This window comes from Hippoglossus hippoglossus, chromosome 20 (genome assembly GCF_009819705.1).
Source record: "Hippoglossus hippoglossus isolate fHipHip1 chromosome 20, fHipHip1.pri, whole genome shotgun sequence".
In the NCBI taxonomy this organism is placed as follows: domain Eukaryota; kingdom Metazoa; phylum Chordata; class Actinopteri; order Pleuronectiformes; family Pleuronectidae; genus Hippoglossus; species Hippoglossus hippoglossus.
In genome coordinates, this window is record NC_047170.1 from 10813759 (window position 1) to 10935654 (window position 121896).

Genomic DNA, 121896 nt, shown 5'->3' on the forward strand with positions numbered 1-121896 from the left:
GCATGAACATCTCTTTACTGATGTGAATTATTATGGATACTGGTATATGTACATGTGTGGAGGACCTCAAACGACAAAGGATCTCCAAGTATTTATCTCGCATCTCTGTCACACTCGTCTACAAGGCTAAAGGGGACATATATTTGTGTTTTTCAGTTTTCTTTACATTGAGTTGAAATGACTTTTATCACGATTCCATATCCAAATTCACGCAAGTCGATCGAGTGGCCTGATTTTGAAAGTCGGTTGCAGGGATGCCATGCGGCCACACCACGAATATCCAGCTGATAAATGAGGTGTCTTGACTGTCCGGGGACTCCGTGTAATCTCGGTGCTGCCATGTACAGCCGACTGCTGTGTAGGTGGTGACGGCAGGTGACAAAAAGAGCGCGGAAGGGAAAGGGAAGGAAGGAGTGGGCTTCGGAGGGGGGAGAAAAGCTAAGGGAGCGACAGAGTGACAGATAAGGAGACGTACAAGAGGGTGAGCAAGACGAGGGAAAAAAACGGGGGGTAGGGGTGGAAGCCTATGGGTGCCTGGTCTGTCAGGCATGTGATGTCTGATACACGCTCTTTTTTCTTTTCTTTCTTTCTGTCTTTACAGCGCTGAATATAGTGTGCGGATGATTTTGTGCCTGTGATGGTACCACACCCCTGTCAGAGAGAGCTCAGCTGGGTAAAGATAATTAGGTGAACTTTGCTCTGAGGAAAAACTACATGGGCACATAGATGTGTGAAAAGGTCCAGACATACATCACATCGATATTAGGATGGATGCATATAGACCTAGATGTAATTAAATCAACATACCTCAGTCTGTTAATGAATAATACACAAAGAAATAACCATTTGCCATGTGTGAAATAAATGTTTTCTTTTGCAAGATGCATGATTTTCTCCTCACCTTTTCTAACTGCCATCTAATGCTCCAGCAATAAAGTTTCAATTGTTGTTTTTTGTTCTCTGCTTAGCTGTCAGATAGATTATAATTCATGAGCAGGAAGACGTGCTACACTCTGCCGTACACCCTCTCTTATCACAGAATAGCATATTAAGAAGAATGAAATTCACAGGATTCTTGTGACTGAGCCTCTGGCTTCTATTTTCAATTATATTCATGTCTGATATAATGTGTCTGCGACCTGAAAACATTGTTTTAAATACATTGTCTTTCGTAATTAAAATTGCATCATGGCATTTAGGAAGTTTTCTGGAGGAAGTTCAGTGAGGCAATGTCACCTTGGACTTAATATCTCTCTTAAATCATGTGTACAAGTTCATGAATATGTAAAGAGATATTCTTATTTGGCACAATTGTCCCATTTGCATGAGAAAAACAACTGTTTACCGGGACCGTAGGCTTTTTTATGACATTCACTCTGCTGGAGATCTGGATAAAGACAGTGAATTGATGTCTTGGTGAGATTTTATTCGACTCTTGTGTCTGGCAGAGTTTGGGAAATGAATTGGTAAATAAGACTTTGTGAAGCTCTGTGGTGACACAGACAATTTGTGGACCTCACAATTTCATAAATTAGCAAACGATTTCAAAGGCAATGACTCGTCAAATGTGAAACTGTTACGGCAGCGGGATCTGGGAGAATGGCTGTTATGTGCAGTCATGATTGTGCAGATTTACATTTATTAAATTGAGGCTGGATTTACAGTATGTGAGGCACCAGCAGCTGGTGAAATTTGAGGCCAGTGTTTTATCCTATTATCACCTTTTATTCTGGGCATGACGACCACAGCCATGGAAATCTAGGATAAACTCTTGAGAACAACATCTTAGCTGTGGACTAAACACTGCTTTTGAAATGTTGTTCATAAAATACCCACTAATACTTAAAGGTTCTTCTGTGCATTCAGCTGTCTGGATGGGTACAGTTTAAATAATGATTCAATACTGTATTACACTAATAACTACAGTGCATCACTTTATTGTGCACGGAGAGAAATAAACGTGGGTATAAGTGCAAGTAATATTTCTGAGATCAGTTGCTTCTTATTTATGATATGATGTGATTTTTTTTAATTTTCATATTTCTACAACGCAATAGCTCCTGGAGTGTGTTCCAGATTATGTGTCAGATATGAGAGGTGGCAAGGGAGGGAGACAAATAGAAGGAGGCGGTGAGAGGGAGATGAAGAAGTGGAGAGGACAAATATGGATGGTGGTTTTTTCGATGATAATGGGTGAAAATATGCGGAAACCCCAGAGCGATATGGAATAATATCGATACAGCCGAGAAAAAAGTTAAAGAAGGTGAACGGGTGAGAAGAAGAAAAAGTGAGGATACAGTATCTTAACACACTGCTCTTCACTCACAGCACTACACACCGATCACCAGAGAAGCCAGTAATCAAATACAGGTAATTGAGTGCAGTGTAAACTAGTCAGTTCTCCTCAAGAGCTTCTCTGTGTTTGAGAAGACCCAGTGACCTCTTTCCTCTCGCTTGTCTCCTCTGTGTGTGGGTGTGTGTGTGTGTGTGTACAGCAGCGAGGATGTGTGTGTTTGAAGTGTGATGCAGGGGGCTGGCAGAGCTACGAGAGGGGAGAGTGAGCGGGGCGATTCAGGGGCACGCCTGACGCAAGTGGAGGAGCCGACGAGTGTGGTGGCGGGGTGGGGGCTCAGCTTGCAGATGGGCTCAGCAGGGGAGTATGTGTGTGTGTGTGTGTGTGTGTGTGTGTGTGTGTGGTGGGAGAGTTGAGCACTCTGAAGCACGACTCCAGTGCCCCCCCCCCAGAGTAGGGGGCTTGCTCACAAGCTGCAATATCAGTGTTCAATGTGCAAATGAGCTTTACAGAGCGTGATATATGTGTTATCAGGCCAACACTGTGTGAAATGTGTAGGGGCGTGTCTTTGTCAATGTTTTAAAGAACTAGTTCAACATTTTAGGAATCAAAGGCCCAATAAAATAAAAAAAATACTCAAAGTTTTCCCAGGTTTAATCCTGTATCCGTGTGTGGTTAATTCAGCTCTTGTTAGTTGCCTGGAGGAGATGGCAAGAAGTTCTTGACAGCATCAAGGCTGTTCGTCACTGTCATCTCATGGTGTAGAGTCGTGACGCTTATATCAACGCTTCAGTGGCTGTAAACACCAAATCCATCGCTTCCTGTTTTTACCTGACGCCGACAATATGCAGCACGAATCTGTTTGGGGTCTTTACAGTCGCTCGCCTTGTTGCCAAGAGTTACATGAGAGGATTAATACCGCTCTAATAGCAGCTATAGCAGGAAATGGGGAAACAGCTTGTTTGATTAGGTCCCAAAAACTAAATCTGCTAACCATCATCATCTTGTTTGTTGAAGTGTACAAAAACTGAAGTGTAAAACTCATGGAGCCATAAAAAACTGGCCTACTTCATACCTCCATAAGACTGCAACTTGTCACTGTGACACTTTGGATTGGGAACATATCAAACATAATTAAAGTGTTATATATCTTGTCATTGTTATATCTTCATATAACTTAATATAACTAGTGGGTTTTTGATGTATGTTTCCCCACATACATATTGATTTTGCATCAAACTTCAGTTATTGATCACATACACAAATAAATACGATATAAAGGCTAAAGAGCACATTGAACAATCGGTACAAACGGTATCCACAGGAACGGCAAACATGCTGATGCACTAATACACAAACACAATATGAGTTTTAATCATAATCTATCTTAAAATATCTTTATCTCAAATGTAGAGTAAAATACATCAGTATCTTCACCATATGTAAACACATATATACACATGTAAATGTTTGCAGTCCATGTGAAGTAACATCAGTGTGCAGAGGTGGAAAACGAATGCTCCGACATAGTTAGCCTCTCTCCATGCCGTCCTCGACCAGGAAAGTATCCAGTGCAGATTTGGGGTAATGCAAACGACATCTGTCTGTATCTTTCATTTGAAGATTCAAATGAAGCGCTCTGGGCCGGGTACATATCTTCTTCTGCTAGTAGATAGTCAGAGACAGCACAGGTAAGCCCTGGCACGATGCCTCTGCTACGGCTCAGGCAAACAAACGACCCACAGGGAGAGAGAGGAGGATTGCAAAGGAAAAGTCGAGTCAATGTAAACTTGGAGGTGTTTACACAAAACATAATTTTGTCTCCAAACGCATTGAATCATGGTTCTATTCCCAGCTAAATGTGGTGAATAATATATGAGAAGGACCAGGACGTCCCTGACCTCTCGTGTTGATACAGTTCACCAACCTCCTTCGCTCCACCGTCCGCATCTCAAACTCGAGCAGCGCCCTGAAGAACCACATGTTTACACGTGGACTTTGCCATCCACCGCCCATGATCAATGCCGAGCTGGCCAAGGCTGCTTTGCCACAAATACACAGAGGCTAACGGCGGAGCCAGAGAAGCGAGGGGGAGAAGATATTGAAAGCCAGATTGAAAGCCAAACACTCCACGGCCCTCCGGGATCGTCCTTTTCTACATGGAACGTGCCAAGTGCTCTGTATTTATGGGGAAGAAATCAGATTCTACAAATGACATGGAGCCCCCTCCATCGGCGTTGGAGCCTCCTTGTGCTGCGCGGCGCATGGTGTTGAATTCAGGGGGAACAGCTTGGCGGCTCCCGCAGGAACAGACCTGCCGACGATCTGCAGCTGTGCTGAGAATTGTCATTTTTAAATATTCACATATTTAATCAGCTAAAAGGGCTCCCGCAACACACACAGGCACAGTGCAGGCAAACACACATCACGCTGCATGTGAAGGATGTGCTGTGGGGTTCGCTGGCGAGAAAAGAATATTTATATTGTGATTAGGCTTTATGATGATTCGATTTATGAGATTTTGTTTGTCTGAGCAGCTTTTCATTATTTCATGTAAACATATTCTTATGCAACACGCTCCATGCACACTGAAGTATATTCAGCTGGATTATGAATGCTCATATTGCTGTTTAATTCTGTATCAGGTTCATTTTTACACCGGCGGTTGCAGATTCTCCATTAGCACTTGTTTCCTCGGCACTTAGCACTGACTGACCCTGCTATTTTCATAAATCATTAGAGACACTCTCAACCACCAATATCTTTTCCCCTCTCAAGTTATCCCTCCGCTGCTGTTATATTTCAGACCCCTGTTGCTTTAGAAATGATGTTTCCCTTGATTGGACTCATCAAGAGAACAAAAGTTAAAATCTCATCGAATCAGAAACCGAGAAGCAAATTTTTGTTGACGCGAGGTTGATTTAGACGGCACACGTCGCCTTGAGCAGAAGGAAATATTTGCTAAAGTGAAGGGCGTGAATCACACAAGAAATGAACACATTTCCTGGCCTCTTTTTTCATTGTTTTAAGGCAGGTACTAAATGGAAGTGATTGCCTGACTAAATGTATTATAACAGGGATGAATTCTATGTTGCACCCGGGAGAATAAATATGCACTAATGATGGGAAACTGCCAAATGTTTCTGATACTGCTCTGAGATTCGGAGGCAGCATCAATTAGCTGTGTGCATTGCTTTGACCTGTCACCGGGATATCTGAGCACCTCTTATCACCGAGCGCAGTGTGGAGTATGAGCTGCGGCGTCTTTAATCATGTGTTGTCGTTGTTGTTGTGGGTTTTTTTTGTATTTCTTCTCTTTTAGAAAAAAAAATAAAAGAAGAATTGTCCCTGCGCCGTGCAGATTCCCCAGACAGCCATGTTGTTTACCACCGATTAACAAAGGGAAGGGAAGTCAAGACTGTGACACCGGTAACGTGAATGAGATGCCACAAAACCACCTCAGGAACACAGGAAGAATTCCGAGAGAGAGAGAGAGAGAGAGAGAGAGAGAGAGAGAGAGAGAGAGAGAGAGAGAGAGAGAGAGAGAGAGAGAGAGAGAGAGAAGACAAAGAAGACATGCATAGTTGTTGTTGCTGAATAACAAACTGCCTTTTTTGGTGCAAGGACATGGCTATTGGGTCAGATATCCAGCTCGCCCGCTCACAATCATTTACCGACTTCAAACGGCAACTTCTTTTGAAAACACTATCCAACACATCCCAGCTCCGTGTGAAGCTCCACAGCTGCTTTTGGTCGACTGAGTCACCTCGCTCGACAATAGTTAAAATCCTTCCACACAGGCAGGTTCACAGCATCTCGGCCGACACACCCCTTCATTTGAATGAGGGAGGCTGATGTTGTCAGGCAGCCAGCATCCTCAATCATCACCGTTCCTCCAGTGGGGATTTATTTTAGATTCACATGCTGCTGGAGAGAGCGCGTCAGTGAAAGTGTATCACTGATCAGAATCTCCCCAAAAAATGTTGTTTGTCTGATTATGAAGCTGTAAGTCATCAAACTGGTTAAATAAAAATGATATTTTCAACCAAATCTGTAAATATATATCAAAAAAAAAATCTACCATCTGGAGCTTAAAAGAAAAGTTGGGCAGTTAGGGAAAATACACTCCATCACATGCAAGCTGCCATTATGTTCTTCTCTGTTTAGCAATAATAAACTGAAAAATAATAATGCTAATAATAAACTATATACTGTTACAAAGTGCATTAAAAGGAAGATATAACACCAGACAGGTAGATAAAATGAGAATATAAGAATTGAACATGAGCAGAGGAAAGATAAAATAGATACAATCATAATAATAAATAAACAGGATGATTAGGTATAAAGCTAATGTCAATCATTAATACAAGTTAATGAGTTCTGTGTAAGTTTAATGGGCAGCGAACTCTATAAAGTTTGGGTTCCAATAGCAAGAGCTTAGCAGTCGAGACGTCTGCAAACAGCAAAAATAGTGAAAAGGGAAACTGCCAACCTGGCTCCGTCCAAGGGTAACAACCTGCCACCACCTGTAAGGCTCAGTAATTAGTAGGTAACAGTAAATGTTATTGTTGTATTTAACTGGCGTGTATGGGAGAGCTATTGATCCTCTAATCCGACTCTCTGCAAGAAAGCATTTCCCAAAAGGTTGAATCGTAGACAGACTGTAAATGGTCGTAGACTCTGGGTCCAAAAAGTGAAGCCAATGCGGAAGAGCCTGAAATCACAACAGAGGGGAAAAAGAAGTAGATCTTGATTTATAACGACAGTAGATATTTTCTTAATTTCTAGTTTGAAGTCTTCTTCAATACAGTATGATGTTGATTTTGAAAATGATCATTCCCATTTAGAGTAAACCAGATGATAAACCACAGCAGTGGGGTGGGGAGACTGTTTGATTGACAGCTAGTACCATCTGATGGGTGCAGTTGTATAGGCAGGCGTGCAGTGTCTTTTCGCTCCACCCCCCAACTCCTCAGAACATGGTCACTTTGTTTCAAAAACCAAACTGATGCTCACCTAAATGGTAAAATCGAGACTTCGAACCAGCAGTTCACAAACCAGTGGGTAACGTCAGGGTGAGTTGCCACTTGTGCTGAACGACTCATCTTAGAATATTCAAAGCATAAAAAGTGTATAATGAGAATCTTGGCATACTAATGTGTGTTCGAGTCAAGTGAAAATGACATTTTTGCATATTAAGGCAACAAACTACAGCAGCTTGTAGCCTCTTAATATTGCCCCCCCACTAAGGTGTAATGAGGAACACGCCACACACAAATAAACAACACAGCTTGCCCGGGCGAATCTTTTCCTTGACCCCACAGCACACGTTTGACTCTGCAAACATTCGCGGAGAAACTAACGAGAAGTGACACCACGACCAGCAGAAGCAGGATGACACATCTACCCAACATTACTGTGGGCCACTTCTTCACTTCTACATTTTTCTAATACCCTAAAAATACACTTTAAACAGCAATGGGGAGTCTGCCAAAGGATCAAACAGGCACAAGTGGTGCACCAGCTGGTACCGTGGAGAATACCTTGGATGCCTGCGGCCCAGCGACTGACGTAGCTCTACACAGGTCAAAGGATTAACGGGTTTGTTAGTGACGAAGATGAGTAACAGGAAGGAGGACGAAGGTAGAAAGGGGTGGCTTTTGTTTGAGGTGCTTTTTGTTGCTTCCTTACTGTCCGTTGTTTGTTTTTTTTGGAAACAACGGCGGTAACTTCAAGCTTACATAAACTTTTACTGCTTTGAGATGTACAGCAAAGGCTAATTGGGCGCTATAAAGACGGTGTTTTTGCAATAAAATTTAAAGTAAACAAGCAGTAACGAACGTCCATTATAAAAATGTCAAAAGGTATATTTTTTACTCGTTCTAATTAGGCCTTCATACAGCCCAATAAACATGAAGCATCTCCTGGTTGCATCGTGACACAATAAGCTTACGTATAACAACAGCGTGACATGCTACATCTTCTCCTATAATTAGGTTACCGTGTCCTGTCCCCAAGGAGACCCACTGTCAGCTGGATGGATCTTGCTTATTATTTCCCTCTTCTGCTCTGCTCTCGCTTCATGTCTATCACTTCACCTGAAACAAATAATAGCACAGATCCGTGCGCATCACTCCTGAATCTGACAACGGCACAAAGACGCAGGCAGTTGTAGCCAGGGTTCCCCCTCGAGCTCCGTAAGTTTAAAAATTGAATGTAGTATGAAAAACCCATTGAAATTATAAATTCATACCGTGTCACCAGGACTCATCCAAAACTAGAATTCAGAGCTAGAACAAAAACCTGCGTTTGTTAAACATTTTATCGTCACTAAATATTTCATATAGTTGCATTGTGTTATATGTTCGGACCTCAGAGTTGAAATGTTCTGTCTGCAGCCTGATTATAGTTTTGAGATATTGAGGTTCATAGTTATTAAACCCAAGATAGATATGGTTGGCATGCATTCTTGTTTTTTCTTTTTGAATAGGCTCTCTTAATGAACCAGTAGTAAAGTAAAACCGACACCTTTTCAGTTGGTTCAATATTTGTCTGTTTAATAAGAACCAGTGAATCAAACTAAATCTGTTCCACATCGCATTGTGTCATGTTATCATCTACTAAATAATTAGTAGTTGCTGGATATGCATCTTTAATATATTGCTGTTGGCAATGCATCGAGATGTGTATCACGTTGGCCTTAGTGGATCATCATTAGCTAGCAGCTGCTTTTATCCATTCATGCACTGTATCGATGATCTTTTGAGGGTCATGGGGTTAGCTGGAGCCTATCACAGCTGATATTGGGAAAGAGGCGGGGCCAACGTACAAGACAAACAACAAATTCGGTCAATATTTGGTTAATTTCTCCAGTTAACCTCACGTCTTTGGATTGCGAGAGCACCTGGAGAAAACCAACACGGACAAGGGAAAAACATGCAAACTCTACCCAGAGAGAACCTGGCCAAAACCGGGATTCAAACCTTGTTGCAGAAAGGGGGCAAAGCTAAACACTGCCCCAATAAATGATGTGTTTCCAGTCGTATCATTGCTATAAACAGTATTGCGCTACCATGATATGTTCCGGTGATAAAGGTTTTCAATCCCATCTCTCCCAAAGTTTCTTCAATTAAAATTATTGTAACTACATACGGATAAATGGTTCTACTCTCCAGTAACGTAGATTACCAGCAAATGAATGGAGCCCTAATTCAGAAAAAAACATCATAATTATCTCAAGGCGACATCATTGGTAGTTTTGCCGATTTTGATTTGGTTAAATCTTGGTCGGCACAGCTGATGGTGATTGGTTTTCACTTGACGGGCCACAGGGGGGCGCCAGCTGCTTTTAGCACGGTACAAATTATACAACTCTCCCAAACTTGAAAAACATCCACTTAGCTGCCATTTGTCACAGCGTCATTCACAGTGGTTCTATTTAAATGGAACGTTTTCCACTTTCGAACCCTCTCAGCTCCTTTAACCTCAGACACAGAGCAGTTACTGTAAAGTGAGTTGACAGGTTCTCTTCGTTCTTTACAGTTGTAACCCTATTGAAGCAAGTTAATGATACGGGAGCTAGAACATGTCCTTTTTTCAAATGATACTGAATTCAAACGCAACTAAAATCACTGAATAGTTTCACTTAGTCATTTGTGTCTCTTAAAGTCTTGTATAACCTGATAATCACAACTACAAAAAGTTTCTTCAAACATCTTTCACGCCTGCACTACAGCAGGTGCCAAACCAAACAGAGAGATCGGCCTTCGGGTGGAGGCGTCTGGTTCAAGCCCGAGTGGGGCCTAAGTCCTGCTGAAGTGTCCCTGAGCAAGACTTTTTTATCTCCGCCAGCTCCACAGACCCTGCAGTGTGTTGCTGACCCTGCATTCGGCCCCACTGTGAGGAAGTGGGCAACCAAAAAAAAGGCGAGTTCCCAATGGGAGACACAGAGGAGACAGAGGATGGTCGTACCACTGTCAGCTGGACCAGACAGGGGTGAACGACGGTGGTGTGATCAATATTTTACACACCAGCTTTCTTCTGGAGCTCAGAGGCAAAGATCCACGCCTCTGTGTGCCACACAAAGACAAAAGAGCAAGAGAGAGAAAGACAAGCAAACATTTTTACAGAGGAAATAACATTAAATAGGAATTCTGAATAGTCTAAAGTGTGTTAATGATGATGAAGAAAATTATTCATCTTGCATCTGATTACATTTGGCCTCACTTTCACTCTCTGTCCCTCGTTGTACTAACAGTATGCAGAATTTCATTAAAGTAGGAGTGTGGACCTCAATTTAGCTCAATTTCTCAGTGCTGCATCACTCACCAGCTTCTCCTTAGTGTTTATTACTGTAAAACTTCATCTGGATATGGCAATACTGACACATTATTGTAGTTGTTGTATGTGTTTGGATCCGAAGCAAAATAACTGCTAAATGTTCAACAGAAAACCAAAACAATAAGCTGAAAGGTGCTAAAATGCTCCATAGAGCTGAGGGGAATTGCCAAATAATTATTTTCTATGGGTCTGTTTTCACGACCAGAGCCTTTTACATCCTAAAAGTCATGTGATGAATCTTTATTTATCCGTCTCGGAGGTAATGTCATCACCCGTGTACATTTGTTTGTTTATTTTTTTAATTTTGTCTGCAGGATCAAAGACTGAACGGATTTCTACGAAACTTGTTGGAAGGATGGAAAATGGGTCAAGAAAGAACTCAATACAATTTGGCACCGATCTGGACAAAGGGGCAGATGCAGGAACTTTGTATCCCTTCCTTTAGCATCGCTAAATAGGCGTTACATTTTTGTATTGATTTCCCAGAGAATAATTCATGGATCTTGATGAAAAATATCAGCCATATTAAAGGAGTGATATTTATGAGTGTGCTGTCAATTTGGTGTGGATCCAAATAAAAATCCTGATCTAGCAGATTTAAATGCGGTTTCATTGGGCAGTAGACTTTTATCAGCTGCTCTACGCTAACACATTTTCGGAACAGAAATTTGTTTATTGCTATCTTTAACATTGCGAGATAGGGACCTTTGTGGAGGAATCCCCTCCTCTGAGTGCCACTATAGTGTAAGTATATTGAATGACAAATAAATGAAAATTAATCACAGCAGACAAATCAGAATAAAACATAAGGAATCTGCACAAAACTGCTGCGGAGCATGTCACAGCCTTCTCAGTTTTTTTCCCCCTTTACCTACTTCTCCATACGACCACATCTCATCTCATCCAGTGGTGAAGGAGGAGAAGGAGGAGGGGGGGAGAGGTGCAGAGTGACTGTGTATGAAAGGAGATCTAAGGACCCAGGGCTGGACAAGACTTCGGATGGATGCGGTGTCTGTGGAGCTGGCCTTCGCTGCTCCGCGCTGTCCATCACGGCTCTATATAAGGCCGAGGGGGGGCAGGGAGAAAAAAAGTGGATGATAGACAGAGAAACATTATCTCTTGAACTTATAGCTGTAGCCTTTTTCTCCCTCCTCGCCTTTATGTTTGACTCGCATCTTACAGTCACTGACATTAACATTAACCTACATGAAAAATACAGCTATTACTTCATTGAACCACGATTTTCTCATTTATATAAAACAAGTGAGGAAGTATTAACGTATAAATTTAAGTATTTTATCCAGATTTATTAGTATCTGCACCAAATTGTACGCACACTCATAAATATCAGTCCACTAAACATGCCAGATTTTTTACATCAATATCCATGAATTATTCTCTGAGAACTTAACCAAACTGTTGAAAAACGTCCTATCATGCTATGTTAAAGTAAAGGGAAAAAATGGGGTTCTTCCCTAATCCATACCACATCCTTCCATCAAGATTCATGATAATCTATCCAGGATTTTTTTTGTATTATCCTGCTAAATAATGAACAAACAAACGCTAATGAACACAGAATCTTCTTGGTTAAGGTAATCTTACAATTTCAAGGGGGAAAAAAGAAAAAAAACTGCACCAAAATGTTTTGGGTTCTTCAAAGTTTCATGGAAATGGGTTGTGTAGTTATTGTGTAATCCTGCTAACTGCCAGACAAAAACGCAGATGAAAACACAACCTCCTTGACGACCAGTTGTGATGAGGAGGATTTCCCCACGATCAGATCTTCACAGTCTGGTGAAGTGCGCAGGTGAATTCTATGTTATCCACTGCTGAAGGAGAATGTGCTGCAAAATGAACAATGAAAAGCCTCTTTCCTGTTCTTCAAGGAGTGGCAGGCAATAGCAGCTTTGCAGCGGCTTTGAAAGCTCAATTTGAATAATAAGATGAAAAAGGCTCCTGTATGGTTGGCATTTCCTAGTATCCATGCTCTAAAGTGATGGGGAGAAGGAAACTTAAATGTGCCTGTGATGGTGAGACCATTTAAAACCACTCTTCTTTGCAGGAATCAGACACCTTGTATATGTGTTCCCGCGAATGAGGTGCAGTGATTTCTTTCGGTCAGGTTAAAAACATGCAAACACACGTGTGGAGCAGAAACCCATCAGTGCTGAGTAGAATCTCATTAAAACTCAAGGCTAAAAACCAAGAAAATTAAGCAGCTTGTCCTCCATTTGCTCTATTTGGATTCATCTCGCAGGAGATAGCGATCAGCTCAGTGATGTAGGTACGATTTTTTTTTTTCCCCTTTTCACCTTTTATTTATTTATATGTAGTTTTAAATACCACCCACGTCTGCTCCACATTCCTCTTGTCTGCTCATTCTTTAAGATCTCTGCACTGCAGCACCGGAGCTGAGAGTCTTTTACCTTTGTGATTCACAGATCCAAAAGCCTTACAAGCTGCATATTTACTGCTCTAAATGTGGGTTTATAGACATTTCAGCCCTGACAGATCTATTGATATATATATACAGAAAATGTCTATATATAGGTGATTTCTCGATTTCTAGAATTAAAAAAAACACAATGCAATGATGGGAATTTGCTGCCACAGGTTGCGATTTGCTTAAAATAGAGAATCTGAATCTTTATTACGTCGCATGAATTGGTCATTACAGCGTTTTGTTTTTTCAAGAGTTTGTACTGTATTAAAAACAACATCAGAGCCTAATAATACAATCTAGGATCAAGTATTGGTTAAAGATTGAGTGATCAGGCACAACAACACACGTACAAAGGGTTGAAACTGTTGAGAAAGTTTTATTAAAAACTAGAATGGCCCTCATTAGATGGTTTCCCTCCACCAGGGCCCAACAGTCCCATTATAAACCCCATTTAAATTCATTAGATAATTGGCAAATGGTCTGTATTTAAACAGCACTTTTGTGGTTTAAATGACCACTCAAAGTACTTTACAGTACAGTTTACCATTTGCCTCATACACTGCCAGCTGGGGTTCAGTAGACTGGGATCAAACTACCGACCATCTGGTTAGTGGACGACGCGCTCAACCTCCTGAGCCACAGCCACCCAGATACAGGTTTTAATTTGGATCAGCAGCAAACTCTACAAACGTAAACATGCCAGATTGTTTTGTATCGAGGTTGATTAATTATTCTCTTAATGTTAAAGAAATGGAGAAAAGATTCCTGGATCAGGGGGCGGCCCTGATCTGGATCCACATCAAAAGTGAATGGGTTCTTTCCTGACCCGTACCACAGTCTTCCACCCAGTTTGGTGGTTATCCCTCCTGTAGTTTTTGCGTTATCTTTACAAGTAAAAACGTGACTTCCAGTGCCGAGGTATAGTAATCACGATCATAATCAAACCTGACAGTTACATACAGTCTGGTTTGATTCATGTTAAAAAAACTCACAGAAACCAGGGATAATGAATAAACTTGTGTGAATCCGACTGAGATGCCGCCTGTGCTTTCTTGGATCAACGTTGTGTCTCTGATGCCGAAGCAGAGAAACCTCTGTGGAGGCTACAGATGAGTCTGCGGCGGAGCTTCCCAAAGGCCTCCCTCTGCCGACACAGACTCACTCTGAGCTGCGAGAAATACGTGTACAACACACGAGAGAGACAAGCACTCAATTTTAAATTTGACCTAACTGTGAATCAGGTGAAGGGTTCGTGACTCATGTTCACACTCTTCGGCTTTGGAGGAGGGAAAAAGGAAAAGAGATGGAGATGTCGATAACCACCTTTATTTTTCAGAGGAGCCTGTGATATTATGTGGTCTCCTGTAACGAAAATGCATGTAGTGGTTTTATTTTATTCTGTGAGACAGAGGGAACTTATTCACAGAGCAGGAGCAGAGCAAAAATCATTTGCTGAACAAGGACATCTATGGGTCATGTGGGATAATACAAGAATCATGACTCGGATGTAACCTTTCTATGCTCGATTTAAATTACGGTAAAAAGAAACACAATAACGTAATATTTTCAAGAGTTTGCACAGTTGCCAAGTTATAATGATTTTAATTGTATTCACCTTTCTGATTGTGATATTTTATGGTTTAATAGAGCAAGCACAAACTGTACCTGTCAGGAAAAAGCTGCATAAAAAAAAACACAATTTTCCATTTCATGCATATAGGTCACGTCCTGCTGTCCCTTCCACTCACGTCCTTGTGGCTCACAGCTTGTACGATAGAAATGGTTCACATGCTCCAGTATAATCTTACACAGAGTGGAGGGAGCCAGGATATTGAACATTAACCTTACTTAAGCCGCTGTTTTTCCTCCAGGGGATTTGGAAGGATTTTTTTTTTTGGACTTAAAATTGAATGGCACACTTCAGTGGGAGGAGCGGACACACATGGGCTAAAGCTACTTAGTCGAAGTGACACACACACACACACAGAAAAATGCTTTTTGATGTCTTTCATGGAGTTAAGTTGCATAAACGCGGCATGAATGTAATTGTGCGCCTCATTCAGGGACTGGCACAGCAGACGTCCAAAAATCAATTATGACTGTGCTTCTTTTTTTTTTACGCGTGGGCGCCTGTGTTTATCTTTTGGTTTTTCTACCTCGAAATTACATCACGCGACACAAAGACCACTTCACGTCTCTCGAGGCTCTCACTCAAACAGGAAACACCGAGGCGCCCTTTTCAATACTCATTTTCCTCATCATGCTCAATCAGTAAAAAAAAACCTTTTGTGGGATCGGAGTTAGATACGAGAGGCTGCTTTGACCTTTGAGACCCGTGCAAGAGAGAGACGAAGGGTTTCTAAAGATAACAAAGTCAAATCTTGTTTAAAAGACTATCTGCTGGTGGGACATAGAAGTAAAATGTCTTTTATTTCTAAGTGCCGAGTCATAACTGTCAAAAATAAAATAAAAAAGGCACTTTTTTCATTCCCTTTTTGCACAATTATTTACACAAACACAACTAGAGATCTCTGCCAGGAGCAAACGATGTCTCCTATCAGACCCTCACTCAAAAGCATTTTCTCCTCATTTGCACGCTGACGTTAAACAAACTCCGAAGTCTTTAGAGCACTTGACAGTTTGTGAGATGAATAAATAAAGCAACACGTTCTTTTATCCAAGCACATCCCCGTAGATCTGTCTAATGACAGCTGCGGATATTTAACCGTCCTCCTCAAACAGAATTATTTCAGTTCTGCTTGAGCCCGCTCCCAGCCTTCATTACTATTGCATGGCCCGTAGCCACTTTTATTCATCAAGACTGCATTACATTATTTACAAACTGGAAACAATTGAGGGAGCACTGTATTACAGGACTGGGAGTCACCCATTAAAAAACCTAAAGCTGAATTATGAATGAGTATTTCATTTATTATGTCATGTTCCATTAAGCACCTCTTTACGGCGGAGGTATATTTAAGGGACTTGGCCTTCTCTCGGGCGACTGTTTGTTTTTTTTTACTGAGAAAGAGAAGAGGACAGATTCAGGACAATGATTCTATATTTGACTTGTTCTGGGCAGACATTGAGCAGCAAAATACTTACAAAGCCTAATGGGATTGAAGGATTTCAAGCAGAGCCCTGCGTGGCTGCGGGGGAGTTTCGAGGAGAAGGGACGAGCTGACAGACAGACAGACTCAACAAATGGCTGACTGAAGACAATGTGAGTATAGCTGATATAACCAGTGAGGACATTGATTTAACCCAACTCAAATTACCTGAGCCGTGGTCAACAACTCGTCCAACCGGACCGCGACCACATGGCAGGAGGTCTTTTCGTCCCTATACCTCTTACACGACCCATCAAAACCATAGAGAAATCCCACTGATGCATTTGAAGACTGAATAATAAGCTGACGTGAGGTGGATTTAACAAGAATTCAGCTACATTTCATCTACAAGTTGTTGCCAGTCTTCCTCACAATTCCTTCAGTTTGGTTCTAAATTTAAAAGACTTCCCTCCAGGCCCACTTTCAAGCCAGCGACGCATCTGTGCTGGTTCAGATTTACATCAACGCTGGAGTCCACTCCTCTGATCTCCCCCATCACAATGGAGGAACTGTGTGTACAGATGATAAACACGCTACAGTATTTTAAAAAGCGCACCTCCATTATTTAAAATAGCATATTTTCTCCGACCCTTTGTGATGTCATAGGCGTGTACTATAAAAACCTATGAAAAATACATAGGCTCCAGATTCACCGTAGTACAGCCTTCCTGTAGAATTAAGTTTTGAGGATTTTGAGTTCTTCAGTTATGTTCCATAGCAGCAGCGACGCTCTAACTGAAAACACATGGTTCCCTTTATTAACAGGCCATGGGAACAGGAAGGAGGGTATATGGTAAATATATACTGTCCTGGTGACTACTCAAAGTGCTGAACAGTACAGTTTTCCCCACACACATTCATACAGTACATGTATGTCATTTATTATGTGCAGCACTTTATTTATTGCCCATCACTCACACACTGTCGGCACACACATCAAGTGCAATTTGGGGTTCAAGGACACTTCAGCATGCAGAATGGGGGATCTAACCACTAGCCTTCTGGATAGAGAAGGACCCGCTCTGCCACCTGAGCCACAGGGTGCTAGCTGAAGAGGGAAGGCAGTGACTAGGCTCATAGAGTAAGAACAAGCAAGATAAGGAATGTAATGATTAAGGTTTCTTGTTTCGCTCATTTGTTCTTTAAAGCTTGCATTGAGGCACTGTTTCCAATGAATGCATGTATTAAAGGAGTCTCTATTCTCATGATCTAAGCCCATCGGCCATATGGTGCATACCTTATGTGCATTTAGGTTTTGTCCAAATCAACTTTTGCTCGTTTAATGGTGGGGGGAAAAAGGTTTTCCGTGCCAGACATGCTTCAAAAGAGTCTTGCAGTAAAAAATAATTAGTTTGTTGATTAATCATGGGATTGTTTTGGGCATAACATGCAATATATGGACAAAACGTTTTAAATGATATTCGGGTGCGGGTCGGGTTCGGTCAAGATGGCTGGGCTATACTGCACATGACTGTAATCAGGGAAAACATTTTGCTTGGCTTGGTTTCAGACAGAAAATTGCGTCCCAAGCCGTACTTAGGTAACATCTCCCATTCCCCTTTTTTAAAAGTCAGCTGCACATGCTCCCTGGGAGATTAAATTACATTGGCGGATTTTCCCGGAAGTGAGAAGGAAAGATCCTCTGCAGAGGAAATAGTTTCACTTACACCACGACACTGACTCCACAATAAGTGTTTGTTTGTCAAAATCCTTTTCAACCACCTCAAAAAGGCAAAGCACATAGCAATGAAGCAGACAAGACATTTTAAGACCAACACGTCCTTTTCCCCTTCTTCACCCTGTGTGTCCTCCTGCCTCCCCCCGCCTGTGAGGGCGTAGCTGGCAGGTCCTGCTCCATCCCGCCTCCTCACCTGATCCCACCTGTTGCCCATCATCATGCAGTCTCGACCCACCTGCTGCCACCATATTTAATCTCTGCACCCGGTGGTTCGTATCCTCCCTCTGCTTCAGCTGCTCCCTGTTAGAGTCCGGTGTCGTGTTCATTGCCTTCCCGTCCGTTCTTAGCTCTCACCTACAAACTTTTGGATCCTTTGGATTCTTCCATTGCACGTTCTTATATTCATCAAATCTCTGGTAAACGTTCACTCTGCCTCCGTGTATGACTTTAGTGTTTGTTTCTAGAACTTCTGTCTGTGCCTCAGCTGGACATTTGCTATCTAGACAAAGCCACCACTGGACAGACAAATAACAACCAACCAAAACACTTTCTGTTTAAGATATGGCCCTTAAACTTTTCTTTTAACAGTTTTACTTAGATTTCCACTGCCGGCACCAACAGCATTTGGAAAATTGTTCAAATCTTTCTGTTTATTTGAACAGATGATACAAGTCATGAGGGAGCCCAGGCGGCCACAAACAAATCCATCCCTCACCTATTTCAGTGATTTACTATTTCCCGAGAAGAGGCTTTTAATGGAGCCTAATGTTGCTGTGCATGTCAACAGAGATAATGTAATCGAGGTTTAAAGTGAGGAAACGTCAAAATCGTCAGGAGAGGTCTGTGTAAATGAGAATAAATAAGGATATTAGGGATAAAGCTATACTTTTACATGCTGGGTATACAATGGATATAAATGTTTACATACATTATCAACAGTTTAGGTCAGCACAAAATCAACGGAGAATGTTCTAATGAATAGGTAATAATAGTGTTTTAGGCTCACCGAAAAGTTGCAAAGGTTCTTAAGAATTTATTTTTCTTTTGATGAATATCCGCCGATGATGTAAAGCAGCACAATTAGCATAGTGATTAGCTGGAATGCAGCTGCCTCGGAGCTGTGACGAGGGAGATGAAATCCATGAGCCTCACTGTCTCGTACGGTAATAATGATGGATTCCCATTTTAATGGAGAAAATATCATATTTAGGAAGAGAAATTACGACTCGTGCGTGGTTGTCCGGTACGTGTGATCAAGTAAAGAACGGATGGCAGCATGTCGGAGAATCAGGACGCCTTTGTTCCCGCTGCAATCACTTTTAAAGTCACGGAGCACGTCACCGTGATAAGCTGTGTGGCAGACAGGTGCCATGTACCAGAGGTGTGGCTGACTGCGAGAGCGAGGCTCGTCGTTTCACCAGAGGTTCAAAGAGCCTGGAGCTTGTGTAGCCAGCACATAAGGGCTGTGAGAGGAAAAGATGTGGGGGGAATATTAGCAGGATGTGGCTGTGCGGGGTGGGGAGGGCGGGGCCATGCCGAGTAATGCTCGCTCAGAAGTGGGGGAGCTGTTAATTGTCATGCAACAGCTCATTTGAGGGAGCCTTGTGGGACAGTGGCAGTTCAGAGAGTGGGGAGTGCGACTGCAGTTCAATCACGGTACAAAATGACGGCAGCCTGGCCCCTGACCAAAAACAGATTGGAGTCAGGTATGTCATTAGATGCACATTGTTTATTTTCTTCTGGCACTTTTTTTTTTGTCTAAGGTAAATCTTCCATTTAGAGTTGCCAGAATAACTCAAACCAGAATTGTAAAGGATGACATGTTGAGCTTTTCGGATACATGCACGACCCCCGTGGAGATCAGTAGGTTGGGGATCCTGCTGCGACGGCATTCTCCACACTGCTTCGCCAGATCTGCGGGGAACTCCATTCCTCGCTAAACGACAAACCACCACCTGTTCTCGTTTCATCTCTCCCGTCCTCGCTGTGCCTCTTGGACCACTCGTGAAGGGCAGACACCCAGGTACTCCGTGAGGAATGGAGGCAAGTTTCCCATTCAAAACATTCCCCATCCATTTCCTGATGGCCGCCACCTGTTTCCCCCCCCCCCCTCCCGTCGCCGGCGCGCCACACCCTCATGCGCCTCGCTTCCCTGTGAGCGATGGGCAGATTGTTGGGGGATGAGGGTGGATTGTCACTGTCGCAGGGGGCAAAGGAGGGAAGGAGGTGGGTACTCCGTGTTACTCGATGGCCCCCAAGTTCCAGATGTCACTCTTTTTAATGACATAATTATGACTCCCCTTGGCCTTGAGTCTCGACTGGAAGCTATGCCCTCGGCCCAAGCACAAGCATACATACATACATAAACACATGCTTTCTGTATATTATTATCATCCAGAGCTTATGTTTGCCTCTGTCATGTGTAATTATATTAGGAAGCTCAGGTGGCTAATTGAAACGTCCCCCTGCTGTCAAATTAAAAACACAAAGAATAGTGTTAGAGTCAAAATAAAATCATATATTAATCACTGCAAAAGGAAAAATTATCTTGACACATCGTTAATCAAATATCAAACTGTCCAGATTCTTCTCTGCTGACGTCCTGGAGCTGGGGCCATCTGGATCTGCCATTTTCTGGTCATTAGCGTCGCTCACCTCTGAAGAATCTTCTTCTCAGGGAAGGGAAACTGAAGCTGGTGCGTCTGTGTTCACAGTCAGAAGCACTTTGTTCGCTGGATTCCATTGTCGCTTGGTGTGGGGGAGATGTTGCTTTTCGAAGTGGACCGGGCTGAACGGCGTTTTTGATCAGGAGGCGTTTTCCATGACGGTGTGTGGTGGGAATCCACCAAGCTGAATAATCGTGTTCTCCAAGAAAACATTGGGAAACTGTGAAGAATGATCGCAATGAATAGTGCGATGAGCTGTTGTTTCAGTGGAGACCTGGTAACGATGAAGGCAGTCCCTTCTCTAACAGGGCTAATTGGGGTTTAGAGGCATCTAATGTGTGATGGATGGAGAAGAAGAGGGTCTCAGTGGTGTTTGGCACTGCTGGCATGAGATCACAAGCATTAATAGAGCTGAACCTTTCACTCTGGGCTGAAAGACATCTGTTGCCAGCAGGTGACCCCGGCTTTATCATTACCAGCTAGACCCACTGGTGTTTCCCAGGCATGACGATTTAAAGCGATATATATGTTTGCTGGCTAATTCAAGCTGTCAACATCGTCCCTGTTTGTAGGTGAAAAATGGGAGCACCACGCGGCGCACCAGATGGCGGGACTGGATCATCAATCTGAGACAGCGGACACGTGATGGATGGATTCTCCAGAGTAAACAGTTTCAAACTAAGAGCCACACTGAGGAGAAATTTGCTCACAAATGAGCCCTTTTGTTTCGACACGCGCTATAAGCATGTTCGCTGTCTTCTTGTCGTTGACTGGAAATTCACAGGCACATGTTCATGGTGCAAACTGACATCAAATGTAATATCACCACCAAAAATCTAAAATGGAACCTGCTATCATTCCCCAAAAAATGACAAAAGGCAAAAAGCAGGCCAGATGCCGCCTGTGAAGAAGGCTTTACAGGATCTTTACAGAGCGTTTTCAGCTTAGCTTTTGTTTTCAGTTCTGATTCACCACTCTTAATGCTCTGGCTTTAAAAACCTACTGGTTTTCCTGAATATTAAAAAAAAAAAGGGAGAAAATCCAAAAACCTAGAAACTCTCGTTAAAGGATTTATTTGCCGTGGGGACCTTTTAAATCATTAATAGCTGGAATATTAACTATTAATGTGACATGATATGATGAGATTATATGATGTATTAATAACCTAGGTTGGTGGTATATGTGAACATTTTCATATATATTTTTTGGGATATTATGCTGTTGCTCAAAATGGATTGTGGGTATTTAAGATCATTTAGAAGATTTAAAGTCTGAGGAAGAGCATGGTGCTTGAAATGTCACTTTATGGCAAATTAATCAAACAAAGCATTTTTTCCTTTTTTCAAATGCTTGGCCAAAGGAAACAAAATCCACATCCCCGCCCCTCTATAGCTCGCCAAGTAACACAACCTCCGTATTTTAATCAATACAAAAACCAAAGTGTTGGTGGTTTAGGACTCACCGTGACGTCATCCATTGGTTTGTGAACTATAGTAAATGTCAACTGTCAATCTAGTTCTATAGAAACTGACTTCTATTTCCAACCACAGTGGAGTTGCCCTCCGCTGGTCATTTGAGAGAACATATAGGTTTCAGGCATCTCTGCATTGGCTTCACTTTCCGGAGCCAGAGTCTACGTCCATTTGTATGTTTTCTGGGGTTCTGGAGCGTTTCTCTGCCAGGCACAGTACTAAACTGATAACCTTGACTTTTTTTATGGTTCAAACAAACAAAACATTAGCTGTTAAATTGCTTTTTTCCTAAAGCTCCAGCTTCACTTTAAAACCAAAACCACACTCAAATAAAGCACCCTGAGTGAGTATAGGCAACACCCTGGCTACGAGCTGGAAAGCGAGCAGAGCGAATATCTTTGCAGAGAAATCCTCAACAGCCACGACGCCGTGTCACGTCATGACAAGTCGCTCTCCTCCCAGCAAAGTAACACCTTTCCCATTAAACTCTGAATATAAATAGTTTGCAAATAAATAAATAAAAATAACAGAGGAAGGCAGAGATGAGCCCTTTTATGATGGAGGCATCTCTATATGACATGCGACCACCAATGTGTGCTATGAATAAATCATGGTGAATCGGGCAGAGAGAGTAAACAGTTGTGTATCCTCACCTCAGATGCCTAGAGAGGCCTGTCAGACACAGCAGTTAACAAAGCCTACCTCCTCATCATCATGCAGGCCATGTTTCAGCAGATCCAAGTCCAAACCACCCGACACCATTACCCCACCCCCCGCGTCGTCTCCTCCTCCTCTACAACACAAGAACTCACTCAGTGTTTCTCCAGAGTCGACTTAAAGTGAAGTTAAAGCAAGGTTGGTAGCACTGCCGCTAATCTGTCCCCAGAGTCCCTGCCTCGCTCAGTTGTGTTTAAAGACCTCCCCTAGACTGTCTCCGTAAATTAGGCAACCAGAGCTCTGGGATCAGCTGCCAATTTGTACTCACTGCGGAGTACAATCTTCTTAAGACCCCCATCATCTGATCTATTAACACAGATGCAAGCATGATCAGGCTATTGTTAAGTGCATTAACCAGGCAATGGTATGAATCAACCTCCATGTGCAGCGATGAGCCGGACGTGAGCGATGTGAGAGCGTAAAGAGTTTGAAACAACAACAGAAGTAGAATATAGTTTTTTTTATTTATAATTTATAATTGGCAGATACAAAAAACTCTTGAACTGTATCCAAAATGTGCAATAAATCACTGTTGATTTTTTTCCAAAAGAAAAATACAAAAAGACCATCTACTTTGGAAAGTTGACAGTTGACAACCAATGTAAACTGGAGTGAACTGGTGATTCTACAGAGGGTTTTTCTAATCGCTACTAATGCTCTTTTAACTGACTACAGTTGTTAACAAATTGCAAATCTGCTTTGCTCTCCCAAGATGATAACCAGAGTCATTACGTGTACATACATCTACACCGGTGACATTCTGTTTCCCAACTGTTAAATACAAGAAAGGCAATCATATCCATCAGCAGCACAAATGTGTCTGACACATTTAAATGAAAGAAAAAGTTGTCAAATTGTACCAAGCTGTTCATGTGAGAAAAGGTTAAAAATACAAAACAAAAGAAACAGAAAAAAGAAAAGGGGGCATTTCCAAACAACGTTGTAAACAATTACCTTCATGCACAACAAAAATCGTGGAGCTTGTTAAGTGCTAGACAGCTGTTATCAACAAGCATCGACCTCTGGAATCAAACATCGAAGGCAATAATGCTTAATAATAAACTACTAGTATTAAAAAAAAAAAATCACAGCAGCAACGCCATAAGAAACTGGTTCCTGCTCGTCAAACTCCGATGACCAATTGCAAATTAAAACGGAAATACAATTAAAACAACATTGTATTAAAAAAAAAAAAAAGACTAAAACGTTTTACTTTCACATTTCAAATCAAACACATACACACGCATCCAAAAGAAGTTGTCAAATGAAGTTTACATCCACATTCTTGCCGTGATCCCATTCGCTGACAGCCCATGAGAATTAGCAGAGGCTTAGATATGATGCTGGTGCCTTTACCCTTTATATCCCACAGATATGACAGAAACAAAACAATCTTGACTTCATCTAAACATTTATATGAACACATAAGGACAAATGTGTGACTTTGTTTCTTCTCTTTCTTTTTTCTCAAGATGCCATCTGAAGGACAACTCTTGGCAGGAGAGGATCCAAGTGTGTCGTGGGGGATTTTCAAGTGCAAAAAATGTGTCAATGTAGTTTTTTTTTCATGATTCTCATGCTTTCTGAAACTGGTTTGCAGGCATATAAAATGGATACCTCAAACAAAGCGTACATTCCTTTTGTACAGCCCCCATCCCCCAGATGGCAAATGTCAAAAAAAATAACTCACTGAAAAGAAAACTGCATTTCTTGTACACAGAATGTCCAGCCAATGTTTGTGACAGAGAAAAAAAAACAAAAAACATCCTGTAACACAGCCAAACACATCCTAGATCCTTCATTCCTATACAACTCAAAGCGTTAAAATGCTAAGTCTTTAAACATGCAACACCCTTCAAAGTTCCTATTTTAATTTCTGCTGTGCTAGAATCATGGTGACTTCCTCGGACTAACTAAAACTAGAACTATGCGCTAACAACCTACCTATGTTGTCCGAGAGACCATTTTCCAAATACTTTTAAGGACACTGATGTCAAAAAAGATGCTCATTCATATTGTGAAAAAACAATTCCCTGTCAAAGTATCCATATAAAGCACTTGCGTAGCAACCTGTGTGCTCTTCCCTTTACTCTGGCACAGTAACAGCCTAGAAGCGAGACAATCTGTGGGGTAATGCAGCTCGGTGGCGACAGTGGACGACGTGAACAAGCAATGGCAAAAACTGCTTTTTATCCCAATGTCCTTGAAACCCATATGACACTAATGACGCCATGCAGCCGTGATGGAACTACCGTTACTCCCAGTCTGTGAGGAGGACCGAACCCTTACTTTCCCAAATTCGTTTTGCACCGTTTTTTTGAAATTTCTGTGATCTGGGTTCAGCTCATTGCTGCCATTAAGAGACCAAGACACAGTCATCCCAACAAGCAGATTCAGCTCCACTGACTGCAAATCTGTTTTCAGTTGTGGCGTAATCGAGGGGGCAATTTTCTTTACATATAAACCGTCTTAGGTTAATGCAATTGTGCATTGAACAGCCTGTTACGAGGTGTAGCACTAAAACAACACGGCCGATATGTTCCACCCTCGTACTGTGACATCTCTACTCATTGAGAGTAACTCTACTGTGCCCTTGATTGAGAGTCTTAAAGCCTTTACTACATGCAGATACGAGCATTACACACAGTGACAACGTTGTTGAGCCTGAGCTGCTGTGCGGTTTTTGTAACATTCCTAATGCAGAAAGATTGAACTTTTTAACATTAACATACTTTGAAAACTTCTACACATCAAATCGATGCCGTTTCTACAAACAGCACAACATGAAAATCCAGCATCATTAGTACCTTTAGGCTTGCACATTATATAATGGCTACATGCAGCCATACAATTCAAAGCTACTCTGACAAACTGACATAACTTGGACATGTTTTGCATCAAAATGTTAATGTTGTGGACCCAGTGAACCAATGTGACTGACAGGGATTTTACACTTTCCAAATTGATGTATTTGTAATATGTCTGGTGTAACTTGCCATGACAGAGTCTTTTAATACTTCACAAAGAAAATGCATCCACTGGAAAAGTGGTTGGCTTAAATTCATTAAAGTCTGACAATGGGATGAATGAAATTTGGGGCAAAATAAAGTTTGTTTTTTTAAGTTGGCCATTATCATTTGTTGCAATTTGAACTTTTAACTGCATATTGTGAATGCAGGGTGATGTTCAGGTCATGCTGATAAACATGGTAATGTTGTATAAGCCAAGAAACAATAAGATGCAAAAGACGAACAAACTCAGTCAGTCTGCAGAGAGCCAAACATTTGATTAAAACTTTTCACTGTAGCAACACTATTCCATCCTTGAAACCATCTCTGAAATGTATCATGTAGTGGACGAAATTCGATGATTTTTTCAAATTGATGGTGGAATCTTATTTCTCCTCACTGGCCAAACATATATGCAGATGGCAAACTTCTGAAAATCCACTCTACTTTCCCAACTGGATGTTACACTTAACGGTACATCACAATGCATGCCTAATGTCTACATTTAATGTATGCAACTATGGTAACTTGGCTGTAAACCTCTAGTAAATGTTTGCGATAGATTATGTGCTGGCCTATGTTTCTGGAAGTAGCCTCCTACAACCAGAGAAGAAACCCCAGAACAGTGGAATGGAGGACTAAACAGTCACCTGGACACAAATCAAGAGCCATCGGAACCAATCTTCTCAAAACTGTGGTTGTCTGTAAACCTTGTTTAAATCTCTTAACTGAACACAAAAGTGCAAATTGCTACCACTGTCCTGTGTGTGTGTCCTCAGTAGTGCTTCTCCTGCAGATAATCTTTCATCTTGTTAGGTAAGGGCAGTTTCTGGATTAGGTCTATTCTTGTGTATTGTCTAATGACAAAGCGACAAAGGTACTGCAGGGAGCGCACTTGCATAAACCGAGATACTGGGTTGGTTAGTCTGACTGGGTAGGTTGCAGACCCTGGTAAGCGAGACCTGGAATAGCAAAAGGCTCCAGTCTCTGAGTCTCTGATAGAGTGTTCGATTAAGTCGACAATGGACGTGTGTCCCTCAACGTCGGGCTGCTCGTAGAAGCTGAAGCGCCCATTGGAGTGTTCGATGCGGGTGTGGAGGGTTTTGCCCTGGGACCTGAAACTTAGGCTGAGCAGGTACCTGTCATCTGAGCTGTCTCGAACTAGGAATGAGCCATCAGCCAAGTTGACTAGCTTTTCCTCTGCCTCCCAGCGTGTGATGGGGCCCCAGTACCAGCCCTGCCTTGCCAGCTTCTTCAGCTCCTCCGTCAGGCTGGTAACGACCATTGGCCCGCTACTCTGGACTGATTCATATACCCGACTGACCCCAGGAGCTGAATGTGGGTCAAAGTTGAGGTGATGTCTTACTCTCTCAGCTACCTGGCGGTCTGAAGAACTGAACCCAGAAAAAGTCCTAGGGATATGTCCATTACTTATCATGGGTGGCAGGAGTGGAGAGAGGGGAGGCGGGACCTCTACTCTGGAGCTTTGGAGCATTACACCAGCGGAACCGATGAGAAGACTATTAACTGAGGTTTCCATGAAGAGATCCGGAGGCATTTCACACACCAGTTCATGTTCCTCTTGTCCCTGGTCTGTGTGGAGGGACCCATTGTCTGCTTCAGCCACCACCTCCATAGGAGAGGAGCTGTCCAGGCAGAAAGAGTGGGACCCTTCCGGGTACATTCCCTCATCTAAAGGCATTGTGTACTGGATGTAGTCCTGGGGAGTCAACCCCAGCACCACAGGCACATCATTTTCATCAATATTTAGATGCAGCTCACCGTTTTGAGGCTGCTGGAGATGTTTTAAGGATTCTGCTTGATCCTGAAAGAGCCCTTCCATCTGGAAATCATGAAATTCTTTCCGGACACCATTTAAGCTGGGACTGGGGCTGGGTGAGTGAACCATGGCTTTAACTTTTACCTCCATCTTAATACAGGAATCATCAGAGTTGACTGATCGCAGAGGCCACGGTGAGGGGCTATAATGGTGACTTCGTAAGGATGCAGATCTAAGGGGTCTCTGGGCTTTCCCCTCGGTGAAGCTGATCGGCACAGAGGAGGATGAGAATGTGTCATCATCATCCACTGAGCCTATAGCAGAGGAGCCACCTTTCACTTTCGCCTTCTGCTTGGCAGACAGCCTCCTCTTCAGTGATCCCATCAGGCTCTCACTCTTTGAGCGACCCTTATTCTGACCCCCCTTGTCCTCCTCTAAACCAAGGTCGCAGCCAGCGGGGTCTTTGGTGTAGCAGCCCCCAAAAAGTGACTCTTCCTTCGAAAACTCTGGAGTCACCGAGGGCTGCTGGAGCATGACAAAGTCACCCTCCTCTTTGCCCTTAATGCTGAGGGACTTGCGGATGGTCTTAAGGCTTATCTTCTTCATTCTGACAGGCCCTCCAACGTGGCGGCATGGGATGGCTCTGCTGGTATCCCGATGAAAGTACTATCCACAGTGTCCTCCCATCAGGCCACACAAAACAAGTCATGCATACAATGGAACCATGGAACCCTGCAGAATAAAGAACAACAACACACAAGATTAGATTTTAAGTTCAGTCATAAAACACTCACTTCAGGGAAAAAGGCTGGATTGTACACATTGTGACTCATGACCATTAACACTATGCAAAATCAGAGGACACTGAAAAGATTTAACACAGCATGTTAAACACAATTAAAGCAGTCTCTGGGTATTTCAACAGCAACTAGTTTTGTTGTATTATCTCAGACAGGGTGGCAACTGCTGATTACTTTCATTTTTCAATAATAATGAAAATTGTTTCGTAATTAGACAATTACTCAGTTGGTCTGTAAAATGTGCGACAAGCAGAAAATGAAAACAAACTTATTATTACTAGAATAATTCCCCTAAAGCTCAACATATTGTTATAAAATGTCGTTTTCTCTGACCAACAGTGCCAAAGCCTTCCGACACTCCATTGACCATCACCTTATCAATATACCTACGTTTTAAAAAATCAAGTCCTCACACCTGAGAAGAGTAGATATGAACATTTTAGCCTGAAAAATCACTAACACAATTAATAGTTTATTAAAATAGCTGGATATTCTGTCTGGTGATCAACTTATCATTTCAGCTCTTAACTCTATGCAGTGCAACTGATTAAAAGGAAAAGATTTTCAATGAATACATTCAAGTTTTAATCTGACCGTCTTTACATCAATGTAATCCATGCGATCATGGCACCTAGGTGGACGTAATAAAGGGACCAACTTACATAATCATGAGTAAAAATCTTTGTTTATTATCTGGTTGCACATCCTTAGTAACCATAGACTTGTTGTGGCTTAGACATCAACATCTGCTTGGCTATTCCCTGGTGATGCTCTGTGCTACTGTCACTACTCAGCCCTTAGAGCTCCTTGATCGTTACAGATGGGTGTTCAGGATCACTTCCATGCCTCATTGTTTACAACTCCTCTTGAATATAAAAGGCTGCAGCTCCTACACAGCTCTGTCAATGGAAATACAACCACTTGCCGATCGGCTGAAAGCAAGCACATGTGCATCACTGTGATTATTTCAGTAAATAAGCCATTTCCTAGGCTGCTGTCCAAAGACTCTCTGACCACACTGACTTTAAGTCGTGGTTTGATTTAAATAAATGTCTGTCACTGCATTTACATCTGTCAAATAGACTCAGCTCCGGGCAAACAAGACCGAAACAGTCTGTGGAGACACTTGGATAAAGCTGCTTGATAATCAAGACAGCTGCAATGTGATTACTCACCATTATGTGCAGGAAAATGGTGACTCAGTTGGATGGGTCAAGTTCCACTTCCACCACCTTTCATGTGATGCTGTGGGGGGGGAAAGGACAGCTCGTTTGAAAACGTCCACGAGTCTGATTAACGTGGGATTTCTTACACGAGAGGAAAACGCGTTGTAAGCATCTGTATCACCACTTCAAAACAACCGGGGTTGACACAATTACACCAACGTTAGCCAGGGTTGTCCTGACCTGACGAGGCCCACTGACACAACAGCATGCCTCTAGCTTGGCTACTGTCTGCTAGCATGCGCCTTTAAAAAAACAACACAATACAACTACAAGTTCCGATCACTTTCTAATTTAATAAAAACGAGCTGTTACGACAACGAGCCACGAAACACGCGTATCCACTTCAGCCATCCCATTTAACAGTGGTGGGCTTGCTTGTATGCTAACACGAAGCGGCTAACAGCCATTTAGATTGTTAGCATATCCCCTTACATGGTGCATTTAAAACCCTACACACAGTGCACATTGTGTAGTCGTTGTATTGTAGAGTTTGAGGGAAATAACCCCGGGGTGTTGGCATCTGTCCTGGGCAGCACGTTCACTAAAAGCGTCGCTACTTGACGATTGTTGGCTAATGTTAGCTTACCACCTCAGGCTAGCTTTGTTAGCGTTGTGCTACCGAAAACATTGGCGTTACCTTTGCTCTACTCAGCTCCTGCGCTCGAAGGGAAGCATCCAGCGGCTCGTCTGTCCCGATCCAGAGGTTTTCCTGAACGTGTCGAGCACAACGACACGATAAGGTGTCATCTCGGAGCCTGGGCTCGGCTAACACCTGGTAGCTCTGTGGCCTCTTCCTTTCTTCCTTTGTTGCCTGTTGAATTGTGGGAGCAGATTCGGAGGCAGCGAATCAGCCTCAGAGCAGCCACAGCAACTTTCACATCCACACACAGGAGAAAGCATGTCTATCATAACAATACAAATCATAATGATAAGAGGAAGAAGAGGGAGAGGAAGAAGAACGATAACAATAACGAGTAACAGTATAATAACAGTAACAATAATAATAATAACAACAACACAAATAAATAATAATAATTCAATACACTTCACCTAATCTGTAAATTGTTTCACAAATAAAATAATAATATTGCAAATAGTCTGTTCTGCAAATAAGACAATATGAGTACTATTAATAATTAGTAATATTTTCATATTGGTCGATATTGACAATTATCATGATAAATGTCACATTGTTATTTGTTTTAAATTTAAAGAAAGATTTTTGCTCCTGAATCTGAGGTAGATAAATTATATGTGATACCGCTGTGCTGGCACAATACATAAGCAATAAATCAATATATATATATTAGACTTTTGTTGTATTGCTATTGATGCAAATTATATTGCGATAATTAATATATTGCTGATATTGTTAGCCCTAGTTAGAAAAAACATTTCTTCTCTCTGGGTTAGAGAAATAATTTGTATTCACATAAAGCTCAGCAAAAAGGACAGCACCACTAACACCTCCATAAATAGCCACCATTCATATACTGTGTATATATATATATATATATATATATATATATATATATATATATAACGGGGCTGCTCACTCAGTAACGGGGCTGCTCACTCAGTTACTCAAAGTAGAAAGATGTGGTCATACTGGGCAGCTCTCGGTCCCACACATTGAGCAATGTGTTGCAAAAACCAAACATCCTCTGTGAAAACTAATGACATAAACAAGACATATGACAATGGCCAACACAAAGACTGTATTGATCTTTCTAATCTACTGCCAGCTGCATACATATACATGTCTCTGTGTACATACAGACATGTCCTAAATACAGCCATATACATGCTTTATTTTGTTTTGATAAAAACAATTGTAAAGATGTATCTTTGGCAACCTATATGCTCTTAACTATACTGTACGTATAGAGCGTGCTACATTACACATGATGCCACCACTTTGAACAATATCCCATCAACATTCAAAGAAGTGTTGTGTTAGAAGTGGAAATTAATATGTAGCAGCACAATACTGGAAAAGAAAATTGACTGGATATTATCAACTGCACAACTTAGAATAGGACAAAGTCTATTCAGCTCACTCACAAAAGCAGATACAAAATCTAGCTTTCTTTGAAACATTGACTATTGACTCAAATATTGACTATTTCTACAAATGACTATATTATTATGCATATACATACTGCTGCACTCCCTCAGAGAGCATTTAAAAATGCACAATCCAAATAATCTGGCCTTTTCATAAGGAGGCTGTATGGGAAGATTAAGTGTGACACAGGTGGCATTTCTGATAAAGAGCGATTCTTTTCTTAATTCTCCTAAACCACAAATATGCCGTCCAGTCTTTGACCCAATCTGTTGTGACTCAATCGTTTCTCATAGTGCAACGTAACCAAATAGCTTGAAACTTCTAATATAGATCAAATAATCTGCTTGTTGCATTCAACCTGCTGTATAGTGGTTGATTTAGATGACAAGCTTTGTATGCAGCATGTAAAGCAGAAATTAAAACAAATCAGGAATAAGCTCTTTCTCATTTGTATTCCAGAAACATCAAGTTAGCTCTCCAAGTATTTTCAAGTATTTGATGCAGCAACTAAAACTTGAACTCTGAAATGATACATTGGTCGCCTAATTAGTGTCAGTATTGTTTTAAAGTAGAATGTGTTTACCACTGCCGGGCTAATTTGGCCCGTACACCGAACATTACATTGTTTTTTCCACACTGTCAAGTGTATGGCAGTCCTCTCCCAACCTGCTTAGGGCAGCTGCGTGCAGACAGGCTCTATGCAAAGACTCTAATTACCGAGCCCTATTAGGGTTGATCAGGCTGCTTTCACTTGATGCGTTGGCACAGGAGGGAAGGGCTGCATGGTGGAGGAAAAAAAAAAGAAGCAGGAGGGGGTTGGGTGGCAGCACTTAGATACAGCGGCGAGGACATCGGAGAGCAGTGGATGAAATTTCTCTACCATCTAAATTAGACCCGACAAACAAAGTTTGGTCTGACATTTGTTGCCGCACAGTAAGAACAAGTAAACATTCAGCTGAGGGCACAACCCAGTCTCTTTTATTATGACAGGGTAAACAGATCAAATCGTTTTTAATAGGAGGACATAAAGGAAATCTTCCTCTAATAAGTCTGACAGGAATTGAGGATCTGCGTGACCACAGATCACAACCTCTAAACGCCTCTGGAGCATCTCTGTCTCTCAAAAAATCATCACTGTGATAGAATTTGAGTTTATGTAAACACACAACTCAAAATACTGAATCTCAAGTAAAGGGGGAGTTTGCAGCCACGGAGCGGGCCCCCCTGTTTAATGAGATACCTCTACATGAGGGGAGGCTCACCGCGTTTCATCTTAATTTCAAATGAATGCTGCATCAGCCATAAATTATTTGCACAATATGTCCGCGCTCGCCTCAGCTCAACTCAGTCTTCTGACTCCAATCTGTTGCCGACGTTTTGTCTGGGGGGGGCCCCTCGGTGCCCACCCTCATATCCTCAACACTTTCAGCAGAGCGGAAGACGGGTACAGCAGGCGTGTCAAACAGTGACGGGGCCACTGGGACCACTTGGGCTTTTGTTTCGGCAGTGACTGTGGAATAACAATTAAGGGTTCGCATCAAAAATGCGGTCTGAGCGTTTGCGGCAGGGACGGCGTCCGCACCTGTGCCTCCTTCTTTTCTTCCTCTCAGTTTCAGCAGATTTCCTTTTTTGCGTTGTTTGAAAATGAAGTGACCAATGGCTAAATCAGCCCTTGGTGTCATTTCCTCCCCTCCTGCTTAGCTAAGAGGTCTTTAAAGATGCATTCGTTACACCAGCTGTGTACACATACAATGTAATGACTCAGCGATACAGACTTGAACTCAGTCCAAACTGCTGTCTGGTTAAAATAAAGAATAACTTGTCTGTGCTTGCTCCAGTTCTTGGAGTTTGTCATAACGTCACCCTTGATTTCACGTTATTAATTCTCCTCGTACCTCCTTGCAGTTTGTTGCCATATGCGGACTTGAATTTTGGGCAATAACACTAGTGACAAGATTAATTCGCTGATTTGACCTTGCTTCATGCATCAATAGTCATAAGGGCAACAACCGGTGTTTTTGCAGCAGCTCTTGTTAAACATTTGGTGAGACATGGATTAATTCTATTTACATTCACTTTTAAAATCCCATGAAAGAGCTTGAGAAATATAAGAGGAAGCGGTTAGAAAAGGGGAAGGGGAAGTTCCACCAACTCAGTACATGTTTTGAAATAATCACTATGGGTACAAGGAAAATGTTGATATTCTTTGAAATGTGAAATATAAGGTGTGATGGCCCTCCCCACCTAAGTTATTTTGCAACAGTCTTTGTGATTTTGCTCCAAGTTTTCAACTAATGCGTAAAAACCTCTGGCTCCCTTCAAATGTCTCCAAAAATGAAATGTGCATAAGTAGTTTAGTGCTCCATGACCTCTGTCCACGTTTCGTGACAAAGACTCAAAATGTAGCTGTGAGTCCAGAGACTGAGAAGCTTCGAGGGTGAATCTGGATTTACATTATTTAAATTGGAATGATTTCCACTCAGGGATCAGAAATACATTCATGAACGGCCTTAGGTGGTTTCTGACATATGAGTAATTCAGACTGTTAAATAACTGATTGACTCATGTGATTTACATTGTTGAAGATCCTGAAGCAGTATTTATTAACAGATGAAAGTACAAAACCCCTTTGAGCTCAATGTGCATTTACATAAAGTAGCTCAGAGTTACAATGTAATGAATGAAGGGAGTGGTAAATTGTATATATTTATATAGCACTTTTCTATTCTTGATGACCACTCAAAGTGTCATTCAACCATTCCCACACGTTCAAAAAGTCTATTTCACATCACTCAAACACTTATGCCAATTTGGGATTCAGTGTCACTGAATGAGGGAAACTAGATCGAACCACAGACCTTCTAAAAAGTGGATGACCCGCTCTACCTCCTCAGCCTCAGCAACAAACACATCTGACAGTTATGGGAAAAGCATTTCCCTGATTTAGAAATGTACAGAGCTAAATGACATAAACCTTACCCTGCATTTTCATTAATTTAAAGTGACATTTAGCTTCTTGTCGGCATCTGACTCTAACAAATGAATCCCTGCAGTGGCTGTCCAATAAATGATTATAAGACTCAACAGGTATAGAGAACTCCTAGTCTGAATTAGTGTTTCTGTTTGTGTTTTTGCTTCAGGTAGAAAAAGGCCTCCTCAGTTGTTTGGATGTCGGAGCTCTCACTCTGTGCTCTTGTACATCTGTAGAATGTCAAAAAACATTCATATAAACTCAGTCCTATATACTCTATGAGAGGCCGGGGGAAGAGGGAAACATTTTTTAACCTCCACAGGTCAATGGCGCCTTTGGCAGGTCCATCAATATGACTTGTGTTGTGCAGAAAACCTTTGTTCCAACCCACAAAACCGTATTTAAAATTCTGGTCGAGATGCAAAGGTTTCCAAACACTGCACATCACACAAAGCTGAAGGTGTGTGTGTGTGTGTGTAACGATTTTCAATTTAGTGTAATGGTAAAGCTATAGAAAAACATGGGGATATGTGGCTTGCTATGCATTAAATGAGATATATGAAGCTCTACAACAAAGTGATGTATAAGTGATGTCGTCAAAGACTGTGAGAAAAAAGCTGTGTCTACATTTGAAGCCACTTAAAGAGAAACCGATGGAATATGTTGGTACAAAATGTCCCTAAAACAGTCAGGCATGAATTTTTGTTTCCCTTTTAACTCTTAAAGAACCGAGGTGACAAAGAACATACCGTCCACGGCCAAATTAATTATGGGCTGAAATCCCCCCAGAATTCTCAAAAGCCGTGTGATCATATAATTGTCGTATCAAATTATCATTCGCTAAGTTAGTTAATTATCACCCTGTCGGCTGATCATATCCACATCACATCTCGAGTGTGAGATCGCGTGGAGTTAGATTAATTTACACACAGAGTATAAAAATAAATTATGCCTGCATTTGTTAAGGGGCGATGCACATCAAATCCGATTTTTTTGAGAATATCAATGTTTGATAAGATTACTTTAATGACAGGATAATGTGGCTCGCAGTCAAAACTTCACTCAACGTGTCAGCATTGCAAAAGCCGCCATTGATTTTGAAACACGCTTTGAAACACGGATGATCCCGGCCAGAGAAATCGCTTTAGCGTGTTTACACAGTGTTTCAGAAGATCAGATGAGAGTTGTGTTCCGCTCTCATGTGGCACACTTTCATAAGTCGTGCTGAAAGGAAAGGATATCGTGGGATAGGATTTTCTGAGGGTATAATTGGATCAATTGTGATTTAGGGTTCGGGTTATCAATCACTTTTATTATCAAAAGTTTCAAAATGTACATAGGTCAATTTAAAAGATTTTATAGAAAAAGTGAGGCAACATAAAAACCACCATAGTCACAAGACAATGGCAAAAAAAAGGGCAAAAGTCACATTAAGAAACAAATGAATTAGAAAATAAAATGTTAACAAATGAAAATAAAGTAAATACACTGATCATGTGGATCCCTTTATCGCCATGATTTTCCATCTTTTAATGGATGCATTAATGGTACGAAGCCTACGTAATGCAATCATGTCAACATGGACCAGAGTCTCAAAGGAATTAAAGATCTTATGTCATCATATGCCTTCTGGGTGGTTTCGGTAACTGCTACTTAGCTTTGTGTTTGGGAAATGTAGAGTATTTCTACACTGTATTACTGCACTGTTTATAAATATAATCATTGCAGAAATACATGAAAGATGTTGCACTGTTTATAAATATAACCAGTGAAATCTTTGTGAGAAGTTCTGCACTGTTTATATATAAATTTATCTATGAAAATGTCTGCACTGTTTGAAAATATAATCAGTGAAGGTATAAATTAAAAAGTTCAGCTCCGTTTTGAAATCCAATAATAATTACAAATGCATATACAAAGTTCTGAACTGTTTAGAAATATAACAATTACAGAAGTACATGAAAACTTGTCCACAAATATAATCAGTGCAGATATTTATTAAAGGTGCTGCCCTGTTTATAAATCTAATAATTGTAGATATCCACGAATGTCTCACTTTATAAATACAATCCAGTTTGAGAGTCACTGTCTCTGCAGCACAGACGCGGCTCTTGAACGCAGCCCGCTCGCGAACAGGAAGTGCAGTGACGTTGGCGCGGTCGTTGAAAACAAACCCGGGCACAGACGGTGTTGACATGACACCTGACAAACCTCGAGAGTAGCTGAAGCTTTGTTTTAACCACAGGGGAAACTAAACACACACTGGACATGGAGCTATCTCCCCTCATTAAGAAAATAGGTAGGCTAACTTTGCTGCTAAGTTCATTAGCTGTGCACCAGGGTGCTAACTTCACCTGAACTTATCAACAAAAGGTGTTGCATGTTAGCTCACAGCAGCACTTCCCCTCATATCGTTTTAATGTGAGCTGTTAGCTAGCTGTTTTTGCTTTGTGTGTAGAGCAAAACAACGCTAACGTTAGCTAACTTCCTTGCACTTTCACCAAAATGCTAACCGGCTAATTAACAACAAAAGTTTGCTGAAGCTGCCTCAGTGTGTGTGTCCTACCATCCTAACGGTGTGTTTTTCTACAAACCGCAGCTCACTCGCTGGTGGAGATACGCGTTCGGGCGCTGAAGAGCATCATCTCCAAGCTGGACCACTCCCTGATCTCCGTCTGCGACATCGTCCAGGAGAAGATGCTGTTCGTGTATCTGCTGGAGTGGTTTAATTTCCCCGAGGTGCCGATGCAAGAGCAGGTCCTGGAGCTGCTCACCACCCTGTCAAAGGTGGACAACTATGTGATATGGCCAAAATATATGAATATTAGTTTATATAATATCCATAACTATAATAATTAATGTGGCATTACTATTTCTTATTTGTCTTATCTTATTTCGATATAATTCTGACAGGACAGCATATTCAACAGCTGATGCTATAAATGTGTAGCCCAGGAAAATATAATAATAATAATAATAATAATAATAATAATAATAGGCATTTTATTTTACTTTGCCTTTCCAGACACCCAAGGACACCTTACAATATATCGTGAATAAACACCTGCACAATCTCAGGAAAACCAAACATTAAAAACAGATTTATAGGAGACATAAAAATGTCAATAAAACATACTGTATGTAACACAAGATTAATTAAAACGAATATTTACAGTACATGAATACATGAACACAAGAGGGACTAAAAGTAAAGCATAAGGTTAAAATCGGATTAGTGAAGAATAGATATGTTTTATCTATGGTAGGCTGATCTAAGCAGATGTATGTTGAGTTGTGATTTGAACAGTCCAGTAGAGTCCAGTGCATGTGGGGTGGCAGAGTGCTCCAGTTGTAGGCTGTGGGAACCCAAAGTGCTGAGTTTACATTCGAGGCAGAGAGAAGACGAAGAGCGCAGGGCACGGGAAGGGGTGTAGGGATGGACAAGGTCCATCAGGTATGGGTGGTCTGTGTCAGACAAATGATCAGGGCCATAAACGCAACAAGGTCTGCCCAGTGTCATTTCGGTGCAAACACACGTCCTAATGGCTGCGATAGTGCTTCACTTTACATTACTGTGAACAATATATTTTCCATTTCATGACTATTTACTTTTTCATTTGGCTCCCCAGCATCCGAGTGCAGCCCAGATGCTCAGAGACGTCGGGGCGGTGGACTTCCTCACTCAGCTGTCTCCTAACGTGGAGCCCAGACTGCGAGCTGTCATCAGTGGAACCCTGGACCAGCTGTTCCAGCTGCCTGAGCTTCTCCACAGCAGAACAATGGTCTACTCGCATGGACCACGTGATGCAGCTCTGACAGGTGTTACAAGTTGAGCCAAATATTTGTTTGTGGTTCGAGTCTGACTTCTGCATATTAATAAATGTTCATAATCCTATGTTGGAGGAAGGTGGGATGTAGAGTGTACTTTTACTTATTCATCAAATGTTTGCAAGTTATGAAAGTCTTTTTAATCAAATCGGATGTCTCCTCTTTAGCTCCGACTGTTGTTCCACCTGAAGATTTTCCTAAAATGGGCTATTTCCACAAGAGTATGCCAGCTCGTACAGAAGTTCCACCTCACAAGATCCCAGGTGCCAGTATTTTTGAAAACATCTCAAGATTTTTAATGTGCTTGGTTTAATCTTCAAGTTTACTTCTTATTTTTTCCCCAAAGGCAAAGTATCATATTTCACCCCTAAAATCTTAATTTTGGTTTTCAGTGCACGAGTCTGTGAGATGTCTGAAGTTTTCTGTGTTTCCATGGCTGACTTTGACAAACACAGACAGACACATACTTTCATCCAATGAGAGGTGAGAGACAATACATGTCAATATCCAAAAAATTATAATATATGCCTAACGATGATTAATGGAATATTACCTGATTTAATTATATTTAAACAGTTCCCTAAGGAGCAACAACCCAAACTTGGTGCGAACCACATGCGATCTTCTGTGCGATGTCATTATGCAGGACTTTCCTCCAGAGATCTTCCTGCAGAGGCCAAGTATTGTAAAGGTACCGTCACACTGCCATGTTCTGTGTGAAAAACAAAGAGATGTATCTATACTGATATATTTATGGTATGTAAAGAACAAGCCTAAAACTGTAGCAGACAGAGTTTTAGGTTTTTAGGTATGTTCAGGTTGAGCGGTCGTTTAGTGATCAGAAGGTTCCTGGTTAAATCCCTGGCACCTCCAGAGTCTGTCCAAATGTCCCTGAGCAAGACAATGAACTCTTTACTGCTCCTGATACTGTGTCATTAATGTATGAATGTGTATGAATGAATGGGTGAATAATACCCACATTGTAAAGGGCTTTGCGTTGTCAGCAGGCAAGAAAAGCAAAATTTAAATGGAGTAGGACCATTAACATTGTGCTATAATGGTTGCAGTTCCTTTTATCAGCTTTCACAGGTTTGATGTCACGCTATAACAGGTCATGTCAAAATGACAGCCATTTTTATCATGTTCAGGAACACTGCACTTACTAGAGACGACTCTACACCTGCATATTCATGTAATTATCAAATAGCAGCAGTGAACAAGATCAAGCAGACACAGGTCAGGAGCTTCAGTTAATGTTGGGTGATGGGCAGAGCGTGATTAATGGTACCTGACAGGCTGGTTTGAGTTTTTCTAAAACTGTTGATCCCTCCTAAATTTCCCACATTAGAGTCTTGAGTGTTTATTTATAATAGGGCGATAATCAAAAAACATCCAGTTCTGAAGGCAGAGACACCTTGTTGATGAGGGACATCAGTGAAGAATGGCCATGCTGGTTGGTGCTGACAGAAATGCTGTGGTAACTCAGATAACCTCTCTTTAATACTGGTCAGCAGAACGGCATCTCAGAAGGAACACGTCAAAACTTGAGGCGGATGGTCTTCTTCAGCTGTTCCACTACTGTCAGCCATTAACAGAAATCTGAGGTGGCAGTGGACAAAACTGGACAGATGAGGACTGGAAACTGGTTTGATAAGTCTGGATTTCTGTTGAGGCTGCAGATGGTGAAGAGTGAGCAGCAGGAATCCACGGAACCAACCTGCCTTGTGTCCAGGCTGCTGGTGGTGTAATGGTATAGGGATTTTTTTTCCCTGACACTCTTTGGGCTCCTTAGTACCAATGAATCACTCTTTGAATGCCACAGCATGTCTAGGTATTGTTGCTGATCATGTGGATCCCTTTATTGCCATGATTTGACATCTTTTAATGGATGCATTAATGGTGTGAAGCCTACGTTATGCAATCATGTCAACATGGACCAGAGTCTCAAAGGATTTCTTCTAATATCTTGTGGAATCCATGACACAAAGAAATAATACTGTTTTTAGAGCAAGGGAGGTGATGCTGATTATAACCATCAGTGCCGGCCGTATATTTCTACGTTGACAGTGTTCAAAACAAATCCCTTTCACTTGATGGAAAATTTGAACTGTCTTTACTTAAAAATACAGCTTGTTGCGGACCCCAAAACTACACACTTGTTCAACGTGGGTTTCCACAGAGACAAAATAAAAGACGTCATTGAATATTTCCAGGGTTTGTCTATTTTTCCCCCTGATTTTCAACAGTTTCAACTGTTATTCCCAATCCTTCACATCAATTAGATGTAGTGTATTGTTTTGAGGGGCTAGCGTGACCACCTCATAATGGATTTATGGGATGGTCACTCTGGCCATTGTCAACATAATAACCTGTCAAATAGCGCCCTTGAACAAAACACCAATTTATAATTCAGTGTCCCTGATCCTGCAGGAGGTTGAGGAGGCCTCTGGAGGTTTAGTTTGCTTGAGCAGGCACAAGATTGCTGTGAGGATAAGAGTTTGGTCCTGATGTACCTCATGCATGGTGTGAAAGTCCTCGGTGGAAGGTTTTAAGCTTCTATCCTCTTAAGGTCTTCTTAGAAATCAGAGATTCTATGGAAATGGAGGCGTTCTAACTGTTATTTTGACTTTGGAGGAATTTTAAAAGCTCTGTCTTGTAGATTAGAAGGTCAGTGTGCTTGTGTGCAGTTAGTGTAACTGAACTAATCTAATACACAGACCCATTCAACAGATCTGCTCTCTCCCCATCTTTATGAAAAGTGGTTTCACATGTATTTACAATTTTTGTGTCAGCAACATCTGAGTCTTCAGGCGATATCATGTTGCCCCGATGAACCGCTGTAAACATTATTATTGTGTTAATTGAGCATTGCATTATACTACATTGATCTCAGGCCAGTATTAGCATACTGTCACCCAGCAGTCAAAAACAAATCATTAGGGGAAAGTACTTTTCCTCTCATGGCTTTACTTGCCCCTACTTTGAGTTACTAGAGCCATTAAGCTAAATTAAAAGACTTGTATTTAGAGACGTGACATCATTAGCAACAGAGGGCAGGAAATCTGAACTTGGAACAAATTGCTGCTTCAATAATTCAATTCCTCCTGCCCTTTTTATTGAGTGAACTTTATTACGACTTTTCCATCACTGTTCGAGTTAAGCTCCTGTTTATACACAGTTTTTTTTACATTGATTGTCTCAGCTTCGGCTCTGATTTTCTTTTTCTAAATGAGAAAGAATATTTACCCAATTCCAGCAATATCCTAAGTGGATATTACTGGTTTTATTCCTGACTCACAGTATTATATCACCTCTACTATCCTGTGTTTTCAGAACCTTCTTTCCCTATTGAGGGGGGGTGCTGGTAAAGGTGAGCCGAGCTACCTCCACTTGCAGGCTGTCTCCTGCCTGCGGCAGCTTTGTGCAGGGCTAAGGAGGAGACTGCGCTTTCATCAAGATCCAAGCTTCTACTCTACAAAGCAAGGTAGCATGCAGTAGGAGTTATATGTCAGATTTGTAGGTCTTTTAACAGGTATTTTTTAATGCTGATAGCAGAGGATTACAGTAGTAATAAATACTTTTGCATGCTTATTTTATTCCTGCACATACTTATGAAGCCACAATCACCCAGTTGCACTTAAGACAATTGTTGAAATCATTTTCAATCCAGTTCAGTTGTTTTACATTTTTCAGGTATGTACAAAATACTAAATATTTTATTTTATTTATCAGCTACATTTTCCTATTAAAGATGATGTAAGAAATTAAAATAGATTTGAATTGAATTGTATCCATATGTTAACATCATCATCATTTCATTTTCCTCGCTGCATTAATCGTTCAATTATGTACCTTTTGCTCCGTTGTGTGGCTGTTAGATCCAGTGTCCCAGAATTCCTCCTTCTCCTACTCCCAGGAGGTGCGGGGGACCCAGCGTTCCAATGCCTCCTCCCCAGGGGGAGAGTGCTCTCCCCGACCCTCTGTGGTGGGACGCACGGGCCAAAGAGCCAGGGGAGATGGCCAAGATGGGGATGTAGCTTCCAACAGGTGTGTGTGTGTGTGTGTGTGTGTGTGTGTGTGGGTGTGGGTGTGTGTGTGTGTGTGTGTAAAAAATGAAATGATGAAAATAAACTGCATCTGTCTCTCTGTAAGTCATTAGTAATCATGTTGAGTGAGGGCTCAGTTTGGCTTCTGAGTTGTAAGTGATATTATTTTAGATCTGTATATCTCCTTCTTTTTGCAGAGAAAAGGTTTATTTGGTGTGCTTCACTATTGTATTCAATGCTGTTCATCAGACCTTACATATCACAAGAGAGTCTTATACTTTTTGAAAACTTGTGCGCAGTAGGGTTTTTTGTGTGGCTTTGATAATGACAAAATTGCGAGTGACACCAGCAACCCGCACATGAAGATAAAACAACGTGAGGAAGGCTGTGGAGGATTTAATTCCGTCTTTATGAATATGAATAACACCAGGAGCCCTCTAGCGGCTGGTCTGCGGTGTTGAAAAATCACTTCTGATTCCCGTGATGGCATATTCGTTTTTTTTTTTTTTTTTAAGATCCATCCCTATACGGCTCATACGTCATTCCCTGTATTTGAGCGGTCCAAGCCCAGATCAGGAATTTACAGTTGTCTCCTTCTCCTCTCCTGTCTGTGATTCACCCAGTGGCAGCTCGAACAGGGGTGGAGCTGCAACCCAGGCCCCCAGGCAGACGGCCCAGTCACCTGCAGATACGGCCCATCTGGAGCTTCCTGACCTGGGGGCGGAAGATGTCCTGGAGCTGCAGTTACAGCAGCTCACTCTGGCCCAGTTCACGGTTTCCATCATGGAGCATGCTATACCGCTTCTTAAGACAGGTAGGAGTCTTTGTAGTTGTTTTAATAACAGGGGAAGGGAGCAGATTTTTCTAAAATATACAAATCAATGATCACTGTCTGTTACTCCCCCTTTTTTTGTTTGAGATATTGCAAATATCCACTCATCCGTTTCCCTTCATTGATGCTACCCTATCAGCAATTATTTGATCTTGTCAAACCCACCCACCCCCCCCCCCCTCTCACACTCCCTTTCTCTCTTCTTTCTCAGAGGGTTCGCATGTGTTCCATCGTGTTCTGGGGCTGCTCTGTGACGCCATCCTCCTGCTCGGGGACAGCGTGTGTGAGCTGGTCTGGGACGATCGCAGCCTGGTGGGGATGGAGCTGGCAAGTCAAAACACGGCTCATGACAGCCTCTTATGTAGATGAATGGATACACTTCACTGAAAAGGGGAACTGGGTTGGCCGTCAGACAATTTGCCACAGACACACAGGCATACGGTACTCAACTGTCAAGGAGAACTGTAGGCAATTGATTGAGCTGAATGAATTATATAAGGTTACAAAGGCTTTCTGCTGGTTACAAAGAGCCCCTCACACGTACATGCACACCTCTTGGCTGTACCCCTGGGTTTATCTGAGCAGAATTGTTGGCTTAGTAAATGTCTCTATTTATTCTGTGCAGAAAGTCCACACAATGAAATGTATCAAGTTGTTGTGTGTTTTTTTTCCCTTTACCATGCAGAATCATTTGTTATCCTCCCTGACTGTTTAAAGAGTATGTTCCTCTGCAGGGGGACTTATACACTTGTCAAGCCCAGGCCCCTCTTGGCCCTCTGCTGTTTAATACATGGCCAGAGACGTGCAGCCTGAGAACTGTTTTGTCATCTTTATGTGGAGAGCAGCTTTTCTGTGCCAGACCTCTAGGTTCTTCCTCTGGGAATGGGCCGAACTGTTCACGCCATCCACAGCAAAGCACAGGACGTCTACTGCCCCCTGCTGGTGCTTACCTCCCATTGTTCGTTCTCTGCTCACAGAATAAAGTGGCTGAGAATAGATTGTCCCAATTTATTCATACTGAGATAGGGTGGATCTGTATCTCGTCCCAAAATAACTCTGAAATCTGATTACATTCAATTCCTAACCTCTGGAACGAACAATTTTTCTCCTTGGCTCTCAGCCAGTAGCTGTGCGTCAGTGTGTGTCTGTGAATATGAACACGCACGTGATGCGAGTACATGTGCACGTGTCTGTGTGTTTGTTTGTGTGGTGCGTGTGTGTTCTTTTGTCTACATTTCTGTCTCTTTGTATTTCAGAAGGAGAAGCTGCAAGCCTTTATGGAGTTATTGGGCGATATCCTGAGCTACCATCAGAGCCACCCAGCAGACATTCCTCACAGCGCTCAGATTCACCACAGAATGGCTTACACAGGCACGGCCATATTTACCATTAAACTCCTACAGACCATCCTCCCTCCTGAGAAGGTGCGTATGTGCCTCTTTGACCAAATCTGTTGTAACTTGTTTGACTTCATAAAGATTAGAAATTAAAGTTCTTTCCTCGCGCAGGCTGGTGACAATCTCCCAGAAAGCACTGCGACAGCTGTATTCCATCTATGCTTGGACACATCTTTGGGGAGTTTATTCCCCAGCGTGCAAGAGACAGCAGTAGCTTACTTGGAGCAGGTGAACTCTGACCACCACGACCTCTACTCGAGGGTGACCCGTGCTGCCCTCTGGATGGAGTCCACTTGCAACTTTCTCAAAGAAGCACAAGCTGAGGTATAGATAGAAACCTTCATTTCTTGAGGAAAACCTTCATGGAATGTGACTGGTAATATTAATTCCTTTATTTATTTCTTCACCAAGGGAGAAAAAAACTGGTTGGAGTTACTGGAGCTGGCAGACCAGGCCATCGACGGCCTCCCGTTTCACCAGCACTTACCCATCGTCAAAGAATGTGTTCACATCTGCTCTTACCTGTAAGATACTGGAAAAATCCTCTTTTTTTTGTATTGTAAAGTCAGTCATTTCTTATCCTGTGTCTCAATACTGCATCTTTTGGTCGTCCATCACTAGGTGGAGGTTTGATCAGCCTAGCCCGCTTCTCCAGACAGAGAGCCAGAAACTTCTCCTCAAGCTGCTGTCTCATCCTTTACCGTCCGTCAAGACGGATACGTACACATGCGCACTCAACCTGGTCAAGGTCAGAGCAAGCCATTTTATTGACAGTGTTTAAAGTGTTTAAATAAAGTGTTTAAATAACTGCACAGGTTTCGTGGCTAACGTGTACCAGAGCAATAATATGAGTCTGTTTAAGTAGATAAGTAGGATGAAGATGGATGAATCAAGCATCTTTGACAGTCTGCTGTGAAAAAAACCCTCTTGACATTTGAAATCAGTCTTCCTGTTCTTTCTACCAAGCACTGTCTAGAGTGCATGGTTACATTTAAAGTGAATTGGAGCTCTCTGTGCATGCACAAGTGAGAGGATAGCGACACTTCATGGTGTGCGTTTGTGTGATTTACATACACCCATAGGACTGCGTTGGCATCCAGAATGTGTCACGACAGCAAAAAGGAGCCTGTGATGCAATCAACTTCCTGCTCCACCACAGAGTGCTCTATGAATTAAGTGCGTTTGGACTCCAGGACTCTGCAGAAAAAGTAGGTTATTATTGGTACTTATTAGAACCTTCATTCTGGCCAGCTCTTTAGTATGCTAGTTTACTTAAGGATTTTAAGGAATAAATGCTGTACAATGCAGAATAAAGGTACTGGGATTGTGCTAAAATGTCAGGGTTCACCGGTGTCACGTCATCTAGATGTTTGAAAGTCTATCATTTACTGTACCTGTTGGCAAATGTCTTCTCAGCAGCTGTGAATTCCGCACTTTACCTGTGATCTATAGGTGAACGTGGCTGCCAAGGATATCCTGCTATTCCTGCTCAAGGGACGATTGATGATGACAGCATCAACCTGGGACAGATTCAACGAGGCACTTTACCCGGTCATGCCCATATTGCAGGTGTTGTGCTCTCGTGGAGGCTCTGTTTCATTTGTACCGGCAACTGCAGAGCTCATAAAGCAGCATCACATTTGGAAGTTATTACATTATATTAATGGAGCGGGGAGGGGTATGTTCTCCGCAATCAAAACAACTGTGATCAAAAGTGCAATTTAAGCGCTCTTGGGCCACAAAGACTGCATATTGAGCTGCCAGTGAGAAAAATTTAGTTATTCTCTCATTTACATATTCTGTGTTATATTGTTTCCTTTTTGAGTGGAAAAAAACAAGCTTTTATTAATTGTTCAGTTTCAGGCAACAGAAAGCCTGGAAATTCTTCATGAATATACATGAGATTTTGACTAGGCTGTCAAGTGTGATTTAATTCAAGGAGGCCATTCAGAGATGGGCCCGCCATGTCAACAAGAGACGAAATGAAACCACCCGTAATCAAAGCGATGCATATTTTATTTACTGTTGCGCTGCTTAGCTGGAATTCCCCATTGTTTGCTCCATTGTCTGCAAACACAGTGTGAGAACTGTGTGTGTCTGTGTGTGTGTGGCAGGGTTATGCCGGCACCGAAGAGTCACTGGGTAACTGCGTCCTGCTGATAAGTGACACGTCGGACGTGACAAGAGACAACGTGTTTCCAAGCTCAGCCAAACTAAAAGCAGCACTCCGTCTCCTTTTCACGAAACAGCCTGCGTGAGTTTAGGTCTTTTTTTGTTGTTGTCTGTGTTTGTATTTGTGCGTCGCTGTGTTTGTTTGTGGGTTGTGTGCCTGCCCAGATGTGTGTGTGCGTAACAGGAATGTTTGTGTAAGCGTGATATTTTTTTGAGACTCAAACAAACTCTGGAGAGTGAACATTTTGTCTTACAACACTTGTGATGGACATGTTACCACTGTCTTTTGCTTGTCAGGTAGTGTGCACATCAAGTCATCTAAATGCTCAGTGAGGACTGTGTTGAACAGTCAGTCTGTCCCAGGCCATGAATATTGATAGAGATGGAAATTAACAGTAGACACTGGGCAGCAGACAAGCTCTCGCACATTTTGGCAACAGACAGATTTGTCTAATAATAGATGTGTCTGTCATTTTGATGCTGTATTTAAAAAGTCAGGAAAGGCTGGTAACATTTTCAACTATGTATCAGAGCTTAAACATAGATTAAAAAGCTGGTTTATCAAGTAAATGTTGTTTTTAAGTCAGTATGCTTTTCAGTGAAATGTTCTCCTCCAAACAGTGTGAGAACAGCAGCAGCGCAACAAGTCATTCCTCACCTAACCAACGCTGATGAAGCTAAAACAGTCAGACAAGACCAGGATCAACCGGTGATCTCCATGCTGCCCAGTCTCTACTGTGTCAGAAATCCTTTGGACATCTCACTGGACACAAACAGCAAGTCTGTCCTCAAGGTATGAATCTACAAACATAGATAGAAGGACACTCTTTAAACAGAAATACGTGTTTACTTAACGTGTTGAACTGTGGCCAGGTGGAGTCGGTGGAGAAGCTGTTTTGTATCCTGTCCTCAGACACTGTCGACATCTCTCTGAAAAGATCGGCAGCCGGGCAGCTGTCTGTGGTGCTGCAAGGTGAGTTAATCGTAAAAGAGAATAGAGAAAATAATTATAATTTAATATTAAATACAGGGATTACACTTTCCAACAGCTGTATATTGGTCATACAAACGTCATTTATGTCTCATCCCAATAGCTTGATATTCCATGATGTAGTTTAGTGTCTAAATTGTCAACAGTATGAAAAGAGGTTAAAATGCCTGATTGTTGAATTGTAGAATACATTTTATCTACTTGATAAGATCAAGAAAAACATTAAACATTTTTGTGATACACAAGTGAAAGATCTCCTTGTGAGAAAACAACATTTTGCAGCAGCGTGGCACAGAGCTTGTGCCATCATACCACCATATGTTTTAGACAAGCACGGGAAGCAAATATTTGAAGATTATGCAAATGTCTACCATCAGTGTTGTGAATGGCTCTCATACTTTCCTGCAGACACGACAATGCACCCAGTGCTGAAGAATCTTGGAATAACAGACAAAGTCCTTTCTTTCATTATGGGAAGTGTCAACGGCAACAAGGTAAAAACAAGCTTCGGCGAAGTGATAATAGGATGTGTGCTGAGTGATCGCAGTTGACGCCAAATAGAACAAACCCTGTATCTTATAAATGCTCTAACAAGTGCTTCAATTTGTCCTCTCTTATCTGTGCTCATGTGAGCACATGTGCAGCCAGGAGATGTGGTGGAAACCCACTGAGGCGTGCATGATGGAAGGATGAAATGGCCTGTGTTAATAGTGTCAGACAGGCCCTGGTCAGCAGTGATTTTTCCCCTCTGGTTACTCCAGTCTGCTGATCATTCCCAGGAATCAGAATCACGTTGCGCTGCTAACAGGGGTAATCATGTATGTGTGGCTCCATGTTGGTGGAAGAACAGGGTCCAAAGAGAATGACTCGTCTCAGCTAACAAGTGTGTAAAAGAGCGATGCCTGCAGGTCGTATTTGTTCCAACCCTCCACTGCCGGCAACCTGCGCAGTCATTAAATTTGGGTTTAGCTTATGTGAAGTGACAGTAAAGAGCTCCTGTGCATTTATATGTGTGAGACAGAGCAGGGGGAGACGGAAAGAGAGTGTGTGTGTGTGTGTGTGTGTGTGTGTGTGTGTGTGTGTGTGTGTGTTTGTGTTTGTGTTTGTTTGTGTTTTCCCTGCAATTAAACATCAAGTGTGTATGTTGTTGTTCTCCCCAGAGCTTGGATTGCCTGCTGGAGCCTTGTATATGTATCCTGAGGAAGCTGGTGTATGCTGATCCATCTCTGAGGCACAGCCTGGCACAGCGCAACCTCCTGCTCCTCACACTGCTTAGGGGTACATTCGCAAGACAGCTCATTAAGTAACAGCTATACACGTTGTGTTGTGTAGCTCGAGGGCACATACTCAAAAAAAGATGACAAGGCATCCATTGATGCATAGCTTTTAACCATGTTGTCACACTGTAGTAAGTGGCATATTAGTATGATGCAACTGGTTGCTATGGAGCTCATCTTAGCACCAGTGTATCGTCTAGAGATTCATTTGCACTGCTGTAACTTTGTTGTCAGCCCCTCATTTACAACATCTTGATTAGGACTACCTGCATAGTTTTTGGAGCATACTTGACAACAAATATATAGATTCCAAATTGTAATGTTTTCACAGCTCATTTTAAAGCAGTCAGTTGTTACATTAAAGCAAGGGTTGGTAATCCTGGAAAAAACTAGCAAGAGCAGGCTACACTTTGAAAAAGAGCGACAGATACATCCCACTCCCTCCCATCGGACCTCTCGTCAAAGCTACTCCCCCCAAACTTATATGAACTTGCACTGATTGACAACTGCTAGAAGTTGCTCGCTAACTTGTTTCTACTTCAGACGTGTATGTCTCCCTGGCTGAAGACTCTAGCCATGCGCAGTGACAGCACGGTGCACACAGGCGGTCGGGACGGTTAGTGACAGACAGATACGGCAGCCAAACATGTCACAACTTTATTTATTGATGGATATCGGGACGTGAAGAGGATTTCAGCAAACAAGATAAAAAGGGTTTCAAAAACAACTCACCAACTCCACCTTTAATTTCAGATTCATGATAATATCATAATGGAAGCAAAGCCAGTAGTGGGTTGGCAGTCTCATCGAGGATTTTCAAGTGTTTCTCTCTGGTCTCTCTCTGTCTAATGAAATTTCAAATATAAAGCTCTCATATATGTGTTCAACTGGAGAGATAAAGTTTAGGGTGTGGCTATTATGCTTTCATATATTGTGTATGTTGTGTCTCCATTTTAGCATCCCTGATATTGAAGGAGAACAAAAGCAGTGGGAATGAGATCGCTATCTTAATGAGTTTGCTGTTGTTTGATGAGATTGCCGGCATCGAAATATGGTGAGTTTTTGTTTTTTTACCTCTCTTTGTGCTAAGCTATACTTCTAATAACAGTGTGTACGATCATGCAGAAATCTGATTTACTGGATCCTTTCCTGTCACATAAGGTCGGACAAATCCAGCACAGATGTGACTCTCGCACCGTTCTCCCTTCCTCTGACAGTAATACGCAGGTAACATCATCCATGAAGTTGTGAAGGGCATCTTTTCAAATCACATCAGGGCTGCTTTCCCCTCATCAACAACACGTTACAAGCAGTATTCACTACGTTTGACTCTTCTCCTAACTTTTCTCCCAGGTACAACCTCCCGTTCCAGGCAGCGAGTCATCACGCCGTCAGCCCGTACTGCTGCGTCCTGCCTTCATCCTCTGGCCTCCTGACCCTGGCCCCTGCTCGCCAAGCCCTGCAGGTGGCCTGGAACACTGCATGGCATTCTGGGATAGACAACCTCCTTGAGGAGCTGCATGGCAACTCAACCAGGGACCCTGAGTAAGAACCTCAATGTTTCTTTCTTTAAGTTGTGTTGTTATGTAAACCCTATGATGGATCCCTGGAGAGCAAGGTCAGTGTCGCTGTCACGAGAAATGTAATTGTTGTTAATTGTCTCTTAATTTGTTTTCATTTACAGTTTATTCATTTATCTATTGAATTTTATGTTTGTTTTTTTTGCATTGTTTTGAGATGAATGTGCAATATTTTATTGTTTGTGGCACAAAAAATTGAGTTTTGGTGAAACTGGCAGGACAGAATCGTAATTCCTTGGCTGGATTTTTTTAACCAACAGAAAGAGACTTCATACAGTATCTCATGTGCACATTGTTTTCTTTATGGAGAATTGTAGGAAAAAACTAGTTTCAGAGGCACTGGATCTTATGTTTAATCTGTCTCCATTTACTTCTAATGTGACCTAATTCAAACAGATTGGAACGTCTCTCATACAGTTTCATCAAGCTTGATTACAGCAAAGACATTTAAAAATACGCAATACATGGATCAATCTGTCTGAAACTAAATTATCATCTGGAGCAGAGTATTTGTTTAAGATGAGGTTGTCGTTGAAATTGAGATGTGCCTTCCTTAGACTTATTACTTTGTCTTAAACTGAAAGGTTTTATATCTCACAATTCTTCATTTAAATATCTAAAATCAAATAGACCTATGTTTTATATTTTGTTGACTTATGTACTTACATTATTTAGTTCCAACCCAGAAAAATACCCAGTTTTATGGGACATTTCATTTTGGTCGCCTTTTAATTGCGTCACATCAGCTTTCCCCGTGGCCTTGGCTGTCTCTGCTGTAACTTCCAGGCCAAACAACTTCACACAAAGCCAAAGCACCCTGCTAGCCAGTTAGCCAGTTGGCTGTTTTTTCCTTCAACTGCTTGTATTGGTAACATTTAATGAATCACGATTATTCATTGCCATTATCTGAATAACGTGAATAAAACATTAGTACATTACCTCATCTGTCAACCTGATTTGTGCCTGAGTGTTGATCGTAGATTTTCAATGGCAATGTTGGTGAACACGCTGCTTCACAAGAACTAGTTCTTTTGTTATTGTTTTAATTGAGAGACCCCCTAGTGGTCAAAGTTACATATTATACGGTTAAAGTCTTAAACCTTTGATGATATTGTTGTTTCTTACTACTTTTTTTTTTAATATTCATAGTCATAGTTTCAACTTGAGTACGGCTTATTAAATGGAGCTGGTTTGATCCTTGCTGCGTCTGCTTGTTTCTGTCACAACTAATTGTCAGATAACGTCTCTCGCAGGATGACTGATAAATGTGTCATCCCTCCAGATTGGTGATCAAATGTGTTTGTTAATGGTTTCATTATTATGCTGCTGCTTATGAGACATGCTCGCCAGCACATCAGTAGTCGTTTAATCAGATTTTGAATATCTATGTGTTAACCATTAGCAATTTGTTCTTCCCAGATTTCATCCCGACTTAAAGCTGTCAGACGAACAGGTTCTGTGGCTGCGGGCGGTGCACCTCCCCGCCGCGCTGCCGGACTGCATCCAGGCCATCGGCAGGGCAGCAGGACACAGGTCTGTGACCTCTGCCCTCTCCAGGCTCAGCCTCTACCTGCTGATTGACAGACTGGCCCTCCCGCATGTCCCCAGCCACAGCTGCAGAGACACTCTTCACTCGCTCAGTTGGCACTCAGCAATGACCAGGTACATCGCACAGGCATTTAACTACTGCAGTTTCATGTGCTGATAACCAAAGTCAGTAAATATGCCTTGTTAAGGTTTATGAATTAAGAAAATAATGGGAGGGTTTTTATGGCTGCCATTATCATTATTACTGCAGTTGTAGAACAAAACACGTCTTGCTGTGAACACAACGTTTTACTTGGCTCAGCGAGCACAGTGTGGCTTTGTCTTTTATGTCTTTTAGAAAATTGATGCGTATTAAAAGTATTAAATCCCTTTTCTGTTTTTAAATATGTTCATTAAAGTTTCGTTTCTAGTTTTTCTGCTTGGCATTGTCCAGATTTCCTGATTTTTCTTTTTAGCCAACAAACTATAAATAATATGTTTAGCTTTTATCTTTATTCTTTATTGCACTCTTTGTTTTTACAATTAAATTCTTTCTCAATTAGTTCTAATCCTAAAGCTTTACCTAAAAACCTAAAAAGTTTTGATGGAATATATTGCTTTAGTAATAATGAAAAATACTTTTAATCCATGAAAGTGCATTTAAGCCATTAAAGTACATTTAAGTATTTCAGTGGATTCCATCAGTTTACTACCACCCACTGCCAAAGTCTAGGTCTTTCCTCTCTTGTGGCATATTACCGTAAACTAATATTTCCTCTGTGCAATGATTCTTTACAACAGAGCAAAACAAAGAGGATAAATAGGGAAAACAATAGTGGATAGAACCTTATTTTCTCTCTCAGTGTACTTCAGGATATGTTGTTATTGAGTATCTTCCTTTCAGCCACTTTCTCTCCCTCCTGTTGACATTTTCTTTGTCTCTCCATCCCTGCAGGTTTCTCCAGGTGCGCCCAGCCTGTGTTGAGGATGAGAGGTTGCTGGTGGGCATTGTTGCATTTTTGAATGCCTACTTCAGACAGATGCACACCGAGTCTGCTTCTGACCCAGAGGACGAGGACCTGCGTTGGATACTAGAGCTGCTTCTCAGCCAGGTACAGATAATTTACACTTTGCAGACAAGCCTGTCAGGAAAAAAACCACAATAACAGAACAGTATTTCTTCTTAAGGTTTGGGATTCAAGGCATGATTTGAGAGTTGTGTGACACAAAGTGGTTTAATTATTATATTCTTGAGGTTGGGATGCACTGGTATTACATTAGTCTATGGATCATGTGGCTGGAGATTTCCCAGAGAGCCAGCAGCCATGTTATCAAAGTAAGCTTGTTCTCCAAACTGAGCACAATTTGTTATAAACTGAAAAGACACAACGACTCTTCTTAAAACTTGTGGATACGTCTGTGAGCATGAAGGGAAAGCCGTTCGTCTGTTGCTCAACAAATAAGGGAAAGAAATGGTGAACGACCGACCCAGGAGCAATCAATCAAACATGTTCTCATACCTACTTACAGTACATCAGAAATAACAAACAACAGGACTGACATGGAACATTTCAACATAAATTCTGGGCTCTTTCTATTAACACAACGCATAGGACTGAGATCTAACTCACATTATATACACAACATACAGAAATCATGAATACACTAAAGGCAATGCAAAGTGTTGAGTGAAAATGTAGGTGCTCCCCAAGTTCTGCTTCGTGTTCCACTTTATCTTCTTCAATTTTTCTTCAAATCTTTTGCTGAAGCTTTCATTGCATTTATATGGAACATTAACAACCTTAGAGGACGTATAGAACTATTACTTAGACTTAAAATCGAGAAAGGCTTAGCTCCTCCAAATCTGTGCTACTGTTATCGGAAATGTCCCAAAAAATATTTACTGGCTTCAAACTCCTGATGCCGACTGGTGCCACTGTGAAGCCACGTCTTGCATTTTAATATCTGTCACAGCTCAAGTTCACTTCTGTCACTGCCATGACCTAAATTTTCCAAACATATCTTCATTTTTAAGTTTAGATGATGTGATGAGGTCACTTTTAATTCAAAAAGGGCTCATTTCAATAATCAGGGATTGTATAACTTCTCTGGCAGCAGTCGCCATATTTTGTGTCACAGATTAAAAATATCCTACATTAAGAAAAAGACATGAAAACACAATTGATTTTAACACACTGCTCACAGGCAATAGAGTAATATTACATCGGGAATGAACAAATCGACCCAAAGCTTCTTTGTGGTTGAGTTACCTGATACAATTTATATAGCTCGAGGAGATTAAACATTTACTCAGAGGGTCCAAGGACAAATTTCTCCCCATCTGGGATCCAGTATTCACAGTTTACTTGATATCCCTGAGCAGTCTTTTTCAATTAAGGATATTTATTCATGCAGACCACAGTAAAATATAGTGTAATTATTTGAATGTCTTCGACATATTTATTTATTTTCTCTCCGTTTCTGTTCTCAACCAGTTAATTCATTATTTCCATGATAAATAAGTATTTGTTTGGTGCTTTTATTCTCACCATGTTCCTTTACAAATGGTAATAATTTGTTTGTGTATATGCCTATTTATTTATATTGCTTTTACCTTGGAGATTGATGCAGGCATGTATGCAAACACAGATTTATACATTTATATAATTAACAAGTGTGACCTGTTTGGACAGGTTTGACGGTGGGTGGGTAGAGAGCTTGTTTGTCGTAAAAATAAAATACAAAAGGAAATATTAGTCAAATGATATGTTTCTGCATGTTCTGCTTGCTAACATTTCTAAAATAAGAAAACCCTCAAAAGACTCTCCTCCCCAACACAGAGGGTTTATACACCTGTAATCAATGCTTCAATAAATCACACGCCGTCGCACGAGCCAAACGCATTACGCTCTCATAAAAACAGAACAGCAGTATCACAGCAAACCACCTCTGACCTGCAGCACAGATTATTTCCTTAGCTCATTTAAAACTGAGTTGGATTCATACTCTTGCCGGAGGAGGAGAATCACCGCACTGTTTTAGTTGGGAGAGCTGCTTTTAGGATTTAATCAGTCTCACCTTGGCTTTCTCATTAATGTGTGTGTAAACAATAAGCCTTCCCCTGGCAGCTAAAGCAGACTCAGATTGAATGCCTGGTAGGGGTGAGCAGCTCCGCTCTGCTCCAACTTTTCTGTAATTACTGAGCTGTTTCACGAACATCTGTCGCTTCCTACACTTGCGTTAACTATCTACTCGGCGTGCACTGCTCTCTGTGAGCAATTCTGCATCTGAGTTTTTAAGGGAGAGAAGGGGCTCTGACAAATACACTTTATTGTTTGAGTTGAAAGGTGGGAAGATAAATCCCAGAACTTTTGTTTTACCATTTACCTTAAGTACAAAAATCCATAAAAAGGAAACAAATCTCACCAACACGTTCATAAGGTACTGAATGAACCATGCAAGTATTGTCTTACTGAAAATGGATGAAAAACTGTTCATTCCTCCATTAATCATCCAGGAGTCAGTGTCCCTCCTGAATTTGCTGCTTGCTGTGGAGACTCAGACCTCGACTCAGAACACAGGGGAACCGGAGGAACTGAAGAACCACGTCGGCCAGAGACTGCAGAGAGAACTCACCGGCTTCTTCAATACCTTACTCCTCCGACTATCATGCACGACTGACAGGTGGGAAGATTTCACACCAAAACCTGCAACTCTTCACTCATTTTGTTGTTTTATTACAATTTAACAATTAGTTGAAAAAGGTTCTTACAATTTGATTTTATTTGCTTTTAAGGTATTAAGTACAGATTTCTACATATATGCCAAAATACTTGTAGTACTATTATATTGTCCTCTGCATCATTTTTCCTTCATTATATGACATATATATCTTTGTATTACTCTTTTAGACTATTGGAAAGATACATGTACTCTGATGTAATGCTACTAAACCTTCCTTTGGGGTTAGAAAATTGATTAATATCAAGAGCGAAAAATCTCCCTAGAGTTCTCCCACTTGAGGGAAAGTGTTTATATTTAGCTAATTTGTGATGGAAATGCTCCTCGCTCAGTCATTTAGAACATGGACGCCCAACACATAAAAAGCTTCCTCTTTTATTCCGCCTCTTGTCTCATCTCCTGTCTGATTTGCATCATATTTTGCTCTTTCTCACTCCTGTCTGTCCAGGCTATGTTTGGCATTAGCCGGCCCCTTCAAGAGCCAGCTGGCAGTGTGTCTGCTTCGGAGCCTGCGGGTGTCCGATGCCCCGCGATTCTATGGCCTTCCCAGCCTGGAGAGGACGCTGCAGGGCATGGTCAGCCTGACTGCTGAGCCTGGCTGGAGCTCGCACTGCCCTGACCTGGAGCCCGTCTCCCTCTGCTCAAAGTATCTCAGTGGGCTGCTGGAGGTGCGTGTCTCGTACCCTCTCATCAAAGATGAGACTGTCTACAAAAAATCCACAAAACAAAAAGCACATAACTTTCTGAGGAATTAATTAAAATTAAGCAAAATATGGTTATGGGACATGAATCGCAAATCCTAAAAAAAATGTCATTGATCAGACGTGCCACACTGTGATGCTGATGAGATTAATCAGCCTTGCCTATTCCATCTGTTCAGCTGTTCAACAGTCCGTAAAACAATAGTGTAACAGTGTCGACCAGCTTGAGTAGCAGTGCTCAGCATAAAAGTGTCCACAGTTTAATCTGTTTTGGAATGAAGCCCCCCGTGGAATAGACTATTCTGTGTCCACATTGGGCAGCTTTCATGAATTAAGATTAGATGAGGACTGGAGCTTAATTCATGATTCATTCAACACCTCCAGTACTTAGGTCCAACTCTCAACTCTCTCCAACAATCAGATGCCCGCCCTGTGACCCACCTCTCACCCTGTACTTGTGGCACTGCAGTGCCCTAAAACCCAGCAGCCCCTCGGTCTTCATCTGCCCTTCAGTGCAGTCCCTCATCCTGATGGCGCATCAAAGCAAAATAATTAGTCTCCGCTGTATTTATCTTTCGATCTGATGCCGTGAGTTGCATGACAAGTATCTGGTAATCGCCAACTCAGAAACGCTTTGTTCACTGACTCTATCTTTGGTGTTCAAATGAAAAATACTGAGACTGTGATAACAACCACTTACCAAATCCAATCAACATGCTGTTTTGCCAGCTATGTTTTTTCAGGTTGAGAAACTCTGGAAGGGAAAGCAATGAAATAAACCATTGCACTGCACCGACTGCTCTCTTTTTTTTTTTTTATTCAATTATTCCCAGTATAATCTTCTGTCCTTTTCACAGGTGATCTCCTCTTTTTATGTTGAGTGGGGAGGAAACTCGATGTCGTTCATGGGGAAAGGTGTGACGAAGAATGCCGTCATCTCTCTGCTTCACCTGTCGCATGAGATGTTGACTGAAAACAAGGACAAGGCAAGTGTCAGCAATGGACAAAACTAACCACAGCCATGAAAGCTGTTACAGAGTCGACTATTTGGACTGACAGTCAACGCAGTAAAGCTACAACATTTTTTTTATGCAAACAAAACTCCTCTTTTAATTTTTTCTGCATGAAGGACTTCATTTCCCAGTGGTCTTTGGGGAATGAGGCAGCTGCCGAGGAGGCTAGTAACTCTCAGCTGGGTTTGGCCTGGCTCATCCCACTATGGGTGGATCGAGACCCAGAGGTAAGGACTATTTCTACCTTCTAATCACACTTTAACGTATGTGTACATTATGGAGGCATATAAGTAAGTTTCTATATTCTTAGCTTTTTTGAAAGAAATGAAACCACTTATTAAATTTCAGATGTATATACATGGATGTTATAGTCCTGTATCTTTCTCTTGCTGTTTCCCTCTCTGTCCTCAAACGTTCACCGAACGTTGCGTCTCCCCTCCCGTGTCAGGTGAGGTTCGCCAGCTTGGCTCTGGGTGGAGCTCTTTCGTCGGTGCCCAGCGGGTGCCAGACTCTGTGTGCGAGCTGTCAGAACATCAGTGGAGGTCTGTGGGGCACGTTGCTCAACATCCTCCTGGATCAGCAGGAGAGCAGCATGGTCCGCAGAGAGGTACAGTGTTGGAACTGCAATTGTTCGTAGTTTTTATATTTGATTGGCAAAAGCTACATCTAATACATTGCAAATTGTCAAATCTCAGCACCCACTGTTGTTGCTGTGTCCCAAAATGACTTTTTTAACTTTGGTGCAAACAACTGTTTAACACAGTGGAACAAGGCATACTTCAGTTTCACTCCGTCAGTGGTCAGAAAATGTTTGGCCTCTCTTGTATTACCAGTCAAATACAGGCAGATGGCACTGTTGTAGATGCAGTCTAACTGGACCCAACTTGTGCATGTGTGTCTCTCTTTTTTTGTTTTGTGTGTCCAGGCTGCTTTTATCCTGCTGAACTTGCTGGTGATGCCGATGCCTGCCAACGCAGAGGAGGCCAAGGACTCGGACTGGCAGGTCAGCAGCTCTGCCAACCCGTTAAAAAGCTTTCATAGACCATGAACTGGTGTCTCGCCATCTCTCTTTCTCTTTTCTGACCTCCCCCTCTCATCCCTGACTGTCCTCTCCTCCAAGCAGGTGTCAAATCAGAGGTGTTTCTAGAGTTGAAGCTCTACTGGGGTGCAGGTCTCTAGCCCTCACAACCAAAATAATTGAGTTTAAACACCAATAGCATCTTCATTTTCTTAGAGTTTGAAATATCCCATCTTTTAAAAGTCAGAATTGATATTCGCATGAATCGGATTTAGATCAGGTCACTTAGAAAAAGGACAAAAATTAAACTCTTGCATTTGATGGTTGTCATAAGGGGGTTTAAAAAGAATAAACAATAAAAACTACAACTAAACAAAAATACATTTCTGTTAAGTATCTAATGTTGAAAATATAGATCTAGTGATTTTACCTTCAACCTTTCTGTGTTTAATCATTTCTCTGAGCTCTGTGGAAAGTTTGTGGAGGTGATGCAGTGGTTTCCTGTGCGCTCACCTTTCCCACATTGATCATCCCCTCTCCCAGCACCCATGTGTCCATGATGAGGTGTCTGGCCTCTCTTTGGTGGGTCTCCCGGCGCTCCAGGCTCTGCTCTACCACTGTCAGTTCTTCCAGCATGTGGCTCTCTCTGCCTCCATTTGTTACCGAGGCAGGTACACGTTCCACGTACAACCTGCTGGCTGTGGCAGTTCCCAGGAGAGTGAGTCACTGGGTAAGCTGTGCTTCTTGTATCTGTGGGAAATTATCTAATGACGGAGGAGAGAAAACTAAACCAGTTTTAAGTGGTATAATATGGGTCTGAAAATATGTAACCAGCAGTTGTATTGTTAAGATTTTCCTTCAATTTTGTGTTGTTTTTCTTTATACCCATAAATCGTGTTATTCTTAATGTAAGTGTTAATGTGTCATTTTGTTTATCTGTTTGTCTAGATTCTGAGAGTTCTCTGTGGTTCTGGAGATGCGACCCTCCAGCACCAGCTGCTAGCTCTCGGAGACCCTCCAGCTCCCTCTCTACATCCAGCACTGTGGTCAGCAAAGCTCTTGTTCCTTCGGATTCACAAACCAACAAATAAACAGCTGAGTTAAATATAACTGATGCTCACATCTTCACGTCATCCATTTCAGATTAGAGGCTCAGAGCCACACATCCCTAAGGCTTTCTCCTCACTGAGCATCTCAGAAGATACTCCTGCCAGCAGGCTGACGGCTCAAGGTACTACAGAGAGAGAGAGGGAGTGTGTGTGTGTGTGTGTGTGTGTGTGTGTGTGTGTGTGTGTGTGTGTGTGTGTGTGTGTGTGTGTGTGTGTGTGTGTGTGTGTGTGTGTGTGTGTGTGTGTGTGTGTGTGTGTGTGTGTGTGTGTGTGTGTGTGTGTGTGTGTGTGTGTGTGTGTGTGTGTGTTTGCACATGTGCATGGTTAGACTTACGCCTCTGCCCCCTAGTGTTCAATGCACAGAAATGTGTTTCTTTACAGATGGCTAGAGACGCCACTGCAGCCGTGGGAGAAAGACTAGTTGTCGGTTTTTCGTTGCCTGGTTTTGTGGAATATGCACCTTGAGCGATTAAAAAAGTCGAAAATAGCTTTTTGATATTCTTTCGATGTTTTTGATTATTTGATCAGAGACGTGACAGTGTGCATTCTTTTGGGGAAGCTTCTCTATTAGCTGTCTATTGATGTATCTCACAGGCCAGAGTGACACGGACACCAGCGACTCTGTTACCTCCCAAGATTCCAGACAGTGCGAGCCATTGGCCGCGGAACCCGTCGTCATGGTAACTCCCGACCTCCTGACGGCCCACTGCGGCCTGCTGACTAGTCTGCTGTCCATCCTGCCTGAGTTCACCCTCACTGCCATCGGACACAACCAGCTCCTCCAGGCCCTGTCCAGGTCAGAGGCCCAGTGAACACCTTTGCCCCAGTAATGTGTCAATCATTAATAGAACTCAAAATATTTAATATACAGAGAGTATAGCAGGTTTAAGAGTTACCTGGTATATTCATTTTTGATACATCTAATCCATTGTTTTAGTGTTTAGTTTCATTCTCTGGGGTTTTGGCAGTGTAAAACCCTGGTGTATTTTTTATAATATTGAAAGATATAAAAAATATACATGTGTATTTTTTATTCAGCAGAGAATTCATGCTAATTGTAGCCTCATTCCCCTCTAGCAACTCTGCTGCAAACACACAACCTTTCCCATCATGCTTCTCTTCTCCCTCAGTCTAGTGGAAATCAGGCCCATCGAGAAATGTCTGAATGAGCTGAATTCACCCAACGTGCTGCCAGGAGAGAGAGAAGACATCAAGAGCCAGGTAAGGAATCTTGTGATCGACAGTTCAGAAGACTTTTTCAACTTTTATTTTCCTTTGTGTTATTTTAACCCACCGCTGAAAACGTGGGCTGGTATATTTCAGCGCCGGTGTCAGTACAGCAGTGCTCTGCGGTTTGAGGGCACCTCCATGTCTCAGTGTGGGTGGAATACTCAAGCTCGTACTCAAAGCAAGAAAATTAGCTTTAAGGAGGAATTACTTTTTTTCCTTTACTATACACTCACTTCTTCTCTAACTCAAAGGGCACTCAGAGATTACATATCTCCGCCAGGGCCAAAAAGTTCCCTTATGAAACCACATTTCTATTCACTAGTTCCAGATTTTTATTTGGATCTGCATCTAATTGCACACACTCATCGATATTAGTCCCCTAAACATGTCTCATCAAGATCCATCATTTACTCTCTGAAAAATCTACGAAAATCTTGCAATGTTAAAGAAAGTGAAAATAAATTGATCCGCCTCCTGATCCAGATGCATTGTATGGGTTCTCTCCTGACCCATAACGCATCTTTCAGTGGTGTCGTGCTCATCTGCCCTGTAGTTTTTGCATAATACTGCTAACAAACAAACAAACACAGACAAAAACATAACCTCCTTGGTGGAGGTAATAACATTGTACATGTGTATCTGCTTGCATGTTTGGTCAGTCTGTACTAATTTGTGTGTGTGTGTTTGTTTTTTCTAGTTTGTCACCTTACTCCAGCTCCTGTCCGGCTTCTCGAAGCTGCTGCAGTCGTGTATCACAGTGAACCAGGAACTGATTCCTGAGCTGGACTTCACGAAACAGCTGTTGACGACTCTGGTTGCAGTTCTCATGCTGGACACCAAAGGATTAGGTCAGAATCTTTAATTTAATTAGAAGTGAAAGATTTTCCTTAGCCTAAAAACTGTATATACTACCATCACAGCTACCTTCATCAATGCTTCAAATGCACGTCCCACATGGTGTGCAGAGTGCTCCACAGTGTGATCTGTGTGTGGCTTTGTGGCTGTCTCGTGTCGTTAAATTTGTGACTCACTCTTTCCCCTCTTCAGATGCAGGTACGCGGGACACGGTTTGTCTGTGCTGGGCAGACGTGTTTATGCTCCTGGCTACTCTGGTGAGGAGGGACAGCTCAGCGGCGTACCCATCTGTCTCCGCTGCGCTGGGGAAACGCTGGCGGACATTTGCAGGTACACAGATACTCTGTGCTCTGTTCGCGTGTGTGTGTATGTAGTAATGTGAGTGAGTAAAAGTGACAAAATGTATTATTCTGGTTCAGGCTGCAGGATTAGTTTTATAATCATATGTTTTGTTTTGTTTCTTAAAATGTTGCAATGATAGTTTAATGAACGGTGGCCCCAAAAGCTGAATTCACTGCAGTCATAAAAACAAATGCAAAAACCCAAGCAAATTAAGAAAACATCTTCATCAATTGGATAACACGTGTGAAAATACACAATACAACCAAATACAGAAACACACTGCACATACACACAACCACAACCAGATACAGGAACACACTACACATACACAAAACCTCAACCAGATACAGGAACACACTACACATACACACAACCACAACCAGATACAGGAACACACTACACATACACAAAACCTCAACCAGATACAGAAACACACATACACACAACACAACAGAATTTTGTTACTGAAGTCCGTTTTTGAAAAATGTATGTAGCCCACCCAGGTTTGTTGCTTTTTCCTGTTTGCAGCACGTATATCATCAAGGTGATGAAGATGTTTTCTCAATGTGCTCGTGTTTTGCCCATTTGCATGTTTGTGGTTGTGTGTAAGGTGTCTCAAATAATTCAAATTAGCCACTGCTCTTTAAGAGTCAAGATTTTAGTAGATGATAACATCCAGCTGTAAGATAATGTTTTCCTTCAAATCATACATTTTCTAATAATCAGGATTACAGTAATTATTCCAAATGTGGCAACTCACTTAATAATCAGGATTAGTATTTTAGGTTCTTTTCAGCCTGGATTCCTCTTTTTATTTTGTAAGTCCATCATATTGACACATTAGTTGCATCATTGCTGTGTGTATTAACTTTCCCGAACAGATGCCAGGAGAAGATAATTGCATCCTCTTCTTAAACAACCTCTACTCCTCCTACTCATCGTTCTACATGATTAATGGCGCAGCCGGAAAATCTGATGAGTCCACCAAAAGATGAATGCTGAGCCTTTGTGTGTGTATTTATGTCTGTGTAAATGTTTATGATATCTGGGTGTCTGCTCGTGCATTCAAATGATAAGTGTCTCCTCCACCAGTGCATGTGGCCTCAGTCATGGACAAATATCTTGCTGTCGAGGGATTTAAACAAAGGATTTGTCATTTTGTCTTTGCTGAGATTCAGTTTGTGTTGCAGTGTCACTCAGAAAAAGGAAAGTATAGTTATCTCCCACAACCTCACTTTTTTTTTTTCTGTGTTTGCAGGAACATTATCAGTGTGTGTAACTGAGAAGTTTGCAGACCCTCAGCTCCACACAGTCGCTCTGCAATTCCTCTGTGCAATTTTCACAGAGGAGACTAAGAGTCGAGGTGACGAGGCCACAACCCCTAACTCCAAGTGTGCAACTTCTTTGACTGACGTTGTGAATGGTCCCTCGGCCGGCCAGCTCTGTGAACTTTTACTCCAGGTACGTGCAGGGGTGGATCTTGTGGAGTAATCTGTCTGGACCATGGTATTTTTGGAGTGTATGGATGTGTATGTTGGTCACTGTGTCCCTCTGTGTCTGTTGATGCTAGAGTTTTGATAAGAGGACCCTTCAGGACCCTTTAAAGAAGCTGACAGCGAGAGCTCTGACGACGCTGTTGGCATGCAGCCCCACAGCTCAAAGCCATGCGGCCAATGGTAATTCCAAAAATCTGTAAAAGTATTTAGTCACCAGCTTGTTGTCTTATGTTCCCCATAGGAGACATGCGAGCTGTTGTTAGACATGAGCTCCAGAGAATGTCCGCGCAACTGGGTCCGGACTTTCGCCAGATTTTACCTTTCATATATGAAGACCGCAGTGGGAGATTCTCCGGTCAGATGTGGTTACAACTACACAGCAGAGAGAAACTCTGGAGAAACTCTGGAGAAAGTCCGCAGCAACTGGCTTGGTTTCTTTATAACCTGTTGTCAGTTTTGCAATAACTTGAAGTTAACTAAAATAAAAATCTGTATCATCTGATCCTGACTTTCTTGTGTGTTCCAGCTGGTTTAATCGACAGCTGTGTGGAGCAAATGAAGCAGACTCATTCCCAGCTCCACCTGGAGTCAGTCCGACCCAGCAAGGCTTCTCTCCGCAAAAAGGTGAACAGAGACTGGCTGGAAATTTCCAGTCTCAGCGTTTCTGTGCTGCCTCAGTTTTTATTTTTTATTTTTTCCCTTTGGGTGGAATAACAATCTGAATCCAACCTGAATGAGTTTTGGGAAAAATATCACAAATGTCAAATGGCTGCTTTGAGCATTAAATGTTCATTAAACTGTATTTTCAACTTGGGACAATCGGAAATATTGATCTTGGTTTTGTCTTTTCATATCATCAGGAAGAGGCCCATTTAAAGGAAGTCAGGCTGAGTGTGGAGATCCTGCGGAGCGCTCTTTACCGCAACGATGAATGCAAAGTGAGCCTCTGCGTCTGCCTTTTAATTCCCCACTGCTAATTGTTTTTTAATGGAACCTCGGCGCACAAATGCCTGTAAATGAGATTCGCCTAAATGTGCATGGCCCTGCTAACGTCTCAGCAAGTTTAGCTTCTTAAACACTTTATGGGCATTACCTACAATTACTTACAGAGCATATTAGCTGGTCTTCATTCTCTAAGTGCTTCTCAGGCACTGGTGGTTACCTTTGACTAAATAGCAAGGGAGGCTTGACGGCAGCACCCTGCAATTATTGTCCTCCCTGCGTGTTTCTCCTGCACAGTTACCAAAATATTGAGGGGTTTTATGTTGCTGCCATCTTTGTTTGTGCTGTTAAATTCTCTAATATGTGTTATTACTTTAAGCAGTTGTGCATCTGTAGTCATGCACATGCCTGCATTCCTTGTATGTGTGTGGGTTTAATGTTGTGTATCCATGTATATGTGTGTCTGTAGGTGGTGGCTTCAGATGCTCGCCTCACACTGACCCTCTATGCTCTTTGGCCTTGGCTCCTATTGGACGACCCCAACATGGAGGCAGTGCTGGAGCTTCTGTGTGTCTATACAGCCAACTGCACCACAGGTCTTTATATGTGTTTGTGTGTGTCTGTGTGTGTCTGTGTGTTTATACAGGCACTGTGCCTGGCCCGTGCCTGCCCATCGCCTCCGTCTGCATTTAGCAATCGGAGTCTGAGTCACGCACACGTCGCACTAAGAGCCCGTTGTCCTCTCCAGTGACCACTGAACAACATTGTGTCTCACTGTATAAGACCAGCGCCTGCTCGACTGCCAGTCACAATGGGCACAGTGTCAGGACGTAGGGACCAAGCTGCATGGCTGCTTGTATGGCGACGGGTTTTCAGACCAGTGAGAGATGATGTGGGGAATGACAGAGTGCATCTGAGTTGCCTGAGATATTGATATTTTCTGTCATGCAAACGTAGGAGCTGCGGAAATCACAGAGAAAGATGTAAGGTCGAGAAGGTTAGAATCATGGGATGGATTTGATAAACAGCTCGTGGTCACTTTGATATATTTGTGTTTTGTACGCATGTGTAATTAGTGTAGTTGTGCAATGGAAATAAGCTTAATCAGTGAAGGAAAGGAAGTTGCTACACTTCTGAACGTGTGTGTGTGTGTGTGTGTGTGTGTGTGTGTGTGTGTGTGTGTGTGTGTGTGTGTGTGTGTGTGTGTGTGTGTGTGTGTGTGTGTGTGTGTGTGTGTGTGTGTGTGTGTGTGTGTGTGTGTGTTACTCTGTTTGATTGGCACCGGTTCCTCAGTGGGTGTGTGTGCTCTGATCTAAACTCGCTCACTTTAGACCCCCTGTAAGCTCAACCTGTGAAGCACCAGAAACCACTGAAGTCGGCACAGCATTTCCCTAAAGGTTAACTGAACAGCAGGTTGCGTTCAGCCTGCATGCAGCCAGGCTTAGTATTACACCATCCACCCTCAGGCTACTACTTCGTCTCCGGAGACTGCTACATTTCTACCCAACGTTTCATCTCCAGTCTACCTCCTTCATCCGAGCCTTTGTTTGCGCTCTTACTTGAAGTCAGATTGTTGTTTTCATCTGTGCAACACATATTTTCATGGATATTTTTGTAGCAGCCTCCAAACTTGTTCCCACAGACGCACACAGGGTAAAAAAGGAAACATCTGTTTTTATCTGCACTTCAATACAATGATCAGTTCTATATGTTACATGGTTGTGAAACTGAATCAGATCAGAGGCGGCAGTGCGAACGGCTTTGACTCACACCAGTGAAGCAGACCTCCCTTGTCAATTTCACGATACGTCAGCCGTCTTGACAGGTATTGAGATAACCTCGGGCTAACATCAGCATACGCCTGTTGCTGCGTGTTACCATTTTAGGATTAGCATAACCAACTCGCTGTCATGTTCGCCAATGTGCAACATCAATCAGTGTCAGACGTCGTATTTTCTGGAAATTGCATGTAATCCTCTGCCGCAGCAATTAGTCATGTCAATTATATACTGGTGTAAATATGATGATGAAAGAGAGAGACTGTTATTTCTGAGTTATTTAGTTTTATTTACATTGTGAATGGCCTTGTTGTAGAATAAATTGTAGCTGCCACCTACGGCTAAATAATTGTTGTTAGGGCTGCGTTAATGAGGTGATACAGTAAGACGTGATAATGGAAATAATAGAGCATGTGTCACTTGTTTGTCAATGTGTGGAAATAATAATAATGATCATAATCTGTTTTGCACCTTTCATACAAGAAATGCAGCTCAAAATGCTTTGTGGGAACATTTCAGGAAGGATTACCTGTATCAAAAACCACCAACTCTAGTATCATCAGTCACACTGCCTTCATAGTGAGTTCACATCAATCCAGTTTAAAGATAAAGATAAAGGTTTTTCTTCTGATTTCATCAGTTTCCATCAGGTTACACTGTTTTGGCCACAAAGTTCGACTCCTTGTCATTATTTTTCATTTGTCATTTGTGCTGGCCAGATGTTGCATCAAAAATAAGCTATGCATGAAGCTGTGCACAGATGTTTTGGTATCGTGAGCAGACAGCCATGCAGGTCAGTGGCGCTAGAAGCCCAGTGAAGTAGCTCTAAGGTAAACGGCAAGAAGCAACCAGCTCCAAGAATAAGAGGAAAAGTGTTTCACTGTGTTTATATTGGATTAGCAGTTAGCATAGCTGCTTAGAATAGATAGGAGACAATGTAGTAGTTGCAGAAGTAGTTGCAGACTGGCATCTGTCTCTTTTGGATGATTACATAACTATATACAACCATAATATCTCTAAAATGTTAGATTTTTTCATCAGTGTTTTGCTTCTCCTTTCTCCCAGCATGCAGTTCTCTCTGTGGGAGTATACCGCCAGGATCGAAAGGCTCCTCCAGTAGCTCTCTTATGCACGCTGTCATGAAGCTGGCCTCAGGGCTCGCCCCGGACAACAGCCCGGTCCAGAAGCTGGCCTTCTCTCTCCTCACAAACCTCGCCATGTCCCGCGACTGCAGAGGCCTCCTGCAAAAGGTTCAAGTCATCCAATCAAATGCGTTTGTGCATTTGGGTGGAGTCACATGACAGAACTCAAAAGTTCAATGTTATAAATGTTTCTTTCTTTACACATGACTCTGAAACTCTTTTTTTCTGTTGTTCTCAGAATAACTTCCTTCAAGCCTTCGTTTCGGTGCCAGTACCCAAGGCAGGTGGTGGTGGCGGCGTACTGGGCCTGTGGCTGAAGCTGCTGGTCACCCTCTCGTTCGCGGAAGACATCCAGCAGAGTCTCCTGAGGGTGACCGGAGTCCTGGAGCTGCTGGCGGACTTGGCAGCTCACCGGCGAAATGCGCTGCTCACCCTTCACAACCTCTGCTTGTGGCCCGCCAACAAGCCTCACGTCATTGCCAGTGGTATGACAGGAAATCAGGGGCTACAGATACTGATCCCAGGCAATTCACGTACAAAAGGGAAATACAGAAACACAGATGTATTTTATGAAACACACATCTCAGGGTTTCATCATCTGATACAAACAGTATTTTATATAAGCAGTGATTTGCAATTATTCACATTGAAGGCAGAAGAAAAAATATAGTATTTTATTATTCAACAAATAGTTCTTCTTGCCTTAAGTTAGATGAGAAGATTGACACCACCCTCGTGTGAGCAGTAATTAGGCAACCTGTTTTCCCCTGCTTATAGTATTTATGCTGAGCTAACCACGTTCTGACCCCAGCTCCCTGCTCGAGGCAACAGATGTGCGATATCGATTTGCTCATCTCCTGAAAATCTCTGTGCGAGAAAGCAAAACAGGCGCATCCACCTAAATGTCAAACTGTTGCTGGAAAACGAAATCAACGCGTGAATCTCTCAACTGCTTTTAGGCACTTTTACCTTTCCTGACAAAAAAATATAAGACAGCGCTAGTTTTTTGTCTCTTGTGCATATTTATTATAAAAATACTGAAAACGGTGAAGTGCTTATATTTTAGAGGGTGTCATATTTAAATTAAGGGTTGAATGCAGCAGGTGCACAGTGTATGAAGATGAATGATTCTAAGACACGTAGATGTGGAAGAGGAAGTTGCAGTGATGCTAAAAAAAAAGATTGTGTGTTTCCCCTGTGCATTGCGAGCTGCAGGTGGGAGTTGCGGGTCCAGGTGGTCGGAATTTGTTGCGACATGTAGCTTTTGTTTTCGTTTCACACTTTTAGCACCCCACTTCCTGTGTGTGTGAGACAATCATCTTATCAGAAGGGTTGACACGGTGCCTTACCAACGTGTACATGCAAAATGTAATGTGGGTTTGAGGTGTTAGATCCATATTTAATCTTTACTTTAACTCCAATGTGTCTAAGTGAAAGACTTGATACCATGTGATGAGGGCTCTGATTATCTGCTCATCTTTCCTGCAGACAAAGCCATGAAGACGCTCCTCTGCTGCCTGGAAAGCAAAGAGATGGAGACTCGCTGTATGGGAGCGTCCGCACTTTGGGCCTTGCTCCATAACAATCAGAGGGTACTTGCACACCCATATAAACACACACACACACACACACACACACACACACACACATGTCCCTGAGCACTTAAAGTTTATTTTAGGGCATTTATGGGCTAGTATTGGAGTTTACTGACGATATACGTCAAGTCAAGTCCTGGCGTGTCTTCATGCTCTCTAGTTCTTTGCCCGTTAGACATTGATCTACTGCACTTTGTCTCATTGAACAGATTTAGCACCGTGTCCTTACTTCAAGGTCCCATTGTACCGAAGCTTTAGTGTTGTCCCTCAGTTGTAGGTCGCTTTGAATAAAAGCCCAAATACATTTGTAAATGAATAAATCTGCCTGACATTTTCGTTTTACTCTTACATAGTGGTTCAGCCTCATCTCCTAGTTGTCGTCTTATAAACACAACCCTTAATCGTCTTTCTAATTTCCCGTCAAAGGCCAAGACGACGATGAAGTGTCCCTCAATACGACGGAGAATTGACGAGGCACACACCATCTCTAAGAAAGGTAAACCTTTATTTACTTGGCCGGAGTATCAGCCTCTGTTCTCACACTTTAGTCTGAACATTAAACTTTTACCTCTCATTGTTTGAAAATATGTTTTTTTCTTTTTCTCTAACCTGCAGCTGCAGAGAACAATCCGGATCCGATGGGTCCCTACCTGTTGAAGTGCTTTGAAAACCTTTCCCAGCTGCTAAATAACTGATTGTATTTATACTTTTGTTTCTTTGTATCATATTTTATACTTATATAAATATTAAAGTGGCAGCTTTTAGGTGCCGTCTTGTACAAAACTCAGCAACTTCACACACGATGCTTTGATTTCTGTGAGCAGTTTCACTTTTTAACACCAGTTGTGGTTTCAAATACAGCAACTGTGGCACGAACGTCAACAGAAGTGAACTTTGTGCACAGTCCTGCTTTGCTCAGTGAACTGTGGCCATCAGTTCTTGCAACGCACCACATCCACAGTAATGAGGGGGCACGTGCCAGACTTTGCTTTTCTGTGCAAACGTCGCAATGCCAAGCTGCATAGAAGCACAGCTGTGCTTAGAAGTAATTGCTTGTATCAGCATGCTAACATTCTTAAGCAGGTTTCGTTAATAGTATTTGATAATTAGAACTGAACACAAGTTACAGCAGTGATTGATGTGAATGTCATGAGTTTTTTTAGGGGGGGGGGGTTCAGGTAGATGAATGGGTGGATCATGTCGGGACCATGACATTTCATGGTGATGCATTGTTGCATAAGAGAGATTTCAGTAGAAAACAAAACCTACTGCTGCTCCTCTTGTGTTGGTGGTCCCCCTTAAACAATTTATTTATTTCATGAATATTGTGTCTTTTTTTTATAAGGGGGATTTTAACTCACAGATTATTGTTTCAATATGTCAGGTTGTTTTTTAACACACGAGATCCCTCTGTAGCACTCACTCCAGATTGCTGCATTTTAACCCCAAGCCCTCAATTGGAACTATCCCTAATGTTCATTACCCTCGTGGTGTGAGAGGAAAAAGTTTACTGAAGTCATTAGACTTCATTCTATTAATCCTTCAAATAGATATTTGCCACAAATATCCTCCTGCACTTGACGAAAACTCGGTGAAGTAAGTCAGCAGGATTAATCTAATTCTCACATATTTTAAAATGCCACAGAAAATACTCAAATATAAAGATAAATAGTTGTCCACAAGGTAAAAATCATTTATACTTTGCAGAATTTCAGGCAGCTGAAGGCCACAGTAATAACTATATAGAAACCTTCAGTATGATCCCACCATGCAGTATTATGCCATGAGCTTCCCTCCCATTCTCAGCTCTGGTGACAAAGTGTGTATCTCTGTGTGGACGGAGCTAACAGTGGGCTAACATCAGTGTTGTGCATGAACGAGTTCAAAAGAACGCGTTCATTGAACATGTTCATTTTTATGAGAACGATGAACTGAACACAACTTAATGACAAATAATGAATTTGAACGGTGAACACGTTCATATTATCTGAGGTCTAGCTAAAACGTTACGGAATGTTTTCCTTCTCCTGAGGAGAGATGCTGTCTAAATCGAATGCTTGCACCATGTCGTTGCTCAGTGCCCGTAAAATTTCCGCAATGTAGCCTAACCAAAACCAACTAACTCGACTTCGCACTACGTTACCCATGATTCATCGCACACACATGTAGTCCAAACAAGCAACGTATTCCAAGACAACAGCTCTCGGTCTCATATAAAAATGGCAAGTGAAAGCAGAGACGCAGACTCAGCGACTACATCCGATGCACCTTATTATTATTTGCAGGATTTTTACACACTGTCTGTAAAGATCCCGACAGTAAAAATCTCACCTTTCTGTGCAAATTGTGTCCTGCGCCGAAAAAGGAAGTCCGGACGTCAGCCTCATCCGCATCTAATTTAAAACGGCATGTGGCGCTGAAGCATCCAGCTAGCCTAAAAAGTTATCTCCAAGTAATTGAAAGTCAAAAAAAGACCAAGACCCCCTGCCAACAACCCCAAATGACCCAAACCACATTGTCTGTAACCTTCAAGGGTATGATTTCACAGCAACAGGTAGACAAACTCATGCAGGGTATGAATAAATAAACAGGCAAAATTAGCAATAATTTTAAAAAAAACTAAAAAACATTTCTTTTAGGAATTGATACATATGAAGTACAGTTTAAGGCAAGGGGTAGTGATGGATAACGTTTTCTTTAAAAAACAAGTTAAGTCTTTCATTCTCACTTTCCACCTTAAAACTATGAAATGAACTGAACTATGAACTAGTTCAGAATTTAAATGGTGAACTATGAACGTGAACTATTCATGTTTACTTGTATGAACTGAACTTTTAACTAGTTCATGAGAGGTGTGAACTTGCACAACACTGGCTAACATGAAGTGAGTCCCAGCAGCTCAAGTGTGTGTGTCTTCAGCCTCTGAGCTTGCAGGAAGTGCAGCTCGGGTGCCTCTCCACTCGTCTCATCAATGCAGCTTTCATTCTCCCTCGGTGGGGCAAGATGGAAGCTGTACAAAAGGACCACTGGTACTTTGTGGTACTCATCTTTCTCCCTTTTCTCAGAGGTATTTATACGTCTATTTCATATATTCTAACTTGTTTATTGGATGATTCACATGATAAAACCTTTGGTAACTTTGTTGAAAGTGATGTTTTCTGTTGTTTTAAAGATAATCTGGAAGCTGAGACTCATTGTACATGAACACATGCATTTAATTTCTTAAAATGTAATATTTCATTTCATAATAGTTTCATAATCAGTAATTAAACTCCTTTTGAATTAGATTTGATGGGAAAAGCCTCTAATTGTCACATTTTTGAATCAATCTGTGAGACATTATTATTCCAAACCCGCCTGAATTCATCCCCAGTGTCACAGGACTTGAAATCAGCTGTCGATCGTTCAGCTCAGTAAAAAGAGGCTTTGAAAACTTGAACGCTTGATCAATGACAATTGTCAGTGGTGCCTGTGTGTGCCGGCTCAAATGAGCATAATTACCATTACCCAAGGGATGGCCTCAAATCTGTGTGTGTTCTTCAACCGGAGGACTTCAGGGAGGACGCATGAACTTGCATAGACAATCGTAATTATTCACAAGATCAGGGTTTCTGAAGTTGTCATGTTAAAATATGATCAAATGATTGACTGTTTCATTACTTCTGATGATGAATGAGTCGCACTTTACCAAAATCCCCTCTGCTCAGTTGCTGTCCAGCAGAAAGAGGCCGTTACAGTCCGACTGGAGGAAGGGATGATCCTCGCCTGTCTGTGCCCCTGGAACGGCAACCTCAGCATGGTGTCCTGGACCAAAATACCCGACAAGGTTCCCATAGCCGTGTTCCACCCAGAGTACGGCTCGTCCTTCTCTCGCCAACACATGGAGAGGATAGAGTTCCTGAGGACCGCGCCCATGGACGGAAGCATTTCCATGAAGAACGTCACTCATCAGGACATCGGGATTTACCACTGCTCAGTTCAGACGTTCCCTGGAGGACCCTGGATCACGAGCGTACAGGTGGAGGATTTAGGTAAAGCAGCTCACTAACACTGCTCATTTATTACCTAGACATGTATTGGATGGCTGTGGTATGGATCAGGGAAGAGCCCTTAAAATGTTGGTGCAGATCCAGGTCAGGGAGCCTAGGATTGTTTTTCTTTGAAAGGGCATTTTTTGACATTTGCCTTGACTTCTCAGAGAATAATTGGATGGATATTGATGAAAGAAACAGATCAGACATGTTTAGTGGATTGATATTCATGAGTGTGTGCAATTTGGTGCAGATCCAGAATAAAAATCCAGATTTAGTGAATGTAAATGTGGTTTCATAAGGAGACTGTTGGGTCTTGGCCTTGAATTTATCAAGTGTTAATCAGTAATGATTTTTTATTTTAAGGAAATAAATTAAATCACCTTTTTTTTTTTTTTTTTTTCATCATGTAGCTAAACTTCTAGTTCTTTGACAAGATGTTTCCTAAATGTGTCCCTCACCTCCCTGTGTTTGCAGATGAACCGCCTGAAGAAGGAGAAGATGATGATGATGAAGAAGGAGGAGAAGACATCGCAGAGCACCCCACCCCAGAGGGGATTTTGGCGGACGTACAGTTGGTGGCGGAGCAGGACAGCAACCTGACCATCAGCTGCAACCACAAGCACGACGGCACCGTTTACCAGGCCCTGCTGGAGAGGATGCCGTCCGGCCATCCCTGGGGCATCATCGGCGTGTGCAAGCAGGTGGAGGGGAGCCTGGTGGGCGAGGACTACAGCGACAGGGGGCAGGTCAGCTGCGCCGACAGCCTGGATGTCAACCTGCACCTGACGGGTGTGGTGCTGGACGATAGGGGTTTCTACCGCTGCACCTTCAACACAGATGCGGGGGTGCGGACCACCACCGTGCTGCTCACGGTCGTCACTCCAGGTACAAAGACAGATGTGCTGTAGTTAACATACACACACAGACAGCTATATGACTGGATGATGAATTGTTGCTCACACTGAGGATGATTTATGGATGCAAATGTCCCTCATAGATTACAGTGATTGATGAAACATAATGAAAACAATAAAACAGCTTGCGATGCTGATCTCACACACTCTGCACTGTTGGCTTTGCTGAAACCTCCAACTTCCTGTGGCCCTGCTCAGAGTGTGTGTGTGTGTGTTTGTCTGTGTGCTGCATGTTGTTCCTTTACCACAGCTGGAGGCAAACATGCAACACACAAATGAGTATGTGTGTAAAATCATGGCTTTCAGGCTGTTCTTCCTCCTTATTATTTTCTCTCATTTCCTCACCAGGTGGATTCAGCCTGTCTCTGTACATGATGTATATTTACATCGGGGCTGGATGTGCAGGGCTTCTTCTCGTCCTAGTCGTCCTCATACTAGCTATAAGGCAAAGGTGAGATCTCATTGTGTTCTTGGATCTTTTTAAACACAGGACTGAGTGAGATAATCACCTGCACGAAGGTGATAACGTTTTCACCATCTTCTGTTTGTATATTTGTGAGCAGGGTTTTGTTTGGTCTTGGTGTAGTACTTGGTGCCATTGTCATTACATAGAATATAACTGAATGAGTTTTTTTACACACTCTGGTATATACTATTTACACATTTATGTATTAATATATGCTTTAGTATCTCATATCAAAGCAGAGCTGCTACAGTGGCTATCCAAATGCTAACGTCAGCATGCTAACATGCTGCTTTTAAGCGGGTGTAATGGTTTACCGCCATGTTCTCTATTTTAGTATAGCATGTTAGCATGCTAATATTAGCTAACAGAGCAAATCACACAGGGCAGTGACGGCTGATGGGAGTGTAGCTGTTTTTGCAGATATTTGGCGATTTGAAAATTTTAATATTTCTACAATTCTTTGTGAAGAACGTGAATGGGCCTCATGCAGGAACCAATTGTACGAACAGATTTGTTCTTAAATAAAACATGTGCTGCCACAGTCTTCACACAGGGAATTAGAGGATTCATCTGAATGAATTTGTATATGAATATGATACAGAAATAAATTTGATGAATATATCTATAATAGATTTAACGCAGAATTAATATCCTCACCATGGCATCACTGTATCTCTCTAACAGCTGTAGGGTCTTAATGCAGGTCTCTGATGTCACTAACAGATGTGGTATTAACATATTCTAATTGTTTTGGGCTGTATAAAAGGCCCCCCCGCCTCTGTTCTATGTGTGTTTTTTTTTCTTTGCTGACAGCAGGACTTAAAGCTTGTGAAAGCACCATGAAATCCTCTTTACACGATAATGACATCTTTTGTTCTCACGGACACGTTCCTCCTCAAGAACAGGTCGTCTTCCTCAGTCGGAGAGAAGCGATTCATTAGTACACGTGCAGCCGAAAATCTGTGTTAATGCACGAAGCCCAATATCTTTATTTTATTACTATATAGCTGAAGAGACATTTAATCCTCAACCACATATTGATTGCTCAAGAGAGTTTTCCTTCTCCACTATTGCTAAGTGTTTGCTCATTATGGGAAGTGTTATAATATTTTTACAATGTAAGGTTTGTAAAGTGTGTTGATTGGTGTGATTTTGCTCACAGAATATGAAATGAATTTGTTACTTTTCTTGAATAATCAGGAAGAAGAGCAGGAGAGAGGAGTACCGAGTCAAACTGCACCCGTCTCAGAGACAGGCAAGTGTTGCGTTATTCATTATATCAACTCTAGTCTTTGCACTTGACGCCTTTCAGACTCTCCCCAACCTTCTCATCAGACACGCTCTTCATTATAAAGCCATTACACTCGACTCTTAATCTTATTTCATACACCACAGCCCATCTACATGTAACCTGATACATTGCAGACTTAACTAATGCTGCTTCACAATAACTGACAGTGTGAATTAATTTGTTTTACTTAATATGATACAGTAAATGTGATAAATGCAGCAAAATGTCGAGAGAATTAGTTGAAAATGTAGTTTCATCTCATAAAATGCTTGGAAATGTGACAGGAAGTGTAACAGTAAAGACTAAGTATTATATGTAGGATTAATATTATTGATGGTTGAAATAACTTTCTATTTTCCTTATATCACATTTCTTTATTCAATTAAAAGAAAATATGAGTAGTTATTGAATCTATACCTGTTTTTTAGTATTTATTATATGAAAAAAGAGATTTTAAATTATTTGAGAACAGATTTGTAACCATGCGATGCTATGCTATGAAAGCATTTATCAGATCTACAGGTTTTTTTGTTTGTTTATCATCATCTTACACTACTGCGCTAACAGTCTAATCACCTGACTTGTGTTTTTGTCTAACACCTTAAAATGCTAATAAAGTTTAACGCACATCCACAGCCAAACATCTACGAGAACGTGTTTGTGTGTGCGGGGAACACAAAGAGGTCCCGGCAGAAAAGAAGCTGCCCCATGTACGCCAACCTGCCGACCCCACGATCCCACAGAACCAGACGTCCGCCTCGTGTTAAATGAGCAGACGTGAATATGATGCGGTGCCATAATGTGAATGTGTAGTTTTTAATCTGGCTCAGATGCCAGTGTGCTCTCAGGTCTTCACAAACAAATCATTTATTGTATATCTAAACTAAACAAAAAGATAAAGGCATATTGACAAGCTCTGAGCAGCTCTTCTGATGAGATGCATGCGTCACACTGACAGTGATTAATATTCATATTGTGGTTTGACATGCATTAACAAGCTGGTGCTCGTGTTCGTCTCAGGGAGCTGACACGTTCGGTTGGGTCCAGCCCTTAATTAAATGTAGTATGTGCCGCATAATTACCGCTGAGAAAATATCTGTTTTGGGCAAAACAATATTTGACAGCAACCGTCGCGCGGGAAGCGGCAGACAAAAGCCTGTGTAATCGTTCTGTTCACTTCCATAACCCCTCAGTAACACGATTGACAAAAGCCTGTGTAATTGCTCTCCGTTTACTTTCATCCCTCCTGCTTTCCATTCAAAGCCTGACAATGGCGTCTAATCATCTAACGGGATAGAGAAAGGCAGTCACTCAGCACCATGTACCATCACTTGAGACTGCTGCGTTTTCCCAGAGGGCTCTCTGCTTAGGATGACTGCCTTCTAGTTACAACACGCTCTCATTATGAAAGCTAAACTCTAATTAGCTAATCCTGTGCTTCTGCCTCTTTATACTATCCTGATTCATGAAATGTAATTCAACTATTTTCTTATGATAAGCTGTCACAAGTTTTCAAAGTTGTATTTGTTATTATATTTTATTCCTGCCTATATATACTATTGTGAATGAGTATTTAATGTTCATGGTAGTTCTGTGAAACTATGTGTTGTTTAATGTGATTCGTTTATGTCCATAGAAATGGAGGCAGTGGCAGTAATGGATATGCGGACTATTCCGCTAGGAAACCAGACAAATGTGGACAAGTTAGACATGTCAACATAAAGGGACAATATGGTGTTGGAATCACATGTTTTTTTTTTCTTGCTGTTCCTGATTTAAAAAGTGTCAATTTCAGTGTGATACCTGTGAAACATCGTGTGCGTGACCAGCATTACTGAAGCCGATGTGTGTTACTGTTAATGCCTCCCTGTGGTAGAAATAAAAGGTGTCATACCCACAGCCTCGCTTACTTCCTGTGATGTGGGTGTGACAAGGGGGAAACTGAAGCTCAAGAAATATAAAACTACCTCTCGTGTGTAAAACCAAAGTGTAAATGGAATTTCCAACGTCTGAGTAACCAACTAAATTCTTTATATGAAATGTAACAGAAGTCTATCCACCTCTGTAGATCTTCAGTTAACATATTGTATTATGTTTGTTAAATCCAAACAGATACTGAAGTGTAAAAATTATGATTTGAGTTTTCTGCCAGAATTTATTTTCCAAACCATCAAGGTCACTCATATCACAGGGTTTCTGCTTATAAAGTCTAAAATAGTATCAAATTAATTGAAGGAATTAACAAATATATGAATTATTTTGTTGTCTTTATTCTTCATTATTATTATTATTCTCAGTTGTTTTGGATGTATATCTTATTATTGAATGCTTATTTTTTGTTTATTATGAGGCGCTACTGTTACTTTTGACGCAATTCAGATTTCTTATGCTGTCGTTTTTTTCCTGCCAAGTCAAATTTTCATGAAAACCTGAAAATACAACAATAAACAGAATTGATGAAAAGTTTTAAATATGTTAAAATATTACAAACTTGTTCCTAAATAAAATTTTATTTCATGTTAATGTTCATTTAGTGCTTCAGTCAAGAATCAAAATATATTTTTTAAGAGAAACATTTCGGTGGCATGCAGTTTGTAATGTCCACGTGTGTTGTTGTTTTTCTCTCAATGATACAAATATTAGAACGCAGTAATCAAACTGCAAACAAAACAAATGTAGAACTGATAACTGACGAGTCTACAAACACACGGTCTGAATGTATCTCAGTGTACTGGGCTTGACCTCAGAAAGTGGTAATTATTAAGTAGTTCTATGTTAAATAGATTTTGTTGAAACCTGCAGAAACCCTTCTTTAACTAAACTTACCTTGCGTTCAATATCCCTGACGACTTGTAGAAAACCGATGATACATGATAGAACATTCAATTTATTACATTTGTTGTTTTTTTTATCATCAAAAACATAACATATGTACATTTAGTGAAAACACTCAATGTATTCAAAGTGCCTTTCATATACAATCTGACGGTAACAGAACACGGAAGGTAGTGGTGGTGGACACGAACACAATCGTCTAACAGAAATTACGAAGACACATCGTACCTATGATAAACTAACAGAAATATTCAAATGGAGAAAATAAAAACATCAACTAACTTCCTCCAGTTATTTCAGTCAGTGCAGCTCTGATGTCATGGAACGATCACACACACACATTTATTTACCACACTTGAGCTCCAGGAAGCCTCAAGACAACTATGTAGCCACATATGTCAACTGTCTCTCTACACGCTGCTGTCACAGGCTCTGGGATGCAGACGGACGCCTTTATTTTTCAGATGGGCACTTTAGACTTAGGCTCAATTTCAAATAAAGGTTGACTTAAATAAAATACACAAAATAAAGTGACGTCAAAAACGCAAACTTTAACACAAATGAAGTGCATTTACATCCAGTTCTTCAGGAATCTATAATCTACTCCGCTTCTATACATTTAAATACATAGATTATAAAGATGGACGACATGACTGCTCCCTAAAAGTTAGTGTCTCAAACGCCCCCTGGTGGCTGGCTGCAGTTCAGTTCATAAACCCCACTTCCTCCATGTTAGTGGGTGGGTAATTACTTATTTAAATATCATTTTTAAAAATTGGGCAAATTTTGTATCAGGAGTATTTTGGCTATATTTCTGGATAGTGGGAGGAAGTGGAGACATGTCGTCCATCTTTATTTACCGTGGTATTAACCCAAGAGAAGACAAAATAAGAAAAAAAACTAAAAGGTGATTGAGATTTGTAAAGGGCTGGTTTGCTGCCTCCTTGATTTTATTTCACTGTTGTTGCCACAATTTATGGATTTGAAAAGCTTGCACGTTTCTTTGAGATGCCACAAGAATCCTACAACACCTGAAGCACAAATATTTGAAGAGATGACCGAGAGTCTTCTGAAGTGTTGGAGAAAAGATGTCCGCTTAGGTTCCACACCGGGGCCAACAGGACAACTCTGTTCAGAAGGTAAAGAACTAATTATTCTGTTCTGGTCTGTCGGAAGGCACTTCTTACTGGAGGAGAACATGGTGGCCAGGTTTTTAATCCTTATGTCAGTTTCCAAAGGAATATATGGGACCGTTTAGGGAGATGGACGTTTGTTACATGAGAAGGTTGACACCACTCTCCATGAAGCTACAGCTAGCAGCTATGTTAGCTTAGCTTGTCATTAACAACATAAGAGGTTGAATACCACTCACTATAAAGCTACAGCTAGCAGCTAATTTAGCATAGCTTGTCTTTAACAACATAAGAAGATGAACAAGACTCACTATAAAGCTACAGCTAGCAGCTAAGTTAGCTTAGCTTGTCTTTAACAACATAAGAGGTTAAACACCACTCACTATAAAGCTAGAGCTAGCAGCTAATTTAGCAAAGCTTGTCTTTAACGAGACATAGTCAACACCACTCACAAAGCTACAGCTGGCATCTAATTTTTAGGGTGTTGTTAACAAGCTAAGCTTAGTTTAGCTTTAACAAAAATTCTACTCTTAAATTCTCAACAAATCAGATATATCTCATTTCTTTAATCTGTATAAACATGAAGTTATAAAAAGTTGTAGTTTTATAGGTGCTTTGGACAGAGTCAAGCTAGTTGCTACCTGCTGGGCCTACTAGGTGTAGCTCCATTAAGCACAGTGACAAGAGAGTGGTATCAATCTGTTGTTTTCTCAGTGAAACATGATATATTTTCCCAAATGAAATCACGTATGATTTCCGGCCACCAACATCTACCGCTAATAAACCATGATGACGTTAGAGAGGAGCTGGGAAGCTGTTAAACTCCAACTGTACTGTGTGTTTTTGTGAGGTTGGCAGTTTAAAGTAGAGTCGTCTGTGAGAAGGTTGCATTCTATCATCTGTGACACGTCCGTCCACTCCCGACGTCCTTGAAGCACATTTCTGAACGACCTCTTCTTTCTGCTGCTTGTAACCGATTAAAGGCTTTAGCTGATTCATCACTGCTATCAAAGTCCAGCGTTTTTTTTTTTTTATTCTGCGGAAGGCATTTATCAATTCCACATAGTTGAGAAAAGCAGAGTTACATTCGGATTGGAACGGATTACGTGTCAAAAATTGTTTTGGTTTTTTTTTCTGAAAATACTTGCTGAGGCTGCAAATGGTCGGAATGAACCTAATGGGATTTTGTCAATTTCAGAACAAAAGCCTTTTTCTTAAAAAAAAGCTTGTTTTACAGCAGACCTTGGTGTGTTAGTGCCTTTACCCTCTTGTAGGATGTAGTGCAGGGATATAAAAAGAAAAAGGGGGTCGTACGTGCTGGTGTTAACAGCACGATGACAACGTAAAACACTTTAAAGCTACACTTCAAAGGATTTTTGGTGCAATATTTGAAGCTACAGTCACACAACACACAACAACAAAAAACGCCCTTTCTAGTAAAAAGTCCTCGTGTTCCACTCGCTCTGCAGTTGACACTAAAGAATCACCAGGAAATGATATATTACACATGTCACTATACATATTTCTACATCGTCTCTACAGCAGTGGGGAAACAGTCCAGATTTGGTCGAGCAGAGCAGCTCTCTGTCATTGAAGGGGTCTCAGGCTGCAACTGGATTCACAGCCACTAGAGGGTGATGGTGCTTCTTCCTGGTGCTGGCTCTCCTCCTGCTCGGGCTCGTCAGACAGGAAGCTGGGAAACGTCTGTGCTCGGGGGATAAAAGTCATTGCCAGGCCGGTTCCTGTGGAGGGACAAGAAGAAAAAAAAAATTCAATGGAGCGCTTGCATTTAGTTTATCATGTTTGATTGAAAGGGGTAGAAACGATACTTCCTGTTTTCCCTTAACAGATGACTCATGGTGTAACTGTTGCTTAGCTACTGCCCATGCTGATATCTTTATAAATAAGATTACAAGATCATCCATGTAGATAAAATTATCTCTTGATGTGGGCTTACATTATAGAAAAATAGATTTTTTAAAAGTTGTACAGTGGTAAAAGAGGTCATGGTAAATCAACCTTATCACCTCTAACACACAGCTTCATTCCACGTCCCTCATCGTCTCTGAGTGTCTGGCGTCTCCCCGCTCCCTGCTCTCTCCCTCTCCACCTTAATTTAAATTAATTGGACCAATTTGTTCTGCAGTGCATATTGGTTAACTGCGCTGAGAGGGAGTAATGGATACTTGTGGGCGGAGGGGCTGCTCCGTGCAACTGCGAGACTATTAATAATATATTAGAATGCTGTTTGGAGACGTGCGCGCAGAGGTGGGTTGAGGATAAAGTGGCTGGCAGGCTGCTGATCATGCACGGAACTGGGAGGAAGTGGCCGCTGATCAATATTTCAGGAGGTGAAAAAACAACACAACCCTGTAATCAATTCTAACCTATAGCAGATCTGGTACCTTCTGATGCGGCACGCAGCGAGAAGTTGCTGCACGTCAATACACTTCATGCATTTGGAATCACTTCATGCACAGAGGTTAATTGAAATTTGATTAACAAATTAAAATTTGACTTTGTTTTCTTCCAGGGGCCATACGGACAAAATCGACAAAGAGATAATTCTCCCCTCCACTGTTGGAGCTGAAATGCTTATTAGGAAAATATGATTTTAAGTTGTGCAAATGATTCATATAGTGTCACACACACTCACACGTCTCTGCTGTGTGTGTGTAGCCTGTAGCACCAACGGAATCAGGCTGCCGCAAGACGCACTGCCGACTCACCACAAAGTGGAACATAAAACGTGACCCAGGCGGCCAAGCAATCATTGTCAAGTGGCGAAGAAGATGCAAAGAGAGTTGATGCACAAGTAGAGAAACGATGGTGAGCGAGGGAGAAACACAGAAAGGGCATTGTCCTGCGTGAACAGCTTGCAGAGAGGAAGCACAGAGGGGTCAGTGTGGGTGTGAGGATGAGACCAGAACAGCACCAGTCAGGTGACAGGTGAGTCATACACACACACACATATTCAGTTCGCACACCCCTTTGTCCACTCGTCTTTCCTTTGCACCTCCCTGAAATAAAGAAAAATGAGGTGAGACTCCAGCTTTAGGTTTTAAACGGAGCTCTGGAAAAAACGCTGCAGGTTAAAACCAAAAAAGCTGGGGGACATTTCTCTCCTTTAGCCGCTGTACTTAATAGACTGCTGAAACGACAGGTGGGCAACCAGGCATATCCTTTTCACATCTTTGCCAAGACAATCCCTCTCCCCCAACCAAGGCCAATTTGGGCTGGAAGAAAACAAAAGAGGCAGGGAGGCGATTGTAGATGGAGAGGGCCGAGCAGTTCTCATCATCTCCTCGGTCACAAGCAGCACTGTTTGTTGTGCGGTGCCAGGTCCCTGACGAGAGCCACGCTTGTTGGACAGGAGACACGGATGTAGACACACACAGAAAAAAATACGTAAAACCAAAAAGAGAGTAGATGTTGCCAGCATCCCTCCTCTTCTCGTCTCCCTATGAGAAGGAGACAGTGATTTATCAGTGCCTTTTCATTACCAGGGGAAGGTCATGTCATCCTATCTGGCCTGGGGTGGCAGCTGCTGGTCCGGGCGCACACACGCACGCACACAAACACACACACACACACACACACACACACACTGACAGATATAATGGTGGGCCCAGACACACAAGCAGCTATTCATGCATGCATGTTGACAGACACACACACACACACACCTGTCTGCACCTTCCTTTCTAACAGTGCGATAACCCAGATGGCATCCTAGTAACAGCTGTAACCAGAGAAAGAGACGGTGCCTGTGCCACAGACTCTGGATCATGCAAGACTGCGGACACGCAGCCTAATGTGTGTGGTTTCTTGTGTGTGTTTAGAAAGCCAGCTGCAGAAGCGACAATGCACTGGATCGAACACAAAGATCAATCCTATAGATCCATAGATTGGGTCAGTTCATTTACATTAGGATTCAAATAACACAACTAAATAGGGCTGAGCAATAAAACAATACCAATAATTATCACAATATAGTTTTGAAAAAGGTTCAATATAATCAATACATTGCTTCTGCATTGTATAAGCACAGTAAGGAGGTATAACACATTATTGATCTCCCTCAGATTTGTAAAATGTTTAGTTTAACATTCTCTGTCTATGAAGAAGAGTTTAAAACTCAAATATATTATGATATTTATCGATATCAAGCAATTGTATCTCGAGACCATTTTTAAGCCTTTTAAGTCAGATAGAAAAAAAATGAAACTTTCGATCCCTCCAGCAGAAAGAGATGCAAACAGTTGAACTCCATTTTACCTGGCTGTCATGCATTTTTCATGGGATTCAATTTTTGCATCTACTATATTCCATGTCGCCTGTTGCAGATAAGATAGCGTTATCATCCTGTTCCCCGATCATCTTGTCCCCGTCCCTTTGATACTTACTCCCTCTCTGTAAAATCCTCTCGTATCACTCCCGGCCTATCACGCTAAGAAGAACAGCGCTCTGTTCCATTAGAATTGCTAATGCTACGGCACTAAACTGTGAAGCATAATGAAACGCAGACAGAGAGATAAAGTGTGTGTGTGTGTGTGTGTGTGTGTGTGTGTGTGTGTGTGTGTGTGTGTGTGTGTGTGTGTGTGTGTGTGTGAAATGGAACGAAAATACATAAAAATGGCTCCAAGAAAAAAAATACAAGCGTTCTTGTCCATTTTCCATTCCAATATTACAGTTGGTAATTGAACCACTTTTGACAGGCCTTGCTTTTCCAACTTGAAAACTTTAAAGTGCACTTATTTCTATGCATCAGCAAACTCAATGAACACAGCAGTCTCACTGAAATGCGAAAGAGTGAATAATATTAAGAAAGTAGAGTTGGAAGGCAGCGGGGACATAGACACATTGTCTTGGTGTATAGTTTCTGGTTTTATTAAAAAGCGGAATTATTTGGGGGCTTAATTTTGTTTCCCACAGCTTGATAGAAGGATGTTTTTCTGCATCACGTTTCTCTTTTTCTTCTTTTGAAAAAAACGCATTTGACAATTACTGCTTTCACTTTTAGCAAGCAAGGCCACTGGGATGTAATTTTGAGACATTAATAAAAAAAGCAGATGTGAGATATATTAAAATGAAAGAGTTACAGTTCCTCATTTGCCAGGTCCTCCTTTATCCGAGCCAAAGAAATCAACAAATAGGTGAATGAACCTCAATGGGACAGGAAACCGTGTTCCTTAATTATTCCTCCGCACCCGCAGGGTATTTGAAAGCAACCCAAGCATGACTCAGCAAATTGACTGTGCTGATTGGATATTCATCATGCACGCAGCGATACAGCCAAGCAAACGCAGCCAGCCACCGTGGTCCAAGTTCCTGATTTCTTACCTCTATTGGCTCCACATCAGTATTTCAGGGATTAATAGTATCATTATGACTGGAAAATGATTTTGTACCATAATCTATGATAAGACTGTGATTCCCAATGAGGTGCATTTCTGCAGTTGCCAGAGGGCACTTGATATACTATTATACTGTAGTGTGCCTAAACTACTATTTTTATATTTACTACAATTAATCTAAATGAGCTCATTAGAAACAATATATGTACATACTGAGTCACCTAAACACCTGAACACTGCATGTGCATGAGAACTAGATCATTTTCATGTGTAGTATTAACAGTTAATGCAGAAATTGTACACTTAAAAGATATGGTGCAAAATCATGAGCTAAAATGAATTGATAAGGGTTCAAATTAACTGCTAAAAGTAACAAATAAAGGTAAAGGCCAAATGTAATGAATGCATGATAGTTCAAATAGATAATGAACAGGAAAACAACAGTTGGCTAAATCTACCCACTAATTCCAGAAATCGCTCTCTGTCTGTATGTGGCTCACATATCTCTGGAACCGTTCACCGTAACAGCTTCACACTTGACATGTATATCGTTAGGAATATACAGCGGAAGTTGCAGTGTCGAATTTGGTGCGTTTTTGACACATTACATCATAAAATCTGAAAAAGCATGTGATCAGTGCTCTGTAGCAGCCGCTGGGGCTCATCGACATTAGTGATGTTGTCGATCAAGACAACAGTGCAACAGCAACATCTGATTCTCAGTTCGGGGTTCTGAGTACTGAGTCCAACTTCAGTGAACTCTGAATAAACAGGCGAACAGCTCTTCTTGCAGCAGCAGCAGCTTCAGGGTTCTTTGGACTGAGTCCTGCAGCCGGACTGAGTCCTGCAGCGTTACAGCAGGTCACTTTTACAGTTTCAGAAAGAAAACCTGCAACCAGCATCACCACAGGCCAAACAAACAGTCCATTCCAAAACAGGCATGTTTAGAACAGGCTCTGCACTAGTGTAATGAATACATAAAGATAAAAATAGATGGCAAAAAGTAACAGCTATGGAAAAATAATGTAGTAGCTGAAAGTGAGGGATAAATGGTGAAAATACGGCTTCTGCCATTCCGAGTGGCACAAGTACAAATGTAAACTTGACCTGACCAAACACTGACAGTCGTGTGAAAGAAATACTGTGACTACATGTGGTTTTATCCCGTAGTTCATAGTTTATCAATTGTTAAAATGAACATTTAAAACATGATGGGTGCCGTCACTGAAGGGTTACTTCAGTTCATCTGACAGGGCTGCACTGTGGGGCGGTGTTAAGAGTCTTTCTCATGTGCAGGTCATGAGTTGTAGAAGAGGTGGAGACCTTCTGTCAATGAGGAATCAATGCAGTTACTGTACATGACTCTCCTCATCTAAAAATGTCTTGCATGGCTGAAAGGCCACACTGTTGTCTGAGGTATGTGAGGTTCTCCTGACACGTCTTTCACAGTCCAAACATCCCGTGTCACAACAGGAGTTAGACTCCTGTCACTCCCTAGAATCACCTTGTCGTCCTTCTTGTCTGGCGAGACCTTTCGCTGCGTCCTCAAACACACTGATGCATTCAATTTATTCATGGGAGAGGAGGGGAGATAATGGTAGCGCTGAATGTGTATGAGCATGAGAAGGTTGGAGGGTTGTTACGAATTGGACAGACACACGGGGGGGAAGTGTGGGAGGGCCGCTGGAGATGGCAGGGTGATGGATGAGAGAGGAGCTCCTCTGCTCACCAGAGTTTGGAGAGGAAGAGTTTAAAAAGGAGACTTTACAGAGACTGGGCCTATAAATAATGACCCTGAGGTGGAGGCTTCTCTGTTTAGTGTATATGAGTAAAAACATGTTGATGTTTGAAACGGAAGACTCGCATTTCGCTTTTAAGCTTATCAGGCCACAATTAAATGATAATGAGAAAAAAAATCCAGCCTTGGCTTTTCAAAAGAAAATTACGATGTCGGAGCGACTTTCATCTTTGCCTCGCTCTCTGTTTTTGCTCTATCAGTGAACGCCAAAAGACCTATAATTCTCTGATAAGTCGACTAATCAACTAACACCATGGACACAGCCTAATCCCATCAGCTCTTTAAGCACCTTTCTGCCTCTGGTCTACACACACACACACACACACACACTTTCTTTCTTACGTGTGTGTGAATGTGTAGATTAAAGACATACTGTGCTCAGCCTGGATGCAATAAAGCACCTACTGTGATATTAATGGATTTGAAGTGACATTTATTTCTCCTCCACTTGCACAGACCTGTACATTTATTTTAAGAACACACAGCTCATTTGTCTCTCGTAATCTAATTTAGATGAGATAACGAAATCCAACTAATCACAATTTAGATTCAAGATTCTGTTAGTCTCTTGCTTTAAATTTTGACTCAGTGGAGGAAATATGTCAAAATCCAAAAAAGGAAGCAAAATCGTAAACACATGTAACAATTAAGGAGAATAAAAAGAACTGAAGTGGGGAAATAGACATTTTATGGACAAAATTTGTTCTGATTAGAGGCAGATTGGACCAAAAAACTAAAGAATTCAATTAAATATTAATGGAGATGTTTCAGTGATAGTATGTATGTAAAAATGGGAAGAGAAATTAAACTAGATAATTCCATAATTCCTGTCACTGATTGGAAGCATATATACAGTATATGTAAAGAAATGTGTAGTGTCAACGTACTTGTGAAATTCTTCAATTAAAAGTATGTTAATTTCTCTCTGTGTCTTCCTGTTTCTCCACCTCGTCCTGTCGTGCGCCACAAATTACCCCTGACACACACGCAGGTAAAGAAATAGCAACACCGTGCATGTGTGATAATTAGCAACTTCATGTCTGTACCTTGGTAACTGTAGAGATCTCCCACGCTGTTCTGACGGGTGATGTGCTGCCAGTAGGCGCTGCGGGGCAGGGAGATGGACTTGGTTATTGTCTCTCTGGAGTGGATCTGAAAAAGACAGAGGACGGTTCTTTCTGTCACTGTCAATCATTCAGTCACAACAGGGGCAATTCAATCGAGACAGTGTACATCAGCTGAGGCCACTTTGCACAGTATGAGGTCAAGACTTTACAATATTACAATATAATAGAATTACCACCCTGTGCTTGTATGCCTCCGCCAACCAGTGCAGTTTCACTCAACATACCTTTTATTTCCAGACTCATATGAGGTCACTGTGACCTTTTGACCTTTGATGACTGAAAACGAATCAATTCATCTGTGAGTCCAAGTGACAAGTGGTGATAAATTGAAGAAATTACCTAAAGGCAGAACTGATATATATGTTGAAGAGACAAAAACATGTGAGGCCACTGTGACCTTTGACCTCTCAAATCTCATCAGTTCATCTCTGATTCCAACTGATGGTTTGAAGAATTCTGAAGAAATTCCATCAAGGTGTTCCTGAGACGTTGCATTCACAAAACAAAAGGCTTGTTTTGTTTGGTCTTAGCAAACTTTGACCTTTGACCACCAAAATCGAATCAGTTCATCCTTGAGTCCAAGTGAAAGTTTGTACCAAATTTGAAAAAATCCCCTCAAGTTGTGCTTGAGATGTCGTGTTCACAAATATGGTTCAGACTTACAAAAAACACAAATACATAGTAACTTCAGTCACTGGCCGTCGGCAGTGCGGTGGCATAAAAAACAAACTTTCCTACAATGAGCTCATCGAAAGTGAAGAGGAGAACTTTCTGTTTTCATGTCAGTAACCAAAGAGCCTGCGTAGCACCATCTATTTCTGGTTGAATGGCCACTATAAATGGCTGTTTGTTGAGCCACTGGATGATGTATTCAAGATTTTTATTTGCAATATTTCACTGAAAAGATAATCTGCAATTACTCAGAAGTGAACATGCTATTTCAGTGGTGAGTTTTGTTTAGCTCCCTGTGTGATTTATAGAGCTGAGGGTAAATGCTGCATTTGGAAATGTTCCCAAATGGTGGGGTCCAAGAGCAAGGCCATATGGTCAAGGCTCATCAAACACTAGGCAGGCCTACATAAATAAAGAATAAAGATGATAGCGGGGAGCAGGGGAGGGAGGGAGGAAGGAAGGAGGGGGGGACAGGGATGGACGGGTGTTGTGATGGAAGGAGGGAGCGGATGCGGAGACCGTGGGGTGTCGGAGGGCTCCCGGACCAAGGCGAAACATTGGGGGTAGAAACCAGACGCAATACCTGCAGAGGATGGTTTATTCTTTTGTGTGTGTGCTACTGGTGACGTGGGGACATAAATCTGTTTTTACAGTCAGGTAATGGGGTCATGTCGTCTCAAACGTAAATATTTAACATTTAAGGTGAAGACATGTTTTATTGTTAGGGGAAGGTTAGTTTTTATAGTTAAGAAGTTCGTTGTTACAGTTAAGGTCTCCAGGAAATGAGTCATGGAGACACAACAGCGTGTGAAAGAGAAGATCTTGTGTGAAAATCTTGGTTTCTAAAAATAATGAACAGCCTCAATGACGTGTTTCTTTGATCCACTTAAAACAAACAGAGAGAAGAAACCATCAAACTGCTAAAGAAGGTTGTAGTTCAAACAATTTTTGTGTGTAAATGTGTGACTGTGTTTGTGTGTGTGTGTATACTGTATGTACTTTCCTTTGTGAGGGCCAATTGTAATATGGAAGACTTGCTTTTAGGGTGAGGGCTGAGTTTGGATTAGAATTAGGGTTAGGGTTAAAAAATTAAGGCATTAAGTTGTCTCACACAAGTGAATTAACGCAAAACATGAATACAAAAGCCACAAGACAACTACAGAAGCCACACAACACAGCCACAACGGAACTGAACCACAATGGATGTGTTGTCGCCACTTAGATGTGATGTGTATTTGAGGTGTTATGGTACAGGTGCGTTTTTTTTTGGCTGTTCCAAGCACCTGCACCAAAACACCTCAAATAGACAAGCATCACATTTTTAGTGGCGGCTGGCTTGACCACGTTTTCACAAACAACAGCTCACTTGACCACATTAAGTAACTCTTGATGTAGCTTTTGCATTCGTGTTGTCACTTCTGCATTCATGCTTTCTGTTAACGCGCTTGTGTGAGACATCTCGGCCCCCATAGGAGATACAGAGAGCGTCCTCACTATTTCTCAGTGTTTCTTGTAACATCAGGTGTGACAGAATGTTTTAGCAACTGTATAAAAGTGATGAATTAAACAGTTCTTCCGATGTCATGACTCTTGCGCACATAGTTAACACACATTGTCAGCTGTTAGTTCGCAGTGCAAATAATGCTGCTGGGAGTATTTGATAAACAACTAAAAATGTAATTGTACCTGGGAGCTCTTCTCTATCTCCTCCATCATCCTCTCATGCTGCTGGGCAATGGCCAGCGTGGCCGAGTGGACCCGCTGGTAGATCATCTCCCCCTCCCGAGTCTGGAACGTGAACAAACCCTCTCCCGTGTCACACATCCTGCGCCAGGAACACACACACAGAGACAGAGAGAAGTACACACACTTTGATCGCGCTCACTCTAGGATTGCTCATTTACAAATATGCATGGTCGAATGTGCACTTACTGAGAGACACATTGATACGATGGCCCGCTGAAGTCAAACACACACACACACACATACACACACGAGTGAGAAGATACAGTATATAAACAATAGACGCACACACAGAGGCACCTGTCACATCATCGCCTGAAGGGCTCAGTGGCAAATGCTGATATCCTGGGATGATCTGGATGATCCAAAGTTGCTTTGTGAAAGTTTTTATGACAATTCCAAAACTAAGTTGTTTCTTTTCCACCCCCTCCCACTGACAACATTTCAATCACTCAGACGACACAAACACAAATCTGCATGCACACCCACCTTCCAGACTCAAAGGTGAACCAGGTGGAGTCTCGGCCGTATCTGCGCAGGGAGCTGAGAGGCCACATGACGAGTTTGAGGCGAGCGTTGTGGATGTCCCACAGGTAGATGTTTTCATGGGTGATCTGCATGGTGCACTCCCCGTAGATGTCCAGGTTCGGGGTCGGCATTATGTACACATTGAAACGTTCTGCAAAGATTCACACTTATTAAAAGATGGGATTCTAATGATACAACAATTAAGTATACTGTGCATAGACTTCATTTTTCATCCAGTGTTAAATGGTTGGTGTTTGAATGAAGATAATTAGAGATAATTCATAGTTACTTCTAGAGCTTTCTAGAGTTTTGATTTATCTGTATCTCCTACTCTCTCCTTGTCCTTATATAATGGGGGTGAATGGATTTTTGTTTGTGGAGCTCACAGAATGAGAAGAAATGCACCACATCTGTCGAAAACCACATATTTGAAGAGAAATTTGAAAATTTACTATGGAAAATAAAATGCTAAAATGTTTGCATGGCATAATACCACAAGGTTTGGGTTATTTGATAAGATTTAAAAAACTTATTCATACATATAGAGCTGGACAATATGGCCAAAAAAACATGAATATCACGATAATTGAGATTGAATTGATTCAGTATTGATAATTGTCACGAAAAATTCCCTCAGATTAATATTTCTGTTTTATGATGTCGATTGATTGAAATTGATTGAAATTTGACATTTATTTGGATATTTATCGATATCAACTACTTTTTTTATTACCTGCACCCACCATGAATTACTTTAATTTAATGGGGGGGGGGGGGTTGTTTGATTTTTAATCAGATGTGGCAGTTGTAGAGTAAAACAACCCTTAAACTATTTTAAATATTACTTCACTTTCACTTAATCCACAGCGGGTCTAACTAGCCAGTAGCCATCCAGTGAGCTGGACTGGAATCATTCACGAGGATCTAACTCTCTTTGGCAGACAGGGAGAGAGGAAGACAGATAAAGAGGAAGAGGGTTCTCCATGATCTAAATTAGTCCTCACTAATTACGCTTAATGATTCGAAATAAGCCATGTGTCTGCAGTGGATAGAAAATGGCAATGTCATAGTGTGGCGTATTTTTAGGGACAGTGAAAATGAACTCTGATATAATTATCTGCCCCTGCTGTTTGGGGAGGGCGACTAATTGAAACGTGGTTGCCGGCTCAACCCTCGTCTTTCATCCATTCAGGGAGACAGCAGAGAGCCGCTCACGTCTCTCGAAACTTTTCCGCGAGCACTGAGCACCAGGGCTTCAGCCGGAAGCGGAGACAGAGGAATTGTGTTGTTACTGTTCAGCTGGTTCACCGCAGCTCAGTCAAAAACGTGAGAAAAAACGAGGCCACGTTATTTTGAAGATCACAATTTCACTTTACTGCTGCAGTGAAATGAAATTGGTGGAAATGACGCCAGATTATTTTCAATTACGCAACCTTTTTCAACTTTAAACCGCTCTTCTTTGCCTGTTGCCTTTTCGATTTCCTCCGCGAGTTCGCAAATTACGGCGAATGAGCTCCGCTGTGATAGCTGCGCCCTGTTGTCTCTTCTCTTTTCCATTTCCATTTCCTGTGAGTGGAATATGCGGGCAAGCACATTTATTTCACATGGCTTTAGGAGCCATAATCTCATCCATCTCTGTGACAAGCTTCATTATGAGGGAAGCCAGTGATGCACAGCACTTCTCATTAGGCCGGGAACAGAGCCCCGACCACAGCCTGTGACCTGTGCTCTAACTCACACACACACAGGTTTCCTTCAACACACACACACACACATCCAAATGTAGTTCTGAAACTGAACAAACATGTGCTAACGTTACCGAGGACTGTTACAGGGGGGACGTCGGATCAGATATTGACAAAAAAAGGGCCCCTATTAACCAGGCCTAATTGGACAGTGACTGTTCCGCTTCCCTAACCCTCTGAGGGCTCAGTTGCATTAACACATACGTGCCCGGACTGCAACCACATAACCACTTGATGGCAGGCTGAGTGAGAGAGATTGACCCCGAATGGCTGTCTATGTTAGCAGGGACTAATTGGGCACTCACCGTTCTGCTCCCGCTGCACCCCTGCTGCTAACAGGTCTGGCTCTCCCAGGCTGATGTCGTTGAGACGGCTGCCCAGGCACTCCATGCACAGCAGCTTACACCACTCCTCTGCATCCAGCTCTGCACACAGCCACACAGCAGCACAGCGTTAAGGCATGTCCGACACACACACACACACACACACACACACACACACACACACACACACACACACACACACGCACACACACCTCCTCCATATCCAGTACTGCAGACATAATAAAAACATGCGGTTTAAATTATACTGCCACAGCTGCGATGCCTGTAGCATCTTTACACACGTGCAATCACATATATCACTCGTAAAATGCTACATGTACAGGACATGAGTACAGCAAACAGTAACCAGGGGGAAGAAAAATCCATCTTATCGATTGGCTGCAGATTAAAAGAGGCAGTGGGTTCAGCAACAGCCAATGACAGATGAATGTTAGCTTTCTCCTCCCTCCTTTAGATACTCGGTTCCCAGGCTGCACCACACACATGTAAGTGGCTCTGCTGGAACAATATGGCCACCGTCGCAAACTGAGTGTACTGATCATCTGTTCAGTCAATAAGCTATTTTCCAAATGGAAGGAGGGCTTTAGCTTGTCGATAGGAAAGGAAATGTTAAAGGGTTGAAACAAGCGGTTAAAGGCTTGAGTACGCTCATGTGACGAGGAAATGAGTAAAACACATAAATTCTGGCTTTTTACAGTGGCAACAAATATGTTTACTAGCACCAGCTCACTATAGCTGACATGTTGTTTCCTTTTTCATTTATTTATGGTATTAAACTTTAGGCACAGAACATTGATGTTTCACATGGCTTTAGCTTAGCTTGCGGTTGTCAGTAGCTAAACATTTAGGGTACAGACATGAGAGACGTATCGATATTAAAACTCTTGACAGGAAAATAGTGATGCATGGGGAAAAAAACTCATAGACTGCACATAAAGCTGAAAGTCATGACCCCCTAACATGGAGGAGTGGGTTAGTGGACCTCACTACCGCGGATCCATCCTCAATCGCTAATGTGCAGTCTTTGGCTCCAAATCCACGACGTTCACATCCAGGATATTTAGCCTTCATTTCTGGATGGTCCCTACCCAAACCCACAATGTCACGTTTATTTTTAAAGCTGCTAAGATACTGTTTATGCAGATAACTGATAACCAGGGCATATGGGAGCTGCACCCTCCAGTGCATTTTATGTGAGTGTGTGAGAAAGAGGGAGGTAGAGATAGAGACAGAGATAGGGAGACTCCTGATCACAGTTAAGTACTGCATGTAATACTGTGTGCAAATCCTATTCCACACAATGTTGCTGCGAGTTATTGAAAACATTGTCTGTACGCCGCTTTATCCCTTTTTGTTTTTTCTGCAACCCATAATATTTTCGAAGACGCTAATCTGAGAGTGACACGTAGGTTATGGGTCAACTCACACGTCGCTACAAGAAACCAAATAAGGCTTATTTCCTTCAACTATTCATTCCAGTGTTCATGGGAATCTTAATGATGCGAAATTTGGGACAGAATTAAAACTAATACTCTTTTTACAGATGCAGTCAGGGAAAGTTGCATCTACTGCACGTGACAGCTGGCACAAAGAGGAGGGAGGGCATCCACTGAAAGACTGTTATCAAAATCTAATCTGGAGGTCTGTGTGGCAGTCTGTTGTTTGTGAATACCAATTTCCCTTCCTGTTAAGTCAGAAAAAGATAGTGTTTACAATGGCGAAAGATTTCCAATTGTCTTATGTGAGCTTTTGGTGAGAGTCACTGAGGTATGAAATGAGGCAAATGCTGGAGTTGTTTATCTTTGTGAAGCTTCGTAACTCTGGGCCCAGTGGAATTCTGGGTTATGTGTCTATAGCCAGCGATGTGTGCAGAGGCACGTGGAAGTGTGGGAGCGCGCCGCAGCAGGAAGTGTGGGAATGTTTCTGTGTCTGTTAATCAAAAATCATCATATGCTTGTGTAATATGTGTGTGTGGAGAGGTGTTCGCCCTTCATTCACTTCAACCCAGCTTGTGTAATCGCTGGAATAGTGAGAAGGGCTGTTTGTCAGATCAACTCTGGTGTCCAATGGGACAGATACACACAAGTTTGGAGGGTGAAGGAAAGGTCTGCTGCCGCCTGGAGCAATTCATTCACACACACAACAGAAAGGCAACAAAAAAACACAAACACACACACACACACACAGGCAGCTACAGCAGCTCTGTACTTGAGCTCCCCGCTCATGCCTCCCCAGATTCAGCTCTTCTCATTCAGTTACTATGGCCTTAAAGTGCCTCTAAACTCCCACACTTTTAAGGCCACTGAGTGGAAAATAGGCTAAACAAACTCTTCATCGGCCTCACTGGTCTGTGTGCCATGCATGGAGGAATACGGTGGGAGGATGTCTCTCTTTCTGTGTGGAGGTGTGGGTGTGTGATGGAGGAGGACAAAGAAGCATTTCATGTTTGCCAAGAGTGTGTGAAAAAAAGCAATGAACAGAAAAGGTTGGAGGATGACATTGGAGAATATGTCAGGATCAAATTATGTGACAGTCAGGAAACAGGATACAGACTCTGGTTTGTATACATGTGTATCTATACAGTTGTATTAATAGATTTTCATGCCTGACTCATCTGTGGAATTTAAGGGGATGACACATTCGGTCCTATTCATATCTCATCTCTATCAGATCTGCAGGTCACTCTCGTATTGCTTTGACAGATGCATCCAAAGCACACAACTGTCAAAAACATGTCAGATCTGCTCCCGTCTTTAGTTCACTTCCTTGTTTCATTGACAGCGCACTTAACATAGCAGTGCTTGGGCCGAGGCACCAAAAAGATGTTTTTACACATTAAATATCAAGAGACGTTCATGAGGCCTATTTGAGACCTTTATTTTGTAACAGTCAACACTTCTTCTTTTTGGAATATTTGTATCAAGGTCGCCAGACAATCTTCCAGTTTGCTTTTTAATTGCCAGCTTTAGTTTTCAGATCCAAACTCCCATGACAATGTGCTGCACTATAAAGTCACATCTCATGTAACCTGACCCAGCTGTGAATAGCTCCACAAGCTATTTATACATGCTTTTGACTATAAGAACAACAAAAGACCTATTTTCACATTTTATAAATAATACTTTCCGAATTGTTAAGCGCGAATCGCTAGTGCTACACATCACCATTGTAATGTATTGTTCTAATAAAACACACATTCCTATCTTGGTTAGTGGAACATCATTGTTGTGAAAAATTAAAGGTTCATTGAATTAAATCTACCTGGCTAGTGGTAATAGAACTTATATATGTAATACTACAAATACATGTATGTATGTTCCCTGCCCAGTGATAATTCTGATATGGAGCTAAAACATAGTTTTGCCTGTCTATGGTTAAATTTAATCAGTTTATTTTTGTACACAGCTCTTAAAAAAGACACATCTCTGTCAAGTACAAAAAGTACTACTTAAGTAATTAATCATCACACACACACATTCAGAAGACTGGAGTGAAGACTGAGGGGTTCATCCTCATCTGTTTAGTAGAAGCACATTAAGGCACATCCACCTTAACCTCTTCACATCCAAACGCGTCAGCATCGATCTCTATTGTTACAGTCTATAATTAGGTTGCAAAATATCATTTTTCAGACCTGCAGTATGAAAATCAATATTTCAGAACAGATCCTCCCACTTCTTGATGTAGCGTCAAATGAGCATCAGTTGGCCAAACCTCAACTCTCTGCTTGTTTCAACCTCTTTGTTTCTGTCTCTGCCTTTCACTCCTCAACCTCTTGCCAGTCCGGATCCAACAAGTAATGGTAAACATACATGTCTCAGAAATTAAAAAAGCAAAAAAATCCTCAAAGTGAACGTATTTTTGTCCTTGGCTGAAAAACACTAAAATGAATTTGTCTGAATGGAGAAAAAGAAACGTACCTGAATCACAGGCAAACGTCTTGGACGTGTCGTCAAAGAAGATAATCGCCACAGCGTGTTTTTTAGTCTCCCGCGGCATCCGGGTAATGTTCTTGATGTTATGGAGCTCAGTGATCTAAGGAGGAAGGGGAGAGCAGCAGCAGCACATTACATGAATGAACACCGTCAGCAGCAGAGGCAGCAGCAGGGCCGAATTGCCATCTTGCACCGCTTTGCTGAAAGTGCAATAGTAGTTCAGGGCGTAGCATTTAAAGGACGGCATATTAAAATAGAAATGTGGGAGATCTCACGGGATAAATAAATAACAGTAGTTATTCTCCTGATTACAAAGTGCTCTTTTCCAAAAGTAAGAAATCATAAATGGTGTCAGCTCGCTTCTACCTGATTCTGTGTAGTGAGTTATATATTGATATTTATTCTAAAAGCACAGTATGCACAAATGTGGCCTGACACTGAAACTATATACACAGCACATCCACTGTTTAAGTGCCTCTCCTTGAAGCTGCTTTTGCAGTCAATAGGGAGATGTGCAATCAAAAGCATCTAAATCACTTTACCAGGAGATTGATCGTGAGCGGGGGGAAAAAAAGAGAAGATTACATTTAATTGAATATCACCCGCATTTACAGGCCATTTTGTTCAACAGTCTTCTCTGTGTTCGCTCTGCCTGGGAGATAAGGCCCATTACATTATTGTAGTCCATTGTGTGCTAACTGTGGGCTCTCTGCCAGGCTGTTGGGAATGAATTAGCTGGGCTCTCTGCCCGTATAGTAAAGCTCGACTGTTAAAAGGTTAAAAGACTAAACCTAATAACACACACAACATATGTGGACAACAGATTTCTTTGCTTGATAACATCATGTGCAGTAAATTTTCCCCTCTATTGACGGATATCCTCTGCTCAGCATTTGAGTACGACACAGATATTTCCACCAGCCAAGGAAGGCAAGGCAAAGATGAGAAAGAGGAGAGGAGGGTGTAGATCGTGAAAGATTTAAGATATTTATCATTTGTTGTTTCTTATCCACCTCCAACTTAGTATTTAAATATTAATATGAGATGAGGTATGTTTTATCCCTGTGAAGATACAGTATTTATTTGTCCCTCCGGCGAGCTATTCATACATATAACTGACACAAAGTAAGCAGCAACTGTGGGAGTTTCTGAGCCTTGAATTCCACCGGCTTCTCATCTCTGTTTGTGTTTAGTGTGTAACTGTGCATGTTTGAGCCTTTCCCTTTATGTGTGTGTGTGTGTGTCGGTGTGTGAAATTGTGCATGTGAAGCTGTGTATATAAGGGAGAGATTTGGGTGCATTTCCAGCCTACGGCGCGAGAGTCTGAGCAAAGTGAATCTTCTTTCTTCTCCTCCTCTCATATTAAAAAGAGCGGCAGTCGACAGACAGGCTGGGGACTTTTTGAGGCTGCACTTACGCTGTGTTCACGTCATATCATTGAAACCTTAATTACAAGCAGCTGCGGGCTAAAAGACCATTCACGTCACCCATTGACTAGTAATTCTGAATCAGAGATATTGGAAATTTCTGACAGTGATGGTGAAAAAGATCCACAGGCAAGTTAACAAACTGTGGCTGCAAATGCACCATGGCCATTAGTAACTACTGCCCTGCGGTCGAATGCCTCCACAAACCAGTGTTGTTTCAGTCTACATAAAATTATTTAACACCTTTGACCTTTAACCAAATCTAAACAGTTAAAGCTTCAATCCAAGCTAGTTAAGCTGTGAATAAATTCCCTAAAGGCAGACTTGTGATATCTTCAACAGACCAAAAACATGTTTTGTGAGGCAACAGTGACCTTGACCGTTGACCACCAAATTCTAAATCAGTTCATCCGTGAGTCCAAGTGAAAGTTTGTACCAAAGTTGAAAGGATTCTCTGCATGTGTTCCTGAGTATGTTCACAAGGTAAAATGTGGTTTTGAGGTCACAGTGACCTTGACCTATAACCACCAAAATCGAATCAGTTCATCTTGAACTGAACGTTTGAACCAAACTTGAAGAAATCCTCTAAAGGCGTTCTTGAGATATTGTGTTCATAAAAATTGGACAGACTGAAATCCAGAAAGCATAATGCCACTGGTTGTCAACAACGCGGAGGCATATGAAGTAGAGATAAGGGGTGATGACAATAGAATGACAGTAGTTTTGCAGGTATTTAGTCATTAAAGTACAGATACGATTTTGCAATTTAATATGTAAACGTTTGGAGGAAATCCATCCAATAGTGGAAATAAGCCACTAGAAACCAAATATGCCAACTTCATTATGAAATTTGGCTTCATCCTATGGTTGAATTTCTGCACAAAATCCCAAGGCAATCTATTTAGTAGTTGTTGAGAGGGAAAATAAAGTGTGAAGAAAAAGCCAATCCCCTTTGTGTTGGTTCTGTAAATCAGCCACCAGTGCAGCCTATTTCCTCCCAAAGCACTGCAGCGTTGAATGAAGCCCTCAGACGGGACCTTTCTTGATCTTTGTGGCGATGCATTACCAGATGCACTGATGCATGTGTGCACTCATCGCTCACTCCAGCGCTGGTGTATGAGATGCCGCTGGGTCTGGGAGAGGGGTTTCAGCCACACAGGATGCCCCGCGTGACAGCATGATGTAGTAGGCAGGGAGATACTTCATTCGCAATACATGACTTATACCGAAGCAGCGAGAGATGCAAACAAAGTGGATAAAAACATCTATGCCATCAAATCTCTCAGATAAGCATGAGTTCCCCTGCATTTGGGTAAAATGAGGGATTCAAGAAAATACTGAATTCATAATCTTAGGGTGGAAGAAAGACTTTTACAGAATACTAAATCATCTATCAAACATTAAAAACCTTGAGTCCACGTCCCCTATCATCTGCCATTATGTCCTCTCTGTCGAAGGTACCACTCCTTTAACTTCATCTCCATTCACCAGGATAATGAGCCATAATTGGAGTATGTCAAAGGGTTTAAGAGGTGGGGACAGAGATATTATTCTGGATTAGTACTTTCAAAAGAAAGAGGAAAGGCCCCTGAGAACTAGATAGAGGTGATGAATGCATCTCAATGGGTCCTTAACACCATCATCTGTGGCCAATGGACTTATATCACTTATATCAATTCAAATAACAATTCGTTCAAATTAATACAGGAATTATTGATATCCACAGGAGATTTAATGGCACATATGAGATTTTAGGATTTGTTATCAAAGACTTTGGTATTTTCTAGATGAACGGTTCTCTAATGGTCGTTTTAGAGAAAAGGGTTGAGGCGTTACCAAATCATTCAGACTCAAACTCTGGAGATATCAATATTGATTTGTAATTTCATGGCGATCTGGACAATGCATGTTGCGTCATCTTAATCGACCAAAGGATTGACTTCTCGGCTTCCTTAGGCCTCACCGCTCACAAGAAATAAATTCAAACCCTTTTCACATAAATAAAAATTCATCCACAAAGTTTCCAGTACCAAATCTTTCTCGGACTCTATATTTATGGTAGTAAATATATGTATTTAAGTACCTAATTGATAAGATGGGAAAACTAAGAGGAGATTTTCATAATCCATTGAGTGTGTGTGTGTGTGTGTGTGTGTGTGTGTGTGTGTGTGTGTGTGTGTGTGTGTGTGTGTGTGTGTGTGTGTGTGTGTGTTTACCTTGTGGAAGCTTCTGAAGTAGGCTGCCTTCTCGTCTGGGTACTTTTCTAACCGGCGGGGACCTTTACTGGAAGCTTTCTTGAACACCAGCCAACACCTCCGGAAGATCTGACAACAGAGAGCGATAGTAGCCCCGTTACACAAACACAAATCCCCTGAAGCAAAGGAAACAGACATTGGTAACTGGAGAAACAAACTACTGCAAATCACCAACTCACTATCCAGAGAGGTCTAACCACAAAATTATAACCAGGACCAAGAGAACTGAGGATGAAGTCAAAAAATCTACTCCACCAAAGCACAGAAATCAAAGCGACCATCTAAAATTCTAGCTTACTATTAATCACCAAAATCCACTACGAACAAAATGTCCAAATATCAAAGCAAATGATGACATTAAAGGAGCTGTGAATGCCCTTAAAAATATGGACTGGCCTTCGGGTACATTTCTGTTGCATTATTGGAAGGCACTGACATAATGTAGATACCAGTGATTTACTTTGATTCTGGCCTTTATTAATATGATTCCAAGAGAGTTATATTTTCTGTGACTAAAAGCCCCAAAAAAGAAGAAATGGGAAAGTAAATTCATCTTTCATCTCATGTATCTTATGAAGTAAATATGTCTGCTTACATAATTCTTGGCATATATTTAATTGTAATGTTTTAATCTCAGTATTTGTGCATAAGATGTGTTGGAGTATCCCCATAACAAAGGTTTCCTGAAATTCGACAACTCCACAGCCAAATTGCAAACCTTGATATATAGTACAACAGATATTTAAATTGTAAAAATATTTTGCCGGAAAGAAATGTGGGTTAGAAAATATAAAAATCATTTCATTTATTAAATAATGTTTATAGTTATTAATTAATATACCAAATTCAAGATAATTAATGTACTGTAATTAATTTATTCATTCATTTCTCAGTTGTACAAAGCATTGACTAGTTAATCCATTTATTACCAATAAAGTAAATAAGACCTCACAGACAGCGTTTCAGAATATGTGTGCATATCTAGTAATGCTCCAGGATTGAAATAAAGCAAAATATCGAATGACTTGTGTTCCTGAACAAAGTGCTCACTGCTGTACGAGCTTAACAACTGTATAACTGAGTTTCAACCTTGACTAAATGCTTCCATATATTAAGGGCTTTGCAGCACAGACGCTTTGCTTTCTCTTTCCACACAATGTGCAGACACACACACACAAACACTCTCTCTCTCTCTCTCTCTCTCTCTCTCTCTCTCTCTCTCTCTCTCTGGTGCAGTAAATTACTGTACATTGTATTGATTACTGGACCACAGTCTGGCCCATCCACGAGCTGAAAATGACACAAATACAGGGTGTTGTATATCTGACTACTTCAAGGTCAAATCACAGGACCACACAAGTGCACACTGACATTTTCTCATACAGTCTATTATTATCTTATTACATGTTTATTCCTTCACTGACATCTTTAGTTGGACAATCCGCTGGCTATTTGCCCCGTGCGGGGGGTGCATTTAAAAAGCAAGAATTCTCAATAACATCCTCCCTCTTTAAACAGCCCGTGTGAAGGTGTAAAAACCCAGTGCAGACTGAGCAGAGCAGCTGAACGTCAGAATTAGTGTGATGGCCAATAGCTTATGAGTCCTTTGTGGTTGTCTATCTTTAATAGTGGGACCGTTCTATATCCTGGTGGAGACAGCTGCTATCACTCTGCCTGATGTACGATTGCCTTGGGCTTCATGGTTGTGTTGGGGAACCATGGATGTACGATTAATTTGTTTACTCAGCTGGCGTACTTCATAAAAGGCCCGCTGAGTTGAACTTGGCACTTTGCAGTAATTGACTAGAGTGGATCCCTAGGTCCTTATCGGTCTGCCTTGATGGGCCTCCATTCTAGTTAAGTGTTGCCCAGGCACATTTTAAACAGCAAACAACACAGCAAAGCGCACGGCACATTCGCTAATGCATCGTGTGGACCATCGTCTACACCGTCCATAAAATCCTTAAAAGAAGCAAGGAGACATAACGGGCGAAGGTGACAACGTCTTGCTCCAAATTGAACAAACCTATGTGACACAAGAGTGCATATGAATCAATTTTGGCGATGGCCATTACCACATTTGTGTCTTCAAAACAGTCAAATTAAAGATAGCCTCAATTCCCCTTTGGGAGCTTGAGTCAATGCAATGCTTCCTGCATGCCGCAGACGATGTAATTCACCCTAGGAGTGCTCAGATTAAGTAATTATACCAGCACAAAAGCAAGCTCAGGGAGATAGCTTGTGCATAGGGGGTATGAATGGAGAGGGCTTAATTTTGCCTGTTCCACAGTTGTCAATGTTTTGTCAAGGCAGACCTATTCTTGGGCTGGTGGTGGGTCTTATTCAGAGGCACTCTTATGCTGAATGTAATTACACAGACATGAATGAGACTCTCTGCTGGTTTGGTGTGACTCATTTAATGGGAGAACAGTGCAGAACACACACCGTTTGACACTGAAAACCAATTCGCCAGCTTCAGAAAATAAAGAAACAAAGAACAGATGGCGAAAAAATAAGTTCGTCCCAGTTTTTGCTTTTTGAGCTTTTATCTGATTACGTCACTGTGAAAGCAGTTTTACCTGTAACCACCCACCTGTGGGTACCCCTGTGGTCAATTACACTAACTAGCACAGCAAAGCTATCATTACACAGGATTGGACAAAAAAATTATAATATCTTATGTGGGCAAAGTGGCAGGCTTGTGACCAGAAAGCAGCAATGTCCCTTGCTTTGATTGCTGCAGAGAGTTAAGCTGATCAGGCAACTTTGTTTTCAACAGGCTCTATAATTCTGATTGACCTGCATCTCATCAACAATGTCATGTGATTTTCTGATGTAAGGTCCCTTCAGCCTTGAATCGTGATTTACTTCCTTCAAGTTCTAATCTTGTTTGTTTTACTTTGTTTCTTGTTTTAACAAGTCCTGTCCTCTCCAACTGTGTGTGTGTGTGGGTGTGTGTGTGTGTGTGTGTGTGTGTGTGTGTGTGTGTGTGTGTGTGTGTGTGTGTGTGTGTGTGTGTGTGTGTGTTAGGGTCCTCTTTATAAGTAAACAAGTAAACAGATCAAAATCAGATGGAAATGTGAAGAAAGCAAATGATCATTTTAGTTCAAATTGCCTGTATGTTTGTGTCAATATGTGTTTGTATGTGTATGAATGCAGAAACACAAAGTTAAGTTTTATCACACACAGTATGTGTCACCTTATTCCGATTGTTCTCTTAGTCCCACAGCTCATATGCTGCCAGCTACATGATAACTCACCAACCGAGAATAATGATGTACAGGCATATCATACAGACTGTTAATGACTAACAGTCAAAGGCTTTTAATATGATGACTCCATGAAATCCCCACTGAAATGCCTGTGAAGTGGCCAATGATAAGCCACAATTTGAGAAACATGTCAAATAGAACTGCTTGAAAATAGTTTTCACAAGCAGCCCACTACCCATTCAATTTGTCTGACCTTGATCAAATGGGCAAATTAGAATGGGAGGAAATAACCAAAACTCCCAAAAGCATTTGTATTTTGCGCATGTACCATTACCACAAAATGTAAGAAATCCACTTTGTATTCAACCTACAACCTGACAAAAGGTGAAACATTGTATTGGATATGACTGAGATCCTCTTCCTTGAGTTCTGAAGTGCATCTTATATGAGTCTATGCTATCAAAAAAAGAACAACCACAAATAGCACAGCAGGGAGAAAAAAATAGGCAGCAGCAAAAGCAACCAAGTGGAGAGAACATTTCAAGGGCGATCCCTTCAGTTTTAGGAAGGTCTGTCTGTGGTGAGGAAAAACACTTCAGGAGGCACTTGGCAAGGTTCAGCTAGTTCATCAACACCAGCTCTACCAGAACAACCACCCTGAGACAGTTGTACGAGAGGACCGGAAGAGGGATTAGAGCCAGAGTATGAGCACAGACAGACAGATGGAGGCAAACAGTTGCTCTCATTGAAGGTGCAAAATGGAACTGAACACGTCTCTTTACATATAAAACAACCCTGATGAACTCTTTTAAGTTCAACTTGGATTCCTGACAGGTAGTTTTGTCATATAAAAGAACCTGAGAGGTCTGCTGAAGACTCTCAGTGGTCAGACACCTCATGGACCCCCACCCTCTGAAGTCACAGACATATTCGGCAACTGACCTCAAACACAAAGTTGATTCACTTCACGGAGCATTATCAAACTTTGGCCATTATTGAGGAACTGTCTCGCCTCTCAAAAAATATGGGACCTATTCCCCCCACAGGCAAAATCGCTTGTCATTCGGATGAACCGAGGAACTTTCTAAAGATATGAAAATGATTTCCAATGACAGCCCCTGCTTCAGGTAAATGACTAATCACACGGCAGAGTAAAAATAGCCGTCTGATAGATTCTCAGGAGTGCGAGTGAATAGTGCAAGAGAACTGTAATACCTCAGAGATGCAAATGCGCTCATAATTCCTCTGATAGTTAATGAAAAACAAGGTACAATTGTAGGAAGGGTTGCGTCCCTACAAAATCTCTGATTTGAAGACAACTGCTGCTGCACTTACTTGGCAATAGAAGCTATGAGAGCACTTCAATCAAGACAGTTCTTCAACACTCAGGCATGATGGTAACAAACCAGATTTAGCTGCTGTGTTGGATGTAGAAAAGTGAATCTCAGATCAGAGACATGCTTCCAGAACACAATTTAACTATTGAATAGACTGACACACATTCATCGTCCCCAGATGTTGAATACCGGCTTTTGGGGTCCACCGACTTTCCTGTAGCTCCACCATGACAGTCGTAGCAAAAAGTTTAACGTCTTGTTAACAGTTAAAAGCCAAGAAATTTGCTCAAGATATCCACCGTCCCTAGAGGATCATTTATTGGTATTTTTATGATCATCTAGCTTATTGCTTGTAAAAACTGCACGTCAATGTTATCATGAAATTAGCGAAACAACAACTACTTTATGGATCGGCACAGATTGGCGCAGTTTAGTCAAACCACTTTGAATATTCTCTCCAGTCTGTTTTAAAACAATTTACTTTTAATTGAAACACTTATACTTATACTCAACCAATACTCAAAAACATTGAAAAAATGACACAGTAATCATACATGTTGTTTTTTTTCTCTTAGCAACGGAGCTCATCAAGTCTTCGTGCTCATTCAGCTCTGCATAAGGTTTAGTGTTCCCCTGGTGATAATGATGCCTGATGGACTATGACAGACCAGGCCCGGCATTATCCGCTCCTGGAGCTGGCAATCAATTTCAGACAGTGGCGGGGTCTGTGCTGCGGTGTCCATCTTTATAATTTGATTTGTTATCCCGTCGGACAGTTGTTACAGCAATCACTGCACAGCGATCACTCCGTCAACCACGACCCCAGCCTCCCCCATCCCCCCCGAATCCTCCCAGGGCTGTTCCACCATTTCAACAACTCTCCGCCAAACGTGACGGCTACAAAAGTTTGTATTAATTGCACCCCTGCTCCCTCTGTCACTCTCCTCCCTCGCCGCTAGCTGTCACCTTTGACTTCATGCATAACTCTCCACCCAACCATCATTCCTCCACCCTTGCTGAACTATATTTTCTTCCGCATTTAAAATGTTTGGACATCCCATAATTTTGTAATTCGCCCCCGACTACAGCTGTTGGCAGGGTGGCGAGCCAGCCGCGCCCCAGTTAATCATAGATTACTTTATCTGGGCCATTCCAAATCCTCATGTGTAATGCAGTGCTACCTCAGCAGCAAGTAATCAACCCCCCACCCCACCCACTCCATCCCAAACAAACACACACACACACACACACAAACATTCCCCCTCCTCACTTTCTCTCCAAGCCTGATTTGTCTCTGTCTGCCCTTCTCTCTCTTCTAAATTTCTCTTCTCCCATTCCTCATCTCTTTTCTTGTGTCTATGCATGATTGGACATTCTCATCAAACATTCATGAGCCAAACTGGTCCCGAAATGTAATATCATAGTATTAGTTACCCTTATTTCATTTTTTAAGGCCCTGGCTCTGACTGGGTGGCATTACACACACAGAGCATTCATTGCTGAAAACTGGATCCTGGTCACAATGTGGCATGAAATATTACGGAAGACAGGTTCCAGCTGATTCCTCGCCAAAGGCAGAGCGTTCGTGTACCCAGTGTGACAGGGACTGCACGTGCAAGTGGGATTAAAGTGAGCACGTAACAGACAGAAATAAAAGCGGGCGAGGAGATTGAGAGAAAGCAAAGGGAGAGGAACAAATATTTTAAAAGGGCATGAAAGAAAAAAAATTGAAGAACAGCAAAGAGGAAAGACAGTTGACTTAAGGGAAAGCTTCCATCCATCAATCCGTTCATTATCATCCTCCACGGGGGGGCGTAAACTAATCCCAGCTGTCATTGGGCGAGAGGTGGGGTACGCCCTGGACAGGTCACCAGTGTATCAAAGGGCCAACATAGAAAAACAAACAACCGTTTGCACTCAAAATCACACCTCCGGTCAATTTAGAGTCTCCAATTCAGCTAACCCCAGTCTGCATGTCTTTGTACCCGGGAGAACATGCAAATGACACAGAAAGACTGAACTGGCATCCGAACCAGGAACTTTCTTGCTGTTAGGTGACCCTGCTACCCACTGAACCACCGTGCCGCCCAGAGAAAAATTCAAAAAGTGAAAATGATTAGGAGGTGGTGAGAGCAACTGTTGAAAAAGTAGTTTCTGAAGAGACCAGGGCCACGGAGGCAACCGGCTGCAGGCCTCCATTAGGATTCATGATAAATTACACTTTTAAATAAGACTTGGTGAGAGCACTGGGGAAAGCTCTTGATGACTACGATTGCTGTATATTTTACAGAAATCCCTCTTCTTCTTACCCCATATTTGAGTCGTAACATCAAGTGAACCACAAGCTGAGATTTCTCAGGCAACCTCACAAAAACTCCTTTCAATTCTCATGCAAATTATCAGCGAGCGCAGGGAAAGTATTTCTACAGTTGTTACTGTGAGGGAGACAAGGGAGGTGTCTGACCCACGCTGGGCAGTGCAGCCTTGAGCAGGAAAACATTAGTTAAAATGTCACACACTGTGCGGATCCAGGCATCACAGTCTCTGTAGCAGAGCATTTTTAAAGCGCAGTACAAAAATAGCATGCCAAATTTTTCTGAAGGAGATGTAGGTCAATATTGAAGTTTCTCTCTCAGGTGCAAGGGAGTAAAGGGAGGTAGCGGAGGGAGGGTTTATGGCGTAAACAGTGTGGCACGTTGCCCGTGTCTGCTCGGATACATGCACCATTCCAGAGTGTTGGGTAAGAACAGAATGGAGCTGACAAAGACGCAGAGAGGAAACACTTTTTTTTTTAAAGGAAAGGAGAGGACAAAGGATTACACTGCAATCATAATCCCATAATCTACCAACACCGTTTTAGAATGTCGCTTACTCCACTGTGGTGAAGTTATTCCATTGCATATTTCAGCCACTATTGATTCCAGTGACACTGAGGTTGGCAGGTACTGTTTGCTACAGTATATGAGGCTGTGCTCGACCCGAATGCATTAGTGAAGCATTTTCACGGTGGGACAATTTTGCTTTAAGTCATCATTATGACAATTGCCTGCTCTTTAAACCATCCCTCATCCAAACCTCTTTATGCATTACAGCTTTAGTCAGCAATCCTCTGCACACACACACATCCACACACGTAGAGCAATTTCCATTTAATCCATGTACAAGGCTGGAGCGTTCACAGACAATAACGTGCAGACAAAGAAGGATTTGACTATGGCAGAATACCCTCGCCGACGAGAACACCACAGACAGAGAGCAGCAATACAGAGCTGTGTTTTCTTCATAAGTTTGGAATGAGTTGTCCACCAGTGTGTACCCTCTAGTCAGGCTGAATGTTAAACTGCACTAAATCCATAAATGAGGGAGAATACGGTCTGCATGCACAAAGCCTCATCTGGGTCTGGCTATAAATAAAGGCTAAGCTTGTATTTCTTCACGTCAGTATGTTGGTTCTCGTGTCGTGAGAAAAAATTAGCATCTAGGCCAACAGGTGAGGGGCTTCTACATGAAAACCAAATATAGAGATTCAGAACCAGCGTGGGCAGTGAATTTAGAGTGAGAGGATGAAAAGAGCTCTTGCCCACGGCCATGATGTAATGCTACCAACTGTCTAGCTTGATTACCATTAGCTGACCGCCTGATTATCATATCAATAAAGACCGTGAAATCGAATAGAGCAAAGAAAAATGTGAGGTGCACACATTTAGCAGAATATTACGAAACACTGAGTGTTTTCCAGGACACTTTGTGCAAGCGTTTGTTATTTGAATTTCTTCAGAAGCCCTAAAAGCAGTAATCCTCATGCATTGGTGCAGTCCCCCCCCCCCCCCTCCCTCCCTCCCCGGAGGATTAATTCTAAAGAGGTACTCGTTCACTGATGTTCGGGCTGCTTCTGTGATACGGTTAGCTGGGAAAGCAGCAGGCTCTGTGTCTGCAACAGCTATTCCCTCACAACCAGAGAGCAGGAGATTTGTGCTCGCTGGAACTAACTTGACTCAGCCACATTTGGTCTGCGAATCAAAAGAGGACACTGAGGGAGTGAGCACGCAATGTGTGCAAGGGAGGGGAATGTGGAAGTGCACTTTTATGTCAAAGAAGAGGGTCCGATGGAGTTTGTCATATTGTTTTTGTCTCATTTCCCTCCAAAGAACACACTCCCTCGGATTAAGTGGGCTGTGATTCAGTGTCACTGTGTGTCTCAGCATGAAATCATTGAGGAATGCAATTATCACTTCGTCCAACAGACGTTTCTCTGAAATTAGAGCGAACAACTGAGAGCATAAGAGGGGGATGAGAGGGAGGGAGGTGTGTGCGTGGATGGGGAGGGAGTGGGGTAACAGCAGTTAATGCTGACCCCAATGTCTGCTCTCACTTCAAACTTCCTTTTTCAAGTTAAATCTTTATCAACTGGTATATTATACCCCATTACAACTCATGATGGGTCAAGTTTGCCTTATTAACTCCATTTTCTTATATCTCATAGATTTCACTTCAAAACTTTATCCAGTAACCTTATGTTTTCAATTGTTTTACGGCTGTAAAGGACCATTACTTTCCCCATTATGACCTTTAAACGATCCGCTCAAAGTGCCACTGCCAAGGCTGCTATATTGTGTGCTCCATTTCCCTTGGCAGTCCTTATCCCAAAAATTCATTCCCTGAACAATAATTGTTGAGGAAATATTAAAAAGCTGTTTAATAGAAAGGGGATCAGATGGCCTTGGCCTGCACTCGAGGTCAGCTCGGCTCATCACAATGGGAGCACAAATCTAAGAAAGCCGGCAGCTTTTGCATGCAGCGTACAGAGTGAGTCAGCCGGAGCGATTTATGCCGCACTGGGCAGGTACCAAACTGTCACCCCGGTGCTCGGCAAGAAGCAAACTGTCACCTCCTTACTATTAAAAGAACTCCCCTGAGAAAGAATAGAGAGAGAGAAGGAGAGTGCAGTACAAACTCAACTCCAAGCAAAACCGAAACAAACAACGCTCCTACACAGGTTGACATGCACACACTTTATTTTCTCTGCTCACACAAGACCCTAAGGTCAAGATTTTTTTATCATCACGTTAATAATACAGCACTTCACAATTAGTGACACATGAAAAACATGTGTTGTTTACTCAACAGCCTGGGAAAATCCAACAAGCCTTTATTTGCTTGTATTTTCAAGCGGATCAGGTGTATTATTTTAATTATTTCTCCTTCAGCAAGACAGTAATAATGTTTACATATGCACAGCACTGAGTAAATTAAGAACACAGGCACGAAGACGAGCTCTTAACACACAGACACACAGCTGAGGCTATCTTTGGCTTCGCACTGTACTGAAAACGCTTGGCAAGCAGGCCGATGAAAGGTAACAGCAGGAGAAGAACTCATTATAGATCCTGATTCAGTTATAAACAAAAGGTAACTGGAACTTTTTTGTTCTTAGAATAACTTCATCTGGTCCACTTTTGAAACGCCGCACACAACTGTCAGCTTTGACAGCTCACCTCGGAAAACCTGATGTGATACAATACTATCAGATCACATATAGACTAAATTGACTTCAGAGGCAGTTTGAGGGGGATGACTGACACAACAACAACATCATCTGAGGAAATCTAATGGATCTTTCTCAGGTTTTTAATTCAATATATAACAGGAGGGACACAAACGTAAAGAAAATCCTTCTGGAAACTGAACATCGTCACAAAATTGCAGACACACACAGACACATGGAAGTATACATGTTCACATACTATATGCACACACATAAGCACTCGAACTGAAAGTGAGCTTATAGCTGCAGAAGAGAGCCCTGAGGGCTGGTCTGCTGATTAATGAGGGGAGGAAGGCGAGGAGAGGAGGATGAAGCAGAAGTGTTAATGGAGCTATGATAGATTCCTCTAGGCCTGGTGTTTTATAGGTGAGTCTCCAGTGTATCTGCACAGTGTAGCAACACACTACCACAGAGACCTGTGAAGCCCGAGCACTGTGTGGGCGGTGAAATATGTGGATCAGATAGACTTGAGTATGGAGCAAAATGCATTCACCTTTTTAAAAATCACGCAGCTAACGTCATTAAGGGAATTGATGTCACCGTGACTGGACATTAATGTATAAAAATAATATAACAATATAAATTATTCAGTAACTTTATTGAAACTAGAAAAAAGAACAAAAGATATTCAGGTAAAATGCGGCTAATTGATAATTCCTCGGCTAGACAACTTTCTAACAGCAGTGACGGCATTGTGATTTATCAGGATCAGCCAATGACTGTAAGCACATTGCTGAAATCTAACTTCTCTCTGTCGGCTATTTAACTGCTTCAGCTAACAAAAATAGTTTTGAATTTCCAGTAGTATAACACAACTTGGGTTAAATAATACAATCTAGGGCTTTGATTCCATTTACACTATCAGTCAGATTAATTATAGAGATATTATGTCAAGAGACTATTATTCAAACTAGCATCTCTGTAAGGCTGTGCCAACACCTTAGGCGCAGCAGTGCTCTGAGCTAAATGCTAACAGCAGCATGGTATCATGGTCATATTGTGCTCACACGGCACGACAACTTATCATGCTAATGTTTAGCAGGTACAATGTTTACCATGTTCACTACTTTAGTTAAGCGTGTTTGCCTGCTAACATTAGCTAATTCCCAACAAACAACATTACATCTACAACTGAGGCTGATGGGAATGTATTTTGTTGGTATTTTCTTAAGTACCGGACAAATAAAACAAGATAAAAATAGATAACCGTTTGACCCGATGATGGTCCGACATGAAAAATCCCCATCCACAACTTATACTGAGGCGGAAAGGAATGTCTAACAAATGAGATGGCAACCCCATCCAATAACTGAGACGTTCACTAAAAATGACAAAACATTATGGCGGCAAAATCAGAGGATAATCAGTCTGCAGATGTCCACTCAGAATTTCAGGACTATCCATCAAGTAGTTGCTCATCATATTCCAGCCTTGACCAAAGTTGTGGACTGACAAACAATAGACTGACTTTATCATCCATCACTGATAAGATGGCAAAAACAATAAAGTGACTGACAAAAACAAAAATGGAAGAAAAATCTAATTAGGCTTGGAAAAGGCAGTTGTTGTGTCAATTTTTACTTAAGATGAAGCAAGTATCTTGTGTGTTGTCAGTGTGAATGGTCTGCTGGGATTTGACACCTCTTCTATTGGGCTGTGACATTCTCCTCCGATGGGATTAGAGAACTTTGCACTTTGGAATGCAGCTCATCAGAAAACATTGGGAACACAAAGCTGATATGGACAGTGCCGGCGTGTTTGTGAATAGATTTCAAAGCGAGGGGGGGGGCAGAAAGCAACTCTGAGACCAGAAAAAGAGAAAAGGTTGTAGGGGCGGAAATTTAAGTTCTGTTTTGTATTTTAAGAGCCTGACTTTGAGTGAGGACAAGAAAAGAGAGTGTTGATACAAGGGGGGCGTTATTAACCACTTGTCTCTTTATGGTGCATTACTTAATCAATTGGGGTTTAGACATTTTTAGCTACTAATAACATTTGGCCCTGTTCAAGACAAAAAAAAGCTTTCTTGATAATTAGGAACAACGGGAATCAATGTCGTGAAATGTTAAAGTGAGGTCAGAGATTTATTTATGAAAGAGACTTTATAATAGAGGCCCATTTTTCAAATTGAATAACGAGCGTTGGGCTGTTGTTCCCATATCTTGCGAGAGATGCAATTCATCAGGGCCAATAAAAGCTGGTAATTTGTCTTCAAGTCTTTGTCTGATGGAGGAAGCTGATGGAAACCAGAGGAAATGACCACGCAGTGTACAGCCCTGCATATCTGTGAATTAATGCATCCATTCCAAACACATCTATCACGAGAGGGAGACCAAAGAAAGTGGCTTACATCCCCCCCCCCACAAGACACAAATAAAATCAGAAGCAAAACAAGGCACATTAAAAAATCCTCTCTCTGCTACAGTTTCGGTTTCTGTTTGGCAAAGCAGAGAACAAAGCTAGATGTGGCCCCCGAATTTAAGAAATCTAACGATCCACTTATCTGCTGATTGTTTTTCCCGAGTCACATTTATCCATGTCTAACACAGCTGACTATGTTTTTGTCTACGCTCCACTGACAAGTACAGTTCCCGGGGTGAAGAAATTCTCCCGACATCCACCATTCTAGACGGCCTGTCATTGTTAATAGCGAGTGCATGAAAGTGGCAAGATCCTATCTTAAATGGCTGTGCCATCTAGGACAATAGACACATTGTTCTCCACTCCTTTTGCCTCAGCCCTGGTGGGTGCTTGTGCGCCAACAAGGGGGAACATACCCACACACCAACACAATGCACACTGTCTACATAAAGGCTGCTTGTTGCTGGATACAAATACCCACTTGTAAGTCAAAAAGAGCTGAGGGAGACAAAAGAGAAATAATTGATAATGCAGTGAGTTATTGTATACAGAGATGAGAGGAAAGCACCAGTGGGTAGAGAAAAGTATGTTAAGGGTAATAACTGTTGATTTTGTTCTCATATCTAACAACCACATTGACAAAAACTGCTTTGTGTGCACTGTTAATGTCTCTGTCACTGTGATGCATTTGTCTCTACAGGCTTAACATCGGATCTCAACAGTCTCCAAAACCCAATATTAAAAAGCTTGTTTTTCCTTCTCAGTTACATGTTTGGAAGCAGCATATAAGAGACCTGCTTCCTTGTTGTCACTTAATGGAAGCCATCGTATAACTGATGAATGGGGAGTACCTTTTTACTGGGGAGTAAAATTGAGGTGCAAATCCAGTCAGACGGACAGATCCAGGAATTTATTATCACTTGGATTAATTTCTCAGGAAATAGTGAATGACTCTTAATGTAATAAGACATATTTATTAGGGGTTTAACAATTTACTCCAAATCCAATATTTAGTGAATACCTCAGGTTGTTTTGTGGTTTTTGCGGCAGGAACCAAAATGTTATACGCCTGGAGGGTTGGATCTCTCAGGGTGATTATTGATTGTGATCTAATTAAACTTAAGCCTAATTTTTACTGCTACTGTGATTGATCATTCCTGATTTGACCAAAATAATGCTGAGATCAATGAGTTTTTACTATTTGGCATAAATTATCAGACAGCTTTCTTTTTCTATTGCAAGAGCAAGACGGATAGACGTAGGGTTGTTTGCCCTTGGATTGAGGGCAGATCTAGTTTTTGAATGATTTAAACTCAATATCTTTCATCCCAAAGTGGATTGTTTTTCGACTGTAGCATTGACAAACTCTAATCCTTCAGTGCAAAGATGGGTAGACACATGGATTTTACATTCATCTCATCAGTAAACATTCCTAATCAGTTTCTAGTAGGAGTATTACGCATGTATTTTGATGCATTTAAACAGTCACAACAAATTACCAGTATTTCGTCCTGTCAATTTCTGTTGTATCGAGGCACATTAAACCTTCTGTCACACATTAAACTTCCCTGAAAGCTTCCAACAAGACCGAAGGTGGAGAGAATCTAATAAGCCCCGGCTGCAGTTGTTGTCACACACAGTCCTTAAATTACACACATTCATTTCCCTAAAAACAGACGAATTTGTGCGAATGCCCAAGATTGCAGAATGGTTAACTCATAAAAAAGTAATTTTAAGGCCCCAAATCCCTTCAATAAATCGATAAACAGGACTGTAAACCCTGTTTTTGCAAATGATATCCTCGTGTTAGGATGATGAATAACCTAAACTCTCAGTCTGTATTATTTGTTTACATCCACACTCTTGGCTGATTGTATTTTCACTCCTCCTCATTCTGGGCCAGACATAATGCATTTTTAATGTGTTTTCTGCTTTGACATTTCATGTTGTGGTTTGACCAAAGCACCCTCATAACTGCACTAAGACAGCAGCAGAGAACAACTTCGTCCCTTTCTATTTTATTCTTGCTATTACAGATTACATTAACAGCGTTTTATATGAGGTATGCATGTACATTTTTAAGATATTTGTTGAGATTGTTGGTTTTAATTTTGTTTGGGTTGGAATGTAAAGGAGGGCAGACAACTCTGCAGTCCAACACACACCACACGTCGTTTGAATGTAAAACGATGCACATTTGTGTGTATATAAGTATATGTATACATCAGTGTATATGTGTATGTATACATATATCATTAAAAAAGGTGATTGACTGTGTTCCCATCTTGCACGATACAAAAAAATCACTGTTATAAAAAACAGTAAGCATACAAACATTCATGGCCAATTACGCACCATGTCACGTCATAACATTGTGTTGGAAAAGAAGCTGCGTCAGCGTCTTGGCTGCAAAAGTAGAGGAGATAAATTATTGCGCTCACCCGAGTATCGTGTTTCCATCACTGCCAATCGGAGCCGGAGCCAATGAAAACCTCTGTTTAACTTCATTTGACCGGAGCGTTAATGTGAATGGCAGATAAAAGCCAGATGTTAGGGGGTGAAGGTGGGTTTCTTGAACAGTGTAAAAGGGGCTAAAGATACAATCTCAGATTTTTAGATGCCCAGTGGCCTCTTAGAATCTCACTGTTCATGTTTTTAAAAACCAACACAGTTCACAGTCAGGTTTCTAAATAACTGTTAGTAGATGATATTACGGCCGGTTAATCATCAACATCTTTTATATAATGTGCCTTCATTTGGTCCATGTACAAATATCAATTATTTCAGTTGTAAAAATCTGAAATTAAGTAAAATTACAATCTCCCTGTTGTGCTGCACATTTGGTTTTATTTAAAAGAAGTCAGTTTGGAGTTTGTTGTGTTGACTGGTGAAAATACTGTGGTGTGAAATAAATCCGTGTGATGTCTGCGTGCACATGAAGTGCTCGGTGTTCTCTTAAAAATATGACATATGTGCCCCTGAGCCAGTATCGGATTTACAGCCGCTTTGAAGTGTCAAAACATGTTTGTGAATGGAGAGAGTGAATGGCGGACAGACTCCCCTGCGGCAAACTTGAAATGACCATCTTTTGTTAGGGTTCCAAGAAAAGTTGGGACGGAAGGTGGGGGGAAATATTAATCAGCTGACCTTTTCCATTTACCACCGTGATCCAAAACCTGGGGAAACATGTACCTGGACTGCGACCGGCACACAAATTACTCAAAGGTCATGTAATTCAGCTTTTCAAGAGAAGTCCACCACACTGATAGCATCAGCCGCTTTTCACCGAGAGGGATAAAAAGAGAGAACCACGCAATATCACTACTGCTGTTTCCCGACTCTGCCAGATTTGATGTTTTCCTCTTTGTGGAGACACTTCACTTGTATTTGGCTCCTGTGAGCATTTGGGTTTGTCTTCGTGTAGTATAAAAAAAAATACTGTACCACACAAAGCCACATGATTAAAATTAATTGAGAATCCACACACTGTTCTCTGGCAGCAGATTGTTTACTTGTTTGTCGAGTGCATGTGTGTGCCAATTCTTCATTGCCGAACCAAGCCAATTTGTGTGTGTGTGTGTGTGTGTGTGTGTGTGTGTGTGTGTGTGTGTGTGTGTGTGTGTGTGTGTGTGTGTGTGTGTGTATGGGCCTTTGCACAGTGTCAGGGGGAATGGCCTGTTGGGGTTACGGAGGGTGCAGTGTCGGGTGATGAATAGGCTGCTTTTGTGCTCAGTCTTTCAACTGTCTGCAAACCGGTGAAGGAGAGAAAGGTGAGAGAGAAAAGGGGGGACGAGGTGAGGGAGATCGCCGGATAAAGCCGGGGGAAGAAAAGACGAGGGGGAGATAAAGTCGGGGAGAGGAGGATGAGCGAGACACTGTGAAGTGTGGGGAGTACAGGTGAGACGCTGGGGGACGAGAGGTGAGAGAATGGGCGGTAAGGTGAGGAAGTGAAGAAAAGAAACGAGAGACAGACTACTTGTGCATTCAAGAACGCGGCATTGTTGTCTCCTCTGACAACAAAGAGACAAAGAAGTTGACTAATGTAGGAAATCATTGCTGTTCATGTCAGCGAGAAAAAAGAAAACAAATGTCCCCGGAGAAAGAGAAAGCGACGAAAAAAAAAAAAAAGAGGGAGAGAGGGGAGAGAAAGTGGTTGGTAATTTTGATCACTCGGCAGAACGAAGGCCTGACCTCGTGGCCTCAACCTTCACACATGACGAGGTTTGGAAATGAGCCAATCACATTGACGGATGCTGATGAATTCAGCCAAAGCTGCTGGTGTTGGTGTGGCCACTTTAGTTCATATCTCATAAAGGGAACCATTCAGCTGTACCACTTTCCAATAAAAAATATTGTATAATACATTTTAACTGACACAGCATTAGAGTAAAGAGCCAGGCGGGAGAGTTAGAAGGTCAAATGTGATGCCAAGTCTTGATGGTTGATATTTGAGAGACCTTTAAACACTTAAAAAATAAAGTATTTAATAAGAATCAAATGAAGAGGAAAACACCTTCCTGACCTAAAACTCTATCTGAGAAGATATCTGCGTATAAAAGATTGATAAATATACGAACAAGAAAGGTGTCTGTAGCACTGATCATCCAAAACTAACAACAACTGAGCGCTGGCATCTAGAGATGAAACAATTAATCAATTATTCAAAGACTTTAACACGTCTACTTTACTAATGCATTAATCTTTTTACGATTCCAGCCTTGAGAATTTGTCCGTCAGATAAAGGCATAACGCCCAAAAATATCTTTCTGCTGCTGAACTTGCTGCTTTTCATTATCTCACGTAATAGTAAACGGAACATTTCTGGAGAGTTTGGGACCATTTAATGGAATAAAACAAACAAACTGAAGACGTCTCCTCGGGCTATGAGAAATTCCAAAGGGAGATTTGATTTCATTAACCAACTGTAAATCAATTTACAGAGAATAATTGGCAGATCAATCCTTAATACAAAACAACATTTGGTTTTGGCCCTATTTGCACTATTATGTAAAATGAAAAAAAAAGGAAAAAATACTGTCTGCCTCAAAGTATCAGAGATTGGTGTGAGTAACAAAACAGAGGTATCATTTCCCAGAGTATTGAAACATGTAAAACTAGAAGGGCACTAGCAGAGTGCCTCCCTCCGCCAAGGCCCAATAGTCTCCTTCAATCAAGCTGCACTGAATTGTACACACTCCTTAGTCTCGTAATTATGCCAGATTTTTGTCATCAAGAACCATGAATTATTCTGTAGGAAATCAGGAGAACATTTTTAAAAATGCCCTATTTTTATAATTCCTAGATCTGCGACCTGATGCGGACCTGCACCAAAGTTTAATGGGTTCTTCCCTGACCCATAACGCATCCTTCAACCAAGTTTCATGGTGATCCGTCCAGTGGTTTTTGCGTGATCCTTCTTAAAAAAACAACAAACAAACAGGAGAGAAAACCTAACCTCCTTGGCGGAGGTAAAGCTGCCCAGTTGTAGTGACAGGACTGACCACTGGAGGATAGATGGACGTCTATGTTGCCGTTTTGGTTGTATTTTGATGAAGAAACAAAGAGGACAGTGCCTCTTTGTTTCCTCCGTATCCCTCTGCTAAGATGCTTAACAGCCAGTCAGAATAATGATGCCTAAAACCACAAACATCATTGAGCTGTTAATCAGCAGATAAAAAAAGTGGGCAAAAATAAAATATACCAAATATTTTGTTTGGGCTCATGTGTTCCACAAAACAACGATTTTCTCCAACTCTGGATATAATTCTCTTCGACCCAGATGTTTATCTTCCCAGTCAGCCCACGCACGTGTGAGTCAGTCACACATTAGGATTTTTCATCTCTCTCAAAACACAACACAAAAAACACTTGAAAATAAAAAATATGCCATTTAGCACCAACAAGATATTTCCCCTCCGCGGTAAAAACAGGAGAAATAATCACAGGGATGTATCAGTGCCTGTTGATTGAGGCATCCAGATCCCTATCCCTGCTCCTTTTTGTTGTTCTGTTCTATCCGATTCCGAATGAGAATAACTAACCCTAGCGTGGACGTATAATTCTTTTCATTCTGTCAACCACCAGCGGGGTCCTCGGAGGCCGTCGCAGCATGGCTTTTCTATGATGAAACAGCAGCAAGCGGGTTGTGGGCTGAGGGAGTGGGCGACCGGGACACAAACACTTTTTCTCCGCAAACAGCAGGATGAGATGTGGACCTGGGAGAGATACAGCATCCATACCTCCAAGCACAGCAGACACAGCATGCATTCTCATCGGCTTCGCAAAGTCATAGGCTCTTCCGCGCATTGCCTCTTTTCATAGATGCTAATAGCCTAAGCAAGATGTCAACAAATGGGGTCGGGCTGTAGCTGTAAAGGAGATAATTTGCGTGCAAACAAAATGTGCCGTGCTTTCGTTATGTCAGGATTAGGTTGTGCGAGTCTTTTAGGGGAAGCAGAGATCGCTCTTGCTCGACAATGATCGCTCTCAAAGAGTCGTCAAAAGAAAAGCAGCAAACAATGGGGAAATGGTGTTGATGAAGCCAGGTGATGATGTGAGGAGGCAGACATCATTAGCCCCCATCATCACACTTCATCAGAGGGAGAGGGAGTGTGCCTGTTCTGTTAGCGTAATGAGCTGGAAGTACGAACAAAAAGCAGATGGCTTTATGAGTCAGACAATCAGCCACTCATAATTGAATATACATATCATTCATTTCAATATAAGCAGTTAAGCCGTTCCCCCCCCCTACCCGCTGTATCTCAATGGAAATCCATTATCGTGACACTGAGGAGCCGCAATCACTCAGAATCAGCCGGAGTTCAATGAGACTTTTCATTACTGGGAATAATTCGCTGGGGCAGAAGGAGAGTTAAAAGTACAGTAAGAATTGTGCTGATGGATAACAGCGGCGTGATAAACGATGTTCCCATTATTATGTTGTCCATCTTGGAATTCGTATGACAAAGTGTTAATTAGAGCACGAATGAATTAGCGGTTGGCTCATAAAATCAGCCGATATAAGCCTTTCACAGACGTATCGGTATTGCCGTTTGCCAATATGAAGCTTTGTAGCGATTTGTTTACATTTCGGGAGAAAAAATTTGTGTTATTACCTGGGACATGGAGGTTGTGTTTTCACTGCTGTCTGTTTGTTTGTAAGCAAGATTGTGCAAAATCTTCTTGACGGATTACTGTGAAACTGGAAGGATGCAGCATGGGTGAAAGAAGAACTCGTAAAATTTTAGCGCGGATATGGATCAGAGGGTGGATCCGGGATTTTTTTTCTTTCACTTTCTTTAACACTGCGAGAAAGAATAATTCATGGATGTATGGATGCTGATGAAAAATATCAGGCACATTTAGGGAACTGATATCTACGAGCATGTGAAACATGGTTAAAGATCCAAATCAAAATCCAGATCTAGTGAGATTTAATGTGGTTTCATAAGGGGACTGCTAGGCCTTGGCGGAGGTATACGCTTTCATGCTCTATACATTTGCTTGCATTTATGTTTTCTTTGTATTTATAGTTATTTACAAAGAAATTAACGGTTCGACAAAAATCAAGCCTTGTTTACATTTCTTTGTCGACATCTTAAGTGAATTGACATTATTTTCAAGTATATACAGTATATCGGCCGATAAATCTGTCTCGGAAAATCTTTTAATCAGGAAATCAATATTAGTAATTTCCTAATGACACGATTACAAAGGGATGTATTTTAAATGACTGTTAAAATTGTATGATGTGGCTGCTGTCAGTCATAATCCTTTGAAAGAATTTAAGATTATTAGCCTTTTGTTTACACAGCATTTTATCTCTGAGTGTTTAGTTTACTATTGTAATTGAGGTTGAAAAAGTGAGTCCTGTCTCACACGCATTCTGCAGCCCAACACAATCTGATCACTGGTCAGGCTCGATCCAAACTTTCTCTGAAGAAATAAAAGTGATTCAGAAACCAGGAAGCAGGATTTACAGCCACATGCACCTGACACTGAGCTGTCAAGTATTTCAGCTCCGAGAGAAACTGCTCTAATCTGTTTCTGCTCTGCCTGCGGAGCAATTAAAGCCTCTGTCTTAATCCCTGATGCTTTCTTCATCCTCCAAAAACCTCCTCTTCCTCCTCCTCCTCCTCCTCCTCGAGGCAGCAAGTGCAACAGTACTCACCCCCAGCTTCTTACTCCGTATCCGCACGTATCCCTGTTTCACTATGTCGTTGAAGTTGGAAGCCATGGTGAGGCGGGAGGGGGGGCGGACGGGGGGGGGGGTGACGCTTCCTGCCCGGAGCCGGAAAAACAAATTCAATATAAAGTAGTCGCCTCTATTTTAAACCTGGCGGAAGGTTTTTTTCGCTGCGACATCCAGCCGGTGGCGGAGGAGGCAGAGCGAGCCGGTGAGCAACCTGCCCCTGCGTCCGCGCTCAGGCTCAGGCTGCCCGGTCTCAGCGGCGCGATCCACCCGGGAGAGGAGGAGGAGGAGGCGGAGGCGGAGGAGGAGGAGGAGGGAGATACCATTCTGCAGCTGATCCACTTCAACAGGAGGAGAGAGGAGAGGAGAGAGGCGCGCTCCCTGGACCACACCATCCCCGAGACAGTGAGGGGGGGGGTCAGGGGGGGGTGGATGTCTGGCGAGGGTAGGTGGTGTTTA

The 121896-nt window shown here is 41.8% G+C and overlaps 4 protein-coding genes across 8 annotated transcripts; 2 read left to right on the forward strand and 2 right to left on the reverse strand.

Annotated features, from left to right (window-relative positions):
• Positions 1-23170: 23170 nt before the first annotated feature.
• On the reverse strand, positions 23171-30404 carry LOC117753975 (suppressor of cytokine signaling 6). The gene is made up of 3 exons (XM_034572569.1): positions 30177-30404; positions 29489-29558; positions 23171-28245 (listed from the first exon to the last, which is right to left on the reverse strand). The coding sequence occupies exon 3, from the start codon at positions 28117-28119 to the stop codon at positions 26509-26511; it is 1611 nt and encodes a 536-aa protein (XP_034428460.1). The 5' UTR covers positions 28120-28245; positions 29489-29558; positions 30177-30404; the 3' UTR covers positions 23171-26508.
• Positions 30405-36720: 6316 nt separating this feature from the next.
• rttn (rotatin) lies at positions 36721-69980 on the forward strand. 2 transcript variants are annotated; one of them, XM_034571991.1, is made up of 49 exons: positions 36721-36877; positions 37178-37365; positions 38208-38397; positions 38574-38669; positions 38799-38889; positions 38983-39097; positions 41740-41890; positions 42285-42453; positions 43076-43266; positions 43496-43611; positions 44541-44708; positions 44793-45005; positions 45093-45205; positions 45303-45429; positions 45764-45889; positions 46134-46250; positions 46796-46935; positions 47475-47646; positions 47727-47826; positions 48253-48338; positions 49005-49122; positions 50079-50175; positions 50283-50348; positions 50475-50666; positions 52121-52363; positions 53184-53340; positions 55746-55912; positions 56418-56637; positions 57528-57656; positions 57800-57910; positions 58132-58290; positions 58609-58686; positions 59245-59431; positions 59650-59747; positions 59845-59932; positions 60405-60606; positions 60941-61031; positions 61738-61888; positions 62088-62225; positions 63496-63698; positions 63808-63913; positions 64260-64357; positions 64594-64671; positions 65145-65271; positions 67519-67703; positions 67834-68080; positions 69084-69187; positions 69617-69686; positions 69803-69977. In XM_034571991.1, the coding sequence occupies exons 1-49, from the start codon at positions 36847-36849 to the stop codon at positions 69883-69885; spliced, it is 6693 nt and encodes a 2230-aa protein (XP_034427882.1). In that variant the 5' UTR covers positions 36721-36846; the 3' UTR covers positions 69886-69977. The 2 variants fall into 2 exon arrangements, with proteins under 2 accessions (XP_034427882.1, XP_034427883.1); XM_034571992.1 differs by having other exon boundaries at positions 36771-36877; positions 69806-69980.
• Positions 69981-72069: 2089 nt separating this feature from the next.
• cd226 (CD226 molecule) lies at positions 72070-77842 on the forward strand. Of its 3 annotated transcripts, none has more exons than XM_034571993.1 (6): positions 72070-72257; positions 72898-73221; positions 73699-74109; positions 74487-74589; positions 75805-75859; positions 76532-77842. In XM_034571993.1, exons 1-6 carry the CDS (start codon positions 72194-72196, stop codon positions 76664-76666), a joined length of 1092 nt encoding a protein of 363 aa, XP_034427884.1. In that variant the 5' UTR covers positions 72070-72193; the 3' UTR covers positions 76667-77842. The 3 variants fall into 3 exon arrangements, with proteins under 3 accessions (XP_034427884.1, XP_034427885.1, XP_034427886.1); XM_034571994.1 differs by having other exon boundaries at positions 77157-77842; XM_034571995.1 differs by having other exon boundaries at positions 77532-77842.
• Positions 77843-78764: 922 nt separating this feature from the next.
• dok6 (docking protein 6) lies at positions 78765-121687 on the reverse strand. 2 transcript variants are annotated; one of them, XM_034571996.1, is made up of 9 exons: positions 121417-121687; positions 100756-100863; positions 97098-97212; positions 93139-93258; positions 91050-91239; positions 90750-90776; positions 90504-90642; positions 88065-88170; positions 78765-81605 (listed from the first exon to the last, which is right to left on the reverse strand). In XM_034571996.1, exons 1-9 carry the CDS (start codon positions 121480-121482, stop codon positions 81451-81453), a joined length of 1026 nt encoding a protein of 341 aa, XP_034427887.1. In that variant the 5' UTR covers positions 121483-121687; the 3' UTR covers positions 78765-81450. The 2 variants fall into 2 exon arrangements, with proteins under 2 accessions (XP_034427887.1, XP_034427889.1); XM_034571998.1 differs by lacking the exon at positions 90750-90776.
• Positions 121688-121896: the final 209 nt, after the last annotated feature.

Excerpts from the sequence above, each read along its gene's own strand:
- LOC117753975 (XM_034572569.1), bottom strand. The coding sequence starts at position 28,119 with ATGAAGAAGATAAGCCTTAAGACCATCCGCAAGTCCCTCAGCATTAAG.
- rttn (XM_034571991.1), top strand. The coding sequence starts at position 36,847 with ATGGAGCTATCTCCCCTCATTAAGAAAATAG. Across the intron at positions 38,398-38,573 it reads ACGTGATGCAGCTCTGACAG|CTCCGACTGTTGTTCCACCT; the intron begins GTGTTACAAGTT and ends TCTCCTCTTTAG. Across the intron at positions 60,607-60,940 it reads CTCCTCCAGGCCCTGTCCAG|TCTAGTGGAAATCAGGCCCA; the intron begins GTCAGAGGCCCA and ends CTTCTCCCTCAG.
- cd226 (XM_034571993.1), top strand. The coding sequence starts at position 72,194 with ATGGAAGCTGTACAAAAGGACCACTGGTACTTTGTGGTACTCATCTTT. Across the intron at positions 72,258-72,897 it reads CTTTCTCCCTTTTCTCAGAG|TTGCTGTCCAGCAGAAAGAG; the intron begins GTATTTATACGT and ends CCCTCTGCTCAG. Across the intron at positions 74,110-74,486 it reads GCTCACGGTCGTCACTCCAG|GTGGATTCAGCCTGTCTCTG; the intron begins GTACAAAGACAG and ends TTTCCTCACCAG.
- dok6 (XM_034571996.1), bottom strand. The coding sequence starts at position 121,482 with ATGGCTTCCAACTTCAACGACATAGTGAAACAGGGATACGTGCGGATA. Across the intron at positions 93,259-97,097 it reads GACGTTTGCCTGTGATTCAG|AGCTGGATGCAGAGGAGTGG; the intron begins GTACGTTTCTTT and ends GGCTGTGTGCAG. Across the intron at positions 88,171-90,503 it reads AGATAGAGAAGAGCTCCCAG|ATCCACTCCAGAGAGACAAT; the intron begins GTACAATTACAT and ends TGTCTTTTTCAG.